At 40.4% G+C, this 144,179-nt stretch overlaps 3 protein-coding genes across 3 annotated transcripts; 2 read left to right on the top strand and 1 right to left on the bottom strand.

The window, feature by feature from the left end:
* Positions 1-14,329: 14,329 nt before the first annotated feature.
* Positions 14,330-72,526, bottom strand: LOC129250113 (uncharacterized). The gene is made up of 3 exons (XM_054889757.1): positions 72,385-72,526; positions 30,795-31,195; positions 14,330-14,695 (listed from the first exon to the last, which is right to left on the bottom strand). The coding sequence occupies exons 1-3, from the start codon at positions 72,524-72,526 to the stop codon at positions 14,330-14,332; spliced, it is 909 nt and encodes a 302-aa protein (XP_054745732.1).
* Positions 72,527-103,353: 30,827 nt separating this feature from the next.
* On the top strand, positions 103,354-104,451 carry LOC129250114 (uncharacterized). Its single transcript, XM_054889758.1, has one exon. It carries the CDS (start codon positions 103,354-103,356, stop codon positions 104,449-104,451), a length of 1,098 nt encoding a protein of 365 aa, XP_054745733.1.
* An 884-nt stretch (positions 104,452-105,335) lies between these two features.
* On the top strand, positions 105,336-110,259 carry LOC129250115 (uncharacterized). The gene is made up of 4 exons (XM_054889759.1): positions 105,336-105,597; positions 105,689-106,621; positions 106,673-108,025; positions 109,892-110,259. Exons 1-4 carry the CDS (start codon positions 105,336-105,338, stop codon positions 110,257-110,259), a joined length of 2,916 nt encoding a protein of 971 aa, XP_054745734.1.
* Positions 110,260-144,179: the final 33,920 nt, after the last annotated feature.

A 144,179-nucleotide genomic window follows, 5' to 3' on the forward strand; every position in this document is an offset into this window, starting at 1 on the left:
ATTTAAATCGATAGTACAGTCCATATAAATTAATGTTTGAAGATTATTTCATGCAAATGTTGACCACGACTGCGCTTCAAATGGTCCATCCGCTTAGTCCAATTTTGGCATACTCATTACAATGTTTCGGCCGGTATCTCACATATAAATGCTTTAATGTTGTCTTCCAATGCGTTAATTGAAGCAGGCTTGTCTGGATAGACATGAGCTTTAACATAGCCCCACAAAAAATAATCTAAAGGCGTTATATCGCACGATTTGGGTGGCCAATTGACAGGTCCCGAACATGAAATAAAATGTTCACCGAACTCGCCTCTCAACAAGTCCATTGTTACGCGTGCTGTGTGGATGTGGCACCGTCTTGTTGAAACCACATGTCATGCAAGTCAAGCTCTTGCATTTTGGGCAAAAAAAAGTTGGATATCATTTCACGGTAGCGCTCATCATTCACAGTTACGTTACGATTCGCAGCATCTTTGAATAAGTACGGTCCAATGATACCTCCAGCCCATAAACCGCACCAAACTGTGAGCTTTTCTGGATACATTGGTAGCTCTTGCAGTTGTTCTGGCTGATCTTCAATCCAAAATCGACAATTCTGCTTATTTACGTACCCATTGATCCAAAAATGAGCTTCGTCGCTGAACACAATTTTTCGATAAAAAAGTGGGTCTTCGCCAACTTTCCGATACAGCTGCTATATTTTCTTCAGTTCGTACTCTACGTAAGCGTGTTGGTAGTTTGATGTCCAATAATGTAAATTTGGTGCTAAATTTAGTAACAATAGCTCGAATAGCCGCTTCAGTGGGTCGATTAAGCTGACCATAAAATGGAAGAAACGCGCGATAAACTTTCTTAACAGAACACGTATTTTTATAATAAAATTCGACGAAAATAACACGATTCATGGTTAAATTATGGACCAAACACAAGATGTTTGACAGTGAAGCAAAACACGAAACGTGCGTCAGCTGTTTAAACCAACTGTTTAAAAAGATAATAGCTAAAAAATCGCCGTAGTACGATCGAAAAGGAACTACTTGCCATTGTATGGGCAACAAAATATTTTAGACCTTATCTTTTTAGAAAAAAATTCATATTGAGACTGAGCATAAACCATTAAGGGGGAACGCCACTGTGAAAATTAGTATAACTACTCAAGAAAATGTAGCAAAAATTTTAAAGCGAAATTCGCTTTATTCCCGATTCTATGTGCACTTAAGTGAGCGCCCGTCGGTTCGGCCCCGTAGCGCTTACGATACGATGCTTTATTTCAAAAGCGTTTTTCTTGAAACGCCTTTTTTTGATACGGTGGCAACGATTTCTCGAAGACTAATGAACCGATTTTAATTTTCTTTTTTTCAAAATGTTTATTATCGCATTGGCTATCGTTATACGAAGCCGATTTTCAAAATTTTGAACATTACTATTTTTTGGGCCTGTTGAAAAGCAAAAAAATGGTGAAAACACACATCGAAATTCAAATCACCTTCATTTTGACAAAAAATCACAAAAAAAAAACGGCTTCGTACAACGATAGTCATTATTGTGTAGATTATTAAAATTTTTGGTTTTTTGATTTCAGATGATTATTCATTGCTGTATCGCTGCCACCAGATGACGTCATCTTATTTTTAACTCGTTACGTTTATTAACATAAATTTGTCAATTTTAAATATTTTTTAATAAAAATTTACATCAACATAGTTTAATACATATATAATAAATTTTTTTTTGTCCGATCCTCGAATAATCATTCCTACTTACATAAAAAATTCCCAAAAATCTACTATATTTAGATCCCTCACAGTGGCGTTCCCCCTTAACTTGGCTGTTCTCCATCAAAGAGCCAAATTCCGAATTGGTTCGTTGGAGGTTGAAACTGCCTTAATTTGACTATACAATCAAATATAAAAAAGGAGTAAAAAATGGCAATCCCGACGCATTATCCCGAATACATCCCCAGGTAAACCATATTGAAAGATCAGTGGGGATTCCCCAAACTAACTGTCCTATAAATTTCTATAAAAATCAGATAATAATTAAGAAAATTAACTCAGGGTCTTTGATACAAAGATTAAAATAGTAAAAGTATTGAAGAACACAAAGACAATTTTTCAGTTCAAGGAACTAGATCAAGCAACAATAATAACATTATTAAAAACACATTTTAATCCTACCCAAATAAACGCTCTTATTATTGAAAACAATTTTTATGAAGCCTTCGAGAAAACATACAATACAATACAAACGGCAATAGTGAAAATTTCAAAATAATAAGATCTCAAAGACAGCTTGAAGATGTTGAAGACGAAGGCAAACTGACCAATATTATAGGACAAAAAACCTTAATAGAAACGCAGGGGTATAAATGCCGTTTTCGAGGAATTGAAAACTAGAATATACAACCCAAACTTAAAAACTAGAATTACCCAGTATAATAATAATTGCGAAGTGTGCAACATAGAGAAATATGTTCGAAACCCACCAAAAATACTTTTCCAAATAACAGAGATACCGAAAAGACCTAGAGAAATTATACTTCTAGACGTAGTTTACACACTTGAAAATAAATTATTCTTGACAATGATAGATAAATTTACCAAATATGCGCTAGCTTTTCATATTATTGGCCGATCATGGACTGAATTTAAAGCCAATGTGCTTCTTATAACTGACCTTTACGGAAAATTAAATAAAATCATAGTTGCCAATGAACTTGGATTCAAAGCAATACCCATGCAACAATTTTTAAAGGGCTAAAATATCGAAATACACTACATATCTAATAGTAACCATACTTCAAATGCAGATATAGAAAGGTTACATAACACCTTAAATGAACACATAAGACTATTAAGGCACAATGATCGAGCTAAGAAAGTAACAGTGAAAGAAAAAATTAATAGGATAATAGGATTCTATAATAATACAATACATAGTTCAACAGGCCTTAAACCTATAGATTTCCTGAACGAAAAAATACATGAAGATAAATGTAATGGCATCCATAATATGCTAATAACAAAGAAGGAAAAATATATACAAAAATTAAATGCAAGGAAATTGACAATAACCATATAGTGAATTCAAAAAGCGGACTAAAATATTACAAAAAACACGTTAAACAAAAGAAAAAAATACGAAGACAGAGATAACCCCGTGACCACTACTAACGCGTAATACCGTTATTTCAGATGACGAACTGGACTCCAATAAAAAAAAAAAATTATATGAAAACATTTAGAGACTATTTTCAGAATAAAATTGCAACGTTAGAAGACGCAATGACATTCTTGGGACAAATATATAAAATAAACAACGATATATCACTTCTAAAAAATCACATAAAAAATATCGGTCAAATTATCTTCTCTACTAAACTAGGAATTATTCCCTCAGATATACTTACACATTTTGAATTAGACTTAATCAGCGATTTTAACAGTTACACAAATACTAAAGTCGGTGTAGGTTTCCACGACGAAAACATTGTAATAATCCTTCAAATTGCGAAATATTCCGATTATGTTCTATCAAATATAATATTTGAACCTCTTCCAATGCAAAAAATAAATCCATTATTCTTAATAAGTATGAAGTCTTAGCGGACATGAAGAACAACATCTTTGATATTAATATCAATGATAACATTGAAAAGAACTTGGGAAAAATTTATGATGAATGCTTACAAAATGTATTCAATTTCAAAGAAGCATATTGCAACACGATACCACTAAACCAAACAATCGTAAAAAAAATTTTACCTGGTATCCTAATATATAAGAATTTCAACGCAGAAGTGTCTCACAATTGTAACAAATTTAAAATAAAACAAATAGTAAACTTTATGATAAAATTTTAGAACTGTATTATTCAAACTTTACATTAAAGTTATTTAAATGTCAACGTAAAAGTGTATGATAAAATTATATTACCTAATACCATAACAAAAATTAAAGAAAACGAAAATGTAACGTTAAGGGGTTACGCCACTCTAGCTACTGTAAAAAAGCAGTTTTTTAAGGATTTTTTTTACATTGAAAGAAAGGTGCCAGGAAAAAACTTTTTAAGTATATTATTAAGCATGTATTTAAGTGTAATTACAAATATTTTTATTGAAAAATATTACAAAATGGCGCCTTTGGAGTGAATCTCTGAACGCGCCCTGCGAAAAAGGCACTTCACGGCAAGCAGTACAACTGACGTAAATGTCCACCTAAACCAAATTAAAAACATTCTTCTCAATCGACGTGAGTATAGCTGTAGAAATACGTACGGGATTTTAGAAATATTGAAATTTGTGTATTTTGCAGATGTTTGAAGTCAAAAGTAGAATTTTTCGTCTAAAATGGAACCGTTAATTGTTTATAAAAATTTTTCTAATTAATTAATAAAAAAATCCGTACGTATTTCAGTGCGGAATAATGTTCTAAAGATCCTTGTACAATTACAAGTGAAAATATTAAAAATTGTTTGTGTTATGCTGCTTGCCGTTTTGAAAAATCACGTTTTGAGATAAACACGCTTTAAATTTGAATAGTCGGTTCAGAGACGTCAGAGGCGCTCGCGCAAAAGTGCGAAATATTAGAGATAAACATTTTTTTCACGCATAGGACTTTTTGTTTTATATTCTAAAGAGTTTAAAGCATCTTTTAAGCAAAAAAAAAAAATTTCGATATTTTGAAAATCCTAGAGTGGCCAAACCCCTTAAATTACATAATATAATACTCGAAACTCTATTTCTGAAGCAAATTAAAAATGAACAACATTTTGAAAATGTACCTACTGTATGGAACAAGTAGAACAAAAAATGTAAATATTATCATTAATCTTATCATAAAACTAATTGTAATAATCATAACATATGGTACATCATCAAAACAAAAAAGAAAATCATAATTTCGTCGGAGCCTCAATCTAACGCTGTGGGAGTTATAACCGCCACTGTATTCGAAATATAAAAAAAAAACTAAAATGTTTGTTCATAAGAATATGAACAAACATACATACATTAGTATTTTTTACACTTCCTTTATTTAAACTTTACTACTTTATAAGCACTTACAATTAATTACTACAAAGACGAATGAACTTTTGAATATTGTCAGGTAAGCATAATTTTTTTGTAAACAAAATTTAGCAATTATTAAAAAGGCCAATGAACTATTAAATATTGTAAAGAAATCATAATTTTGTTGTAAACAAAATTAAGTAATTATTAAAAAGACCAATGAACTATTTTTACAGGAATTATAAATTGAATATTTTAAATATTGTCAAATTGTAAATTGAAATAATTAAATTAAATATTGTCAAGTAGTCAAATATTTATTATAAATAAGAAAGTTTTTAGAAATAAATATCAGTTATCAGTTATCTGTAATAAACTCAACAAAAAGCAAAACCCAAGTGTTTTGTTTAAACAACCAGGTAAAACCTGTTTTTTTGATCCTCTATACCGTTTACGGCAACTACTAATTAGTCTATCACCAAAAGTAAAACTCATCTGGGTGCCTAGCCATGCAGGTATTACAGGTAACGAATATGCCGACAAGGCAGCAAAACGTGCTTTAAAATTGTGTATCCACTAACACATGCCATTCGAACAAAAATCCATCAAAAATATATTCTCTCCCGGCAAGAATGTAATTGGTCCAATTATAAACACCAACCCAAAGATGTGAATCTTCATGGGAACGGGATCATCTTACCAACAAACACATCAACCTGGATGAATAAATATTTTATACGCCTAAGGTTAGGCTACTGCCTTCTAACACATTAATACCTTTTGAAGAATTCTCAACCACCATCATGTATGTACTTTCTGCAACAAATCTGATCTATGTGTACATCATATTTTGCTAAGTTGTACCGCTATCTCTCCTCTACGCACGCAATATTTTGCAAATAAAAACCCAATTTAAATTCTCTTCAATGCAACAGAAACCAACGTAAAACTCATTTTCAACTCTTTAAAACATTTGAGCATGGCGCATCTAATTTAAGATATTATAATATAAATATATAAGTATATGGTAGTATGTAAATAAATATAAGTATATAATATACAATAAGTAATACTAATTATTTCACGTAATGACTTAGCCGATAGCCCTGGTAACTAGTGCTGTAAACATATTACTTTATAATTTTAATTATAATTTAATGAATAAATAATAATAATAGTACATTTGGATTTACGCACTAATGTATAATTTTTGATGCTATGGCAAAATTTTGGTTCGCCTATTTTTAATTTTGGTTGGATTTTCATATATGGAAAATATTTTATTTAAATATTTATGTCACACAATCAAAGATTTGATTTAATATTGACTTATTAACATACATGTACATACATATGTGTATATTTGAATTTATCTATAAAGGTTAATAAAGTATATGCCCTTTATTTATCACTTACTTAAAGAAATTTGCCGTCCCCCAGTCGATATCGCAAATAGTGTACTTACAAAAATACCTTCATAGGCGCAGGAGCAATATTCTAAAATGTTCTTTAATACAACAAAAACTATTTCATTCATAAACTCAAGCGCATATATCTCAAAGAAAGGTTGGATCATTCATAAAACGAGCTCACCACACCTTTCCTCACGCGCCTGAGCTGTCCATACGCCTATTTTTCTTGAGGAAGACAATATAAATATCAGGTGAACCGTCAATTTTTTTTTGGCAAGTGCCGGCATCTTCGTATGTGCATATGCCAGAGAACGTTAATGTATAGAGAAGTCTGAATGACAGGAACGTATGGAATTTTGAGGGGTACTCGTCCCACGAAGACTAATGATCACACACCAAAAGTTAACAGCAATATATATAATGGTGATTAGAAACAAGGACTCTTAACGCTGTAGGCCAAATTAAAATCCTTTATAGAAAACGCTTCATTACCAGGTACACAAGAAGATGGCATACGCAATTTTAAATATGTGAGTTTATATATTTACATATGCGCATATATTATATATGCTGTGTGTATGTATGTGCCTTCGCCACATCAAAAAATATTACCATGAAACTTCTCAAGAGATCGCACACATAGGCACATTCCTAGGCACAGCATTCAGCATAGGCCTGTCGAGCATTTAGAAGACATACTCACATACATACACTTCTCACAAAAATTAAGGGAACAGTAAAAGTTCCTAAATTTCTTAGAGATTATTTAAAAGCTGTATCCCGGTGAAAAATGGTCGCACGGAGTTCCGACAAAATGCAATTTCAAACTTTAAATTTCTAGTTTTAAGATCTTTCAGCAAAAATGTTTGTTACTTAACGGTTATTTTGTAATCGTCAGTTAAATGGCGACACAAAAATTTTCGAAACTTTTTCCTTTTTTTTTTTGATTGCACGAACTTGGCAACATTTTTCTGACTAAAACTAGCCATAAGTCAACTAAGCTGATTATTTAGCTTCAATTTGTATTTGTTTGAATTCCCGCTACGATCATTTATCTTTGAGATATCTGCACTTTACGAAAAAGACCATTTTATCTTTGATCATTTATATCTCAGCAACTAATAACCCCACAATCAATGGGACAATGGTTTTGGAAAGTAGAATAAATTTTCTATAAGATCCTAATTTATTTTTTGAGAAAAATTGTTTTTTACCCTTAACGTTAGTTAACACACAAAAACGCCTTTTTACGGTTTTTCAAAAAATCTATCGCTCACTTACAAATATTTATGTGGGGACTCATGTTTCCAGAGATTTTTACAGTTTAATGTTCCACTAATAACCCAGTAAACTTTTAAATCGATCCATAAAGCCGTTTTTCTGGACCGATTGATCAAAATTTTACAAAAGAATTAAAGGAACAAGTGCATTGTTTTTAAAGATTGGGTAAACATTATTACATAGAATTGAAAAACATTTTTTTCAACTTTTTTCGCATTTTCGCATAAGTATCTTGTTGAATTAAAAAAATTAAATTTGAAATTTGAAATTTGTTTTTTTTTATTTGCAAAAAAATTTTGTTCAGTTAATATACTGAGCACTGGTTGAGGCAATGATTTTCTGTAGTCAACCACCGGCATTAGCGTTATCCAAAGCGTACCACGTGGAGGTTGCACGGTCGGCTTTGATTTACGCTGCTTGTGCTTAATGCACGTGTAATTACGTTTGTGATTTATCAAAAGAATTGAGACCCCGCGGCTCGTCAATTCCGCAGTATTTAAAGACTCCAAACTCATTCTTTGAAGTGGGCGTGTGCGCACGCGTGTGTTTTTTTTTTATCCGAAGGGGGAATCTTTCATAGATACCGTCAGCATAGACGGCATGCACGATTCATACTGAACGCTAAAGGTGCACCTCATTCGAGACCACGCACAGTCAGTATTACTACTAAACTGGACATGCGAAACAGTACATCTACGTACTAAACCCTAACTCCGACCTCTAAAGCTTTAGTTTGCCCTGCGGTACCGCCGTTTAAGCATTGCATCGCAGGGCCAAGCTGGCAAGTATGGTCTTCATATTTGTTTCTTTCTTTGTCTACCCTTCATTTATGTCTTGTCTTCTTTGTTTACTGCGTTCCCATTCCTTTTTCCGCAGTTCCTGTAGCGCCTTTGCGGACCATTCTCTCATCTTGGCCTATAACAACTTCGATTGCAGCATGTGATTTACAATGTTGCCTGGGGTTATTCTTTCCTCTATCATTTCTTTAATGGACATTCTTTCAGATTTGTATCTCGGGCAGGAGAAGAAGACATGTTCCACGTTTTCACTGCCGTTGCCACAGAACAAGCAGTTTGCTGCTCTCGATTGCACCCATGTTCCGTCTAGAAGTGTGTCACGTAGTAATCTGTGTCACCATGTCTTCTCTCAACCCAGGCCTGTACGCTCCTGATAAGTTTGTGCATCCACCTCCCTTTTGTCGCTAGGTCCCATCGATCTTGCCACTCAATTATGCTTCCCCGTCTTTCTTCCTTACGCTCTTCCGCCGTTAGGCTTTTGGCTTTGCCGTAGACTATACCCAGTTCAGAGGCCATTATATCTGGTGGCATGATACCAGATATGACACATACCGCTTCAAACGACACTGTCTTGAAAGCACAGGCAACTCTAAGGGCACTTAGTCTAAAGACCATTTCCTCCTTCTTCGCGTATGTTTTTCGTCTCAGAGCTTTACCCCACATGGGTGCTGCATACATGAGTGTAGACTGGGTTACTTTAGCCAGGAGCGCTCTTCTACTTTGAGTGGGACCACCAATGTTGACCATAATTCTTGACAGTGCCGCCGTCACCATGGCTGCATTTCCGCATGCTTTTTTAATGTGCTCCCTGAAGCTTAGTCGAGAGTCGATCATTACACCCAAATATCTTGATACCGCTTGTGTTGTGACGTTAAATCCATCAATGTTTAGTGTGGTCGTTTCTAACTTTTTTCAACTCGTAATGAGGACTGCTTCTGTTTTTTGCCCTGCTAGCTGGAGTTTAACCGCCGTTAGCCATTGTTTGACTTTTGTTGTTGCCTCGCTGCAGATGCTTTGAATCTGAGGGATTGTTTTGGCGACTATGGTCAACGCAATGTCGTCTGCGTATCCTATTATTTGCACTTTCCTCGGCATTGGTAGTTGCAGTACCCCATCATATAGTACATTCCATAGCATCGGGCCCAGTACAGATCTGTGCGGTACTCCGCCCGTCACTGCATATCTCTTAGGACCTACATCTGTATTGTACAGAAGTACTCTTTCCGATAGATAACTGTTTATAACCCGTACTAAGTATGCTGGCGTTTTTTTCTTCTCCAGAGCCTTTATAATATGGGGCCAGTATGCCGAGTTGAAGGCGTTATTGACATCCAGAGTATTCTTGCACAGTATTCTTTATCACCATGCATCCACCTGTCACCCTCAATAGCCTTACTTGCAATGTTTGTCACCCTCCTGACGGCATCGATGGTTGAACGACTTTTCGGAAACCAAACTGATGTTCGGATAGTTCAGCCGGCACTTTCTCCAGGTGCTGTTCCAGGCGCATGCAGATTAGTTTCTCCAAGATTTTGCCCATAGTATCTATCATGCAGATTGGCCGATAAGAACTTGGGTCACCCGTTGGCTTATTTGGTTTCTGAAGTAGGACTAGTTGTTGTTTCTTCCATACTTTCGGAAACATGCCTTCATGTATACACTTGGTGAAGTGTTCTGCAAAAGGCTTTGAGTTGCGCCTGATAACGATCTTCAGTGCCTTGTTCCGAATGCCGTCAGGTCCTGGTGCCTTAGCATTGCCGAAACTTTCCGTTGCCGAAATCACATCTGCTTCACTGATTGTGACACAACTGCTGCGTGGAACTGAGTCTGGCTTGGTTGCATGTCTTGCTTTGGAAAGGATGTCTTTACAATCTTTTCTAAAAGAATGGGGCAAGTTGGCACCTGTCCTCTACCCCCTTTGACCTTGGCCATAACGAGTTTGTAACCATCACCCCACGGGTTTTCGTCCACATTCTCGCACAGTTCTTTAAAGCTGGCTGCCTTGCTGCTTTTAATGGCTTTCTTTAATTGTTTCCGCTTATTTTTGTAATTCTCTCGAAGCCTGTAGTGTTCTGCCAGCCCATACCTCCTTTGGGAATGGCGCCTGGCTTTTTTGCATTCGCTTCTTAGCGTGCTGATCTCGTCGTTCCACCAGTATACAGGCTTTCTGGGCGCGCTTTGTCTTTTCCTGCCCATAGCGGCATCGCAGGCTCTGCTAACATGTTTTACTAGCAGCTCCGCCTGAAGTTCCACATCGTTTGTGCTAGTCGGGTTCTCTTCTAGCATGGTTTGGAACAGTTCTTCGTCAAATGTCTCCACCCTCCAGCCCTTGTTCTGTTTTTTCTGTACGGCTTCTTTTCCACGCAAAAAGCCCACCTTAATGGAAAGGTGGTCACTGCCTGTGTAAAAATCACTCACTTGCCAGCTTGCTGATCGTACTAGAGCCCTGCTGGCGTAAGTGATGTCGATTATTGATGCACGACCATTCACTTCGAATGTGTTTTTTCCCCCAGTGCTTAGCAGAACCACATCAAGCAGTGAGAATGCCTTAATCAAGGGATCTCCGCTTTTATTGGTGTATCTGCTACCCCATTCCAAGGTCCCCGCATTGAAATCACCCGCAATCACGTTTGGCGCGGTACCACGAGCGTCTTGCACAAGTTCATCCAGTAGGTTTTCGAACTCTGCTTGAGTCAGTTTTGGTGGCGCGAGCAACTGTAAAAATAAATGCCACATATTTTTGCTCGGGTATAGTAATCACTCGGTGTGCGGTTTGTCCTGCAGGGTATTTCCTCCACAGACTCAAATAGCAGCTTTACTTTTCCTGTCCGAGACACACGTTTCGACGTTTAGGTTTTAATGCTCGTCGCTGACTAGCACAACATCCATTGTATTTTCGTATACCCTTTGTTTTAGGAACTCTTGTGCAGCCTCGCAATGGTTTAGATTAATCTTATCAATCCTCATTTTTTGTTTTAATATACGCCGCTTGATGCAAGGGACATTGTCTTCTCTTCCATTTGTTTCACAAGCTCCCCAGAAGGACTTTTTCCTAAATAGGTTAAGCTCGTTAACTTCCGTTCGTATTGCCTCACCTATGTCCTCTTTGGTTGTGATTTCATCTAAATCACGGATCTCCACGAACATCTCGTGGATTAGGGCCTAGATTTGCGCCTGGTCACCTAGCACCTTGCCAACCTTCTTCTGGTATACTTCTGTATTGGCCATCTGCTGTTTTTTCAATTGAAGCAGGATTTCGCCTTTGGCCGTCTTTTCTTATGCGCGTAACGTTTTCGCCGAGTTCTTGAAGGCCATAATCTTTTTTAACCACCCGGAAAATGTCTTTGTACGTCATTGTTCCGGCACGCGCAATGACAATCGCATCCGGCCTCGGGGGTGGTTTATTTGCCACTTTCTTCTTGGCTGGTTTGCGCTTGACACTCCTCCAGCCATTTTCCATATCCCCGTCTGTCCTCTCCTTTGCCTTTCTTGTCTGTACTTGCTGACACTTTGTGCTCTTCCTCGTGTGTGGTTTTGCTTTTCTTGGGTGGCGTTTTTCTGATCGGCTGTTTGTCGTCGCGGGGTCTTTTCGGCGCGCCTTTCGTCATTACGCTTCCAAGAACGTTGGATTCTCTTGGCTTCTTTGATTTTCACTTCTCCTGAGCTATCGAGTGTAGTTTAGTGATTGTTTCGAGTAGTCCCCGTATGTGATTGTTGATCGAGCGTTGCGGTAGTCGCATTGCTTCTGTCAACTTCCCAATCGTCTTACCAAGAAGCGTTAAGGTATCACTACCCGATTGTGCTGCTTTCTCATTGTCTTGTTGCAATGCGTGTGTCAACGGTTTTGTCCTCTCAGGCCTTTTTACACTGAGCGTCATGATAGAACTCCGTCTCAGCTTTGGTGCGCGCTTAAAAGGATCAGCCCCCGTGATTATACGGCCTTTGGGGGTCTTGTACTTCTCAGTTAGGTCCACTAGTAGATCACTCGATCCACTTGCACCTGGTACCTTTCTGTTAGCCTCTTCCTGGCTTTCATTTCCGCTGCCCATAATGGCACCATAAATGTTACTGCTGTTGTTTGTTGTGTTTCTCATTTTGTTTTCCACTTTTTTTTTTGTTTACCAGCGCTTCGTAGGTGAAGGGGCGTTTCGAAATAAGCAGGAACGGCTATACCCTTACGGACGGTGCCCCTACCCCAGTTCCCTCAGGCTTGTTCTTCGCTTTACCGGTCCCGGAAAACACGGACGGACGGGAGCTCACCCGGGGCAACGCATACTACTACCTCTGCGTCCAATACACACTCCCTGACTAGGGCCCGAAGGGGCTGGTCACTGATACACCCCGCAGCTAACACCTCGGCAGAGCAAGCTTACATCACCCCCCTCACTTCAACAACAGAGATGGTTCTTAAAGTGATGAGAGACTCCCTGTGCGCCACGGCATATACCGGTCAGTTAGCAGCCGCACCTAACATGGTGAACAGACACTGACCAGGAAGCCGTCCCTTATGAAATCCGCCACGCCTGGATTTTTGTTTTGCTCCCCATGGCCTTACATGATTAGGGAGACAACTATTTCTCAGAGGCATTGACTTTGGGCCTCTGTCACCGGAAGCCTCATCGGATTGGCTATCATTTAGCCGCATCCTCCGCTTATGGCCGCTCATTGTCGGAGATTGCTTAGTCGTTTAAACTTATTTCGCAACTAACCTGCTACCACAGGCCTTCCGGCTATCCGCAACCTGCCGACCCCACGGTAGCTTTGAGCCCAGCTTAGTCGTTCAACCCCGAGGAGCGAACAAACAACCGAGCGCGTGTGTGTCGAAACCCCGCACCCCACGGGAAAACCGCCAAGTGTTACAGCTTTGGGAAAGGGCGAATTAGTCGCCGGTCCTTCGCCGTAGTCTTTCGAGGGTCCTTAGGTTTTTCATGGCCTCTGCTATAACACCGCGTGCTGCCGTCTATTTTTCCCTGATTTGTAGCATGGATTACACGAATGTATCTGGGTCGTAGTTTCCTCCAAATATGCGCCGAAGCTTCGACCTTACATTCGAAGAATACATGGTGAATGTCTTCTATCGCTTTTGCCCCACAGTAATCGCAAGTGGGATCCGATTCATGTCTGACCGATGGAGGTATGCTTTGAAGCATCCCGGTTAAAAATTGCGTGAGATAAAAATCCCCTTCTCCGTGGTTTCTATCAATCCAGCTTCGCACGTCTGGAATGCAGCGATTCGTCCAGCGACCCTTCGTTGTATTGTCCCATTTTTGCTGCCAAGTTTGGGTACTAGTTTCACGTGCTACGATGCGTTGTGTTTCACTGCCAATACTGCATACTTCGTTTGCCAGTATCTCTATTCGATACATTCCAGCGATAACCAGCGCTGCTTCCTCTGAAACCGTTTTAAAGGCGGAGCAGACTCGAAGCGCAAATAATAGATACGCTGCCTTTATACCGCGGAAGTAGGAAGGATGTTGTGTTGCCATGTGCCAAACAGGAGCATCATATAATAGTGGGTTCTTCACCACGCCTGCCAGAAGTTGGCGTAGCCGTTGTTTTGGACCGCGGGCGTTTAGCATTATTCGCGATAAGGCTGCTACAGTAACTGATGCTTTTTTGGGTTTCATACTCGAGGTAAGTTTTAAAAGATAACCTCCTGTCTATCACTATTCCCAAATATTTAACTTCTGGTACTGTCGTGATGCTGTGATTGCCAATTTGTATAGTTACCACTTCTACTTTTTTCCGGCTCGATATGAGAACGGACTCCGTTTTTTGCTCGCTGAGTTGAAGACCGTTTCGCACCAGCCATGAATTAAGGGACGTTATTGTCCGATTTGCTTTTTCGTTGTAATAACTACTGAGACATCGTCCACAAATCCGATAATGTTGGCACCATTGGGTATATTGAGGCGTAAAACACCATCGTACATGTTGTTCCAGAGCAGTGGTCCAAGGACTGAATCTTGAGGGACCCCGCCTGAAACCTTATAACTCTTTCTGCCTACTGCTGTGTCGTAATCCAGTACGAGGTCTTCGAAGTAGCTTCGTATCATTGCTCGCAGGTAGGGGGATACTCCGATCTCGTCCAGTGAGTCCAGTATTTTGGCCCAGTTTACGGTGTTGAATGCATTTCTTACTATTAAGCTGTACTCTTCGGTACCTTCGAACCATCGGGTACCACTTATTGCCTGTTGTGCAATTGTTTTGGCGGTATTTACAGCGTCAACGGTGGACCTTCCTTTTCTGAAACCAAACTAGTTCTCCGATATTCACCCATCAGAATCGATCTAGTTCTCGAGGCGGTTGTAGATTATTCTCTCCAGTACTTTACCTGCCGAATCGAGCAGGCAAATCGGTCTGAAGCTAGACGATTCCATGGGAGGTTTGCCGGGTTTGGGCAGTAGAACCAGCCTTTTTCGCTTCCATATCGATGGGAACGTTCCCTCCGCGAGGCATGCATTGAATAGACGTACGAAATTCGATGTTGCCTTGGCAATCGCCAGTTTTAGTACTTGGTTATACTCCCCGTCTGGGTCAGGAGACTTATTATTTTCGATCCTATTCATTGCTTGAAGAACCTAGTCGGCTGACATTCTTGGAAACTGATGTGCGATTGGCTTCGAGTTTAAAGAAACTAACTTCCTTTGTTTGGGGAAAAGTGTGTTTACCACTTCATTCAGGAAAATCGGGCATGTTGGTATGGATTCCTAAGCAGACTTCAGCTTCTTGGTCACCACCTTGTAAGCTGTCCCCCAAGGATTGTTTTCAGCATCATCGCAGAGCTCAAGGAAGCTTTTACGCTTGCTTTCCCTGACTGCTGTCTTGAGTTGACGTCGCGCACCTTATACGTTTCTCTGGCTTCTAGGAAGTTAGGTCTACCTCTTGCCCGTTGGAAGCCTCTTCTAGCCTTAATGCATTCTTTCCTAAAAGAATGAATACTCTCGTTTCACCAGTATACAGGAATGTGTTTATTTGCTGTCGTCTTGCGAGACATTGACGCATCGCAGGCTCTATGAATATCACCCATAATTTTGGGTGCCATGTCGTTTGCGCATCCCGTATAATCGCTTGTTGGCAACATCTCTTTAAATATACCAGGATCTAAGGTGCCGGTTTTCCATCTTGGGTGCTTCCAACTTAATTGCTGTTTTTGAAGTTTGCATTCGTTTATGTCAATGTCACATATTATTGCTGAGTGATCACTTTGAATATAACACTCACTAGCCTTCCACTTACACTCTCTATAGATGTTAGCGCTGACGAACTTGATGTCTATTATTGAATCGAAGCCATTTCTGGAGAAGGTATGTTCCCCGCCGCTGTTCCGTAAAACAATATCTATGCATGCAAATGCTTCAAGAAGTGCTCGGCCTTTTGGTGTAGTCCGCTGTGAGCCCACTCCATAGCCCATGCATTGAAATCGCCTGCAATAATATATCGCTGTCTTAACATTGCATCCCTGGCGATTTTCCCTACTATCACCTCAAACTCGTCTAAAGGGGTGCTTGGAGGTATGTAATAGCTATATAGGGTGGTTAAATTTCCAGAGCCAATGTTGAATGTAATCCACACCTAAACGTCAAGTTTTTTTCTGCATTTCATTTGACTTTTTTCAATTTCAGACTAACTCAATTTGAACCATGGAAAGATACACAATCGAGCAGCGCGTTAAATTGGTGGCAGGAAATGGCAACAGTGAATGACCAATTTTCGAAGAAAATCATCTTCAGTGATGAGGCACATTTTCACCTCAGTAGATTCGTCAATAAGCAGAACTGCCGCATTCGGGCGAATGATAATCCAAGAGTGATTGCCGAAAAACCAATGCACCCACAAAGAGTGACTGTTTGGTGCGGTTTATGGGCCGGCGGCATCATTGGGCCGTATTTTTTCCAAATTGAGGCCGGTGAGGCAGTTACTGTGAATAGTGTTCGCTATCGTGAGATGATAACGAACTTTTTATGGCCCGAATTGGAAGATATGGATGTGGACGATATGTGGTTTCAACAGGACAGTGCCACTTGTCACACAGCTAACGAAACAATGGCTCTTTTGCGCGAAATATTTGATGGCCGAATAATCTCACGTCGCGGTGATGTCAATTGGTCGCCAATATCAAGTGATGGGACACCGTTGCACTTCTTAACTTAGGGTTATTTGAATGAAAAGGTGTACGTCGATAAGCCAGCAACAATTCAAGAGCTAAGGGATGAGATAATTCGGTACATTAACGGCATCGAAAATTTGGACCATCGGATGGAGGTGTGCCGCCGAAGCTGCGGCGCCTATTTGGCCGATATTTTGTTCCGTACGTAATTGTGCCATACCAGTATTATCATAATGAGGAGAAATGAAAATAATTTAAAACAAAAAATGTATTTGATTCGAAATCAACACCGGCCCTTGAAACTTAACCACCCTTTATAAATATATCTGAGATCATGCCGGAAACAAAGCTTCTTTCTTTTACTACGCTCTCTAAGGGATGTCGTCCGCAGGACCATATTGCAGCCTTTTTGCAAGCGTCTTGTGTCCAGTTAGCTGACTTTTCTCTATACGGTTCGGTCAATATGGCTACATTAACCTTGAGTTCTGCAATTGTTTGCGACAAGAGATCTTGTGCGACTTCGCAGTGGTTAAGATTGAGTTGTAGCAATCTCATAACTGTTTAATCTTTTGAAGCGAGATCAACATCGTGAATCTCGAGAAGTGACTCTTCTGTTAACGATTTAACCTCCGCCTTTTCTGAGAAAGCCAGACCCACCACTTCTTGTAGTTTCGCCGTGTTCACGTCAGATGGCTTAGCAGGAACAATAGATCGCCATTCGCAGTTTTCAGGAGTTTTTGAACTAGCCCGTTCATCCCTTTAAGAGAATTCTCATTCTTCTTCTTCTGTCTTCAAAATCTCGGCGTAAGAACATTCGCCCGTGCTTCTGACAATGATGGCACTGCCGGTTATTTACCGTTGTCTCCGCGTCCTCCGTTGCTTTTTTCTCTCCATATTTGTCATAGCTGTCTTTTGTGATACATTGGCAATGGATTTAGGAACGTAATTCTCCTTCCTAGATGGTCCTTGTATTGGTAATACCTCACCCGGTGTTCGTACTGTGCAGTTATTTCAAGAGAAGGAGTCGTCTGCGCATACTTCGTATCTTTTGTACGAGGTTAAGCTTTCCCGATCTCTTCTGCTACCTGCTCGTAGGAAATTGCAATCGCGTTCACTAAATCTCTGAGATTTTAGTTTATGTAGCGTTTGCCACTACCAATGATATGCTTCAGATCATTTATAAGGTGACCGAGGCACAGGAAAGCATTTTCATCATTTTCTTTTTCAACTTCAGTTGCCACTGAGGCCGTGATACCTAGGGCGGGCGCAGTATTTAAAGAAGTTGAGCGCACAGGAGAATGTGATAAACGCAGTCGTCGCTCAAACGGATTTAGAATGTCCTCTCCGACGTATTTGAAACCAGTTACCGATGGAGTACTTTCCATTTTGAGGAAGCTGATCCACCCTTTGCTGCGTCCGCAGCGCCACCTTTCGTTTAGCCAAGACACCTAGTGTGGGTGATAGTTTGAACACACCACTCCAAAAGTGGATCGCTGAGTTGCTGAATACTAAACAGCTGTTTCGTGGATCGAGCCAAAACGAACCACTATACTTTCGCACTATTCACGGATAGAAATCTTCACTTAAGTTGACCGTTGAGGGTTATAAAAGCGAGAGCCTTCTGAAACACATCCAAATTTCGCCCTATTGAATTCACATGTGTCTGTGAATTGTGTGTGTATGTGTGTTTTAGTTTTGTTTTTTTTTTGTTGAGGTGGCACAAAGCATTGAAATCCGAAAAGTGTGGGACATGCCTTTCGACTCACCCACCTTCGTGCTTAAACCTATATAGATAGGATTTCAAACACCCATGTCGCGTCCGTATTTGGGTCAGGTAATAGTCTAAATGTCCATGTTTACGGTTAACCCATTTGGCTATAAAGGGAATCAGACGGTACGTCCAGCGTCCGTTCCGTTCCCTGCCATGAACGCAAGCTACGCTCTCTTGCTTCCTTGCGCATTGTCTGCCGTTCAACTTTGTGTTGGTAAACTTTAGCGTACTCATTCGCCAATAAATTTATTGGGGGTGGTCCTGCAATAACCATAATAGCGTCTTCGGATACCGTTCGATATGCGCAGCACACTCTGAGGGCACTCAGTCGATACACTAATTTCATACAACTCACATATGAGCTGCAATTAGTTGCTTCCACCCACGCTGGAGCTGCATAGGTACAGCAAAATCGATGAGACCACGGTATTAAGTAGTCTCCTGCGGTTTTGCCTCGGGCCTATAGCAGCAGAGAATGTTAATGCAATGAGAAGGAGCAAATGTTAAATGAGCTTTTTTCGAGTAATATTTTGTAGATTCATATTAAGGAATTTTCAAATTCAACTTTCCTCACTAGTGGGGGATTGCAGATAATTACCACGCAAGTGGAGGGTTTCTATATTTACTTACCACGCTAGGACAGGAATTCAGATTTTTTCTGCGTTTACCACACTACTAAGGAATTTCATAAGATTTTTCGGCACACTACTAAGGAAATCGACTTATTTCATGCCCACAGCGAAGCGAATAAATTTGCGATTAAGAAGATCGCGTGCAGTTCATTTGTGGTGCAGAAGCTAAAGTCGGCGGAATTATTCGTTTTGTTTTTTGGCACGTATTTAATTCAGGTTCAAGTCCTGAAGTCATATTTTTTTTCTTGCACATTTTTTTTTTTTACAATTCAAACCAGGAAAGTTTGGTAAAATTTTTGAGTTTATTTTAATTAAAATTTCTTTAAAATACTGTTTTTTTTGTATTTCATAAATGGAAATTTCTTTTCGGTATAAAATATATTAGTTCACACTGGATATGACCTGATTTTTATATAAATCAATCAAAACAGAAAATATGTACATATGTCTTTAATCTCTTTTATCAAATCCAAATTATATTGATGAGAAAATATCATTCTAATATCCGTCCAGAAAGCCAAACGCGCATACACACATACATACATATGCATATAATTACGCATACAAACTTTCGACTAACGCAGAATATGTGCATATAAAACTGCGAATTGAATAAATGACTGATTTAGTAAAGTTCATTAGTAATTGTAGTTTAGCGCAATCGTGAAAGACGTGTCGTATAGGCAGTACATCGTCCCATAGTTGACTCAGGTTCAAAAGTCCCCTAGGTATTTTTCTTTGTTCGATATTTTTATTTAATTTTTTGTATTTGGTTTAATTAGAATAGATTTAAAATAGTGTATTCAGCTTTTCTAATACCTGTTATTTATAAATTTATTTTCTATATAAAATTATTCATACTTATTTTGAATTGATTTATATGTAAAACAGCCATAAAGGAAATGCATATGAATGTGCATTCATATATGTATGTATGTATATAATCTCTTCAGTCCAATCTGAACTACTTACATACACATATTGATGAGAAAATATTCTAATATCCATCCAGAAAGCCTATTTTCAATTACATTAAAAAAAAACGAATTAAAAAAAAAAAAAATTAATAAAAAAAGTTTGCGCCGTTAATTGAAATCGAGTCTAACATGTGGCGAGAAAAAATAGGCGGTGCGTTTATTTCTTCGACTGCTTATTTTCTTACCATTTTGTTACTTTTGAAATGATAAGCGGATACATAAAATGTATTACAAATTTTTTTCCGATTACATTAAAAAAAAAAAATTCAAAAACGAAAAAAAAAAATTTGCGCCGAGAATTGATGGCGAGTCACGTGGGGAGGATAAATACGCAGAGCGTTTATTTCTGCGCGTGCGTTGTGAACAAAAGGTTTGTGATGTCTACGTAGATATATAATATATGCGCGCGACGCGAATAAGTTTTAATAAATTCTGAAAGTAATTCATGAAGATTTCCATTACATACATTCATACTCTATATGTACATAAATGATGGTATATGACAATATACATAATATGTATGTATGTACATGTCAATAGGAGGTATTTGCTTTTAGAAAATAAAACGGTTTAAGATAAATCAACACTTATTTTATATTGTATGTCACTTTATAGTTAATGTATTCGACAGCATTTACATACATAAGTATGTATTAGACCGGAGTGAAATACGTAAATTTTTTCAAATCATATCGTAATAGCAGGGAAAAATTGCTACATATCAATACAGATTCAGGAAAAAAAAGAAATTTCAAATCGGTTAATATCTTCCGTTCGCGCATTGCATTTAAAATTTACAAATTTTATAATAAATTGAACAAATATTCGAAAAATTGTAAGAGGTGGAAATGATGTTAGATAAAGTTCATTTTTTGTAGACTATTACAACATCAGGTATAGTTTGAAAAGAAAAACGTCTACCGCTCTATCAAAGCCCCTACAGCCCCTGAAAAGAAGTGGAAAATGTAATTTTTTGTATAAATTTACGTAATTGCGGGTGGTTAGTTTCTCTATTTTAATTTTTGTATAAGTCTTCTTGAGTATAATAATTATATAAGTAGAATAAACTATTCCCCTCTTAGCGCGCCCACTGACCACACTATCTTAAAGAAGTTTTGTACAGCTCTTGGCCCGCCCTTTTTGGACGACTCAGAACTCACCGCGTGAAGGTGACTGTACGACGAGTTCCACCCACTCCCTTCCCAACCAACCAACCAAAGATGAAAAATTATTTATTCGGGAGTGGCAAAGTCTGCTTTAGTGTCAAATTGAGGCATAACTGTACGAGAAGTGAGTGCTGCTCTTATAAACCCATCACGTCTCTCGTTCCCATACACTTTTGAGGACGCTTGAGTTACTAGTTTTACGCAACGCTCCACAGCTTGCGTATGGCATGGAATATTTGTTAAATCTATGGTTAATTTAGGTTTTTCTTTATCAGAAATTAATTGCAAGATATCTTCAGAAGAAAGGCTGTCTAAAATTGGAGGGCAGGTAAGTTTCATTTCAGACCAATTAATTAACTCAAAATATTCATTTGCTCCAAAGTTCAGTTTAGGAACCAAAAAGTTTCTAATATTTTTGCCTTTTGAAGGGATTTCTTTTGCAAAGAAATGTATAATCGTAGGAACCTGTTTGCAATTGTCAACCACCGAGAGTGTGATATTGGTCCCGGATCTCGATTTGCTAGATCTGGGGAGCAAAAACCAGCATCAATAGCAATGGCAATGTCATGTAAGTATTTCTGATCTTTACTTAAGCTTATTGCGTCAAGCGTTCGTGGAAGAGAGCATTCGATCCTCTGAAAAGCAACGATGGACAAAGATTCACATTTAGCCAGCTGTTTGCCAAGAAGCCCACTGAAAGACTGAGGACCTGTTGTTTTACCATCAAGTATTTCAACTAGATGCCTCAGTGGTAATTCATTAAAATGGAGGAGACAGATAGCCCATTGTACTGGTCTTTTTAAACGCGTTTCAATGAATTTTATTGCACCATTCTTCCACCCAGTATTTGTTGACGTACCATCACATCCAATCACTACAACATTAGATTTATTTATACCATTTTCTTCAAAATAATTTACAATGCTGTATGCTGTGTCCTTTCCACTTTTTGAAGTAGGTACTAAATGACAAAGGTACTTTGAGCCTGGTTCTGCTATTACTGAAATGTGCTCTTCTTTTTTTATAGATGGATAACGTTTGTTTCCTTTTTCAACTAAAACTAAAGTGTCATCCATCCTGCCATCAAAATACACACACATCGGATCGTTTAATTGCTCTATTGCATTCCCCGATTCGATGAGTTTTAGTCTACATTTTTCTTTTTCTCTTCTCATTTTGCTTCGATCAACAACAAAAGAAGTATCTTTGTCCGTTATAAGACCAACGTCTTTAAATGCACTAGACACAATAGCTGCTGCTGCTCTATCAGATACTCCAAAACGATCACTTGTTAAGGCCGTTGCTGGAAGTGATAAGCGCATCTGTGTATTTTTTGAACTTGCTGACTGAGAGGAAATAGAGCGTGGGGTCTGAAAATCGGGATCATTCTTATCATTGTCAACTTCAGGAGTTATCTCTGTTTCAGAATCAATACTACTACAAGAAGGTCCAGGTAAATTGGTCTGACTTAAGTGACGAGCTTTTCTCTGCAATTTTAATGTAAGCTTTTGAGTTTCTTTGGTATCTACTGTCCCAATCTTTCCTTGTCCGAGATATCTTTGAGCATATAATATAGAAATTTGATTTCTAATGGCGGTATCTTTTTATCTTTAGGGCATGTGCAGTTGATACTTACCGGCCTGGGACAAATACACTTGTCAAAACTTCTTTGACAAAAGCAATTGAGTGTCATCTCGCACTTGCAGGACGAAATGTCAAATAATGTACTTGAAGATTGTTCAATAAAATCATTGTACTTCTTTTGTTTCTCAGGTGTGTCTTTGTCCCTTGAATAAGATTTACGAAGAGTGTAGTATCGATCATGTAGATGTTTAATCTTTTGTACAACTCTTGTGTGGGAAACTATTGGAATCGAAGCCTTGGAATAAAGGGACTCAGTCTGATGAGCTACAGTATCTGCTACAACTGTGAAGCTTAACTTCTGACCAGAACTGGCAGCAGAAGATTCTACTGACATTTTGTACCTCACTTCTTGCCAACATTGTATAATGTCGGTATTAGTGGGAAGGACCGATGACAGCAGTGGTTTAGGTGCACCAAAAAATGGGCAGTGTATGTCCTTACGAGTAAGAGACATGAATAAAATGTTTCAAGAGATTTAATGTAAAGTAATTGTGTAAACTATGTAATTCAAAAGAACATCGAATATAATTTTTTTTGACCAAACAGCGCTGTTCGACAAGAGTGAAAGCAGAACTGGTAATGACCAGAGAGTACTAGCTCTTCCGTGCACTTCGTTTATCGGTATGCCAGAATCGAAAGCAGAATGAAAAGAAAGACGATGGAATACAAGTAACCAAGTGGAAGACGATCTAAAGCACAGACGTGTTGTAGTAGCCGTAAGCCGCTTTCACGCAAGCCTCATTTGGCATAGGCTTCCTTAGTAGATTTGGTGTAAAATTGGTAAAAGTTAATCGCTCAGAACCACAGAAATGGATAGATTAGTAAATTAAAAATCTACTACTCAATGCTGAAAGTGCTATGTATAAAAAGGGAGCTCGATCTTTAATCATTTACCACTTCTACAAGTTTTCGTAAATCAGCTAGATTTGGGATAAAATTTGTAAATTTTAAATGCAATGCGCGAACGGAAGATATTAACCGATTTGAAATTTCTTTTTTTTCCTAAATTTGTATTGATATGTAGCAACTTTTCCCTGCTATTACGATATGATTTGAAAAAATTTACGTATTTCACTCCGGTCTAATGTACATATGTACACCACACATTCTAAAATGTTTTAGAACACAACAAAAACACATACCTCACATGCGCATGTCGCCCGAAGCTAAAATCTAAGCCTAGCGACTACAAAAACAAAATACATTCGTAGACGCAGTCGCAGAGGCCATGATTCTATCAGCGACGGCGCTGAACAATTTAGAACAAAAACAAAAAATTCATTCATAAGTTCGAGCTCATATTTCAATTTCATTCATAAAACGATCCGCCCATATGCCAATTTTCGCGACCATTCGAAAATAGTCAATATTGGAATATTTCGCGTGGAATTATTTGCCAATCTACACTAATCTACACTAATATTATAAAGAGGAAAACTTTGTTTGTTTGTTTGGTTGTAATAAATAGGCTCAAAAACTACTGGACCGATTTTAAAAATTCTTTCACCATTCGAAAGCCACATTATCCACGAGTAATATAGACTATATTTGATTTTGGAAAAAATAGGGTTCCGTAAGATATTTGTATTTTTCGGACACAAACTGAAAAAAATCAACCAAAGAAGTTACTTATTTTGCGTACGCTGCCTAAACTACAAAAGATAGAACCATAAAATGTTATAATTAATTGTAGATCTTATAAATATCTACAAAAAAGTCCACGACACACTATACCTATTTATGTCGAGTGAGGCACAACAACCACATTTTTATTTAAAAATCTTGAATTTTTTTTTGGACTACATTTAAACGCGTTTATTTTACTCATGCTATTTATCCTTATCAAAATAAATTATTTCATCAATAGGTACAGTTTATGTTAATAATATTTGGTCTTTGAATGATTAAAATTGAACGTTTGGTTTTGAAGTTGTGGTGAAATTAAAATATTACGATTTCTGCTGCACGGCCCGTTGCGAAGTGGGCGTCACCAAGGCCAGGGGTGCGCGTGCGGGAGAGGGGTGTTTAGATCTATGAGTAAGGTACCCGCGCGGCTCAGACGCGAGGTCGGCTCCCTACGCAGCGGTCGTGCGCGAAGTCTAATAATTTTCATGAGATTTTTATTAGATTTTGTTCTTAAAACTACACCTACGCAAAAGTTCTTCTCAGAGCTAAACAACTGTCCTTCTCAGAGCTATACAATAGTTCTTTTCCGGGCTAACCAACAGTTCTTTTCAGGGCTAACCAACAGTTCTTTTCAGGGCTAAACAACAGTTATTTTCAGAGCTAGAATATTACACACTATTAACATTTTCTTAAACATTTGAAAATGCCTAAGAGAGCCAGGTCCCAACTTTCTAAGCATAATTCTCAAGCACGAGCAGCAAAAATACGTCGTAGAGGAGAATCTTCACCTGAACGTTCACAACACCTTGCGGAACAAAATCAGAGAAATTCTCAGGTACGCGTACGAGAGTCGAGTGTCGAACGTTCGCAACGACTTGCGCAACAAAATCAGAGAACTTCTGAGTTACGTGCACGAGAGTCGAGGCTGGAGCGTTCCCAACGTCTTGCCGAACAAAGCTTGAGAACCTCTGAGCTACGCGCTCAAGAGTCGAGGCTGGAGCGTTCCCAACGTCTTCATGAACAAAATATAAGGACCTCTGAGTTACGTGCACGAGAGTCGAGGCTGGAGCGTTCCCAACGTCTTGCCGAACAAAGCTTGAGAACCTCTGAGCTACGCGCTCAAGAGTCGAGGCTGGAGCGTTCCCAACGTCTTCATGAACAAAATATAAGGACCCCTCAGTTGCGCGAAAGAGAGTCGAGTGTCGAGCGTTTGCAGCGACTTAGAGCTCAAGCAGAGAGACAGCAGTTGTCCACAAATAGAGTGCGCAATCGAATTTTAGCTAACAGGAACAGACTGGCTTTCAGATACGATCCGCAGCTTGAATATGCACAACAAGCGTCCGTCCAAATCGGAGTCATGAATAAGATCTGCTCTAACTGCTCTGCCAAGAAATGGGAGGACGAACCTAATGGTATGTGTTGTGCTTCAGGTAAAGTGTGTCTTCCTAACCTTCAGGAGCCGCCACAACCAATAAAAAATCTTTTAACTAATAACCATCCATTATCTGGTCATTTTTAACAAACATACGTAAATACAATAGTATTTTTCAAATGACTTCGTTTGGCGCAAAAGAAATCAGGGAAGGAAATTTTATGCCCACTTTTAAAATTGAAGGACAGGTGTATCATCTCATTGGTAGCCTTTTACCATCATCAGGCCAAAACCAACAGTTCCTGCAAATATATTTTATTTCGGATGCAGACCAGTTATCATTGCGATCAAGCATCGCACCAACCTTAAAAATGGATTTAATTCGCGAATTACAGACCACTGTGAATAATCATAACGTGTATATACGAAGCTTTAAACAAAACTTAGAACTTAACTCATCACATAATTTAAAGCTAATTATTCATTCTGATCGCACTCCACAGACAGCACACAGAGGCAGATACAATGCTCCTACTGTAAACGAGGTAGCCGTTCTCTCAAAGGTCCCAGGGATATAGTCTTACACGGTAGAGACGGACAGCTCAAAAGAGTTTCTGAGCTACATCGGTCCTATGATCCACTACAGTATCCTGTAATGTTTGTGACAGGTGAAGACGGTTATTATTTGACTATTCCTCAGCAGGGTTCAGCGCGTAATAAAACTGTTTCGTGTATGCAATTTTATGCATTTAGATTAATGTTTAGAACTAACTCTTTTAATCCGTTACATTATTACAGAGACTTATTTAGTCAATATTGTGTTGACATGATGGCGAAAATGATATCGGAAAGATTAAATTATATTTCGCGGAATCAACAAAGACTGAGGGCTGATGACTACATCCATCTCAGAGATACCTTAAATCATGACGCAAATGTTGACCCATCAAATATCGGTCAACATGTCATATTGCCATCATCATTTACGGGTTCTCCGCGTTTCATGCACGAAAAAACGCAGGACGCGATGACGTACGTCCGAAATTATGGTAGACCTGACTCATTTGTCACTTTTACATGCAACCCCGAATGGCCTGAAATTAAAGCAGAGCTGCTACCAGGACAACGGTCTTTCGACCGTCATGACATAATTTCACGTGTGTTTCATTTAAAAATGAAGAAATTCATCAAATTATTTGTCAAAGAACATATATTACCTCATTGTCATTTGCTGTTCTGGCTAGAAACTAAAATACAACCAGATGAGATCGACAGTGTCATATCCACGAGTAACATAGACTATATTTTATTTTGGAAAAAAATAGGGTTCCGTAAGATATTTGGATTTTTCGGACACAAACTGAAAAAAATCAACCAAAGAAGTTACTTATTTTGCGTACGCTGCCTAAACTACAAAAGATAGAACCATAAAATGTTATAATTAATTGTAGATCTTATAAATATCTACAAAAAAGTCCACGACACACTATACCTATCTATGTCGAGTGAGACACAACAACCACATTTTTATTTAAAAATCTTGAATTTTTTTTGGACTACATTTAAACGCGTTTATTTTACTCATGCTATTTATCCTTATCAAAATAAATTATTTCATCAATAGGTACAGTTTATGTTAATAATATTTGGTCTTTGAATGATTAAAATTGGACGTTTGGTTTTGAAGTTGTGGTGAAATTAAAATATTACGATTTCTGCTGCACGGCCCGTTGCGAAGTGGGCGTCACCAAGGCCAGGGGTGCGCGTGCGGGAGAGGGGTGTTTAGATCTATGAGTAAAGTACCCGCGCGTCTCAGACGCGAGGTCGGCTCCCTACGCAGCGGTCGTGCGCGAAGTCTAATAATTTTCATGAGATTTTTTTTAGATTTTGTTCTTAAAACTACACCTACGCAAAAGTTCTTCTCAGAGCTAAACAACTGTCCTTCTCAGAGCTATACAATAGTTCTTTTCCGGGCTAGGTTAGGTTAGGTTAGCCTGGTTGGCAATAAGCCACGCATAGACCTTTTGGTCCCTAGCGATACCAGATGGAGACCGACCTCTATGAATCCCTAAAGTAGACATCATGTAGGATGTCAGCGCTTTTGGCGAATCTAAGTAGGTCTGGGAGATCCGCTTTTGAGGCGTCTTCCAGACCCTCAAACAGTGGGGCTCCCAGGCATCTTAGTCGCGTTTTTGATAATGCCGGACAAACGCACAGAAGGTGTTCTAAAGTCTCCTCAACATCCTCTCTGCATTTTCTGCATTTGTCCGTGTTAGCAATCCCTATCTTGTACGCATGTGCAGCCAATAGATTGTGACCTGTTAGCATACCTATGATAGTTCTGCATTCCTTTCGCGAGAGCGTAAGTACGAATTGAGTGAGTTTTTTGTCGTTAGTTCTACACATAACTTTTGCTGTTTTGCATGTGGTCAGGTTAGTCCACCTAGCTTTCACTTGCCTTTTCATGTGGTCGTCCATTTCATTGTATATTGTGTTTAGCGGTCTCGGTATGTCGTTCTCTTGTTCAAATGGTAGTCTCACAGCACTTTTTGCTATCTCATCTACTATTTCGTTCCCTATAATGCCTTTGTGACCAGGTACCCAGTAGATATGCAGCCTACTGTTTTCGGCTAGCCTTTCTATGGCCTCCCTGCTCCTTCGAACATTTTTGGACTTAATACAATATGAGCTTATTGCTCTTATTGCTGCTTGACTATCCACGTATATATTAATTGTTGAGTTCTTTCTTATTCTAGTGTAGGCTAGCTCCGCGGCCTTCCCCACAGCAAAAACTTCCGCTTGGAAAATACTGCTGTGGTCTGGCAGCTTGATAGACTGCCTTATTCCTAGTTTGGAGCAGTAGATACCCGCTCCCACTCCGTCTGGAGTTTTCGAGCCGTCTGTATAGATGTGGAAGGTTCTATGGCCAGGCTTCATGCCTTTGTGCCATACCTCCTCTTCAATTGTAGTGCGGAACCTTCTCTCCCAATTAAAGTACGGGGTCATGTAGTCTGTGCCACCTGAGCTCCACTTTCCTATTGAGCTGTGACCGAAGGTTCTGCAGATGAATACCCCCGCAGCCATTAGCCTCCTCGCGGATTTCGCTGCCAGGTTTTCCGCCATGAGGTCAGTAGGTGGCATGCTGAGTATCATTTCCAGCGCCGCCGTTGGAGTGGTCTTCATCGCTTCTGTTATGCACAGAGCAGCGAGTCGTTGAATCCTTTCCAGCGGCATTAAGTATGTCAGTTTTTTTGTCGCAGTCCACCATACTAAGGCTCCGTACAGCAATATCGGTCTGACTATTGCTGTGTAGCACCAATGCATCAGGGAGGGTGATAGACCCCAAGTAACGCCCAGCATTCTTTTACATGCGTACAACGCATTACTGGCCTTTTTCACCCTCTCCTCAACGTTGTGCTTCCACAGCAATTTGCTGTCCAATATTACTCCGAGGTACCTTGCATAATCTTTGAGAAGTAATTCGTTGTTGCCTAGCTTCGGGAGGTTCCACGCCGGAACTTTGTACTTCCTGGTAAAAAGTACCATGTCCGTTTTTCCCGCGTTTATCCCTAGCCCTGCGTGAGATGCCCATTGGTGTATCGTTTTGAGAGTGTTGTTCACCACATTACTGATGGTGTCCAGGTACTTTCCTGTAACTACTATAGCTATGTCATCGGCATATGCCACTAGTTTAGGTGCCCCTCTGTCAAGTTTCTTAAGAATTTCATTTGCTACTAGTAGCCATAATAGCGGCGATAGTACCCCACCTTGCGGAGTACCTCTGCATGCATATTTGGTGACGGTCGCATCGTTCCACTCCGCTCTTATCTTTCTGCTAGCTAATAGCTGCCTTATCCATAGATAAACCGCGGGTTGCACATTAAGTGACTCTATGCTATTTAAAATAGCATCTTTTGTCACGTTGTTAAAGGCCCCTGATATATCTAGAAATACTCCTAGAGCATACTCCTTATATTCTAACGCCTTTTCTATGTTTAGTACAAGTGAGTGAAGTGCAGTTTCAGTGGATCTGCCTTTAGTGTAAGCGTGCTGCGCTTTGGATAATTCGTCCGGCGCAATTGTGTCTCTAATGTATGTATCTAGAATCTTCTCTAACGTTTTCAGGAGAAATGAAGTCAAACTAATGGGCCTGTATTCTTTTGAGTATAGAGGGTTGCTTTTTCCTGCTTTTGGAATAAACACAACCCTCGCTTCTCTCCACGATACAGGAACGTAGCTGAACCTCAGGCATCCCCTGAATATCGTTCTTAACCATGGTACCACAAGGTGGCTTACCTTTTGGAGCATGGCTGGGAAGATTCCATCCAGTCCTGGCGATTTATATGGGTCGAAACTTTGTATAGCCCATTCTATTTTGTTGGTTGTAATTACGTTCGTCGGGATTTCGTGCACAATATCTCCTCTAGGTTCGAGATGTGTAATGTCCGCACACCCTGGAAAGTGTGTACTGACTAGGTCTTCTAGAGAGTCCTCACAACTGTCAGCCCACTCCCCGTTAATTTTTCGTATTGTTCTTGGCATCGACGGATTCTTAGATAGCAGTTTCCTGAGTCTAGCCACATCGTTAGTGTCTTCCATGCTGCTACAGAAGTCTTTCCAAGATTCTCTCTTGGCTTTACGTATCTCTTTCTTGTATACTTTTAGTAGATCCTTATACTCCTTCCAACAGAACTCATTGTCAGCCACTTTGGCTAACCTATAGAATTCATGTACTCTACGCCTTTGTGCTCCTAATTCCCTGTTCCACCAGGGAGGCTTCACCTTGCGTTTATTACGTGTTGGGGGGCAGGATCTTTTAAAGGCTTTGACGAGAGTAGTTGCAAACAATTCAACCCCTTTCTCAAGTGCGACGTGTGACTTGTATTTCCGGGGTATCATTGGTGTTTTTGATAGTATATCCCTATACAAGTCCCAGTTCGTATTCTTAGGATTTCTAAAGGATGTAATCTTGTTCTTTGAGCGGAATATGACCCGAAAGCTTATGTATCTGTGATCAGAGAATGAGGGCGTACTCAACACTTCCCATTCCTGAACCATAACATGCCTGCTTGTGTAGAGTGTTAAATCGAGTACATTCTTCGAGGTTGGTCCCACATATGTTAGTTCTTCACCTCTATTAGCTATTTCTAGGCTACTTTGAAGAATATAGGTAAATAGTGACTCACCTCGGTCGTTTATATCTGCACTTCCCCAGACCGGGTGATGTGCGTTTGCGTCCGTTCCTACCACCAGAGCGTGCTTCTTACTGGCAGCTGTTTCTACCAGCTTCCGAAGTTCCGTCTGTGGTGCTTCTCCATCATGTGGCATATAGCAGGACCCAAAGAGTAGCGTCTCATCCTTGCAGCCCTCCAGCGCCACCACTGTCAGATCGTCTGAAGAGAGATTGTTATCAATATAAGAACATATACTTTTTTTGACCAATATCACTGTTCTTACCTTATTTTTTACAATCGGGATGCATGTGTTGTAGTTGTTTGACTTTAGACCGGAGACTATGTTGCCCGATGCTATCCATGGTTCCTGGACTAGAGCCACATCGTAGCCGACTCGCTCTATGTTGAGCAGGAGCTCGGCTGAGGCGTTCTTACTTTTGTGGAGGTTTATCTGAAGGACTTTCAGCATCTGGCCTCAGTACCTTCTCGGGGTTGGATACTACCTCCAAGTCACCCTTCTCCACTTCCTGTATATTGAGGGAGGCTTCCAGGATCTCTTCTATACCGAGATCCTTTTCCACCTCCCCCGCAGCGAGCGTGTTGTGGTTGTCATCTGTCGGGTTGCGCTTTTTGAGGCGAAGGTGCACGCTACCAACTCCCCAAGCCATCCTCCCGAATCGCGCGTAAAGCAGGTCCTCTGCCGGCTTGTTGATTTGGATGATGTAGTCCTGGCCACCATCAGCAGTTGCTGGTTTTGCCACACTCAACACTTTCCAATCGTCTGTCGGCACGTCCGTGTTTTGTCGTTGTAGTAGTCGCAGCGCATATTCCGGTTTTACCACTCGCGGAATGAAAACTTTTGCCTTCGGTATTGAGGGAATGCAGCTGCGATCAACAATTTCCAGTGATGCCCCCTCCCACAGGCCGTGAAGCGCTTTTACCGCTTCCTTTAGCCATGTGAGCGTGGGGTCATCCTTGCATTTTATGATTTTGACGCCGCTGAACCACCCTGTTCCGTCGAATGCTGGCATGGGTGCGTCCGGCTCTGCGTCCATTTTTGTAAACAAGGTTTCCAGTAGCTTCATCTCCACTACCTTCCACCGTTCCTGCGACATTCGCCCCAGCTGGTCGCTACGGTCAGTGAGTGCCACTATGAGGTGTCTCTTGGCAATTTCACTGGCCGCTGCCGCTGCTTTTTTCGGGCTAACCAACAGTTCTTTTTAGGGCTAACCAACAGTTCTTTTCAGGGCTAAACAACAGTTATTTTCAGAGCTAGAATATTACACACTATTAACATTTTCTTAAACATTTGAAAATGCCTAAGAGAGCCAGATCTCAACTTTCTAAGCATAATTCTCAAGCACGAGCAGCAAAAATACGTCGTATAGGAGAATCTTCACCTGAACGTTCACAACGCCTTCCGGAACAAAATCAGAGAAACTCTCAGTTGCGCGAAAGAGAGTCGAGTGTCGAGCGTTTGCAGCGACTTAGAGCTCAAGCAGAGAGACAGCAGTTGTCCACAAATAGAGTGCGCAATCGAATTTTAGCTAACAGAAACAGACTGGCTTTCAGATACGATCCGCAGCTTGATTGTGCACAACAAGCGTCCGTCCAAATCGGAGTCATGAACAAGATCTGCTCTAACTGCTCTGCCAAGAAATGGGAGGACGAACCTAATGGTATGTGTTGTGCTTCAGGTAAAGTGTGTCTTCCTAACCTTCAGGAGCCGCCACAACCAATAAAAAATCTTTTAACTAATAACCATCCATTATCTGGTCATTTTTAACAAACATACGTAAATACAATAGTATTTTTCAAATGACTTCGTTTGGCGCAAAAGAAATCAGGGAAGGAAATTTTATGCCCACTTTTAAAATTGAAGGACAGGTGTATCATCTCATTGGTAGCCTTTTACCATCATCAGGCCAAAACCAACAGTTCCTGCAAATATATTTTATTTCGGATGCAGACCAGTTATCATTGCGATCAAGCATCGCACCAACCTTAAAAATGGATTTAATTCGCGAATTACAGACCACTGTGAATAATCATAACGTGTATATACGAAGCTTTAAACAAAACTTAGAACTTAACTCATCACATAATTTAAAGCTAATTATTCATTCTGATCGCACTCCACAGACAGCACACAGAGGCAGATACAATGCTCCTACTGTAAACGGGGTAGCCGTTCTCTCAAAGGTCCCAGGGATATAGTCTTACACGGTAGAGACGGACAGCTCAAAAGAGTTTCTGAGCTACATCGGTCCTATGATCCACTACAGTATCCTGTAATGTTTGTGACAGGTGAAGACGGTTATTATTTGACTATTCCTCAGCAGGGTTCAGCGCGTAATAAAACTGTTTCGTATATGCAATTTTATGCACTTAGATTAATGTTTAGAACTAACTCTTTTAATCCGTTACACGTTGACATGATGGCGAAAATGATATCGGAAAGATTAAATTTTATTTCGCGGAATCAACAAAGACTGAGGGCTGATGACTACATCCATCTCAGAGATACCTTAAATCATGACGCAAATGTTGACCCATCAAATATCGGTCAACATGTCATATTGCCATCATCATTTACGGGTTCTCCGCGTTTCATGCACGAAAAAACGCAGGACGCGATGACGTACGTCCGAAATTATGGTAGACCTGACTCATTTGTCACTTTTACATGCAACCCCGAATGGCCTGAAATTAAAGCAGAGCTGCTACCAGGACAACGGTCTTTCGACCGTCATGACATAATTTCACGTGTGTTTCGTTTAAAAATGAAGAAATTCATCAAATTATTTGTCAAAGAACATATATTACCTCATTGTCATTTGCTGTTCTGGCTAGAAGCTAAAATACAACCAGATGAGATCGACAGTGTCATAGTTGCGGAGCTACCCGATCAACAAATTGATCCGGTACTACACGACATTATAAATAAAAATATGATACATGGACCCTGCGGAGAACATAATTTAGCTGTACCATGCATGAAGAACGGTGTCTGCACAAAAAAATACCCTCGCCGTTTCATTAACGGCACCCAGACCGGAGAGGATGGGTATCCAGTTTATCGTAGGCGCGATACAGAGGATGGTTCCATGTGTAGAAGTCCACGCAAGTGGGGAAAGTTACTGATCGCCATTCACTTGGGAATGGCCAGGACGATTCTTCTGCATATGGTTCAAGCAGCTCACAACGGCCGGGATTAGCCCACGTATCCTCTGGGTAGCTTCCGAACACCCGTTCGGGAGTGAGCTAAAGTGAGAAGGCGAAACATTCCAGGATAGCTGGTTGTGCGTTGGGTTTGGGACCCGCCACTTAAAAATCCCCCCCAATGAAAACTTTAAAAAAGCCTCGGATGAGACCTCCCTATACTGATGACGACCCCTGCAAACGAACTAAGGATTATGATTTGAGGGCATGCACCTGGAATGTCCGGTCCCTTAATGGGGAAGGTGCCTCTGCCCGGCTGGTTGATGTCCTCGTGAGAGTAAAGGCTGACATCACTGCCATCCAAGAGATGCGATGGACGGGGCAAGGAAAGAAAACCATAGGACCTTGCGACGTCTACTACAGCTGCCATGTAAAGGAGCGCAAATTCGGTGTCGGATTTGTTGTGGGAGAGAGACTTCGTCGCCAAGTACTGTCGTTCACTCCGGTGGACGAGCGTCTCGCAACAATCCGCATCAAAGCACGTTTTTTTAACGTATCGCTAATTTGCGCCCACGCCCCGACGGAAGAGAAGGACGATGCCACCAAAGATTCCGTCTATGAGCGCTTGGAACGTTCATATGAGCGCTGCCCCCGCCACGACATAAAAATCGTGCTTGGCGACTTCAACGCCAGGGTGGGCAAGGAGGGAATTTTTGGTCCCACAGTTGGAAAATTCAGCCTGCACAACGAAACATCCGGTAACGGACAGAGGCTGATCGACTTCGCCGGGGCCCGAAACATGCTAGTCTGCAGCACCAGATTCCAGCATAAGAAGATTCACCAAGCCACCTGGCTGTCTCCTGATCGAAAAACACGAAACCAGATCGATCATGTTGTGATAGATGGAAGACACGCTTCTAGTGTATTAGATGTACGTACGATCCGAGGACCCAACATTGACTCGGATCACTACCTTGTTGCAGCCAAACTGCGCACACGCCTCTGTGCAGCAAAAAACGTGCATCTCCCTACGCAAAGAATGTTCGACATCGAAAAGCTGCAATCACAACAGACAGCCAGAAGATTCGCCACTCGACTCTCACTCCTGCTCTCGGAGAGCACTGCCCAACAAACCGGCATCCACGAACAATGGAGCAACATTTCTCGTTCTCTACGTACCGCCGCCGAAGAAGAAATCGGACTCCGGCGAGCCCGAAAAAACAATTGGTACGACGAGGAATGTCATGCTGCCGCAGAAATAAAGGATGCCGCCTATAGAGCCACGCTGCGATCGGGCGCAACGCGAGCCATGTGGGAGCTGAAAAAGGAAGAGAGACGTATTATCCGACAGAAGAAACGAGAGGCTGCAATACGTGAGTGCGAGGAGCTTGAGATGCTGGCCAACAGGAACAACGCCCGAAAATTCTACCAGAAAGTTCGGCGGCTTACAGAAGGTTTCAAGACCGGGGCGCTTTCCTGTAAGAACAAAGACGGCGAACTGGTGACTGACGTACAGAGCAATCTTAAATTATGGAGGGAACACTTCTCGAACCTATTGAACAGTGACAGCTGCGCATGTCACCGAGAAAGTGAAGATCCCGATACCCCAATCGTTGACGACGGAATTGTCGTTCCGCTACCCGATCATGACGAGGTGAGAATAGCGATAATGCGGCTAAAAAACAACAAAGCCGCGGGCGCCGACGGACTACCGGGTGAGCTATTCAAACATGGCGGCGAGGAGCTGGTAAGGTGCATGCATCAGCTTCTATGCAAAATATGGTCGGATGAAAACATGCCTGCCGATTGGAATTTAAGTGTGCTCTGCCCAATCCATAAGAAGGGCGATCCTGCAATTTGTGCCAATTACCGCGGGATTAGTCTTCTAAATATCGCCTATAAGGTTCTAGCGAGCGTATTGTGTGAAAGGCTGAAGCCCACCGTCAACCAACTGATTGGACCTTATCAGTGTGGCTTCAGACCTGGAAAGTCTACCATCGACCAAATATTCTCAATACGCCAAATCTTGGAAAAGACCCATGAAAGGAGAATCGACACACACCACCTTTTCGTCGATTTCAAAGCTGCATTCGACAGTACGGAAAGGAGTTACCTGTATGCCGCGATGTCTGAATTTGGTATCCCCGCAAAACTAATACGGCTATGTAAGATGACGTTACTCAACACCAGTAGCGCCGTCAGAATTGGGAAGGACCTCTCCGAGCCGTTTGATACCAAACGAGGTTTCAGACAGGGTGACTCGCTGTCGTGTGACTTCTTTAATCTGATGTTGGAGAGCATCGTACGAGCCGCAGAACTTAATCGCTCAGGCACAATTTTTTATAAGAGCGTACAATTGTTGGCGTATGCCGATGATATTGACATCATCGGCCTTAACAACCGCGCTGTTAGTTCTGCCTTCTCCAAACTGGATAAAGAGGCAAAGCGAATGGGTTTGGTGGTGAACGAGGACAAAACGAAGTACCTCCTGTCTTCAAACAAACAGTCGGCGCACTCGCGTATCGGCACCCACGTCACTGTAGACAGTTATAATTTCGAGGTTGTAAAAGACTTCGTCTATTTAGGAACCAGCATTAACACCGATAACAATGTCAGCCTTGAAATCCAACGTAGAATCTCTCTTGCCAACAAGTGCTACTTTGGACTAAGTAGGCAACTGAGCAGTAAAGTCCTCTCTCGACGAACAAAACTAACACTCTACAAGACTCTCATCATGCCCGTCCTAACATATGGCGCAGAAGCTTGGACGATGACAACATCCGATGAAGCGACGCTTGGAGTGTTCGAGAGAAAGATTCTGCGTAAGATTTTTGGACCTTTGCACGTTGGCAACGGCGAATATCGCAGACGATGGAACGATGAGCTGTATGAGCTTTACGACGACATAGACATAGCGCAGCGAATAAAGATCCAGCGGCTACGTTGGCTGGGTCATGTCGTCCGAATGGATACAAACGCTCCGGCTTTGAAAGTATTCGATGCGGTACCAGCTGGTGGTAGCAGGTCACATCCAGTATGAACTATTTTATACCGAAAGGAAATTTCCATTTATGAAATACAAAAAAAAACAGTATTTTAAAGAAATTTTAATTAAAATAAACTCAAAAATTTTACCAAACTTTCCTGGTTTGAATTGTAAAAAAAAAATGTGCAAGAAAAAAAAATGACTTCAGGACTTAAACCTGAATTAAATACGTGCCAAAAAACAAAACGAATAATTCCGCCGACTTTAGCTTCTGCACCACAAATGAACTGCCGCGGTTTACCTTTTCGTGCTTATACCCATAATTAGCCAAGCAGTCATAGGCTCTCCAGAAGTCCGTATGTATATTAGAGCCTTCTTTGACGTGCTTTCTAATAAAAGGTATGAGCACATCCGCGGAACGTATGTTGTCTGGACACACTTCTAGTCGGAGATCCTCACAACCGTCCTCAATAATGCCAAGAACCCAGTGGCCTTCCACTCTTCTTCCTAAATTTAAACTTACTGATTAAAAAAGTGCATACTTTTTTACAAATATAACTTATTACCTTTATTGTACTTCCGCTTGCCAAATTTACTTTCGTCAATTTGTACTACTTTTCTTGGACCCCCACTCCTACCCACCGACTCCTGCCTGCCAATCTGGTATAAACTTACCGCCTCACGGCAGTAATTATACCAGTCGCAAATGGTGGCTGTCGAAAGACAGGATCCTTCCAAATAATATTCAAAGCGTACATTTTCGTGCGACCACCGGTGCGCATATGCATACATAAGATAAAAAATGTGTGGAAGCGATATCTTGCGTTGCTCGAACCACGTTCCAGTAGCTCTGGACACTCCTGAATTCCTCTTGCACTGTCCCTTACTGCATCTAAAGGTACCCAAAGAATCGTTCCCTCTAACTTGTAGTTTCATTTGGGTCCTGTGGGTGCGACAGAGCCTGGAACGCAACACAACGCCGTCTTCCTCCGCAAATGCCACACACTTTTCCGTTGTATTCAGTTTTTTGATTATTTTCGAAAAATTCCACATGGACTTTATTTCCAACGCCGTCAGACTATTTGGCAAAGAAGTATTGCCTGGCGTTGGAATCGCTTTGCTCGTTGTGGGAAGTTCATAATCTGTAAATAAATTTATTACTATGAGATATATTTATAAATAAAATTATAAACTTACCGCTTTCAGGTGGATTTATTTTAACTTTTCAGTTGATTTCAAACTTGCACGCTTGAATATATCAGTAACAATATAACTTCTGCTCAAATATGAACGAGACGTTATCAATAAAACGGTCCGCGGATGACATATGGCAAAAATAAATTTTTTGTTTTTTGGTAGGACTGTTATAAGCTTACATGGCAAATTTCAGCGTGATATGTCACATAGTTTGTTTTCCGTGCTACTGTAAACAAGTCAAGCTCGAGTGTGTTCTTCGAATTCTCTTTTATGACTTCAATTGTCTCAAAATGTTTTCCACGGAGCAGCAACTTGAGCTTGGGAAATAGGAAAAAGTCACATGGAGCCATATCAGGCGAATACGGTGTTTGCGGAACGATATTAACATTATTTTTGTTCAAATAATCGCGAACAAGACGTGATGTGTGAGCTGGTGCATTATCGTGATGCAAGAACCTTGACTTGTTGTCCCACAATTCCTTCCTTTAAGACGAATGTTCTCGCGCAAACGCTTTAAAATGGCTTGAATACTTTCAGTTTTTTCATGACTAGCCTGTACCCGAGTCCTCAAGGGTTAATATCGACTTCGTCACATAGTTGAAGGAAGCATTGTCGTTTACTTCCTTTAATTGCCTTTTTCAGGGCCTTCCTTATTTGCTTATGCTGGTTCTCCTGGAAACTGTGCGTGCCCCTAGAACGTTGATAAACTCGCCTTGCTCTGTTGCACTCGCTACGCAATTCCACAACGTCCGCTATCCACCAGTAAACGGGTTCACTGTTATGCCTTGTTTTATACATGGCTGCATCGCAAGCTTTTGTTAGGTGCATCATAGCTTGCATAGCCTTCTCAGTTGCATCGCTAGTAAGTGTTAGATCTGCCAGCATGACTTCGATAACCTCAGCCTCCATTGAGTCGATCCTGTATCTCGCGTCGTATGTATTCTGCAGCTTTGGTTCCCCGTGGTTCTTTATTTCGCAAATTATCGCGATATGGTCACTTAGGGTATAATGCTGACTAACGAACCATTTCGTCGAGCGAACAAGGTTGGGATTCACGAAGGGAAGGTCTATGATCGATCCCGTTCCCGCCTTTTGAAATGTCTGCTGGTTCCCTGTGTTCATAAGAACTATGTCTAACCGGGCGAAAGTTTGCAGAAGGGCTTGAGCTCTTGGACTTGCTCGTGAGCATCCCCAGTTCACAGCCCAGGCAATAGAATCGCCACTTACGACCACAGGTTCCTGGTCTTTATTACCTTGGGCGAGATTCTCTAGGATGCTGGTAGCTTCAGGCAGAGTTAAGCTGGGTGGTAGGTAGCAGCTATAGACGTATGCATCCCCAATTCGCGCTCGTACAAATCCGCGAGCTGCCTTCACGCTCATAAGTCGGGAGCTATTTCTCCAACAGTTCCAGATTGACGACTTGCCAGTAATATCAGAGGCTCCGCCATTGCCTTCTTGGTGTTTATAGGGTTCACTGAGTATAGCAACATCTATTTTGTGTTCCCGTATAGACTGCACAAGTTGGTCTTGAGCGCTTTCACAGTGATTAAGGTTTAATTGCAAGGTCTTCATTTCTGTCGTATTTCTTTCAGAGCTCTCTGGTATTCTGGGCACTTGCTGCTGGTCATTGCATGTCTTGTGTCGCTTACATTTTTCTTCCTGCATATTATGCAGAGTGCTGCTTGTGTGCAGCTTTTGGTCTGATGTTCTTTGTTGCCGCATTTAAAGCAGACGCTAATGTAGTCAGCTGGGCTTTTGCAACTTTAGCAACTTGTAGCATCTTTTTGGTTCTATTTTTTCCCGTATGCGACAAATTACAAGGCCTATTCGGATTTTGTTTGTAGGCTTTTCGAAGACCCAGAATCGCTGAGACAGGTACGTCAAGTTCCTTGAGCTGTTTTGCTATCACCTCGTGTATTTCTTCTTTTGTGGTGATTTCATCAAGGCCTCGAATTTCAAATTCACGCAGCTCCGGTAGAGCCCTGACTTCTAGCGCTTCTCCCAAAGCGGCCTTAAAAACTTCATGTATTCTCAGGGTATTTGGGCCAGATGGTCTTGCCATCACCAATTTGGCAGTTTTTGACTCCTTGTATGTCGTTGTTCAGTTCCTTTAGGTTTGGTTCTGATTTAAGTCGCTTCAGAATTTCAGCATATGATATGCTACCAACGCTTTTTAAAACAATCGCGTCCTTTCATGGTGGCCTTTGCCGACTTCGATTTCCTCTTGTGTCGTTCCTTTCTGCCTTCTCATCTGATTTGGGTGTATTCTGTGTTAGATCCTTCCGGGTTTTCTTGGATTTAACCATCTCCCATTTTTCGGTGGGCCCATGCTCTGTCATTTTTACTGGCGTATTTCTCAAGACTTCGACGCGGTTATTCTTATTTCTTTTAGCAGGACTTTTCCTTGGAGCGGCGCTGCCGATTGCCTTTTATGGCGTAGATTCTATGCGCTTAATAAGAGGTGAAGTTTGGGTACATCCGTCTTTGACAGTAGATGGTGCTCTATGCGCCCCTCTTAACGCCAGGTTCTTCGGAGTTAGGATAGACCTCTCAAGGTTTTTGTGTGGGTCCTTTATATTCGCGACCAAATCCCGCATTGGCTGGTTTATGTTTCTCTTCGGAAGCACCATCATTTCAGCCAGTTCTTTGATCTTGTCGCCGACGGCTAGGTATATTTCTTCGTTTCTAATTTTTTTCAACTCGTAATGAGAACTGTTTCTGTTTTTTGCCCTGCAAGCTGGAGTTTAACCGCCGTTAGCCATTGTTTGATCTTTGTTGTTGCCTCGCTGCAGATACTCTGGATCTGAGGGATTGTTTTGGTGACTATGGTCAACGCAATGTCGTCTGCGTATCCTATTATTTGCAATTCCCTCGTCATTGGGAGTTGCAGTACCCCATCATATAATACATTCCATAGCATCGGGCCCAGTACAGAACACTGCGGTATTCCGCCCGTCACTGCATATCTCTTAGGACCTTCATCTGTATTGTTTTTTTTTTTTTATGGAGGTGGCACAAAGCATTGAAAGCCGAAAAGTGTGAGACTTGCCTTTCGGCTCACCCACTAAAACCCACCCCAGCTCCGTTTTCCTCACGCGGGACAACCGTTAAGTAGTACTTCACGGAAGGGGGAGCGGCCTATTGCCTCTTCATGATGGTCTGCGCTGTTGTTCAGCGCGACGCAGTTTGGAGATTATTATTTTTGCCATATTACATACAGCGGACCAATATTCTTCGGACTCTATCATAATATCGACTAGGTTATCAGCCGTAATTGGCTTCCCCACTCTAGTGCTTAGTTCCTCCCTTTCAAACGCAAATCGCGGACAGACAAACAAAACATGTTCTGCGTCTTCTGCAGTTGGTGCACAATGAGAACAGTACGGGTCGTCTTCGTGCTTAAACCTGTATAAGTAGGATTTGAAGCACCCATGTCCTGTCAGTATTTGGGTCAGATAGTAATCTAACTGTCCATGTTCACGGTTAATCCATTTGGAAATTATGGGAATCAAGCGGTACGTCCAGCGTCCGTTGGGAAACGAGCTCCATTTTTCCTGCCATGAACGCTGGCTACGCTCTCTTGCTATCCTGCGTATTGTCGCCCGTTCTGAAGTAGCTTTTTTTTTGTAGATTTCAGCATACTCTGTGGCCATTAGGTTGATTGGGAGTAGACCTGCTATAACCATAATGGCGTCTTCCGATACACCGATTTCATACACTTCACATACGAGCTGTAGTTTGTGGCTTCCGCCCACGCTGGAGCAGCGTACAGCAAAATCGATGAGACCACAGTATTAAGAAATCTCCTGCTGTTTTGCCTAGGGCCTCTAATATTCATCATTAGTCGTGTTAGTGCAGTTACTGCTTCTGCTGCCCTGCTACTCCCGTACACCAAGTGCTCTTTGAAATTGAGCCTACGGTCAATTATAACGCCCAGGTACTTAATGAATGGCTTCGATTCTATACCATGGTCGCCCACCATTATATTAGCTGACTCCACAATCTTCTTGCTGCTAATTAATACTACTTCAGTTTTATGGTCCGCAAGACTTAGACCACTGTGGTATAACCATCTCTTTACCATGCCGACAGCCTGGTTGCATGTTTCTTCGGCTCGACGGAGTGTTTTGGCCACGACCACAACAGCTATGTCGTCAGCAAACCCAATGATTTGCGACCCTAGAGGCAGACTGAGGCGCAAGACTCCATCGTACATGGCGTTCCAAAGTAAGGGTCCCAGGACTGAACCTTGTGGAACTCCGCCAGTTATTTTGTGCTCTTTTACCCCAGCATCGGTTTTATAGCGCAGGGTTCTGTCGGAAAGGTAACTGGCGACAATCCTACGAATGTACCTTGGAATGTGGAAGTTATCCAGCGCGATCAGAATTTTGCTCCAATTCGCCGTATTGAAGGCGTTCTTGACGTCTAGTGTCGGAATTAGGCAATACTCCTTGCTACCGTTTAGCCATCGAGTACCTTCTATTGCCTTCTGCGCAATGGTCTTGACTGCAGACACAGCATCTGTTCTTGAACGGGCTTTCCGGAATCCAAATTGTCGGGGTGATAGACCGCCTACATCCTCTATAGCAGCCTTCAGACGGACTGCAATCAGTCGTTCCAGGATTTTTCCTGCAGTGTCGAGCATGCACAGGGGGCGGTAGCCTGTAGGATCTTCCGCAGGCTTGGATCCTTTTGGTATTAAAACCAGTTTCTGCAACTTCCACGGGGTTGGAAATGTACCTTCCTTTAGGCATGTATTTTAGAGATCTACAAAAATGTCGGTACGACTTTGAATAGCAACTTTTAAGGCCTCGTTGGGGATTCCATCCGGTCCTGGAGCTTTATTATTTTTAATCCGCTTTATGATCATCAGGAGTTCTTCTGTGTTGGTTAGCTGCAAATTTTGGTCGCCTTCACAGGATCCTACCAATTCGTGGTCTCGTATAGTGTCTTGGACGCGGAACAGAGTTTCTACTATAATACATTACGCAGTGTAGCTGGGTATGTTGTTGGGAGTGGCTTAAAGACTTTGAGTTTTTTCATAACAAGCCTGTAACCGAGGCCCCAAGGGTCATTATCGGCATCATCGCATAGCTGAAGGAACACCGGCGTTTACTGTTTTTGATTGCCTTTTTTAGGGCCTTCTTTTTTGCTTATATTGGAGCTGGTTTTCTTCGAAACTGTTCGTACCCCTAGATCGTTGGTAGATTCGCCTTGCTCTTAAACATTCGCTGCGCAGTTCTGCAATGTCTGCTGTCCACCAGTAGACAGGTTCGCTGTTGCGCTTATTGGGCCCCGTTTTGGACATGGCTGCGTCGCATGCTTCTGTTAGGTGTCTCATGGTTTGTGTTGTTTTCTTAGATGCATCCCCTCCGAGAGTTACATCTGCCAGCATGATTTCAATAATCTCAGCCTCCATTGTTTTAACTTTGTACCGCGTGTCGTAGTTATTTGGGAACCTTTCTTCGCCGTGCTTCCTTATTTCACAGATTATTGCGAGGTGATCGCTCCGGGTGTAGTGCTGGCTGACGAACCATTTCGTGTCGCGAACAAGACTAGAACTCACGAAGATTAGGTCGATTATAGATCTCGTTCTGCCTTTTGATACGTCTGTTGATTTCCTGTGTTCATCAAGGCTTTATCTAGCATGGCGAACTTCCAGCAGGGCTTGCCCTCTAGGGCTTGTCCGTGTGCATCCCCTGTTAACAGCCCAAGCGTTGAAATCACCGGCTACGATGACAGGTCTATGCTCCTTTACATCCTGGGCGAGGTTCTCCAGGATGCGTGTTGCTTCCAGCAGAGTTAAGCTGGGTGGTAGATAGCAGCTGTAAATGTATGTGCCTTCCACGCGCGCACGTACGAATCCGCGGGCTGCGTTCACGCTCATCAGTTGGGATCTATTTGCTCCACAGTTCCAAATCGTTGACTTGCCTGTTGTGTCAGAGGCCCAGCCGTTACCTGTTTTGTGTTTATAGGGCTCACTAAGTATAGCAACATCTATTTTGTGTTCTCGTATAGTCTGCTCGAGTAGGTCCTGGGCGCTTTCACAGTGGTTAAGATTTAGTTGCAAGATCTTCATTTCTGCCGAATTTCTTTAAGAGCTCTCAGATATTGAGGGCACTTACTGCTGGTCATCGCATGCGCCGTATCGCTTTCCTTTTTCTTCTTGCACATTATACAGCTTGCTGTTTGTTTGCAGTTTTGGCCTGGTGATCCTTGTTACCACATTTGAAGCAGGTGTTACTAAGGTCAGCTGAGCTTTTACAGCTTACTGCCCCATGCCCATATTCCATGCATTTAAAGCATCTTTTTGGCTCGATCTTCTCCCGTATGCGGCAAATTACGAGACCTATGCGGATTTTATTAGCTTCCGCCAGCTTGGTAGCGTTTTCCGGTGTTACTTTTAGCGTCGCCGTTTGCTTTCCTACATAAGCTGTTCGCAAACCCAAAATGGCTGAGATAGGCATCTCAAGTTCTTGGAGTTGTCTTGCTACCGCCTCGTGAACTTCTTCTCTTTGGCGTGCAATCTGTGGTACGCTTGATCAGTGGTGATGTTTGAGTACCTTTGTCTCGAATAGCAGAAATTGCTTCATTCGCTCCTCTTGGGGCCTGGTTCCTCGGGGTAAGGACAGATCTACCTAGCTTTTTATGGAGGTCCGTTATGTTAGCGCTCAAATCCCTCATTGGTTGATTGGTATTTCGCTTCGGAGGCTCCATCATATACTTTAGCTCCTTAACTTTATCGCCAATTGCTTGGTAGATTTCTTCAGCCGTCATCGCTTTCAAGAAACCGAAGTGCTGCATACACGGTGACGCCGATCTGGTCCTTCCCGTGTCTGGTGGCGAGTGCGCCAACCTTGAGCTCCTTTGGAAGGGGTTTTTAAGGAGTTCCCCGCAGCCATTATTGCCGTCTGCAATAGCTGTTGGGAGTATTAACTCATGCACTTGTGATGCCGTTTTTGCTGTTACTTCAGCCTCTTCCCTAGTTTGTTGTTTTGGGTTGTTTGTCTTATTCGTATTCATGTTGTATGGGCCCCAACTTCCAGGTCGTTATCCATATTCCGATGCGTAGTCACCATTGACGATTCCATGGTTATCTTTGCATGCAGGGAGGCCATGCTAGGGTTGACAAAGGCTTCTTATGGGAGCTTAAGTTCAGAGCCGAATCAGTGTTAACTAGGTATATTACATCTAGACCTACGCCGACACTTAATGGCGAAGGAATATGGAGCGTTCCTAGAGATTTGCCATCATTTTAACGGGGCGGGGGCAACTACATCATTAGCCTGAATGCCGTTTCTGCTGGATACCACTCCGCATACTAAGGAAACAGAATAGTGCAGTCGTCAGCTCGAGGTATTAATTCCAATCATTTTCAAGTACGCCATAATTAAGACCTTACTGGGCTCAGTTTTAATGTCGTTCTTGTTGTTTTGACAGCCGCACCTAACATGGTGAACAGACGCTGACCAGGAAGCCGTCCATTATGGAGCCGACGCGCCTGGTTTTTTGTATTACTCATCATGCCTACACATGATGAGGGGGACACCTATATCTAAGAGGCGGTGTCTTCTCGCCATTGTCACAAGAACCGCATCCTCCGCTCCTGATCACTCAATTGTCGGGGGTTGCTTATTCGTTTAAACTTATTTCGCAACTGGCCTGCTACTACAGGCTTTCCGGCTATCCGCAACCTGCCGACCCCCACGGTAGCTTAGAGCCCAGCTTAGCAGTCCGATCCCTAAGGAGCGTGGACCTCCGTGCGTGCGTGTGTATGAGTTTTTTTTTTTTTGTATCCGAAGGGGGAATCTTACATAGATACCGTCAATACAGACGGCAAGCACGATTCATACTGTTCACTAAGGGTGCACCTCATTCGGGACCACGCACAGTCAGTATTACTACTAAACTGGACTTGCGAGACAGTACACCTACGTACTAAACCCTAACTCCGACATCTGTAGCTTTAGTTTGCCCTGCGGTACCGCCGTTTAAGCATTGCATCGTAGGGCCAAGCTAGCCATTATGGCTCTTCATTTGTATTTCTCTCTCCGTCTACCCTCCATTACTTCTTTGTCTTCGTTCCTTACTGCGTTCCCATTCCTTTTTCCGCAGTTCCTGTAACGCATTTGCGGACCATTCTTTCATCTTGGCCCACACCAATTTCGACTGCAGCATATGATCTACAATGTTGCCCGGGGTTATTTTTTCTTTTATGATTTCTTCAATGCACATTCCTTCAGATGCGTATCTCGGGCAGAGAAGAAAACATGTTCCACGTTCTCACTACCGTTGCCGCAGAACGAGCAGTCAGCTGCGTCCTCGTGGCCGAGTCTTTGGAGATACTCTCTATAGCATCCATGCCTCGTCAGGAACTGTGTGAGATAGTAATCTGTGTCACCATGTCCTCTCTCAACCCAAGCCTGTACGCTTCTGATAAGTTTATGCGTCCACCTCCCTTTTGTCGCTAGGTCCCAGCGATTTTGTCACTCAATTGTACTTCCCCGTCTTTCTTCTTTACGCTCTTCCGCCGTTAATCGCCTGTTTAGGCTTTTGGCTTTGTCGTACACTCTACCCAGTTCAGAGGCCATTATATCTGGTGGCATGATACCCCATATGACACATACTGCTTCGAACGACACTGTCCTGAAAGCACAGGCAACTCTAAGGGAAATAAGTCTAAAAACTATTTCCGCCTTCTTCGCGTACGTTTTCTGTATCAGGGCTTTACCCCATATGGGTGCTGCATACATGAGTGTAGACTGGGTAACTTTAGCCAGGAGCGCTCTTCTACTCTGAGTGGGACCACCTATGTAGGCCATAATCCTTGACAGTGCCGCCGTCACCATGGCTGCATTTGCGCAAGCTTTTTTAATGTGCTCCCAGAAGCTTAGTCGAGCATCGATCATTACACCCAAATATCGTAGTGTCGCCTGTGTTGTGACGTTGAACCCATCAATGTTTAGTGTGGTCGTTTCTAATTTTTTTTTCTGCTCGTAACGAGAACTGCTTCTGTTTTTTGCCCTGCTATCTGGAGTTTAACCGCCGTTAGCCATTGTTTGACCTTTGTTGTTGCCTCGCTGTAGATACTCTGGATCTGAGGGATTGTTTTGGCGACTATGGTCAACGCAATGTCGTCTGCGTATCCTATTATTTGCACTTCCCTCGGCATTGGTAGTTGCAGTACCCCATCATATAGTACATTCCATAGCATCGGGCCCAGTACAGAACCCTGCGGTATTCCGCCCGTCACTGCGTATCTCTTTGGACCTTCATCTGTATTGTACAGAAAAACTCTTTCCGACAGATAACTGTTTATAACCCGTACTAAGTATGCTGGCGTTTTTTTCTTTTCCAGAGCCTTTATAATATGGGGCCAGTATGCCGAGTTGAAGGCGTTATTGACATCCAGAGTATTCTTGCACAGTATTCTTTATCACCATGCATCCACCTGTCACCCTCAATAGCCTTACTTGCAATGTTTGTCACCCTCCTGACGGCATCGATGGTTGAACGACTTTTCGGAAACCAAACTGATGTTCGGATAGTTCAGCCGGCACTTTCTCCAGGTGCTGTTCCAGGCGCATGCAGATTAGTTTCTCCAAGATTTTGCCCATAGTATCTATCATGCAGAGTGGTCGATAAGAACTTGGGTCACCCGCTGGCTTTTTTGGTTTCTGAAGTAGGACTAGTTGTTGTTTCTTCCATACTTTCGGAAACATACCTTCATTTATACACTTGGTGAAGTGTTCTGCACATGGCTTTGCGTTGCGCCTGACAGCGATCTTCAGCGCCTTGTTCGGAATGCCGTCAGGTCCTAGAGCCTTAGCATTGCCGAAAGTTTCCGTGTCCATAATCACCTCTGCTTCACTGATTGTGACACTATTTCCTGCTGCGTGTAACTGGGTCCGGCTTGTTTGTATGTCTTGCTTTGGAAAGAGTGTCTGTACAATCTTTTCTAAAAGAATGGGGCAAGTTGGCACCTGTCCTCTACATCCTTTGACCTTGGCCATAACGAGTTTGTAGCCATCACCCCACGGGTTTTCGTCCACATTCTGGCACAGTTCTTTAAAGCTGGCTGCCTTGCTGCTTTTAATGGCTTTCTTTAATTGTTTCCGCTTCTTTTTATAGTTCTCTCGAAGCCTGTAGTGTTCTGCCAGCCCATACCTCCTTTGGGAATGGCGCCTGGCTTTTTTACATTCGCTTCTTAGCGTGCTGATCTCGTCGTTCCACCAGTATACAGGCTTTCTGGGCGCGCTTTGTCTTTTCCTGCCCATAGCGGCATCGCAGGCTCTGCTACCATGTTTTACTAGCAGCTCCGCCTGAAGTTCCACATCGTTTGTGCTAGTCGGGTTCTCTTCTAGCATGATTTGGAACAGTTCTTCGTCAAATGTCTCCACCCTCCAGCCCTTGTTCTGTTTTTTCTGTACGGCTTCTTTTCCATGCAAAAAGTCCACCTTAATGGAAAGGTGGTCACTGCCTCTGTAAAAATCACTCACTTGCCAGCTTGCTGATTGTACTAGAGCCCTGCTGGCGTAAGTGATGTCGATTATTGATGCACGACCATTCACTTCGAATGTGTTTTTTCCCCCCAGTGTTTAGCAGAACCACATCAAGCAGTGAGAAAGCCTTAATCAAGGCATCTCCGCTTTTATTGGTGTATCTGCTACCCCATTCCAAGGTCTCCGCATTGAAATCACCCGCAATCACGTTTGGCGCGGTACCACGAGCATCTTGCACAAGTTCATCCAGTAGGTTTTCGAACTCTGGTTGCTTCAGTTTCGGTGGCGCGTAGCAACTGTAGAAATAGATCCCACGTATTTTTGCTCGGGTATAGTAATCTCTGTCGGTGTGCGGTTTGTCCTGCAGGGTATTTCCTCCACAGGCCCAGATAGCAGCTTTACTTTTCCTGTCCGAGACCCACGTTCCGACGTTTAGGTTTAGGGATCAGCCCCCGTTATTATACGGCCTTTGGGGGTCTTGTACTCCTAAGTTAGGTCCACTAGTAGTTCACTCGATCCACTTGCACCTGGTACCTTTCTGTTAGCCTCTTCCAGGCTTTCATTTCCGCTGCCCATAATGGCACCATAAATGTTACTGCTGTTGTTAGTTGTATTTCTCATATATTTTTCCATTCTTTTTTGTTTACCAGCGCATCGTGTGTAGGGGGGCGGGCCGAAATTAACAGGAACGGGTATACCCTTGTGGACGGTGCCCCTACCCCAGTTCCCTGAGGCCTGTTCTTCGCTTTACCGGTCCCGGAAAACACGGATGGACCGGAGCTCACCCGGGGCAATGCATACTACTACCTCTGCGTCCAATACACACTCCCTGACTAGGGCCCGAAGGGGCTGGTCACTGATACACCCCGCAGCTAACACCTCGGCAGAGCAAGCTCACATCACTCCCCTCACTTCAACAACAGAGATGGTTCTTAAAGTGATGAGAGACTCCCTGTGCGCCACGGCATATACCGGTCAGTTAGCAGCCGCACCTAACATGGTGAACAGACGCTGACTAGGAAGCCGTCCACTATGGAAACCGCCGCGCCTGGATTTTGTTTTTTTTTGTCACCGGAAGCCTCATCGGATGGGCTGTCATTTAGCCGCCTCCTCCGCTTCTGGCCGCTCATTGTCGGGGAGTGCTTATTCGTTTAAACTTATTTCGCAACTAACCTGCTACTACAGGCCTTCCGGCTATCCGCAACCTGCCGACCCCCACGGTTGCTTAGAGCCCAGCTTAGTCGTTCAGCCCAGGTGGAATGAACAACGACCGCGTGTGTATGTGTGTGGGTGTGTGTGTGTGTGTGTGTGTACTACTCTGAATCACTGCTCGTAATCTCTCATGCATATTTATGCAGCGTCGAATCGAAGATTGCGGAATACTTTGCCAAATCCGTAAAACTGCACGCTTAAATGCAGCTAAATTTCTTAAGTTGGGGTTTTCTCGACGCAACCGACGCCCCACGATGTCCCAAACATGCTTGATTGGATTGAGATCAGGACTCATCGCAAGATGCTGTAACAACGTTATATTATTCTTCTCAAAAAATCGACGAGTGATATTAGCTGTGTGAGGGCGAGCGTTTTCCTGCTTGAAAATGAACCTGGGATTTTGTTGTCGAGGCAATACAAACGACCGCAAAATTTCATTGATGTACCTAGTAGCGTTGAGAGTTTGACGGGCAATCACTAATGGAGTGCGTGATGATCGCGAGATTTCGGCCTAAACCATGACTGATCCTCCATTAAAGGGTACAACAGGCTGAGTGACGACGCCAAACTCGGTTTCTTCGGTCATTACCATGCAGGCAAAATCGAGACTCATCGGAAAATAAAACGATATTCCATTGCCTTAGAGTCCACCTCGAATGCCGGTGAGCGTATGCCAGACGCGCACGGCGATGTCTGGCAGTCAACATCAGCACACGGACAGGATTTCTGGCTCGAATACCGCTCGCATGGAGACGGTTTAGAACCGTTTGACAAGCAATGCTACGTGGTCATCGACCGCCGCTGGTGTTGTTGTTGTTGTTGATGTCGACGGTTTGGAAAAGCCTGAATAATAAAGTTTGCAGGAACACCCGGCCCTCGAAGACCACGTCGACCTTGTCCTGCTCGTCGTCCGTACCCATTGGCTTCCAAAAAACGCGTATAGGCACCAGACACAACTGACGGGCTAACGCCCAGTCTGTTGCCGATATCCCGATATGAGTATCACTCTTCCACCAAGGTCACTAGACGAGCGACTTCTGTCTCAGTCAAATGCCGGAAAAATTAAAAAAAAAAAATTTTTTTGGGAAAAATTTTGGATAATTTTATCTTAAGAAAAGATTAGTTTTGAAAAAAAAGTAGAAGTAGAAAATTTAATAAATTTGTTGCGCGAATTCCGTAGATCGAGTATTGAATAATGTCTAGGGGTATCAATTCAAAGAAATAAACATAAGTAAAATTGAGGTACGGAGCGGTTAAATAGTCTCAATCAGTGCTCATCAGAACTCGTTTTAGAGATATGGTTCCTTCGGCAAAGTTTCTTATTTTGATCCCTAGAATATGATTTTCACAGACCAATGGGCGATTTTTTTGCCTCCCCACAAATCGACCCGGCCTAGTGCTCAGTATTGTTACTGAACAAAATTTTTTTGCAAATTAAAAAAAAAATTTCTAATTTCAAATTTAATTCTTTTAATTTAATAAGATACTAATGCGAAAATACGAAAAAGTTAAAAAAAAAGATGTTTTTCAATTCTATGTTATAATGTTTAGCCAATCTTTAAAAACAATGCACTTGTTCATTTAATTCTTTTGTAAAATTTTGATCAATCGGTCCGGAAAAACGTCTTGATGGATCGATTTAAAAGTTTACAGGGTTATTAGTGGAATATTAAACTGTAAAAGTCTCTGGAAACAGAGCGATAGATTTTCTGAAAAACCGTAAAAAGGCGTTTTTTTGTGTTAACTTCAAACCAACGTTAGGAAAAAAAAATTGTTCTCAAAAAAATTAAATTAGGATCTTATAGGAAATTTATTCTACTTTCCAAAACCATTGTCCCATTTATTGTTGGTTAATGTTGCCAAAACAAAAAAACAAAAAAAACATATCGAAAATTTTTGTGTCGCCATTTAGCTGACTATTACAAAATAACCGTTAAGTATAATAAAAAAAAAGTTTGCTGAAAGATCTTAAGACTAGAAATTTAAAGCTTCAAATGCATTTTGTCGGAGCTCCGTGCGACCATTTTTCCCCGAGATACAGCTTTTCAAAAATCACTAAGAAATTTAGGAAATTTTACTGTTCCCTTAATGTTTGTGTAAAGTGTGTTTCGTTCTGCTTTTTGCTGCATAATAGTCCCACTCAAGGGCTACGACGCCAGTGCCAACTCAGGTTAGTGTCGCTCGGAACTTTCCCGTAAACGCAACCAAACAAAAATTAGTGAGAAGTACGCGGAGCATTTTGATGCGGTATTTTTATGCACGCATTCGAAAGGGCCGAAATTATCTTACGCCGCGCCTGCAAAAGTGATTAAACACTCGAAAAAGTTTGTTGTGATGTAGAATCAGCGGTATAAGGTGTACAAAAATGTTGATGACTTTTCCGAGCGCAGCTTGAAGGGAGTGATGCCAAAAAGCAGGATAAAGTGATGGTCCAACTTTTTAAGCGGGACCCTTCTTTATGACTACGCCAAGCACGATCAGTTCTTGCTAAAAAGGCAATAGACGTGGGTATCAACACCATCGACTGTCAACTGAAGGAGGCGACCATATCCTACCGTCCCACATCATCAAAACCACTGCTCTCAGAAAAACACATTGAGAAACAACAAAGCAAGAAAATGGCGTACCAGAATGGGTTGGCCCTCCCAGTCCGCAGATGCCAACTCCATTGAAAATGTGTGGGAAACTATGAAAACGAATCTTGCCGGAAAGCCAGTCCATGATTTAAAGCAACTCGTGCGTCAAGTTCGAAAAATCTAGTCCTGTTTGTCGACGAGCTACGCAGAAAAGCTGGTTCAAAGCATGAAGAAGAAGCCAAGATATACTCAACAACGATGGAAACTACACGGTTTATTGAGCAATTGCGACTCGTAGTTTTGCACATACTTTCATGTAAAATTTCAAATGTATATCTTTTATACTGCATGAATAATCGCGTTTCCTTTTTTCGGACACAGATTGTATGTCCTCACAACCATCTCTGAAACGTGTAAACCACTCATGATCTCTGGCACGAGACAGACCATAATATCTCTACAGCTATACTTTCCGTTCTTCTTATTTCTATTTATTACAGTTGCTAATAATCGTCTCACAGGTACAAGGGCTTCAATTATTGGCATCTCGTGATTCCACTTCGTATTATATGCAAAAATAAACATACATATATACTTAGGTATAAACATAAACATATACTGCCTATGAAGTGAAGGACACAGTGGGACCCGAGGCAGAGGAACGTGTTTGTCGCCAAATAATTTGCGAGTAATATTTTTCGGTTTATTTTCGGGATATTTAAAAAAAAAAATAAAAGAAATTGTGGTTTCTTAATCAGCCGTAATATTTTCAATATATTTAAAAAAAAAATTATTTTCGATAATACAAATTTTGTTTGAGCAAAGACTCAACTGTTCGCTGCTTATTTTCGTTCTCGTTTTCGTTGGTTCTGGTCAAGTGTCAGCTAAAGGGTGTTTTTTTTAGAGGTTAGGTTTTCAAGATGAAATAAAACGTATATAATTTAATGTTATGGCCAAGAATTTAGCTTTATTAATAGGACTATGAATAAGTTCGTGCGGTTTTTTTCGAAATTTGAATTTCGGATCATTCCCATGGCTTTTAAACGTTTGGAAATGGTTGATTGATCAACTCCCAAAGTTTTTGCAACCTCTTCTTGCGTTTGAGCCGGATCTTGATCGAGCAATTCCTCCAATTCGGTATCCATGAACTTTGGCGGCGCGGCCAAAATCACCACTTTTAAAGCGTGCAAACCACTTCTGGCACGTTCGCTCAGCTAGAGCATGCTCACCATAAACTTCCACCAAGATACGATGACTTTCGGCTGCTTTTTTCTTCATATTAAAGAATTCCCCGCAAAAACACATTATTTGGCACGAAATTCGACATTTTCAAGTGTGGTAAAAATATTGTTGTTTACGCTTCAAATAAAAAACTTATACTGACGTTTGTGCCTTACGACAGTAGCTCTCCAATGAATGTTTGGAAATGTGGATCGATGGAATAATAATCAAGTTACGCCATCTGTTGTAAAACCGCACGAACTTATCCATAGATATAAAGATAAGGGTTTGCCATTATGTTTTAAAAATGATTTCGGGTAAGTGGCCGCCGCGGCTAGCTCGAATAAATTCCAGCCGAGAGGCCCAATTTTCGACCACTTTTTGCAGCAATTGGGGCCGTATGTCAGCAATAACGCGGCGAATATTCTCTTCCAAGACGTCAATCGTCTCGGGCTTATCTGCGTAGACAAGCGACTTCACATAGCTACACAAGAAATAGTCCAGCGGTGTTATATCGCACGATCTTGGAGGCCACGCCACAGGTCCACGGCGCGAGATAATGCGCTCACCAAAAGTTTCCTTCAATAAATCGATTGTTGCGTTGGCTGTATGGCATGTAGCGCCGTCTTGTTGGAACCAAAGGTCGTCCACATCAACATCGTCCAATTCAGGCACGAAAAAGTCATTAATCATGGCTCTATAGCGCTCTCCATTGACTGTAACATTATGGCCGGCTTCATTTTTAAGGAAATATGGACCAATGATTCCCTCTGCCCATAGAGCACACCAAACAGTGACTGTTTGAGGATGTAACGGCGTCTCAGCAATGGCTTGTGGATTATGTCCACTCCAAATGCGACAATTTTGCTTATTGACATACCCATTCAACCAAAAGTGAGCTTCATCGCTGAACAAAATTTTCTTCGATGCGTCGCGCGAACCGAACCATTATTTTCGTAATAAATTTGCACGATTTGCAAACGTTGTTCAGGTGTAAGTCTATTCATTATGAAATGGCAAACCAAACTGAGCATAAATCAAGTGACAGCTGTCAAAAAGACCATCTACGAAAAAAGTAGTGCCAACTTGAAAACCTAACCTCTAAAAAAACACCCTTTATTATATATTTCAGTCTTTATCGCTTTCGTTTTTGTGCTGACAAACTTCCAGAACCGTTTTTATTTTACAAAAGCCACAGGCTAAAGCAGCGAACTTCAATCTCAAAACAAAGTCGGCTATTTCAAGTATCTCTCCAAGTAGGGAGATGATGGACTTAAAGTCTCGGAAGCGCCAGAGAAATGTTGCAAACAGTATAATTCGCTGCAAAATGCAAATAAAAATGGGTCTCCTTGAGAAGAGCTCCAACAGCGAAAAACTCATGAAGTGTCAGTCGAAAATTGAGGAAATCGAGGAAGAAGACATTGCCCGTGGACAGTTAATATAGAAAACTTAATTGTAGAAACCAAGTCCTTTATAAAGTCCATTCTGGCGAGAAATAAATCGCCAATCGCCGGTACATTTTTCATTGCACCTCACAGCTCGCGACTACCAAAAATGTCGTTACCTAAATTCAAAGGAGAATATTCCGAATTTAAAAACATTATGAGTCTTTTTGAGAGTGTAGTGCACAATGATCCCACAATCCCGGATATTGAAAAATTGAATCATTTAGTATCATGTCTATCCGGTGAAGTCTTAGGCACAGTGAAATCCTTCCTAATGTCAGAAGAAAATTATCCAAAGGCGTTAGCAAGTTTTAGAAAGGTTTATGACTCTAAATGCCTGATATTTTTTAATACAGTGTCGAAACTTTTTCAATTGTCAAAAATCCAAAGGCCTTCTGCGTCATCTTTGCGATCAATGATTGATACCAGCATTTATCAGCTGAAGAAGCTTCCTTATCCCAACAAATTCCAAAAAATGAAGATACGCGGCAGAAAACAACAAATCAACAACTGCAATACTCAATGACCACATTTATAGCAACAAATTCCAAACTACCGATTTGCCTTCACTGTGGAGGTATGGACCATTATTTAATAGCTTGCCCAAAACTCAAAGCGCTTACTGCACTTAAAAGATTCGAATTTGCAAAATATATTTCCCTGTGCATAAATTGCTTGCCCAAGGGGCATACGGTCTCAAAGTGCAAAGCAGGTCGCTGTAGTGTATGCAACTGTGGCATCAATATCCGATCTCATTTGAGACCGAACTGCAACCTTCGACGTCACAGGCCATGCATATTAGTAGCCTGCCTGACCGAGATATGTTAGCTACAGCCGTAGTCAATGTAAAGGCCAGCTCCGGTGTTTACGTGCAAGCGCGAGCTCTACTTGACTCCGGTTATCAAGTCAACTTTATGACCGAAGAGCTTGTGCAGAAAGAAAGAAAAATTCTCTCTAAATATAGTTGGAATTGGCAATTCAAATAAAAAGGTCCAAGGCAAACTAAAAACATATATAAAATTGAGGATCAACAATTTTGAGTTTTCGGCGGACTTTTGGGTAATGCGTTCGATATCAGCCAATCACCCAGATCGGACTGTTAACACAAATGGCTGGAAAATCCCACAAAATATTGAACTAGCAGACCCAAGTTTCTACAAATGTCAGAAAACAGACTTACTTTTAGGAGCTGAAATATTCTTTGATCTGTTATCGGTGGGTCAGATCAGAACCAGCCCAAGCTAGCCAACGCTGCAAAAAACTGTGGTCGGCTGGATAATTCAGGCAAGTATGCCACAAATAACAACTCCAGTGCCCAAGTAAGTAGCACATTATGCCAATTTTAAGAAAGCGTTGCTAGCATTGAGGCTACAATCCGAAAATACTGGGAATTGGAAGAGTAGTAAATTCCACATGACTGAGTCCAGAGCAGGCTAAATGTGGGGAATGTTTTTCGAAAACCACACAGGTTTTACCATGTGGAAGGCTTCAAGTCAGACTGCCTTTCAAAACCGACCGTAAATTACTCGGTTATTCATATGAAACCGCAGATCGGCGGTTTCAGGCGCTGGAGAGAAGGACGCTGAAAGATCCAGTACTTCGTAAAATGTACCTGGACTTCATGCAAGAGTATCTCGAATTGGGGCATATGAGTCCAGCAAATAAGTGACTCCTGAGTGAGCCGCACTATTTTATTCCGCACCAGTGTGTGTTAAGATCGCAGAGCACAACTACCAAATTACGCGTAACTTTTGATGCTTCGAGTCGCAAATCAACACAAGTTGCGTTGAAAAAAACCTTGATGAATCGTTCAATTGGAGCTTTTTTCGACCCTCCTTCGCTTCCGATTGCACAAATAAGCCATGACTGCCGACATAACGAAGATGTATCGCCAAATATTGGGGCACGAAGACGACAGGAACTTCCTACTTATAGTGTGGAGATAGGATCCATCGGAGCATTTGCAAATTATTCGACTAAACACCGTAACGAACGGCACTGCGCCTGCACCATTTCTCGCCACACGGAGTCTGCAAATGCTAAGCGACAAAAATAAAGCCAAATATCCACTCGGTTCCAAAGTCATTCGGATTAACTTTTACGTCGACGACCTATTAACAGGATCTGACAGTATAGAAAATCTCACCCAGATACAACAGGAAGTAAATACAATTTTAGAATCGGCAGGCCTGAAATTAGAAAAGTGGTTTTCCAATCATACAAGCTCATGGGATAGTGAGAGTCTCCAAAAATTATTGCAGCCTAGCGATACTGACTCCACCAAAACGCTGGGAGTCTACTGGCAGCCGAAATATGACATTTTTCGCTTCTTTCTGGAAGATAATTTTAGCTTGCTGCGAGCAACTAAACGAATTATTTTATCAATTTCCGCTTGCCTCTCTGACCCTTGAATTGACCCTTAATTGAAAGGTTCTCCTCTCACAGAAAAGTGCTTCGGCTTTTCGCTTATACTATATACTCAGATGGCTTCGAAAAATACGAGAGCGAAAAGCATAATCTGAAATAATACCCACGGCAAAAGAATTGCAAATAAGTTTCCTTAAAATTGTCGAAATAATTCTACATTTTGAATTTAGCGATGAAATTCATAAATTATCGAAAAGTAACGTACTTCCCTCAAGTTTGCAGAGATTAACTCCATTTCTGCATGAACACTCGAAATCATCATTAACTCCATTTCTGCATGAACACTCGAAACCATCATTATCGTTTAAATTGATTCGGGTAGGTGGCTGATTATTCCATGTACTATTACGCAAAAAATTCGCACCTTGTGAAGGCATACATTTTCGTAATCACCATTCCGGTCCAAAGGCATTGGTAGCACTTCTGCGAGAAAAAATATGAGTGGTAAATGCTCGAGAAGCCTATAGTCGAACTGTAAGAGAATGCATTCACTGTTTTCGATATAAGCCAAAATTACAAGTTTAGATCATGCGCAATCTACACGCCGATCGATTACGCACCCAACGGCCTTTCACAATGTGCGTGGTAAATTATTGCATGCCCATTCACATAATTTTAAAAATCGCGGTAGCCCTCCCGTGAAAATATATAATAATATATGTATATTGCCATTTTCGTGTGTTTCGCTTCAAAGGCAGTTCATCTAGAACTTGTAACTGATTTAACTGCTGATAAATTTATTTTCGCTTTCAAACGGTTCATTGGGCGCCGAGGGATGCCAGCCAAAATGTACTGCGACAACGCGACGAACTTTGTGGGAGCAGAGAGGAAGCTGAGGGTGCTCCGGCAAGTCTTTCTGGCACAGAAACTGGAAATATGCTGCCGTCGGCGGTCTGTGGGAAGCAGAAGTGAAGTCGGCCAAACATCTGCTAGTGCACGCCGTAGGCAACGCGCTGTTAACCCCCGAAGAAACCGCGACGCTTCTCGTCGAAATAGAAGCAGTACTGAACTCCCGACCGCTCGCTCCACTCAGCAACAACCCCAACGCCGGCGGGGCGCCAACGTCGGCGCATCTGCTAATCGGTTGGACCCTTGCGAGCCTTGCCAATGGAGAAGGTACTCGACAGCCTCAGCCTCTGCTTAGAGAGATGGCAGCTTGTTTGGATGGTTCCATGTGTAGAAGTCCACGCAAGTGGGGAAAGTTACTCATCGCCATTCACTTGGGAGTGGCCAGGACGATTCTTCTGCATATGGTTCAAGGAGCTCACAACGTCCGGGATTAGCCCACGTATCCTCTGGGTAGCTTCCGAACACCCGTTCGGGAGTGAGCTAACGTGAGAAGGCGAAACATTCCAGGATAGCTGGTTGTGCGCTGGGTTTGGGACCCGCCACTTAAAAATCCCCCCCAATGAAAACAGCAACAAAGCCTCGGATGAGAACTTCCAACACTGATGAAGACCCCTTCAAACGAATTAAGGCATACGATTTGAGGGCATGCACCTGGAATGTCCGGTCCCTTAATAGAGAAGGTGCCTCTGCCCGGCTGGTTGATGTCCTCGTGAGAGTAAAGGCTGACATCACTGCCATTCAAGAAGTGCGATGGACGGGGCAAGGCAAGAAAAACATAGGACCTTGCGACGTCTACTACAGCTGCCATGTAGAGGAGCGCAAATTCGGTGTCGCATTTATTGTGGGAGAGAGATTTCGTCGCCAAGTACTGTCGTTTACTCCGGTGGACGAGCGTCTCGCAATAATCCGCATTAAAGCGCGATTTTTTAACATCTCGCTGATTTGCGCCCACGTTCTGACGGAAGAGAAGGACGATGCGACCAAAGATTCCGTCTATGAGCGCTTGGAACGTTCCTATGAGCGCTGCCCCCGCCACGACATAAAAATCGTGCTTGGCGACTTCAACGCCAGGGTGGGCAAGGAGGGAATTTCTGGTCCCACAGTTGGAAAATTCAGCATGCACAACGCAACATCCGGTAACGGACAGAGGCTGATCGACTTCGCTGCGGCCCGAAACATGGTAGTCTGCAGCACCGGATTCCAGCATAAAAAGATAAACCAAGCTACCTGGCTGTCTCCTGATCGAAAAACACGAAACCAGATCGATCATGTTGTGATAGATGGAAGACACGCTTCTAGTGTATTAGATGTACGTACGATCCGAGGACCCAACATCGACTCGGGTTACTACCTTGTTGCAGCCAAGCTGCGCACACGCCTCTGTGCAGCAAAAAACGTACATCTACCTACGCAAAGAATGTTCAACATCGAAATGCTGCAATAACAACAGACAGCCAGAAGATTCGGCCCTCGACTCTCACTCCTGCTCTCAGAGACCACTGCCCAACAAACCGGCATCCACGAACAATAGAGCTACATTTCTCGTTCCCTACGTACCGCCGCCGAAGAAGAAATTGGATACCGGCGAGCCCTAAAAAACAATTGGTACGACGAGGAATGTCATGCTGCCGCTGAAAGAAAGGATGCCGCCTATAGAGCCACGTTGCGATCGGGCGCAACGCGAGCCATGTGGGACCGCTACAGAGAGCTAAAAAAGGAAGAGAGACGTATTATCCGAAAGAAGAAACGAGAGGCCGAAATATGTGAGTGCGAAGAGCTTCACATGCTGGCCAACAGGAACAACGCACGAAAATTCTACCAGAAAGTTCGGCGGCTTACAGAAGGTTTTAAGACCGGGGCGTTTTCCTATAAGAACAAAGACGGCGAACTGGTGACTGACGTACAGAGCAATCTGAAATTATGAAGGGAGCACTTCTCGAACCTGTTAAACGGCGACAGCTGCGCATGTCATAGAGAATGTGAAGATCCCGATACTCCAACCGTTGACGACGGAATTGTCGTTCCGCTACCTGACCATGACGAGGTGAGAATAGCAATATCACGGCTAAAGAACAACAAAGCCGCGGGCGCCGAAGGACTGCCGGCTGATCTATTCAAACATAGCGGCGAGGAGCTGGTAAGGTGCATGCATCAGCTTCTATGCAAAATATGGTCGGATGAAGGCATGCCTGCCGATTGGAATATAAGTGTGCTCTGCCCAATCCATAAGAAGGGTGATCCTGCAATCTGTGCCAATTATCACGGGATTAGTCTTCTAAATATCGCCTATAAGGTTCTAGCGAGCGTATTGTGTGAAAGGCTGAAGCCCACCGTCAACCAACTGATTGGACCTTATCAGTGTGGCTTTAGACCTGGAAAGTCTACCATCGACCAAATATTCTCACTACGCCAAATCTTGGAAAAGACCCATGAAAGGAGAATCGACACACACCATCTTTTCGTTGACTTCAAAGCTGCATTCGACAGTACGGAAAGGAGTTACCTGTATGCCGCGATGTCTGAATATGGTATCCCCGCAAAACTAATACGGCTATGTAAGATGACATTGCGCAACACCAGCAGCGCCGTCAGAATTGGGAAGGACCTCTCCGAGCCGTTTGATACCAAACAGGTTTCAGGCAGGATGACTCGCTGTCGTGTGACTTCTTTAACCTGATGTGGGAGAGCATCGTACGAGCCGCAGAACTTAATCGCTCAGGAACAATTTTTTATAAGAGCGTACAATTGCTGGCGTATGCCGATGATATTGACATCATCGGCCTTAACAACCGCGCTGTTAGTTCTGCCTTCTCCAAACTGGATAAAGAGGCAAAGCGAATGGGTCTGGTGGTGAACGGGGACAAAACGAAGTACCTCCTGTCTTCAAACAAACAGTCGGCGCACTCGCGTATCAGCACCCACGTCACTGTAGACAGTTATAATTTTGAGGTTGTAAAAGACTTCGTTTATTTAGGAACCAGCATTAACACCGATAACAATGTCAGCCTTGAAATCCAACGTAGAATCTCTCTTGTCATCAAGTGCTACTTTGGACTAAGTAGGCAACTGAGCAGTCAAATCCTCTCAAGGCGAACAAAACTAACACTCTACAAGACTCTCATCATGCCCTTCCTAACGTATGGCGCAGAAGCTTGGACGATGTCAACATCCGATGAAGCGACGCTTGGAGTGTTCGAGAGAAAGATTCTACGTAAGATTTTTGGACCTTTGCACGTTGGCAACGGCACATATCGCAGACGATGGCACGATGAGCTGTATGAGCTTTACGACGACATAGACATAGCGCAGCGAATAAAGATCCAGCCACTACGATGGCTGGGTCATGTCGTCCGAATGGATACAAACGCTCCGGCTCTGAAAGTATTCGATGCGGTACCACTTGGTGGTAGCAGTGGAAGAGCAAGACCTCCTCTGCGTTGGAAAGATCAGGTGGAGAAGGACTTGGCTTCACTTGGTGTGTCCAATTGGCGCCGATTAGCACGAGAAAGAAACGACTGGCGCGCTTTGTTAAACTCGGCCAAAATCGCGTAAGCGGTTATCGCGCCAATTAAGAAGAAGCTTGTTTGCTCACTCAAGCAACAATTTTGGCGCGTGGTCGAAGAGCTACCTTCTGGAGCTTCAGCAGCGCAATAAATGGATGCACCCGGAGCCCAACTTCCAGCCAGGCCAACTCGTCGTCATCCACGAAGACAACGTGCCACCGCAGCAGTGAGTGCCGGGTCGACTAACCGCAACCATTCCCAGAGCGGATGGCAAAATTCGCGTCGCAGACGTTGCTACTAGGTCGGGCGAAGTACGACGCCCTATCCACAAACTCGCCGTGCTGCCGGTGAAAAACAAAAGTTGAAGGCTGTTGCCATTACTGTTTCTCGCTTTCGCTACCTTCTTTACTTGTTTCTATTTACTTTCGAATATTGACTCTATCTCTCTACAGCTATACTTTCCGTTCTTCGTAATTCTATTTACCTAACTACTTACTCACCTATACTCTCTCGAACTCTCCACTTACTGTTCATTCGTTTCCACTATTTCTTTAATTTTAGTTTTAAGAAGTAATATAAGGGTAGAACGCAATAAATAATGTCCCCCCATATAGAGTTTTATAAAAAGAAAAAGAAAAATTAATATCTTCAAAAATCACTGAAGATTTTTCAGTGTGAGACTTATCTTTCGACTCCCCCACTAAAAACCCACCCCAGCTCCGTTTCCCTCCCGTGGGACGACCGTTAGGTAATACTTCACGGGAGGGGAAGCGGCTAATTGACTCTTCATGAAAATCTGTAGTTACTGATACTGGACGATATGATGCTACACGTTTGAAATGGAGTTTTGAGGAACTTGTTTGAGGACTTCGGCTGTTATTCAATTAAATTGATATACGTAGTTTGTAAACGATTGATTTTTGTATTCTTTAATTTTTTGGCTGAGATCTTTTGCTGCTTTATCAGCTCTTCTCTTGTTTGATGCCATTTACACCGTATTTTTCGCTTCTTTAGCGCTATTTCTTTAATATCTTTTGCATTTTTATTAATATCTTCATGGCTATATTCTCTAATCTCTTCTTCAATATATTTATGGCCTGCGGAAATTTTCATTAAAGAAGGTGTGCTCGACCAAGCAGAGTGCTGTATTTCTCTTGTTAGTTTTAAAACTTCGTTATCTATCTTTGTTGTGGAGTCCATTGGAAACGTATTGTCTTGAGATTCTTCTAACATTTTGGGGAATTGACTAATTAGTTTTGAGAACTGGATCTCTTAAGAAAACTCTTTCGTTGAGAGTTAGATAGATTGGCGTTTCCAATATTGAAGTATGAACTGGAAACTTTTCTGGTGATGAAGAAATAGATAAGGTCCTGATTTTTGAGTGGATAAAGTGGTTAATACGTTGGCAACAATGAAGATGCAGTGCTACAGTTTGTTTGATAAAGCACCTTTAATGGTTGTTAGCCGAGATCTCCAATGGATATGTTTGCATTATAATCGTCGCCTATACTGAATTTTGTTTTATGACGGTCAACAAAATGGACATATTGATATCATTTAATTTCGTGTCTAGGGGGACTATAAACAGCTTTCAATGCTAGATCACCTCTAGTATTAATTGTGATGGTGGTGGCTTGGAATTCATTTGTACTGACTTTTTCGTTGTGCACTGTTGCTTGGGTCAATACTTTGGTAGGTTTCAAAGTTTTTGACTTTGAAACTAGTTTGATTTGGGAAATGCGTCTCAGCAATTAAATGAATGTCGAAATTGAGAATAATTTCCAATTATTGATGGTGATTTTGGAGACCGTTCGCTTTCCATGGCATTATTTTTAAAAAGTTAGGATATGTAACTGACTATTAAATTTTAATTTCAAGATTTTGCAACCTTTGCTCAAGCGATTTGTCAAATTCGTGTTTCTGTTAGTTTTTGCAATATTTTTGAAAGCATATTTTCTTCACGTGTAGTGACACTTTTGTTAATTTTTGCCGCCTGTGTTAATTGGTCTTTACTTATTGGAATATTGTTTTTGTAATAGCTTCATCTTATTTTTTTCTATTCCTTAACTGGCGCTCTCAGCCTCAGTATGATTTTTCCGCGTCTGAATCAACGGATCGGTATCAGAATCAACCTTAACGGTATCAGTCAAGCCATTGAAGCGGAACAATTAATATGGCTTTCGCAAACCAAATCCACAATCTTATAAACTACCTAACAGCCTATCTGCTGAAACAATCTTAGCTAAACGATGGAAAGAAAAAACAATAAACCATTCCCTCATTGCTACACTCGACGTCAAAAAAGTGATCAACACCGCAAAATGGCAGAAAATAATGGAGGCTTTGGAGAATTTTTTCACTTTCGTATACCACTTCAAGACAATAGCAAATTATTTCGAAGACCGGATCCTTCAACGCAGCACTATTGCCTACAATAGAAGATTTAACATTCCCGGAGCAATTTCCCAGGGCTGAGTGCTGGGCCCTCTAATTTGAACACAATGCGCAACGGTTGATTCTTAGTGGTACCAGATGGAGCTTGACCTTTAATTTTCCTTGTAGAAGGCTTCTTGTAATAAGCCTGCGTCTTTTGCGAATCTAAATAAGCTCTTTAAGTTGTAAAGCTCCTAAAAATTTCATTCGGGTTCTAGCTGCTGCAGGGCAAGAACATAGTAAGTGTTGCGAAATTCGTTCATAATTTTGCATTCACGCTTGTTGCGAAATTCATTCATTTAACAATTTTACATTCACGCTTGTTGCGAAATTCATTCACTTAAAAATTTACATTCACGCTTGTTGCGAAAAGTGCGATGGCAACCCATCGCACTCATCTGTTTCTCATTTCCTCATTTCCCACAAATGTCAAATTCATTCTTTTGATTTCTACATTGTTCGAGCTCACAGGCGCCGCAAGCGAACAAAATGTAAGTTTTTATACATTTTATAGATTTATATATTACATATACTATATATATTTATACAAACTTGAACTAATTGTAAAATAAAGATTTCAGCCTACAGCTACAAGGACTTGAATATTGTTTAATTTGCGGGCCGCCTATTGTTGGGACAACATTCTGAAATATTTTGTTTCGGAAACAAATATTTTCCTTTTTGGATTCTGAAGTTCCCTTGGCCATCGAAGTTCGGAAATGGAAGACTCCGAACATATTAGCGTACTTATGGAAGGCAGTGAAATACCACCGGCGGCGACCATTGGTGAGGCTGACAAACCTAGCAACGACACAGCAACTGGAATTGGATCGACATTCACAGCTGGTAGTGCACCGTATTGTCACGCATCAACGCCCACTACTCACCCTTCGACATTTACAGTACCGGGCGTGAACAACGCATCCATGATAACATCAGTTCATGGAACTCAACCGCACTACATGGTATATAGCACCAGTGCACCGCTATTTCAAGCCGCGGCAGTCAATGCATTTACAAGCACGTGGGGGCCCGGCATTGCTAACCTCACTTCGGCTGCTATGCCTTGTAGCGCGCTAACCTATCCAACGTTCGGCAATACATTTCGGCCATTTTGTTCACAGACGAATATGCATAGCCGCGTGGCACCACCACCGAATACTTCTGTTTTCACGCAACCGAACATTATGCCATCGTGTAACCAAACGCGCGACCCCTCTTATAATGTTTTCAGCCAATATAGCACATCCGACGTCAATTTAACACCAACGCAGATTTCCAGCAGGCAAGTGATAACCAAGGATTTACCGACCTTTTCCGGCAGGCCTGAGGACTGGCCCCTATTCATCACGAATTACGAGCAGTCTACCGAGCGATGTGGCTTCACCGATCAAGAAAACCTGATCAGACTACAAAAGTGCTTAAAGGGACCAGCTCTCGAAGCGGTGCGTGGTAGGTTAATGATGCCAGCAACAGTAGGTCTGGCAATTAACACATTGAGAATGCTTTATGGTAGGCCTGACATTATTCATCAAACAATGCAGATGAAATTGAGACAAGAGCCAGCAGTTAGGGCCGATAAATTGGAAACGCTCATAGCATTTTCACTTGCAGTGCAAAACTATCGCGCTACGATCCAGGCGGTAGGCCTGGCCGATTATTTAAACGATCCTGTGTTGCTTAATGACTTGATAGCCAAATTGCCAAGCGATCTAAGGCTCAATTGGGGCGGCTATCGTATGTCGCTCGGTCGCGTCGACATTGCGGTGTTTGACGATTGGCTTTTCGGACTTGCTACATGCGCGAGTCAAGTAACAAGATGTGAGCCACCCACAACCACAGCTGCCTTTGAAAATATTGAAGTAAAGAAAGGCCGCAATTCCCACAAGGCGAGAATTTTAGTTCATGAAGTTATCGGAAAAAATGTAGAGGTAAACGCGAAGGTGACTATATGCCCAAAGTGTGGCGCCAACCATAAGCTGTCAGACTGTGCAGAATTTACTGCGCTCTCGCGAAGTGATCGATGGCTGTTTGTACGAGAGAAAAAACTTTGCTTACGCTGTTTCAATTCTCACTATGTTCGCCGATGCAATCTGAAGAATAGGTGTGGGGTTGACGGCTGCCCGATGGCACACAACGCTCTTCTGCATACGCCTGTTCCCGTTAAGAACAACGTCGGTCATGAGCAAACGGCGCTATACCACGAACGTCATTCAGGCTCACCAAAGGAGAAGCAGAACTCGCTATTCAGATACGTCGCCGTTACTGTTCGTAGCGCATCCAAGTCTGTTGACACCTATGCACTCATCGACGAAGGCGCGTCTTGTACTTTAATTGAGAATGAGCTTGCAGATTACCTTGAATTGGACGGGCCGTCTGAGGCGTTGTGTCTGCGATGGACTAACGAAATTACTCAAAGCGAAAATAACTCCAAGTTTGTAAGTTTTGAGATCGCATCGACACAGTTGAGCTCTCCAAACTACGTGTTAAGAGGTGTACGCACTATTGCTCATTTAGGCCTGCCTGTTCAAACATTGGACCGCGATACCATGGAGAAGCATGCCCATCTCAGAGGTCTACCTATACTACCATATAACGGTGCTAGGGCTCGGATTCTTATTGGAGTCGACAACGCGAAAGTCTGTGTGCCAATTGAAGTTAAGGAGAGTAGCACCTCCAACCTGATTGCTGCTAGATGCCGGCTGGGATGGACCGTTTATGGTCGAGACACACCTGAACACGCAGTGATGCCCCGCGTGCTCCACATCTGCAGCTGTGATCCTACGGGCAGGGACCGAATGGACGAACAGATGAAGGCGTATTTTGCTATCGACGCTATCGGTGTCTATGCGCCAGCTAAACCGCTTCGGTCAAAGGATGATGAACGTGCTTTACAATTGATGGAAAAATTCACCAAGTTTTTGCCAACAGAGAAGAGATGGGAAACAAGATTGCTATGGAAACAAGACGTCGTCGATTTACCCGATTCACTTCCTATGGCGCGCCGTCGACTAATGTGCTTGGAAGCCAAGATGAAGCGGGATCCTGAACTCCACCATTTTATCGTAGACAAAATTGACGATTACAAGAAAAAGGGTTACATACGCAAATTGGAGTCATTTGAAACATCGATAGGTGGCAGATCGTGGTACCTTCCCATATTCACGGTGCTCAACGTTAACAAAAACAAAACTAGATTGGTATGGGACGCTGCAGCCAAAGCTGGAAATACTGCACTTAACAAAATGCTGTTAAAAGGACCTGATCAGCTAAACTCGATGATGGGTATTCTTCTTCGATTCCGCGAAAAGCCTTTTGCAATATGCGGGGATTTACGCGAGATGTTTCACCAAATTAAGGTAGCCAAAGAGGACCAAGTGGCGCAGAAGTTTTTATGGCGCGACGGTGAGTCTAATCGACAGCCAGATGTATATGCCATGTGTGTGTTGACTTTCGGCGCTTCGTGTTCTCCTTCGCTAGCGAACTACGTAAAAAACCAAAATGCACAACGTTTTTCCGAAAACTATCCCGAAGCTGTACAAGCCATTATAAATAACACTTTCGTCGATGATTGGCTTCAGAGTGCAGACAATGAGGAAGAGTTATCGCGTTTGGCTACTGTTGTTCGCTGGATCCATAACGAAGGAGGTTTCGAGATGCGAAACTGGGTATCCAATTCCAAGAAAACTTTGACTGCACTCTCTGCTAACAGCACGCTGCTGTCCAGATGTTTTGAGGAACCTGAAGCTACTATCGAAAAGGTGCTTGGAATGTGGTGGTTACCAGCGTCGGATGAGCTCACCTTTGTGGAAAAGTTTCCTAAAGAAGTTTTTGATGAGCACACATTCCCATCGAAGCGACAAGTTTTGCGTACGATCATGAAAATATTCGATCCCCTTGGACTGCTCGGGTATGTCATCATACAAGCAAAAATCATCCTACAGGACATTTGGCGTTCAGGTGTTAATTGGGACGAGCCTATCAGAGAGGATGATCGCAGTAACTGGTGGAACTGGTTGAAAAGAATTTCTTCGATAAACAACGTCAAAATTCCTCGGTGCTACTTACTTTCCAGCTGTAGCCAGAGTAACCAGTTGCACATTTTCGTGGATGCAAGTATCAACGCTTATGCTGCTGTGGCGTATTTACGTGCTGAAGTTGGTAACGCGGTGAACTGTTCATTGCTGGCTTCGAAGACAAGGGTCACACCATTGAAGCCCATTTCAATACCGAGGTTGGAGTTAATGGCCGCAGTTCTGGGTCTGCGGTTGGCAATTTTTATAGGCAAGCAACTTTCTGTTCAGGTAAGCCGTAGAATTTTTTGGACAGATTCGAAAAACGTGATATGCTGGGTGCGTTCAGATGCAAGAAAGTTCCACCAATTTGTTGCGTTACGTGTCGGCGAAATTCTTGAGGGTTCCAGCGCTAAAGAGTGGAGGTGGTTGCCATCTTCTGAAAACATCGCTGATGAGGGCACAAAATGGTCCGACGTTCGCAATTTTGACGACAATGCACGCTGGTTTCGAGGGCCAAAGTTCTTAGCCCAGCCCGAATCTAGTTGGCCTGTAGGGGAGCTAGTAGGCGCTACATCAGAGCTGCACCACATAAGTACAAGTACACCATTGTCCCCCACCCTGTCAGTAATTTCTCCAGACGTACGAAGGTTTAGCACATGGGAGAGACTGCTTTCCACACAACAAATTGTTTTGCGTTTCCTGCGCCGGATCTTGAAGTTTACGCCACGTTCGCTACTAAGACTTTTCGAATTGCGCGATATTCAAGCAGCAGAGCAAATTCTTATTTCCGTAAGCCAGGAAAATGCGTTTAGCGAAGAAGTCAAAAGCCTACAACACGGTCAAAATATTCAACGGCAGTCTGCTATATATAAATGGTCGCCGTATCTGGACGAGGTTGGGATTCTTCGCGTGAAAGGTCGAATCGACTTCTTAGAAGGAGTAGCAGTCGATGTTAAGCGACCTATAATACTACCGAAAAATCATACAGTAACGCGTTTGATAATTGATTTTTACCATAGAAAATTTCACCACCATCATAATGAGATTATTGTCAATGAGATGCGCCAGCGATACTGCGTCGGTGCTTTGCGATCGATGGTAAAGGAGTGCGCCAAAAGATGCCAAATATGTCGCAATCGTAAAGCTAAGCCGCAACCGCCTCAAATGGGAAGTCTACCTGTAGAACGACTGTCACCATTTACAAGGCCATTCACGTTTACAGGAGTGGACTATTTTGGCCCTATCGACGTAGCTGTTGGCCGGCGGCGTGAAAAACGTTGGGGCGTGTTATTTACGTGCCTGACGAGTCGTGCCGTTCACATCGAGATCGCCGCGTCGTTGTCGACGGAGACATTCCTGCTAATGTTGAAGTTGTTCGTGTGCCGCAGAGGAGTCCCGAAGCGCATTGTGTCAGACAACGGCACAAATTTTCGTGGTGCCAGCCGAGCACTTATCAGCGAGATAGAAAGGGTGTCATCCGATGACCTAGAGAGAAGACATCCCCAAATCGAGTGGTCCTTCATTCCGCCCTCGGCTCCTCACATGGGTGGAGCATGGGAGCGAATGATACAGTCAACAAAATCAATTTTAATGGATATTACGCACGAAGCAATACTACGTGAAGAAGTTCTAAGGGCTACTTTAGCGGACATTGAAAATATTCTTAATTCAAGACCTCTGACATATGTGCCCTTGGAGACTGCAGACGACGACGCACTTACGCCCAATCACTTTTTGTTAGGAAACTCAAGCGGAATTCGCGAATCAGGTTGTGATGACGACAGTGGGCCAGCTCTCCGTCGATGCTTTCGAATTTCAAACCAGCTAGCTAACCAATTCTGGAAGCGTTGGATCCAAGAATATCTTCCGTGCCTTACTAGACGTTCTAAGTGGTTCCACCCGCCGATTCGACCTATCGAAATAAACGACGTCGTGGTCATCGTTGACAACAATGCGAAAAGGAACTCATGGCCGAAAGGGATAGTTATAGATCTCCACCGTGGAAAGGACGGAGAGGCTCGTAGCGCTGTGGTGAAACTAGCAAACGGTCTGTGCACCCGACCCGTAATTAAATTAGCAAAACTCGATGTCACTAGTCACAATTGAATTGGTAAATTTCATACTAGAATTCGTAGGAAATTTACGAGAGGGGGTATGTTGCGAAATTCGTTCATAATTTTGCATTCACGCTTGTTGCGAAATTCATTCATTTAACAATTTTACATTCACGCTTGTTGCGAAATTCATTCACTTAAAAATTTACATTCACGCTTGTTGCGAAAAGTGCGATGGCAACCCATCGCACTCATCTGTTTCTCATTTCCTCATTTCCCACAAATGTCAAATTCATTCTTTTGATTTCTACATTGTTCGAGCTCACAGGCGCCGCAAGCGAACAAAATGTAAGTTTTTATACATTTTATAGATTTATATATTACATATACTATATATATTTATACAAACTTGAACTAATTGTAAAATAAAGATTTCAGCCTACAGCTACAAGGACTTGAATATTGTTTAATTTGCGGGCCGCCTATTGTTGGGACAACAGTAAGTGTTCAAGAATTTTCCTCTCTTCTAGTTCATTGCAAAATCTGCAGCTATCATTGTATCTGGAGGAATCATTTGTAATTTCCATCTTGTATGCGTGTCGCGCTAACAAATTGTGATCTGTCAGTATACCTACGATAGTTCTCTGTACACATGATTTTCGCGGATTCGTCAGTGGCTAGTCCCTCTATGGTTTCCTTGGTCCTAAGAACGCTTTTCGATGAAATTTCATATGAGTTTATTGTCTTTATTGCCGCTTGGCTGTCAACGTATACATTTATGTTGGAATTGCTCGATGTCTTTGCTAGTGCTATTTCTGCAAACTTTCCTACCGCAAAGACTTCTGCTCGAAAAATATTGCAGTGGTCAGGGAGCCTAATTTGCCGCTTGATGTCCAGCTCTGCGCAATAAATCGCTGCATCTACTCCGTTTATCATTTTCGAGCAGGCAGTAAATATATTAAGCGCATTGGGGCTAGGTTTCATTCCTCTTTTTCACCCCTCTTCTTCTATTGTTTTTCGGAATCTCTTCACCCAATTGTATTTTGGAGTCATATAACCTGTATTGGTCCGATACATATTGAGCTGAGTCCGAATATTTTACAGGTAAATTCACCCGTTGCATTAATTCTTGCAGCAGATCTAGCTGCTAGACCTTCTGTCGCAATATACCTCAGTGGTAGCTTGAGTATTCTTTTAAGTGCTGCCGTAGGAGTAGTTTTAATTGCCCATGTAGTGCAGAGTACGCCAAGGCGGTGGCTACTTTCCACAGGTGTTTTGTGTGCCCTTTTTCTCAATGCAGCCCACCACACTAGAGCACCATAGAGTAATATTCTCCAATTCTTCGCCATTTAGCACAGGGGGGTGCCAATTCGGGATTTTGTACGTTCTAGTAAAAAATATCATATCCGTTTTTTCGGAGTTTATCCCCAAGCCTGTCTGGGTTACCTATTGATGTACTGTTGGGAGTGTATTATTCATTATGTCGCTCACGGTATCTAGGTATTTGCCTGTTACTACTATGGCTATGTCAGCTGCATATGCTATTAGTTTGGATGTCGTGCCAGTAACCAAAAAAGTGGCGATAGAACGCTACCGTGTGGCCTACCGTCACATTCTAGTTTAGTGAGTTTAGCTTCGTTCAATTCCGCACGTATCATTCTACAACCTAAACGGTTCTCTATCCACGAATAAACAGCGTGTTCTGTATTTGTTGTATCTAAGCGCCTTAGAATGGCTTCCCTCGACACATTGTTGAATGCATCACTAATAATAATAACCAATAAAAGCTTTCATCCTATTTTCTCTCAACAACATCCTTACTCACCTCTATGGTTTGTGTCGGAGCTCCCCCAGGTAGTGTGATGAGAGTTAGCATCGGAGCCTATAACTAGAGCTAGCTTCCTTTGCTCGGCTTCCTTAACCAGCCTACAAAGCTCATCCGACGGTGCTTCCCTCTCGTGTGACATATAGTAGGACCCAAGATTGGTGTTAAAGTAGGAACATACACTTTTCTTAACAAGTACTACTACTCTTACCCTGTTCGTAGGGTTCGGGAAGTATGTGTTGTAGTTTAGGGAGTCCAGTCCAGATACCACGTTTACCAAACCGATCCATAGTTCCTGGACTAGAGCCACCTCGTAGTTTACCACCTCTAAATTTTGAAGGAGCTCAACTGAGGCTTCCTTCCTTTTGCGAAGGACCTTTGCATCTGGCTTTGGTTCCTTCACGGAATGGGATGCCTGCTCCAGCTCTCCCACCTTCTCGTCTAAGATGTTAAGAGAGGTTTCGAGGATGTCTTCAATGTCGAGATCCTTCTCCAGTTTTGAGTGTGTTTTCGTTTTCGTGCGTTGGGTTGCGTTTTTTGAGACGAAGGAACACGCTTCCAATGCCCCACGCCATTTTCGCCAAATCGTTCGTACAAAATATTCCCTGTAGCATAATTTATATGGACGATGCAGTTCTGACTTCCATCTGCGTGCGCTGATCTAGCCATTTTCAACATCTTCCAGTCGTCGGTAGATATATCTTTGTTCTGGATTTGTAGCAGACGCAGTGCATGCTCCGGGTGTACCGTGCGCGGTATTAACACCTTCGCCTTTGGTAACGATGATACACAGCTGTGATCCACTATTTCAGGTCCGGCACCTTCCCATAGGTCTTGAAGCTTCCCTAACCCACGAGAGAGAGGGGTCGTCCTTGTACTTTGTGATTTTGACGCTGCTGAACAATCCTGCTCCAACGAATGTAGGCATCGGTGCGTTGGGATACGCGTCCATTCTTGCGAAGAGAGCTTCCAACAGCTTTATTTCCACTCTTTACCACTGCTCCTGCGACATTTGCCCCATCGGATTACTAAAATCAATAAGTGCCACACTCAGGTGCTTTTTGGCAGTCTCATTCGCCGCCGCCGGTGCTTTGGACATTGTCGGCTTTTCGTCGCCCTTTTTGCTTTGTTTCACGTTTGGCTTTGCAGCAACGTTTTTGCACTTTATTTTTGTGGTGGGTAGCTACCTTAGTTTTCGGTCGATCGCTGCCTTTTTTCGACCAGTCTCTCCTCAACCTTATTGGCGAGATCCGGGTTTGATGCAGCACACCCAACGCGATTTGCAAAGTGAGCACGACCCTTTTGAACTTTGTTTTTAGCCTATGCCAATCGTTCCGCCTCAGCTTGCGTCAGCGTGCTTCTAGCCTTGCCTTGTAGAATGCTTTCGCTTTCATCCACTCCTTGGTTGGCTTAGCTCTAGACTCTTTCTTACTCACGGAACTGGCACCATCAAGCTTCACTGGAGAGCGAAGTAAAGCTTCTTCCTCGTTAGTATTCACGCGTGCAACACTTTTCAGGTGCGACTCTTCGCGGACTATGGCACCCGTGCGTTGCATAGCGTTTTTCGTATGTTTGGCAGTACCATTACGACCACTGTAACCTGCTCCCGGTACAGTAGAAGTTTGGTCGCTTGAGTCAGTATTTGAATTCATCTTTTTTGTACGAACACCTCACCTGCTCGATAAGGCAATCGCAGTGGTCTAGGTAGTATAAAGAGGAATTCAAATGGCCCACCACGGCACGCCCCATGCCGTCGCAGGGACACAGTTACTGCCTAAGGCGGCCAGGTGTTAGGGAGGTGCCGTTAAGATACAGTCGGTCTGGTAAACCCACTGGCTGCAAACTATCCAATGGGCACGGTGTCGAATAGCATTCCTGGATTAGGGTGTGGGAAAGGAAAGGACATAATGGGATACCAGGAATTAAGGAATAACAAGAGATCGTCGACGGTACCGTGATCTTCGCATGGTGATTGGATGGCCACCAATTTCGCCGAAAAGCGGATGGATGGCTAGCCAATCCCCATATGGATCTTCTCCTGGTGTTGTAGTAGCTAAACCTTTATAATAAAATAATGGAACCTGTAAACAAAACAAAGCGAATAGTCTCCGAATGTGAGCATAATTACGATAAACTGGTATCTATTCGTCCGCAATTTTTACGAAACCAAGAAAATCAATCGCCTCAGAATTAGTTGCCCGCGCCAGGCCTAATAATCAAATAAACATCTATTACGAAAACGCGTACGGACTAAGGAGGAAGTCCGATGAAGTGCGATTGCTGAGTTTATGCTATGAATATAATGTTGCGGTTATAACTGAGACTTGGCTCAACTCGAACTTTTTTAATGCTGAGGTTTTCGATCCGAACCTTTACTTACTTTTCCGTTAAGACAGAGATGCTGTTAAAACTGAATGTAGCAGAGGGGGCGGTGTTATGATTGCAGTTCGCTGTAATCGTTACGCCTCACTTATTCAGTTGCAAGAGACTGATACCAGAGAAAGTGAATGTATAGAGAAGTCTTACGGGCTACGAATAGTATGGATTGTTAAAAATGAAGTGAAACCGCGAAGACTTTTTCATCTCGTTCAACTCGACAGCGGGGAATTTCTTAACAGAGCTGATTACAGTGAATTATGTAAAGGTACTTTGGTGCTGCTCAGTTTTCGGCCTCTTTATGAAATCAAATTGACGAATAGCCGACGGAATTTTGCAAGAAATTTGCTTGTGAATTTCTTTGTTCCCCTGATAAACGTAATTTTGTTCAATTTATTTTTTCAAACAAACTGTACAAATAAAAAATAAAAGTACAAAAAAAGATTTGAATTATATGCGCCAACATTTAAAATCAAAGTAACTTTAAGTTTGTTGATTTAATTTAAAAAGAAGAATTTAAACAAAATACATTATAAACGAGTAAATTTAGTAAATTTAAAACAATACAAATTCGATGAAAATTTTTACGAATTTTTTAAGTCGAAATAAGTTTTAGACTAGAATTCGTGAAGCGTAGAAGTGTTTTGGTATATAGATATATGCATGTTATTGTGTTAATTGTACACTTCCCACAAAAATTAAGGGAACAGTAATTTTTCCTAAATTTCTTAGTTACTTTTGAAAAGCTGTATCTTGGTGAAAAAAGGGTCGCACGGAGTTCCGACAAGAAGCAATTTGAAGCTTTGAATTCCTAGTTTTAAGATATATTATTTGAGCAAATTTTTTTTATTTAACAGTTATTTTGTAATCGTCAGTTAAAGGGCGACACAAATATTCTCGAAATTTTTTCCTTTTTTTTTCATTACACGGGCTTGGCAAAATTTTTCCGACTAAAACTAGCCATACGGTCAACTACCTTGATTATTTGCTTTATTTTGAATTCGCGCTTCGATCATTTCTCTTTGAAATATCCGCATTTTACGAAAAAGACCATTTTATCTTTGGCTATTGATATCTCGGCAACTAATAACCCCACAAGACAATGGTTTTGGAAAGTAAAATAAATTTCCTATAAGATCCTAGTTTAATTATATGAGAAAAAAAATTTGTTTAACCCTTAACATCGGTTTGAAGTGAACACAAAATAACGCGGTTTCTCAGAAAACTTATCGCTCACTTACAAATATTAATGTGGGGACTAATGTTTTCAGGGATTTTTACAGTTTAATATTCCACTAATAACCCTGTAGATTTTTAAATCGATCCATCAAGTCGTTTTTCCGGACCGATTGATCAAAAGTTTACAAAAGAATTAAAGGAACAAGTGCATTGTTTTGAAACATTGGCTAAAAATTATTACATAAAATTGAAAAAACCTTTTTTTCCACTTTTTTCGCATTTTCGCATTAGTATCTTATTAAATTAAAAAAAAAAATATAAAAAATTGTAAATGGTTTTTTTCGTAAAATGTGGATATCTCAGAGAGAAATGATCGTAGCGAGAATTCCAAAAAAGGGGATTGAAGCTAAATAATCAAGTTAGGTGACTGTATGACTAGTTTTGGTCAGAAAAATTTTGCCAAGCCCTTGCAATCAAAAACAAAAATGAAAACATTTCGAAAATTTTTGTGTCGTCCTTTAAGGCTTCTAATTTAAAGCTTAACTTTGCTTTTTGCCCGAACGCCGTGCGACCATTTTTCACCGAGATACAGCTTTTCAAAAATCATTAAGAAATTTAGGAAATTTTACTGTTCCCTTAAATTTTTTCAAAAGTGTATTTGTACAAAAGTTCAATTGCACCTTGAATTCTTATAGTAGTACATATGTATGTACATAAATATATGCTGCAGCAACTATGAACTATCTCACGACGTATCGCCTCCTTCTCTTGTTTGTGGCGTGCGTCTTGATGTTGTTCCACAAATGCAGGGACCTAGTTTCAAGCCGACTCCGATTCAGAAATACACTCGGAGGTTTGCCACTGCCTGCCGAGGGGCGACCGCTATTAGAAAAATGTTTTTCTTAATTTTGTGTTTCACCGAGACTCGAACCTACGTTCCCTCTGTGATTTCCGAATGGTAGTCATGCACCAACTCATTCGGCTACCGCAGGTGCGCAATTAATTTGCATATAAATACATATACGCAGGGTCACGTTCCTTCGGTATTGGTCGACTAACTTGGGCTCTAAGTTACCGTGGGGGCCGGTAGGTTGCGGATAGCCGGAAGGCCTGAATAAGTTTTAAACAAATAAACAATCCCCAAAAATGAGAGGCAGAAACGAGGGGTGCGCTGGAAAAGCTTGCAATTTCGATGACGTTTCTGTGTCGACTAAATTTAGTTAATTTAAAACTATACAAATTTTGGTTCTCGGCCAAACATCTCACGCATCACTGCAACCTTAACAGGCCATTGTAAAGTAGAGGAGCATGCAGCCAGTCTCAACCTCCCCTTCAATCCCATCTGCAGAAGCTGTCAAGCGGAAGGGGCGAAAGAAAGTCGTTTGTCCGTGAATGTCCGGGGATAGCAAGGGCACGACTCCGCTCCTTCGGTAAGGCTTTCTTACAGCAAATTAAGGAGGTCTCAGACATCGAGATAAAGGATTTGCTGTTATACTAGGACCTCACTAAATGGATTTGACTTGGAACCCAAAAAAAAAGACTTCATCACACGAGACTGTGGTAGTAAAATGATGCTGGTCACTAATTAGGAGTGTTTCAGTGGAAATATTCAACCACTTCAACAACAACAACATACAAATTTGATGAAAATTTTTACTAATTTTTCGAGTCGAAATTAATTTTAGACGAGAGTTTATAGATCACACAAGTGTTTTGGTATATTGATAGGTATGTACATATATTACTATATACATATCTATACTAATATTATAAAGAGGAAAACTTTGTTTGTTTGTTTGTTTGTTTGTTTGGTTGTAATGAATAGGCTCAAAAACTACTGGACCGATTTTAAAAATTCTTTCACCATTCGAAAGCTACATCATCCACGAGTAACATGGATTATATTTTATTTTGGAAATAGGGCTCGAGATATAGGTCAAAACGTGGACCCTAGAATGTGTTTGTACAATATGGATATCAAATTGAAGCTGTTGGTGAATGCTCTAGTACAGAGTATTTTTCATGCCGCTCCGTGACTGGGGTCTCGAGATATAGGTCAAAACGTGGACCCGGGTAACCTTTGGTTGTGTATGTACAATATGGGTATCAAATGAAAGCTGTTGATAAGTGCTTTAATACGGGGTAATTTCCATACCTATTGATGACTAGGGTCTCGAAATATATGCCAAAACGTGGACCCGCCGTGTCTTTGCACCGAATTAAACCAAACTTACACACATTGTTAAGGAGGTATTGAAGATGGTTTCCGTATAGTTTGGATACCTATTGGTAGATAGGGTCTCGAGATGAAGGTCAAAACGTGGACCCGGGTAACCTTCGGATGTGTATGTACAATATGGGTATCAAATGGAAGCTGTTGGTGAATGCTTTAGTCAAGAGTATTTCCATCCGCTCCGTGACTAGGGTCTCGAGATAGAGACCAAAACGTGGACCCTAGAATGTGTTTGTACAATATGGGTATCAAATGAAAGCTGTTGATAAGTGCTTTAATACGGGGTAATTTTCATACCTATTGATGACTAGGGTCTCGAAATATATGCCAAAACGTGGACCCGCCGTGTCTTTGAACCGAATTAAACCAAACTTACACACATTGTTAAGTAGGTATTGAAGATGATTTCCGTATAGTTTGAATACCTATTGGTAGATAGGGTCTCGAGATATAGGTCAAAACGTGGACCCGGGTAACCTTCGGACGTGTATGTACAATATGGGTATCAAATGAAAGCTGTTGGTGAATGCTATATTACAGAGTATTTTTCATGCCGCTCCGTGAGTGGGGTCTCGAGATATAGGTCAAAACGTGGACCCGGGTAACCTTTGGTTGTGTATGTACAATATGGGTATCAAATGAAAGCTGTTGATAAGTGCTTTAATACGGGGTAATTTTCATACCTATTGATGACTAGGGTCTCGAAATATATGCCAAAACGTGGACCCGCCGTGTCTTTGCACCGAATTAAACCAAACTTACGCACATTGTTAAGTAAGTATTGAAAATGGGTTTCGTAAAGTTTGGTTGTAATTCGGAGCACTGGCAAGGTGTACAGCGTTCTTTTGAACCAGCCATAATGTCGCTTACTTTTTTAACGCTTGGGGCGGAACTGAACTGTCAAATTGACAGTGTGAGTTACAATGTGTCAATATTTCTTTCTGATTTGGATGCCATAAGGAAAAAACGTAAGTGCAACATGTAAAAATTGTTTGTGAATTTTTTTGGAGTGGATTTTGGAACAGTGAATAATTTCTTACGAAATTTGAGAATTTAATGTGAAATCCGAATGAAATTATGTGTTCGTGGAAAAAAAAATTTTTTTTCGTTTATTTTTTTTGATAAATATAAATGGATAATGGTTAAAAAAGCTCCAATGCTTAATAAAACATATAAATTGAAACGAAAAATTCATGGATGATCAGGAAAAAAGACGATTGTTTATTCATATGCGTTGATTTGAAATTTAAAAACAATCTTCTTTTTTCCTGATTTTCAATTTATATTTTATATTTACTCAAAAACAAATAGAAAAACAAAAAATATTGTTTATGCCAATGCGCTTGAATAAAGAATAAAGAAATAAATAATATGAAATTCATATATTTTCTGTTCTAAACCATATCTATTCTATTTTAGTGTGCCCAGCGAAGGGGGCCGGGTTTGCTAGTACTATTATATTACGTTAGTTATGATTGTGCAAAAGTGCAATTGTATCTTGTAACGTTGTATTTCTTTTATTTTTTAAAACTTATAACGTTGTGTTTCTTTTTCGTAAAATATATCTCTCGTATTTTTAATTGTAATAAAAACGCCGGAAAACTAAAACAAATGCGTTTAGTAAGCTGCGCGAACAAGAGCAACACCTGTTTTGCAGTGGCCAGCCAACGCTGTCCACACTTCAAATACAGATATGCTAGCAACAACCACCATGTAGCGGCTAGCCAACGCTGTCCACACTAAAAAGGTAGTTATTGTCCATGATTCAATTATTAAAGGTTTGCTCACTTGTGACATTAGAGTTTTGACACTCCCTTGCAAAAGGTTGCATTTAAGAAGGGTGAGAAAGGGGGAAAAATTAAATGATAATGGTAGCAGAAACGTACTTTTTTATTTAAATGGAAATAAGCTGCAAACGGTTTAAAACATAATTTAAAATTAATATTTGAACGTAAATAAGTTATTTTAAAATTCATTGTTCATGCACAAAGTAAATTTAATTTCATATACCATACATATGTACATATGCAGTGTATAAGCAAATATATGGCGCAAATAGGAGTTTTAGCAGAATTTGTCTAATGAGAACTAAAACACAAAATAGTTAAAATAAGTCCAATAATTCAATTCAATTTTGAATTGAATTTTGTTGTTGTGATTACGAGAGCATTAACATTACCCATACATGTTGGGACATAACTCGGCGTTGGTCCGGTAACGAAGTACCGACTGCGGTGCGATAGGCAAATAGGGTCATAATAAATTATTTCATAGAAGAAGCAGATTCATCATAAATTTAATTCACTAAAAACACACTTTAACATACTTACGCCATACTAGACTACGTTTTACCTACGTAAATTTATAGTTTTGATACCCAAGTAAAAATTTTTCGTACCTACTTGAAAACAGACTGTACTGTATTTAAAGGATTTTTTAAAAATGCCTTTTATTACGCAACGATTTGTTTAAATGTTTAATTCGTTGGTACATTCTAGTTTAAAAGAAAAGCTTCTTGACGTCGACACTGGCATTTAGGTGTTCCGAACACGCGAACAATTTTTCCAAATAGCTGTCGCAGTGCCGAACAGTTCTCCCGTTAAAATTCTGGAATACAAGCTCCAATTGTTTTGTTGTGTTTAAAAAACTGGTGCAAGGCTTGGTTAAGCCTCCTCCGGACACTTCATCAACCCAAGTGAAGGTAGGCTCATTGGAAATGTGCTCTGTCAGTCCCAGCTTTCTTATGATGAAGCCTGCAACATATTCAACAGATGCTTCCTTCGCTCTTCGCATTATATTAAGGGAAAAGTTCAAGACTCCATCGTCTACCTTTACCTTCAGGAGCCATCTTCGAATGGTCGATTCTCCTGGAAATGGATACCCATTCTTGCACAAGTGCACGTATGCTCTTGGCCCGGCTGCATGCAGAGCAATAGCGGAAGAAATATCGTTCCAAGTCCAGTGAACGTTTTTGTCGCCATCTCTTAATTTACGCACCTATCCTTCCGTAAAAATGGATTGCACACTAATTTCGAGCTTCTGCTTTTAAGCTCGCTGAATGCTTTTAAGTTTCTCTACTTCTGCTTCAAGAAATGATACTCGACAATCTTCATATGATCTAGAGTACAAACTTCATTTATTAAAAAAAGCATGCTGTGAAATTAAATTATATTAATATTTACTCGGTTTGGGTTGAAACATCCACGAATTTGGAAGAATTATTATTTAATTCATTCCAACTGCAAATACTTTCTACAGCAATGGGTAAAGCATCTTCAGATAATTTCAACCGTTTCCGATTCGCCCCAGATACAAAATCCTCTGCAGTAAAATGTAGCGAGCAAAGTTTTGAACCAGGCTGCAATTCGACACCGCAGGACTCGGACCATTTTTTTCTTTTTATTGCGTCTTGCGGAACATGGAACATACTGATATTTTCTTTTGCCCATGTATTATGGCACAATTTGCAACTGGCTTTTGGCATATTTGATTTACTAAATAAGTAACAAAACTTAATCAGCTTCTTTACTTTTCTAACTACCAAGTACTCATGTATAATCATTGCACTCAAATTACACAACAACCGGAGCAAAGTTTGTGTTCACCATAAAACATTGAAACTAAAGTAAACTCCATACGTAAACTTAAATAATCCAGCGCAGACAAATAATATGCCCCGGTTGTTTTATTTTTTGACATGTACAATAAAATTTAAAAGAACATCGGTTATTGTTTTCTGTTTGCTTTATTGATTAACTTGTAACTTAAATTATCATCAATTTACTAAAGCTAATTTTATCATTCTTTAAATATTAAATATTATATATAAAATAAAACTATATAACTTTTACGCTAAAGAAAACAGACAACATACTATATTCCCGACAAAAAAAGTAACGCAAAATTTATATACATATGTACATACCAATTAGGATATGGGCTTTAAGAACGAGTGGCTCTGTAGATGGGCAGTTGGAAACCTGTAAACGAAAAGGTTCACTCTTTATATAATTTCAAAGTCTATTGGCCATTAGTTTGAACTTACGTGTTTGTTTGTATGTCGCACTTGCAAAACGGTTGTGCTGCACTCTGACAGGAAAACGGTTACAAACAGATTCACTTAACACTGCTAAGCACGGAATAAGTGGCTCTGTAGACGGGCAGTTGGAAATCCGTAAACGAAAAGGTTCACTCTTTATATTGGAGGTTGAATTAGTTTTAAAGGTGACACACAGATGGCGCTATTTATCACTTTATCGCGTTGGCAATACTGAATATATATTCATGACAAAGCCTCATCCCTAGGCTTTGTTTATCAGTATCTGTCATTTCGCTGAAGTACAAGCAACGCAGTGTTTTCGTGCTCCGAGTATGACAACTTTCGTGCCGTCGAAACGCAATTTGCGGAAAGCTTTGCTTTTCTGCTTCAATTTGAAAAAAAATACAGCCCAAGCCCGTGAATTGCTGCAGGAGGCCTACCCAGACCATACTCCGTCGATTTCAACATGTGAGTACTGGTTTCGACGATTCAAAAGTGGTGATTTTCACACCGAAGACAAGGAGCGTCTTGGCCAGCCCAAAAAGTTCGAGGACGCGGAATTGGGGGAATTGGTAAACGAGGACTCGTGCCAAACCAAAGAAGAGCTTGCTGAATCATTGGGCGTTGATAAATCAACCGTTTGCAAGCGTCTAAAAGCGATGGGAATGATCCAAAAGCAAGGACATTGGGTCCCGTACGAGTTGAAGCTGCGCGACGTCGAACGGCGATTTTTTACGTGCGAATTGCTGATCGAGCGACAAAATCGGAAGGGTTTTTTGCATCGGGTGGTGACTGGCGACGAAAAATGGATCCACTACGATAACCCAAAACGCAAAAAATTATGGGGTTTGCCCGGCCACGCATCAACGTCGACGGCCAAGCAGAATATTCACGGCAAGAAAATCATGCTCTGCATTTGGTGGGATCAGGTCGGCGTCGTATATTTTGAGCTGCTCCAACCGGGCGAAACAATCACGGAGGATCGCTACCGACTGCAATTGATGCGTTTAAGCCGGGCATTGAAAGAAAAACGGCTGGAAACGGTAAAAAGGCACGACAAGGTTATTTTGCAACATGACAACGCTCGGCCGCATGTTGCTCAACCTGTCAAAAAATAGCTTGGAACGCTTGGCTGGGAAGTGTTACCCCACCCGCCGTATAGTCCAGACATAGCTCCCTCCGATTATCATTTGTTCCGGCATATGAGTCTCGATTTGGCGGACCAGCGGTTCTCCTCGTACGAGGCTACCAAAATATGGGTTGAGTCATGGATAGCCAAGCAGCGGCCAGAATTTTGGATAAACGGCATCCGGAAATTGCCCGAAAGATGGGCGAAAGTTGTAGCTAGCGATGGCCAATACTTCGAATAAAATATTTTGTACCGTTTTTTCACAATAAAGCCCCAAATCTTCGAAAAAAACCTTTAAAACTAATTCAACCTCCATAATTTCAAAGTCTATTGGCCATTAGTTTGAACTTACGTGTTTGTGTTTGTATGACGCAGGAAAACGATTAAAAACAGCTTCAGTCGCAAGCAGGCACAGTAAAAGGCTCAAATTAGCACGGAAATAACCTAATGAATGTAAAATTATAATTTATTTATTGAATAATATGTATTTACTAAAAACTTACTCAAATTCACGAATTCAGAAATTCAAATGTCAGCGAATTCGTAGAAATCAAATAGCAATGATGCCAACGGTTATGTTTGTTCTATATTACAAATTTTACTTTTGCTCCACTTTTACTTACAATCTCTTGAGTTAGCAACACAGTTTCTTGCTAAGGGAGCCGATTTGTCAAGAGAGAACGAGAAAGCTGTTTACTGAGCAAACCTTTAATTATTGAATCATGGTTATTGTCAAGCACTTAAACTCTGCTCACCGCCGATTACACGGTGCAACACTGAAAATACACCTGATAAATTACACACTGTAGGTTGTTTATATGGTCGAATATTGCATAAAAATATTTTTGTTATATTTTTTGTTCCCTCCAATTTTTATTTATTTATAAAAAACCGTTAAGGACATTATCAGACCTTTCAAATGATGTACAACAAGTAATTATTCAAACTAGTTAGTTGTGATTTTTATTTGATTAAACTTGGAGAAAGTGCTTTTTAATCATTTTTTTTATTTTAACAATTTTTTATTGCATAATTTTACAACAAAATTAAAGATGTTTGTTAATATTCTTTGAGTGCATTTATTAACGAAGAAATTAATGTATTACTTTCAATAATCGGATAAAAATTGCGTAAACTGCGCTAGTTTTCCGTAAATAGAAAAAAATGCCTTGAATATCTATCCATTTGTGGAACCATAGTTTTTGTCTTTAATGATTATTTACTGCATTCTTTATGTATTGACAATAAATGTTTGACAATGACAATTTATCATAAATTACAAATGAAAGGTTTCTACATAATTTTGCGACATAATTTTCGCGCCATTTCTGAGGCGCAGAGACCCTCCTCCTCCCACGCAATAATTTTACCTCTCTCTAATTCGGTAAGTTTTGAACCGCGTGGCATATTGATATTTATTTACTTAAAAAACGATTTAAATTAAAAGTTGTACTCAGCGAACACATAAATGCACTTTAAAGCTTCAATTCCTAATGCGTTCTATAGTTAGGAAACGGCAAAAGTAGTAACGAATTGCTCTGACTCGTGCTCAAAGTAACGGTACAAACAAACACAAAAACACCACGATGAAAAGTTGTTGTTTATTGATACTAAGAAGAATAACGGTATTATCCCATATATTCATTTATTTTTACAGAGTACCTACATATTTTTGGAGTAAAGATTAAATATTCATGTTATGTGTCCTATAGTTATGAAACGCACCTTAGTCTGAAACAACTATTAGACCAGTCTTTGGTTGGCAGTGCCTTCTTATCTCCTTCTTCCAAAATCCCGTTTTTCTCAAGTGTGTTTTTTTGTTAAAATTGTTTATAAGTTAGTTAAAGATGTGTGACAAACGCAATAATTTCTGCTACGTTTGCGGTTTATTTGTTGATAAACAACATCGCCGTGAATTAAAAACAAATACTATCGTGGTTGAAGCATACAATCTTCACTTTGAGCGCAAATTCGCAAAATCATGAAGGATGGAAATTTCACTGAGAAACTGAATCCGGTGGAAAGAAGAGCATGGATGAGTTTCATTTTTCTTTGTGAAAACTTTTTGGGAAAAAAAAGAAGTGACAACTACGTTGCCGTCGTGGATGAATTTTTACGGGCCTACGGAGACATGCGATGTAGAATGTCCATCAAAATTCACTTTTTGCATTCACATTTAGATTTCTTTCCGGAGAACCTTGGAAAATTTAGCGATGAACAAGGGGAAAGGTTTCATCAAGAAATTGCGTCAATTGAAAAACGTTTCCTCGGAAAAAACAAAATACATATGTTGGCGGATTACTGTTGGTCGCTCAAACGCGAGACGAGCGATTCTTCTTTAAAACGACCAATACATTGTACACACTGCAATACACATGATGGCCCATATTTTCTATTAACGAAAAACTAGCGGAGTTTACGCAATTTTTGTCCGATTATTGAAAGTAATACATTAATTTCTTCGTTAATAAATCCACTCAAAGAATATTAACAAACATTTTTAATTTTGTTGTAAAATTATGAAATAAAAAATTGTTAAATTTAAAAAAATGATGAAAAAAAGTACTTTCTCCAGGTTTAATCAAATAAAAATCACAACTAACTAGTTTGAATAATTATTTGTTGTACATCATTTGAAAGGTCTGACAATATCATTTTCAAGACATATAAAATATTGAAAATCGGTGAAAAAATGACTGAGATATCCGTAGATTACCGCGCAAAGTCTAAAAAAACGGTTTTTTATAAATAAATAAAAATTGGAGGGTACAAATATATAACAAAAATATTTTTATGCATTATTCGACCATATAAACAACCTACAGTGTGTAATTTGTCAGGTGTATTTCGTTTTTTTTTTTTTTGTAGCACAGTGTTACCAAATGGAATGTGTTCTTTCCAAAAGCGCGCAGGCTTTTTATAGCAAAATCAATCCTTTTAGAAAATTCAAATTTAGAGTTTGAAAAAAGACATCTAGTAGTCATTACAATTTTAGGGCATTGGAAAATTCAAATTTACAGTTTGAAAAAGACATTACAATTTTAGGGAATTGCCATATAAGAAAACTTTAAATTAAATCTTAACAATTTGAAGGTATTGCCATATAGAAATAAATACATTAATAAATTATAAAATATAAGTATGCTACAATCTTCAATTCTTATAGTGTTGCATATGTGCATATGCACTGAAGCAACCATGTCCTACCTCGCAAGCATCGTCTTATCATAATCGCAAAGGCAATTCTGGTAGCTCGCACTGCTCACGTTGCAAAATATCCAAAAGTCTGAAAATCATACCAGTATTAGCAAATTTCAGAAATTTTCATAATACGTAAATAGATAAACAGCGGCAACACTGCGGTAAACGATTTCGCGCCGACAAACACGACGCGAAGTCGCGTCTCCGTTCTAGCATCGGCTGGAACCGATTAGCGTGTTCGAGAATTTTTTGGCTTTATATATTATATACGCAATGCACGTCGACATTGCGCTCACTTTAATACTGAACGGCATTATCAACGTTCTGCGTGCAGCGGTTGGGTTAGAGTTCAAAACATTATGGCAAGCAGTAGTAAGAAGGCGAAGACATACCATTTCCATTCGGAATGGGAAGAACAATACTTCTTCACAGAAGTTAAAGGCAAAAGTGTTTGTTTGTTATGTAATACATCTGTGTCAGTTCCTAAAAAAGGAAATATTGAGAGGCATCATAAAACTGTACATTCGAATTTTGAGAAGGCATTCCCGTTAAATTCTGCCACCAGAAAAGAAAAACTGAAACATTTAAAAATCCACTTAATTGGACAACAGTCAATATTTTTGAAAACAATCGACAAAAACAAGGCTGCAACTGAAGCATCTTATCGTGTTTCGCAGATAATTGCACAAAAGAAAAAACCTTATGAAGACGGGGAAATCATAAAACAAGCATTTTTGGAAGCTGCAGATTCTTTATTCGCCAACTTTAGAAATAAAGACGAAATAGTGTCTGCTATAAAATCTATGCTGATGAAAGTTTTCCACAATTTCTTAGTTACCACTGTATTATACATCAGCAAGCATTATGTGGAAATTTTCTAAACTTGAACAACGTTATGAAACTGGTGGTGAAAATTGTGAACAAGATTAGAGCTCAAGCGTTACAAAGAAGATTATTTAAAACCATGGCTGATGAAATTGACTGTCAATATGGAGAGCTACTTCTTCACTCTGAAGTGCGATGGTTAAGCAGAGGACGAGTGCTCAAACGTTTCAATGATGTCCTGCCTGCTATACTCCAATTTTTCAAAGAACGCGATGAAACAATTCCTGAACTTGAAAATTCGACTTCGCTCAGAGATCTTGGTTTTCTTGTGGACATTACAGAGAAATTAAATGAGCTTAACTTGCAGCTTCAAGGCAGGGATGAAGAATTAGCGGAAATAATTTCTGATATAAATGCATTTATTACAAAACTTGACTTTTGGGAACAAAACCTAAAAAACCGCGATACTAAGCATTTTCCTATTCTTTCCGAAAAGATATCCAAAAATCTATTAGAGCCCTATGACAGTAAATATCATATGGAAATAGTTTCTAACTTGAAGGAAAACTTCAAAAATCGTTTTAAGGATTTCAGCAAAATTGCTTTAGTGACGCAATTTGTGGTTTCACCCTTCATGGACATTGATATACAACAGTTTGCAACTTGTGTTATGAACAACTTTGGCGAAGACATTCCTGTGACAGAAATGGAACTGATTGCTTTTCAAAGTGACTTGACTTTAAAATCTTTAGGTTCAAATAAAAAATGTATATGGACTTTAGTAAGTAAAGATAAGTATTCAGTTTTATGTCGTGTTGCGTTGAAAGTGAAAGCGTTATTCAGTTCAACTTATTTGTGTGAATCTTCTTTTTCCAATATGAAATTTGTTAAAAATAAATACCGCAATCGGCTTACAGATATACATTTGGATAACTGTATTCGAATGACTGTATAAAATTATACTGCAAATATTAAAAAAATTATCGATGAGTCAGAATGTCAACCTTCTCATTAAATATGCTCTTTTTATCTGCCCATATTTTATTTATATAATAATGTACTATTACTGTTTTGTTGTTTTTTTAAGTCGCTTGTGATTTGCCATTATGACTGCAAAAAATTTTGTTACGATTGATAGGTGTGAACATGGATGTAGTTATGCATAAGTATAAGCACTATAAGTCATAAGTTTATTATATATAGAACGTATATTAGTAAAATAAATACATGTATTGTATGTCGAATATAACTGTGTATTATTTAATTTATGTTGGCTTGTGCAAGTAGCTCGCTCTTGAAAGTAGCTCAACACATTGAAAAGGTTGGCGACCACTGCCCTAGCCTATGTACGTAATGTATATTTGTACTTTGAATTTCCAGCAAAACAATGCTTATTAATATATGTACATATACATATGTACATATGTACACCCACTTTATTCCTCTAAATGCGTTTCATAGATAATATTGTGAGATGCGAAACGATTTCATTTTTAGAGAGAGCGCGCCCTGGAGCTCGTTTCAAAATTTGGCAGCATTTACACATTATGGCGGGCTGCCAGAAGAAACGCGCCAAAAATAATTGACGAAAACAGTTCGTTTTTGTTTAATGGAGAAATGACGTGATTGAAATGTTTAAAATTATTTGTCTTAAGATTAATTCAATTGAAACGTAGTAATTTGAATTCAAGTGAGTTTGTAGAATTTTCCAAAGCTCTTTATAACTTTTTCGGCTTCTACTTTTAATTCGTCTTGTGTATACATAATACATATGTACATGTCATTTTATTGAATACTGTGTGTTGGTTTATGTCTGTAACTAATTATGCATTTAATGAACCACTTGTACGATCTGCGCGATTGTGTAACAATTAAGTAAATAAATAAATAAAGAAAATAAATTCACGTATTTAAATTTGCATATGCCATCTTCCTGTGTGCCTGGTAATGAATCAATTGTATCGTAGAGGATTTTGATTTTGTTGATTAACTCAGACATACATACATACCTATGTGAACTGTTCAGCGCTCATCATAACAACAGCAAAACGCTGTGCCTATGAGTGCGCGCTGGATGCCTTGAACATTTTTTGCGAATCGTAATATTTTTTCTGTGGCAAGTGCACGCGGCCGCTTATGTGTAAATTCACAAATTTAAATTTGCATATGCCATTATCCTGTGTGTCTGGTAATAAAGCGTTTTCTATAGAGGATTTTGATTTGGTTGAAGGGAATTCAACAAAGCTGTACAGAGCACCCTGACAGACATAATATTATATATGTATATAATTTTGGATGGTTTGGAAAAAATTCAAATATATAGTTACTTTAAAAAGCTACCTAAAATTCTTTACTTCTAATCACCCACACATACTTTTCGACTGCTGCTAAATTTCCATAATTCAGTCCTTTATTCTAAATTTTTGGTGAAAAATGTGTCTGTAGTAATTAGTCTTCGCGAGACGAGTACCCCTCAAAACTCCATCCGCTCCTGTCCGTTCTCTGGTTAATGTATAGAGAAGCATCAATGGCAGGAACGTATGGAATTTTGAGGGGTACTGGTCGTTTTTTTTAAATTTATTTTGCGCTTTGGAGTTTGAAAAATTGCGCCAGAGTAATAAATATCAATCGCAAGAAGTTAACGCGATTTCAGTTTTGTGAAATTTCCAAAGCGACTCGCGGCTTTTTACGTTTATATTGGACAAATTTCCAAATTAAAGCGTTTCGTAATTAAAAAAAAACGGAAAATTCGAGTTTCGAGTTGTGAAAGTGCTGTGAGTGATTTAGCTGTTTTTTAAAAGCGCTTGTGTTTTGAAAAAAACAAAATTTTAATATAATTTTGTGAAGAAAAATGAGCAACGATAGGTTGTGTCGCGTACGCGGTTGCTCACAAGAGGAAAATCGACTATTTTCGTTCCCGAAGGATCCAGTTGAAGTGGCAAAGTGGAGGGACAATTTGAGTATCCCGACGGCGGTGCATCGTCTACCCCACAACTCATATGTGTGCGCAAAGCATTTTGAGCTACATATATGTTGTGAGGGGAAAATGTTTAAAAAAGGGTGACATCCCCACCCATTAGGAAAGTTTTTGCGCAATAATAAGTAGGTATGTGTGTTTTTATATTTCGCTAAAGCGAAACTATAGGAACATCAAACACACATACCTACATATGTATTGCATACATTTCATACAATATTAGGGGGTATAGGTTTGATTGAGGGTGAGACTTGCTAACTTGTGGCATAAGAGTTTTGAGGGAGAAAGTGGAGCAAGTTCATTTGATATTTTTTGATAATATTACGGCTTTTTGAAATTTCATGTATTGAATAATATTCCCAATTCCATTTTGTTTTTTCTAACGCATATCGCATGTTATACGACCGATAGTTGTGCTTTGATGGTATATAAAAGTAAGCCGTATAAAAAATTGGGTACTTCTACTGAGTACAAAACATAATTCAGAAAATATATCGCGAAATTTTTTTTTTTCAATTATATGTTTATGAATTATTACACATATATTTATAAATTATTATATGTTTATAAGTTATTATGTTATAAAATATTTTTTTTTAATAGGGCATGACGATAACCCTACGTACAGCTGCACAATGCCAAAGAAGCAACGAAGCTGTTGCGTGGTAGGATGCTTTGTGGAAAAGGGTTATACGTTGGACGCCTTTCCTCGAGGCGGGGAGGGTCGTTTTGCTTTGCCCAATAAGTCATCTCTTTCCGTAGGCGCCCCATTAAATATGTTGTTCCGGGGTTACTATGTCCGATACCGAACGCATAAGTATTCTTTTATTCGATGAAATCATCATCAAATCGGACTTGAGCTATAATAAAGCTAAATTTGTTATCAATGGGTTCGTAGACCATGAGGAAGGTCAACGCGAAAATAAAATTGGCAATAAATGCTCATTTTTTATGGCTAAGTGATTGTGTCCCAAATAGAAATACGTGTTTTCGTATTATATCTCTAGTAGTGGTATATATAGGGAGACATTATTGTCCATTTTGGGAAAAAATATGACACAACTAAAAAAAAATGGAGTTAAATTTGAAAGGTATAGTTTGCGATCAAGCGCCCTCCAACAATGGAACACTTTAGGAATTTTCGAGAAATGCCCTTTTTTCCTGCACGAGGACACAAAGATTTTTTGCATGTATAATTATTTCATTTATAGACCAGTTAAGTTTTCATAATAAAAGAGCTACGTACGTAATAGGAGTGCTCCAGAAAAACACCAAAAAGACAGCTTTAGAGAACGTCAAAAATCGTAAACTGGGTGAAAGTCGACGGGACCTCGACCCTTCTGCGGACTCGTTGCTGATAGTTCGAATTTTACATTTTTGGTAAAGTTATTCGCGATTTATTTTATTAGAAAAAACCAAATTACAAAAGGGTTTTGACTGGGAAGTTTAATAAGAAAATCACTCAAATTGATCATATCGGTAAACAAACAGCATCAGCTGTTCTGCTCTGTCAAACTAGTGAGCAAAAGTAGAGTTGTCACATTCTTCAACACGAAGATTAACAAGCTACTGGCCGCTAGATGGCGCAACAAACGCCACCTCCAGGGGGAGGCAAACATGCTGAAACCCAAAAATTATTACTTAAATTACAACAACTAGAAAAATTGTGCTTTTCTCTGCAAGAAGAAAATAAAGTTCTTAAAAGCGCATTGAATAGTATAAAAACTACAACTGAAAGGTCAACTACACCAATATTAACAGAAGTAGAATATCATACTGATGAAGAACAGCTCGAAAGAGGAACCAAATGGGTACACAATCTGTCCATCATCCCCAGAAATCGATCCACCTACTTAAAAGGAGCGGGTAAAATTGCCAGAGCTACGACCACCGCCAATAATATTAACAAATCCAAAAATAAATCACCAACAACTTCAAAAAAAACTGAAAGATAACATAAATAATGGTTTTACAACTAAGCTGATTGGCAAAGATGTATATAAAATCAATGTCCAAAATGGAAACGATTACAGGAAAATTACAAAAATATTTACTGAACTAATGTTCCCATGGCACTCATACGAAAACAAGCAAACAAGGCAAATGGAATCTTGTTGCAAGCCTCCAAAATGTGTTAAGTGCGGTGGTAGTCTACTCTTGAATGCAAGAAAAGAGATAAAGAACCACCAAAATGCTGCAACTGCGGGCAAAACCACCCAGCAAGCTACAGAGGATGTCATGTTACCAAGGAGTTGCAAAAGCTCCGTAACAAAAGCGAAGTTAAACACAAAGAAGAAACTGGCAAAAAACGCCCAACAGCAATACATCAAGCATTAGTTATGTCAAAACATTCTGTAGAACTAAGAACGACTAAGAAACCAACACTAATACCGGGTAAACAACCATATGCAGACGTAGCAGCCCAAAAGGAAAATACGATAGATAAAGATATATTATATTGACCCAAATTTTATTTGAAATTGAAAAGCAGTTAACCTTCAGCCAGGATCTACTAAATCGCGCTGAAAAAATTGAGCAAATTATAAATGTCTAAAACCACAATAAGAAAAAATGTACAGATATTGGCATGGAACGCAAATGGAATCTTAAAGCACAAATATGAACTTGAGCTTGTACTTAATCAAAACAGAATTGATATTTGTTTAGTATCAATTCGACCACCCAAATGTACTCTACATTCAACGGATTCAATATGTATTGGTCAAATCATCCTCTAAACAACGCAAGAGGAGGTAGCGCAATTATTATTAAGAATTCAATTGAACATTTCGAAGAAAAAAAAAACAACTCCACTGTGGTTCAAGCCACAACAGTTGGAATCAAGTTTTGGAATTACCAACTATCGGTAACAGCAGGATATAGCCCGTCGAGACTTAACATAAAGTCTACAGAATATACACAACTTTTAAAGAAACATAAAGGAAGATTCGTTATAGGCGGCTATTTCAATGCAAAGCACATTAACTGTGGATCTCGCCTAACGACAACTAAAGGTCGCGAACTGTGGAAAGGAGCACAACAATTTGGTTGTGAAATATTCTCAACTGGCAATACAACATACTGGCCAACAGACATTAATAAGACTCCAGATTTGATTGATTTTTTCGTAACCAAACAACTACCATACAACATCATAACTCTTGAGGATGGTTTAGATCTTAATTCAGATCATTCACCTATATTCATGATTTTTGATGGTGAAACAAAAATCAATGAAAGTAACCTGCCCCTTTCAAATAAATATACAGATTGGCAATACTTCAAGACTAAACTAGACACATATGTAAACACGACGAATGAAATCGATAATGTTAACAAAATTGAGAAAGAAACAATAAAGCTGTCAGCACAAATACAAAAAGCTGCTTGATTAAGTACACCTGTAAGAGTCCAAAAAATTAACCGCCAAAGATATCCTTCGAATAAAATTGAACTCGTAAAGGAAAAAAGAAAAATCAGAAAAAAGTGGCAGCCGATTAGGTCTCCATCACTTAAAACACAATTAAACAACCTAACCAAAACAGTGAAATATGCCATACAAGAAAATAAAAACATAAATATAAAGCTACAAAACCTAAGTGCAGATAAAACCTCTGATTACTCTCGGACTATGGCACATATGAAAATACCAATTCAACATAATCCCCCAATTAAACAGCCAAATAGCAACCAAAATTTTTAAGCCATTTGAAACGATAAATAACACTTTGCTTCCCTATACTGTGCAAGAATCTGTTGAAATTACAAGTTTTACCACAGATGAGGTAACAAATGAAATCTCCAAACTAAAACAAAAGAAAAGTCCAGGATTTGACTTAATCACAGCCGAAGTGCTAAAGAACTTATCTCACAGAGCGCTTATCAAACTCACTTTAATAATGAATGCCTGCATTGAATTTAAATACATACCAATGCATTGGAAAACTTCTGAAATTAAAATAATCCCAAAGCCAGGGAAAAATCCCAACGAAGTCACATCTTACCGCCCAATAGCATTACTCGCAGTCATCGGAAAGCTATTTGAAAAACTATCTTCCAAACGATTAAAGAATATAATTCCTAATAAACAATTAATACCATCTCACCAATTTGGATTTCGAGAAAAACATTCAACGCTAGATCAGATACGTCGTATAGTGGCCATAGAAAACAATCAAATGTGTTCAGCAATATTCCTTGATGTCGCACAGGCGTTTGATAAAGTCTGGCACGAAGGTCTAATCCGTAAGCTCAGAGCGATACTCCCATATCAATATACTGAGCTATTGGAATCATATCTCACATACAGATATTTTAGAGTGAAACAAAGACAAACATACTCAAACTAAAAAAAATTGAAGCTGGTGTACCACAAGGCAGCATTCTTGGGCCAGTACTGTATTTGCTCTATACTGCAGATCTACCTGTTTCAAATACAAGTAAGATAGCCACTTTTGCTGATGGCACGTGTATCTTAGGCCATTAAAATAACGCAAATGAATCAACTAAAATCAACTGAAAACTGAAGAATCAAACTAAATGAAAGCAAGTCTGTTCACGTAGACTTTACAAACAAGAAAATAGCCTATAACCCAGTGAAAATATCATCTGTTCTCTGTTCCATATAGTAATACAGCAAAATACTTGGGTATGAGTTTGGATGCAAAATGAAAGCAACTGAAATCAACTTAAAAATTAAAAAAATGAAATGGTTAATTGGCAGAAAGACTGCACTGTCAATACAGAACAAATTATTAATATACAACCAAGTAGTTAGGCCGGAATGGACATACGGCATTCAATTATGGGGATGTACCACTAAATCAAACATTGAAGCTGTACAACGCCTGCAGAATAAGATTCTCAGAGACATGGTCAACGCACCTTGGTATGTGCGAAATCACGACCTGCACACCTGACCTGCACACCTGACCTGCACCCTGATCTGTCGGTGAAAAAAGTCGCTGATATACCTGTAATCCCAATTCTTGCAAATAAGTATGAAACCAGGCTGAAAAGAGCACACAAACCCCGAGGCCACAGAGCTTACCAAAACAGTCTGCACAAGAAGACTTCGAAGAACTAAGCCACGAGATTTAGTCGCCAACAGTGTATAGTTATTTGTAAAATATTTATAATTCTTTTTAAATTTCAATGTTAAGGATAGATTAATGTTACTTGTTAGCTTAAGCTAGGCGTAATACCATGAAATGTATACAAATTTTATAACGTTTCAGTAAAAAAAAAAATTATAATTATTGTCACTTGATAAAGTCGGTCCGAAATACCTTAATAAAATATGACATTTTAACGTCAGGTGGAAGCTAGTTAAGAAAAGATTTCACAAATAATAAATAAAAAGATAAGATAAAGATAAACGTATGTATTTTAAGAATAACAAAGGTAAACATGGGTATTTTAAGAATAACAAGTGATAAACATGTTTTTCCTAAACAGCAAACAAAGAAACCAATATAGTTACAAGTCGTGTACCTAAAATAGTAAGATGAGGTATAAGTATAAATACGTATGTCAAATATGTTGGCAGTCATGCTGAAAACAGTGAACACCTAACGCAATCCCGACTCAGCTGTTCCGATCAAACTAATGAGAACCCCATGTAAATGAAAAGTCCCTTCCTTCCGTATCGTAGTACCGTAGATTTTATTTCACAATTGTTAAAAAAATCCCGTAATACCGACTCAGCTGATTGCTCTCTCACCACACAGTGTTGCCAAGCAGTACGTTTCGAAATTATTTACAAAGTAAACCTAGAAAAATGATAATTTTTGTTAAAATAGCTTAAAAATACTGTTGAATAATGTTAATCATAGATAAATGAACTATTTGCTTTGTTGGTTTTTGGCTTTGGTTTATTAAACAATGAAAAATTTTAGCTGATAACGCGGATGTGTGAAAAAGTGTGTAAGCAAAAATATCAATGGCAACATTGGGTAGATACAACCAAACACATACACACACAAACCGATGTATTGTGTAAATATGTAATAAAAAGAACGCAGTTGTTCTCGGGGGTGAGTTTTTGCGCACAGTAAGAGACTGCGTGCGGTGTTCACTGTTTTCAGCATCAGTCCAGTATTAACATAGTGTTAAGAGCTACCCTAAAATTAATTTTTTATATTTTTTCAAAGTGAAGCAAGTCCTTAACTATCTTCCAAGTCTTAAACTAGCGATCCTGCCAGGAGTATAATATACATGGAGCATCAATGGAGGAGCAAAAAATAGTCATCCTTTTCGCAGCAAGGACATATGTACATACATTATCCTTCATGAAAAAGCACAAAATCTTATGTAAAAAAATAAAGGCTGTAAGGAAAAGAAGTGAAAATACAGTGAACAAATAAATCAAAAATTTAGTGATAGAAAAACTATTCGTGTTTCTTCCATTAAAAAAAACTTTATCATGTTGGTCGGCAAGGAGACCAAGCAGGGGTGAGTCTTAAGTGGTGGTCTGAGCCTCATATCATAGGGACCCACCCAACACGAACTAAGAGGGAAGCTCCATATAGGGATTGGCTAGTCATCCAACCTGCTTTACAGCGTGTTTAGTGGAAATCCAATCACCATGCGAAGATTACCGTACCGACGAAGATCCCTCTGTTCTTCCCAAACCCCCGTTGTCCCATTATTTCCTCTCCTTGCCCACCCCCTAATCCAGGGTGTTACGCAACACCGTGCCCATTGGATGGTTTGTAGCCAAGGGGTTCACCAGACCGGCTGTATTTAAACGGCGCCTTCCTAATACCGGGCCGCGTTAGGAAGTAACTGTGGCCTTGCCACGGCATGGGGCGCTGCCGTGGTGGATCGTATGAATTCCCCTGTATATAAATAGACAACTGCGCACCCCTCGTCGGGAAGGTAGTCGTACCAAAAATTGAATTCAAATACAGACTCAAGCGACAAAACTTCCACTGTAACGGGAGCAAGTTACAGTGGTCGCAATGCTACTGCCAAACACACGCATAACGCTCTTCATCGCGGAGGTGCCGTTGTTCACGAAGACTAGGTCCACGAAAGCGTCAAGAGCACAAATACAGCTGAGGAAGAAGCTCTTCTGAGTTCTCCGGCAGGATCCAATAGTGCTACTTCGGATAGCAAGAACAGGCCAAGGATCAAGCTCGATAAGGAGAAACTGAAGGCCAAAGCTCGGTTTAAGGCCGCGGTCAAAGTCTGCGACCGATTTGGCAGCAAGCTCAACTTGACGAAGCAAGAGGAGGAACGATTGGCTTGGACCAGGGAGGAGATAGAAAATGGCCGAGCCTTCTATGCAGCAAACCAAGAACAAAATTGAAGAAGAGCTAGCCATCACGAAGCAGCGTTCTGTGGATAGCGAGGCCTCAGTGCCATCGAAAAAGCCGAAGCATAGGCAGGAGATGGCTAAACCGAAAAACGGATACGAGGAAAGTCCTACGACGTCGAAAGCAGCTGCCGCGGCCAGTGAAATTGCTAAGGAACATCTGATAGTGGCGCTCACTGACCGTAGTGACCAGCTGGGCCGAATGTCGAACGGTGGAAGGTAGTGGAAATAAAGCTAGTGGAAACACTATTTACGAAAATGGATGTAGAGCCGAACGCATCCATGACAGCATTTAACGGAAAAGAGTGATTCAGCGGCGTCAAAATTGTAAAATGTAAGGATGACCCCACGCTCACATGGCTAAAGGAAACAATAAAAGCGCTTCAAGGCCTGTGGGAGGCGGCATCACTTGAAATTGTTAATCGCAGCTGCATTCCCTCAATACCGAAGGCAAAGGTTCTCATTCCGCGAGTGGTAAAACCGGAAAATGCACTGCGGCTGCGACAAACGCAAAACACGGACGTGCCGACAGACGACTGAAAAGTGTGGAGAGTGGCAAAACCAGCAACTGCTAATGGTGGCCAGGACTAAATTATCCAAATCAGCAAGCCGGCAGAGGACCTGCTTTACGCGCGATTCGGGGGGATGGCTTGGGGAGTTGGTAGCGTGCACCTTCGCTTCAAAAAGCGCAACCCGGCAGATGACAACCACATCACGCTCGCTGCGGGGGAGGTGGAAAAGGATCTCGGTATAGAAGAGATCCTGGAAGCCTCCCTCAATATACAGGAAGTGGAGAAGGGTGACTTGAAGGTAGTATCCAACCCCGAGAAGATACTGAGGCCAGATGCTGAAAGTCCTTCAGATAAAGCTCCACAAAAGTAAGAACGCCTCAGCCGAGCTCCTGCTCAACATAGAGGGAGTCGGCTACGATGTGGCTCTAGTCCAGGAACCATGGATAGCATCGGGCAACATAGTCTCCGGTCTAAAGTCACACAACTACAACACAAACATCCCGATTCTAAAAAATAAGGTAAGAACAGGGATAATGGTCAAAAAAAGTATATGTTCTTATATTGATCATAATCTCTCTTCAGACGATCTGACAGTGGTGGCGCTGGAGGGCTGCAAGGATGAGACGTTACTCTTTGGGTCCTTCTATATGCCACATGATGAAGAAGTAAAACGGATAGAACTTCGAAAGCTGGTAGAAACAGCTGCCAGAAAGAAGCACGCTCTGGTGGTAGAAACTAACGGTAACGCACATCACACGGTCTGGGAAGTGCAGACATAAACGACCGAGGTGAGTCACTATTTAACTATATTCTTCAGAGTAGCCTAGAAATAGCTAATAGAGGTGAAAAACCAACATATGTGGGACCAACCTCATAAAATGTACTTGATTTAACACTCTACACAAGCAGGCACGTTATGGCACAGGAATGGGAGGTGTTGAGTAGGCCTCATTCTCTGATCACAGATACATAAGCTTTCCGGTTATATTCCGCTCAAAAAAACAATCTTATATCCTTAAGAAATTTTAAGAATACGCACTGGGACTTGTATAGGGATATACTATCAAAACACCAATGATACCCCGGAAATACAAGTCACACATCGCACTTGAGAAAGGGGTTGAATTGTTTGCAACTACTCTTGGCAAAGCCTTTAAAAGAACCTGTCCTCCAACACGTAATAGACGCAAGGTGAAACCTCCTTGGTGGAACAGGGAATTAGGAGTACAAAGGCGTAGAGTACATGAATTCTATAGGTTAGCCAAAGTTGCTGACAATGAGTTTTATTGGAAAGAGTATAAGGATCTACTAAAAGTATACAAGAAGAAGATACGTAAAGCTAAGAGAGAATCTTGGAAGAACTTCTGTAGCAGTATAGAAGACACTAACGATGTGGCTAGACTTAGGAAACTGTTATCTAAGAATCCGTCTATGCCAAGAACAACACGAAAAATTAACGGCGAGTGGGCTGACAGTTGTGAGGACTCTCTAGAAGACCTAGTCAGCACACATTTTCCAGGGTGTGCGGACACTGCATATCTCGATCCCAGAGGAGATATTGTGCACGAAATCCCAACGAACGTAATTACAACCAACAAAATAGAATGGGCTATACAAAGTTTCGACCCATATAAATCGCCAGGACTGGATGGAATCTTCCCAGCCATGCTCCAAAAGGTAAGTCATCTTGTGGTACCATGGTTAAGAACGATATTCAGGGGATGCCTGAGGTTCAACTACGTTCCCGTACTGTGGAGAGAAGCGAGAGTTGTGTTTATTCCAAAAGCGAGAAAAAGCAACTCTCTATACTCAAAGGAATACAGGCCCATAAGTCTGACCTCATTACTCCTGAAAACGTTAGAGAAGATTCTAGACACATACATTAGAGGTACAATTGCGCCGGACGAATTATCCAAGGCGCAGCATGCTTACACTAAAGGCAGATCTACTGAAACTGCACTTCACTCACTTGTGCTAAACATAGAAAAGGCGTTAGAATATAAGGAATATGCTCTAGGAGTATTTCTAGATACATCAGGGGCCTATAACAAGCGGTTTATCTATGGATAAGGCAGCTATTAGCTAGCAGAAAGATAAGAGCGGAGGGGAACGATGCGAGCGTCACCAAATACGCATGCAGAGGTACTCCGCAAAGTGTGGTACTATCGCCGCTATTATGGTTACTTGTAGCAAATGAACTGCTTAAGAAACTTGACGGAGGGGCACCAAAACGAGTGGCATATGCCGATGACATAGCTATAGTAGTTACGGGAAAGTACCTGGACACCATCAGTAATGTGATGAACAACACTCTTAAATTGATACACCAATGGGCATCTCACGCAGGGCTATTGATAAACGCGGGAAAAACGGACATGGTACTTTTTACCAGGAAGTACAAAGTTCCGGCGTGGAACCTTCCGAAGCTAGGCAACAACGAACTACTTCTCAAAGATTATGCGAGGTACCTCGGAGTAATACTGGACAGTAAATTGATGTGGAAGCACAATGTTGAGGAAAGGATGAAAAAGGCCAGTAATGCGTTGTACGCATGTAAAAGAATGCTGAGCGTTACTTGGGGTCTATCACCCTCTCTGATGCATTGGTGCAACACAGCAGTAGTTAGACCGATATTGCTGCATGGAGCCTTAATATGGTGGACTGCAACAAGAAAACAGACATATGTGCTTAATGCCACTGGAAAGGATTCAACGACTCGGTGCTCTGTGCATAACAAAAGCATGAAAAGCACTCCAACGGCGGCGCTGGAAATGCTACTCAGCATGCCACCTATTAATCTTATGGCGGAAAATCTGGCGGCGAAATCCGCGAGGAGATTAGTGTCTGCGGGAGTATTCACCTGTAGAAACTCCGGACACAGCTCCGTAGGAAAGTGGAGTTCAGGTTGCACGGACTACACGGACTCCGTACTTTAATAGGGAGAGAAGGTTTCGTACTACAATTGGAAAGGAGGGATTGCACAAAGGCATGAAGCCTGGCCACATAACTCTTCACACCTATACAGATGGCTCTGAAGCTCTAGACGGAGTGGGAGCGGGTATTTACTGCTCAAAACTAGGGATAAGGCAGCCTATCAAGCTGCCAGACCACAGCAGTATTTTCCAAGCGGAAGTTTTTGCTGTGGGGAAAGCCGCGGAGATAGCCTACACTAGAACAAGAAAGAACTCAACAAATAATATACAGTTATGTGAAAAATAATAAGGACAGTTGTATTCACCGTTTTTTGTGTTTACGAATTCATGTAAAATGAAAGAATTTGTGCTGAAAGAGAGTTGTATAGCAAAGCTTGTAAACGACATTGAGAAATCCTGTTACAATTTGTGTGTCTTTTTCTTTCGTTTAGATAGCAAATTATAAAAATAATAAGGACAGTTTTTCGTTTTAGAAAAAATGCAATACTAAAAATTAGAGAGACTTGTTTTTTTAAGTAAGTGCGTAAAACAAATTCACAGCTTCAAATTAATTGCTAAATAAATTGCAATTTTGTAACTTTTTAGGAAAATATGGGTAGAAATACGCACTGCGACCACGCTACTAGAAATAATATTAAAAATTTAAGTAAAAGCGGAAATTCGTTCAGAAAAATTGCACAAATGCTCGGTATTTCAAAAACGATGGTCGAAAATGCTATTAAATGGATTCCCAAGGATGAAACCCGTGGTAGAAAACCAAAAATTACACTTACTATGAAGAGAAGTATTATTCGATGCGTAAAAAAAGATCCATTTATCACATCTCAACGAATAAAAACTGATTTAAACATTAACGTTGACACATCAACGATTCGAAAAACACTCATCGGTGAGGAATTGAGAGCCCATAGTGCGAGAAAAGTGCCATTGTTATTCAAAAAGAACATAAAACAAAGATTACAATTTGCCAAAAATCATATCAATTGGCCTTAAGAAAAATGGCGTAACATTCTGTGGTCCGATGAAACAAAAGTAAACTTGTTTTCTTCTGATAGAGGTGTCCACAATGTAAGAAGGCCTATCCATCAAGAATTCAATCCAAAATATACTTTAAAGACGGTCAAACACGGTGGTGGTAGCATCATGGTATGGGGGTCATTCTCTTATTATGGTGTGGGTCCTCTATATCGCATTCATAACATAATGAAATCGGCTGATTACATTGAAATTTTGAAAAATACAATGCTGCCGTATGCCAAAGAAAATATGCCACTCATATGGGTCTTCCAGCAGGATAATGACCCAAAACATACGGCAAAGTCCACAAAGAAGTGGTTCCAGGACAACAAAATCAATGTTTTAGAATGGCCAGCACAATCCCCTGATTTGAACCCCATAGAAAATTTGTGGAACGAAGTTAAGAGGGCAATCAGGGTTGAGTGTCCATCAAGTTGCGACCAGCTTTGGAATCTTATTCAGGATGCGTGGAACGCAATACCGGTACATGTTTGTCAAAATTTGGTCGACTCAATGCCTAGAAGATGTGCTGCTGTTCTGGATAACAAAGGATCCGCAACAAAGTACTAATATGGCACTAAGGCTTTATGCAACAATATTCAGTTAAAATATCTATTTAGTTTTACTTAAGTTATTTATAGCTTTAAGATTTCATGAAGGGTCCTTATTTTTTTTCACACATTGTTCGGAGCCGCGGATGGTCTGCCCTAATGCACCTGCAAATGAACATTAGCAGACAAGCACATATGTACGTACATACAGATTTGTTCGGAGTCGCGGATGACCTACCCTAATGCACCTGCAAATAAACATCAGCATACACGCACATATGTACGTACATACAGATGTGTGCACATACATATTTTTCTTATGTATCACTATGTTGTGCCGGTACATAGAAATTTATGTAATTATCATGTTTTTTATTTCTGTTATTCCTTGGAATCCGTTCTTCGTTGTTATGCATAAATATGTCACACAGCAAGTAAGTTAGGCAGTCTTGTACAAACAGTGGAGAATAAATAGTCGAACAAAAAAGGCAAAGCAATCGTTTTTCTTTTAAAATAACGCTACTAAAAAGGCTTAGCTAGCTCTAACATTGGTGACCCCGACGTGTTAATATAACGCGATTTTCCGGTATTTTTCAATTCGTTATTAAAAACGTACAGTTGTGCCTGCCGCGCACTGATATAATTTCGACTCCCGTTTGCCAACGTCTAAACCTTTGTCATGCAAGGGGAAGATATAGATCGAGCAGCCTTTCTAAGACTGAAAACCAAGGCTATTTTCAACAGATTGGAGCGCTTAATCAAAGAGTTGGACTCAGACAAGCTGCACAGTATGGACGAGTACAGTATTTCGGCAACGCTAGAATCTCTGGTCGAATTGAAATCCAACTTTTCTGCCGCGCATACAAGCTTAGAGGAATTAGATTTTGACTCCATAGCCAGCGATTTGCCAAGCCACTTCGATGCTGCTCTAATCAACCTTAGGGCTAGCTTGCAACGCGAGATAGGTAAACGTAGTACCTCTCAACATTGCTCCACGTTCAGGATGAACTCCAGTGAAGCCCAATCAATCGTCGTCAACGCCAATAGTTCACGTCTACCTTTACTAACGCTGCCTAAATTTTGTGGGGCCTACACTGAGTGGACAAATTTCTATTCGATGTTCACGTCAATTATCGACAAGGACAGCGACCTCACAAACATCGACAAACTACAACATTTGTGTTCCTGTTTGAGTGGCGCTGCCCTCGACACCGTGCGCTCACTGGAAATAAGCAATGATAATTATAAATCTGCTTTAGAACTTTTGCAGAAGCGTTTCGATAACAAACGTCTTATATTTCAGGCACACGTCAGGGAGATATTTGGGCTGAGCAAGGTGGATTCAAACGTAGGCATGCTCCGAAAGCTGACAGACAAGGTCACTTCACACATTCGTGCATTACAGTCGCTCGCATCTAACGAGAAAATTGCAGACTGCATCATCGTACAAATGATTCTCCAGAAACTTGACAAAACGACGCAGGCCAAATGGGAGGAAACCTCTTCGATCAGCGAGCTGCCATCCTGGGATCAATTGACTGCATTCTTGGAAAGGCGCTGCCGAATGCTTGAGAATGTTGAGCATGCTGTTCAAGCACAGACCGGTCAGGCGTTAAGGCATAGCAAAAACGACAGTATTAGTCAAAGAAAAACGTTTGTCGCCTCCAAAGGCTCAACACGTGTTTGTGTATTTTGTGTATCACCCGAGCATGCAATTTATAGTTGTCAACTTTTCGCAAATTTAGATCCGAACTCGCGCCTAGGGGAAGTTAAGTAGCGTGCACTTTGTCTTAACTGCCTCAAGGCTGGCCATCAAATGCGGGACTGCAAATCCGGATCGTGCCGCACCTGCCAGTCGAAACACCACACGCTCCTGCATTTTAACCGCTCAACTGCTTCGTTAACCGATAGTCAAGCCGATGCTTCATCGGTGGCCACAATTCGATCCAGTGCTATGACTGCATCGATATCTGCTTCGCTTAATGCCCCCGTGTCTCCTTCTGATGCTGTGCTCCTAGCTACTGCCGTCATTCTTGTAAAAAATCGCGCTGGAATCTTCGTGTCCTGTCGCGCTCTTTTAGATTCTGGTTCCCAGTTGCACTTCGTCACAACTCGCTTCGCAAATCAACTTCAGCTATTCAAAACAAAAGCTTCTGCTACAGTCTCTGGAATTGGAGATGCCAACTTCCCAACGGAAGGTTACTCACTCGATCTCGTACTTAAGTCGCGGATTTCAGATTTTTCAACAAGCATCACTGCCCTTGTTGTGAAAACCATCACCGACAATCAGCCTGGCTGCTCCGTGACCACCAACGAGTGGAATGTTCCGTCGAATATACCACTAGCCGATCCTGGGTTCAACTTACTACAGCGTATTGATCTGCTCATCGGAGCAGGACTGTTCTTCGATCTACTTTGTGTGGGTCAGATACGCTTAGGATCTGGTTTACCACTACTTCAGAAAACTCGTCTCGGATGGGTGCTATCTGGAGGTGGGCAACAAACTCCAAACCTGTCATCATTCGTCGTGAGGCAGAAATCCTCCAGTGGTCTCATTCCCAGCACTCGACTGGATTATTTAGTACGTCGGTTTTGGGAGATCGAGCACATTTTCGATTGCCATCAGGTGAATACTCTGTTCGTCTGCCCATAAAACGCAGCATGGATGCCCTAGGAGACTCCTATTTACAAACTCGTCAACGCTTTCAAGGTCTGGAACGAAAATTCGCCCGTAACCCTGATCTAAAGGCAGAATACAGTAAGTTTATTAAGGAATATCTGGACCTCAACCACATGTCGCTGGTTTCCAACGAGGTTGTACAACAATGCAAGTACTTCCTGCCACATCATTGCGTTATCAAGGATGACAGTAGTACAACAAAATTGAAGGTGGTTTTTGATGGATCTGCAACCACTACCCCAGGTTTTTCGTTAAATGACCTGCTCATGGCAGGCCCAACTATTCAACCGAAGCTTTTTACTATTTCTCATTAGATTTCGTACTTTTCCTATAGCACTTACTGCAGACATCTGTAAGATGTATAGGTGTGTTCGCGTCACTCCACCGGACAACAAGCTCCAATGTGTTTTGTGGCGAGAATCTCCACAAGAAGACTTTCGCATCTATAAGCTCGACACGGTGACGTATGGAACTAAGCCTGCAGCGTTTCTAGCCATCCGAGCCATGCACCAACTCGCAGCAGACGAATCCGCGACTTATCCCATTGGAGCAGAAGCGGTACTTCGGGACTTCTATGTAGATGACCTGATAACTGGGGGCGATTCAATGGCAGAAGTACTCAACATTAAACTGCAAACAACTAGCCTTCTTACCCGAGGAAGCTTCAAGTTACGCAAATGGTGCTCTAATAGTCCTGATATCCTTCGTGATATTCCTGACGTAGACAAGGAAAAGTTTCTTAAGTTTGACGATGGCAGTGACATCACCAAAGCACTGGGGCTTGTCTGGGACCCGCACAAGGACAAATTGCTATTTTTATTTGTACCACAAAGAGAATTCGGAAAAAACTCCAAACGCTCTGATTTGTCTACACTAGCTCGATGTTACGATCCCCTTGGACTAATGGGGCCCACGCTGACCAAGGCGAAGATTCTGCTGCAACGAATGTGGAGAGATAAGCTCGAGTGGGATGAGAGTCTGCCACAATCGTTAGACACTGCTTGGTCTGCTTTTTGCACTGGATTTGCAGACATGCAGTATCTATCATTTCCTCGTTACGTTTTTCAGTCTGAAGCTATTAGAGAAATCCATGCATTTTGCGATGCAAGCCTTGAAGCTTATGGGACTTGTGTTTACACGCGATCAACCAAGGACAAAAACATACAAGTTCACCTATTATGTTCAAAGGCCCGTGTCTCTCCACTAAAGACCGTCACCATACCCAAGCTGGAACTCTGTGCAGCAACATTGCTCGCACAGCTAATGGGTGAGTTTACAAAAATGAAACTTTTTAATTGTTCATTTCATTGTTGGTCAGATTCCTCCACTGTCCTTTCGTGGCTGCGAGAAGAACCGTCAAGGTTTAACGTTTTTGTTGCCAATCGGGTTTCCACCATACATCAACTGACAGAGGGCATGCAATGGCACTATGTTCCTACAGCAATGAACCCGGCTGACATTTTATCGAAAGGAGCTACACCCCGGGAACTTCTAGGATCGAAACTTTGGATGCACGGCCCACCCTTTTTGCTAGAAGCGGAGGACAACTGGCCACGCATGTGCTCACCACAACCAAAACTTCCCGAAATTCGACAAAGGGTTTTGCTTTCTGCAAATAATCATATAGACATTTCCCTTTCATTCAAATACATTAACTCATTCGGAACAATGCAGCGAATTTTTGGGTATGTCAGCAAATTTATTAACATCAAAAAATCGCCAAGGTCATCGCAACTTAAGGCTGAAGACATTCATCAGGGAACTCAACTTCTTATTCGCATAGTACAAAGAGCGCAATTGTGGCCGGAGTACACTGTATTGCAAGCCAATAAATGCGTCCCTAGTTCGAGCAGCATTGCTTCGTTATCGCCATTCCTTGGTGACTTCGGAATTATTAGAGTCGGTGGACGATTAAAAAATTCGATGCTTAGCTTTTCATCGCGCCATCCATGCATTCTACCGAAGGATCATCCACTGACATACGCAATAATCACCTATTTTCATCGTAAGCATCACCATGCAGGTCCTCAAGCCTTACTCGCCTTTATTCGTATGCAGTTTTGGCCAATAGGTGGCAGGAAAACAACAGCTCGCGTTCTACAAAAATGCATTATCTGCCTCAAATCAAGACCGAGACTCGTCGAGCACATAATGGCTGATCTGCCCAAGGAACGCATTCAGGCTTCGCGGCCCTTCATAGTCACCGGTGTGGATTACTGCGGCCCGTTTTATTACAAGCCCGAAGTGCGCAACAAATCGCCACAAAAATGTTATGTTAGCGTGTTCATATGCTTCGCTACAAAGGCTGTTTGGATGGAGTTGGTAAGAGACCTTTCAACGGGTGCATTTATTGACGCATTAAAAAGATTCATCGCCACGCGTGGAATACCAAAATGTATCTGGTCTGACAATGCAACGAATTTTGTAGGCGCTAAGAACGAGCTTAAGGAACTACGAGACTTAGTTCTCAGTGAAAAACACCGCGGCAAACTTCACAACTTTTGCCTCAGTAATGGGTTCGATTGGCGCTTCATTCCCCCTCGCTCCCCGCACTTTGGCGGTTTGTGGGAAGCAGCCGTAAAGACAGCCAAGCAACACTTCTATCGTTCCGCTAGCTCATCAATTCTTGGGTTTGATGAATTGCGTACATTGGTATGTGAAATCTGTGCTGGTATTAATTCGCGTCCTCTAACCCCTCTTTCAGAAAATCCAGAGGATTTGGATGTCCTAACACCAGGGCATTTTTTGATTGGTGGTCCTCTGAGAGCTCTTCCTGAACCGGATCTCACGGCGCTAAATTACTCGCGACTTGATCGATGGCAACGTGTAACATATATACAACAAGTATTTTGGAGGCGGTGGACTCAAGAGTATCTAACTCTTCTCCAGCAACGCCCAAAATGGCTTACGCCTCAAGCCAATATTCAAGTCAATGATGTCGTGTGCATAAAGGAAGAAAATTCACCGCCCTTGAAGTGGCCTCTAGCACGAGTAATTGAAGTTATCCCTGGAGCAGATGGTGTCGTACGAGTGGCACTTTTGCGAACATCTAGTGGCATAAAGCGTCGAGCCGTAAACAAACTGTGTGTTCTCCCGGTAAAGTATTCTGTTGAAAGCCGTGACCTTTCAACGGGGGGGGAGGCTGTTCGGAGCCGCGGATGATCTGCCCTAATGCACCTGCAAATGAACATTAGCAGACAAGCACATATGTACGTACATACAGATTTGTTCGGAGTCGCGGATGACCTACCCTAATGCACCTGCAAATAAACATCAGCATACACGCACATATGTACGTACATACAGATGTGTGCACATACATATTTTTCTTATGTATCACTATGTTGTGCCGGTACATAGAAATTTATGTAATTATCATGTTTTTTATTTCTGTTATTCCTTGGAATCCGTTCTTCGTTGTTATGCATAAATATGTCACACAGCAAGTAAGTTAGGCAGTCTTGTACAAACAGTGGAGAATAAATAGTCGAACAAAAAAGGCAAAAGAATCGTTTTTCTTTTAAAATAACGCTACTAAAAAGGCTTAGCTAGCTCTAACACACATTAAACTATATAAAGTCATATAAAATCACAAAAAAAAAAACAAAATATATTATAGAAATAGTAAAAATTTTGTTATTAATCTTTTTTCTACCGTTTAAGAAAAAATAAATCGTTTAAGCAAGAAAGAATCTTCGATTTTTTATTCGGTTGTAAATATAATGTAAGTTTGGGTAGGCACTGTCCCTATTATTTTTCACATAACTGTATACGTGGATAGTCAAGCAGCAATAAGAGCAATAAGCTCATATTGTATTAAGTCCAAAAATGTTCGACGGAGCAGGGAGGCCATAGAAAGGCTAGCCGGAAACAGTAGGCTGCATAGCTACTGGGTACCTGGTCACAAAGGCATTCTGGGGAACGAAATAGTAGATGAGATAGCAAAAAGTGCTGTTAGACTATCTTTTGAGCAAGAGAATGACATACCAAAACCGCTAAACGCAATATACAACGAAATGGACGACCACATGGAAAGGCAAGTGGAAGCTAGGTGGACTAACCTGACCCCATGCAAAACAACAAAAGTCATGTGTAGAACTAACGACAGAAAACTGACTCCATTCGTACTTACACTCTCGCGAAAGGACTGCAGAACTATCATAGGTATGTTGACAGGCCATAATCTATTGGCTGCGCATGCGTACAAGATATGGATTGCTAACACGGACAAATGGAGAACATGCAGAGAGGATGTTGGGGAAACTTTAGAACACCTTCTGTGCGTTTGTCCGGCATTATCAAAAACGCAACTAAGATGCCTAGGAGCCCCACTGTTTGAGTGTCTGGACGACGTCTCAAAGGCGGAGCTCCCAGCCCTACTTAGATTCGCCAAAAGCGCTGACATCTTACATGATGTCTACTTTAGGTATTCATAGAGGTCGGTCTCCATCTGGTATCGCTAGGGACCAAAAGGTGTATGCGTGGCTTATTGCCAACCAGGCTAGCCTAACCTATATTGATCATAATCTTTCTTCAGACGATCTGACAGTAGTGGCGCTGGAGTGCTGCAAGGATGAGACGTTACTCTTTGGGTCCTGCTATATGCTACATGATGAAGAAGTAAAACGGATAGAACTTCGAAAGCTGGTAGAAACAGCTGCCAGAAAGAAGCACGCTCTGGTGGTAGAAACTAACGGTAACGCACATCACACGGTCTGGGGTAGCGCAGACACAAAGGACCGAGGTGAGTCACTATTTAACTATATTCTTCAGAGTAGCCTAGAAGAAGCTAATGGAGGTGAAGAACCAACATACGTTGGACCAACCTCAAAGAATGAACTTGATTTAACACTCTACACAAGCAAGCATGTTACGGTACGTCATTCTGTGATCACAGATACATAAGCTTTCCGGTTATATTCCGCTCAAAAAACAATCTTATATCCTTAAGAAATTTTAAGAATACGCACTGGGACTTGTATAGGGATATACTATCAAAAACACCAATGATACCCCGGAAATACAAGTCACACGTCGCACTTGAGAAGGGGCTTCAATTGTTTGCAACTACTCTCGTTAAAGCCTACAAAATACCCTGACCCACAACACGTAATAGACGCAAGGGGAAGCCTCTTTGGTGGAACAAGAATTCTACATGGGTACATGAATTCTATAGGTTAGCCAAGGTCGCTGACAATGAGTTCTGTTGGAAGGAGTATAAGGATCTACTAAAAGTATATAAGAAAGAAATACGTAGATCCAAGAGAGAATCTTGGAAAGACTTCTGTAGCACTATGAAGACATTAATGAGGTTGCTAGACTTAGGAAACTGCTATCTGAGAATCCGTCTATGCCAAGAACAACACGAAAAATTAACGGCGAGTGGGCTGACAGTTGTGAGGACTCTCTAGGAGACCTAGTCAGCACACATTTTCCAGGGTGTGCGGACACTGCAGATCTCGAACCTAGAAGAGATATTGTGCACGACATCCCGACGAACGTAATTACGACCAACAAGATAGAATGGGCTATACAAAGTTTCGACCCATATAAATCGCCAGAACTGGATGGAATCTTCCCAGCCATGCTCCAAAAGGTAAGTTATCTTGTGGTACCATGGTTAAGAACGATTCAACTACGTTCCTGTATTGTGGAGAGAAGCGAGAGTTGTGTTTATTCCAAAAGCGAGAAAAAGCAACCCTCTATACTCGAAGGAATACAGGCCCATTAGTCTGACCTCATTTCCCCTGAAAACGTTAGAGAAGATTCTAGACACATACATTAGAGGTACAATTGCGCCGGACGAATTATCCAAGGCGCAGCATGCTTACACTAAAGGCAGATCTACTGAAACTGCACTTCACTCACTTGTACTAAACATAGAAAAGGCGTTAGAGTATAAGAAGTATGCTCTAGAAGTATTTCTAGATATATCAGAGGCCTTTAACAACGTGACAAAAGATGCTATTTTAAACAGCATAGAGCCACTTAATGTGCAACCCGCGGTTTATCTATGGATAAGGCAGCTATTAGCTACCAGAAAGATAAGAGCGGAGCGGAACGATGCGAGCATTACCAAATATGCATGCAAAGGTACTCCGCTAGGTGTGGTACTATCGCCGCCACCATGGTTACTTGTAGCAAATGATCTGATCAAGAAACTTGACGGAGGGGCACCAAAACGAGTGGCATATGCCGATGACATAGCTTTAGTAGTTACGGGAAAGTAGATGGACACCATCAGTAATATAATTAACAACACACTTAAAACGGTACACCAAGCGACATCTCGCGCAGGCTAGGTATAAACGCGGAAAAAACGGACACGGTACTTTTCCCCAGGAAGTACAAGGTCCCGGCGTGGAACGTTCCGAAGCTAGGCAACAACGAACTACTTCTCAAAGATTATGCGAGGTACCTCGGAGTAATACTGGACAGTAAATTGATGTGGAAGCACAATGTTGAGGAAAGGATGAAAAAGGCCAGTAATGCGTTGTACGCACGTAAAAGAATGCTGAGTGTTACTTGGGGTCTATCACCCTCTCTGATGCATTGGTGCTACATGGCAGTAGTTAAACCGATATTGCTGCATGGGGCCCTAGTATGGATTCAGCGACTTGCTTCTCAATGCCTAACAGGAGCGATGAAAACCACTCCAACGGCGGCGCTGGAAATGATACTCAGCATGCCACCTATTGATCTTATGGCAGAAAATCTGGCAGCGAAATCCGCGCAGAGATTAGTGGCTGCAGGAGTATTCACCTGTAGAACCTTCGGACACAGCTCAGTAGGAATGTGGAGTTCAGGTTGCACAGACTACATAACTTCGTACTTTAATTGGGAGAGAAGGTTTCGTACAACAATTGAAGAGGAGGGATGTCGCGACAAATAATTAACACATCTTCTGTAGGTACTGTAGGGTTATATTTACAAACACAAGCAAAGTTATATCGGACTGCAACAAAAGTTGGAATTCTCCCCCTGAGGGTCTGCGCACGGGCTGATATCAATAATATAATTCGTTCAGCTAAATCAAATGAATATCTGCATATGAAAATTGTGCCCAAGCAAACACGCATATCCATGTGTACATAAATACTTGCATACAAACATCCATAGACATCTGTACATATATTTGAACTTACGTACATATGAAGCTGCGAACACTTGCTACTGCAAAAATATTACGATATGCTATTCCTGTCGAGAATTTAGAGGACATATTTACATCCATATATTGATGCATATATACATATATACGGAGTCGCGGCCACTCGACTTGACAAAAATTCAAGATTTACATACCAAATATTGGCAAATGATTCAACGCGAAAAGTTCCAATATTGACTATTTTCGAATTGACGAGAAAATTGGCATATGGGCGGCTCGTTTTATGTATGAAAGTACTTTGCTCATAAAAATATGAGCTCGAGCTTATCAATGAATTTATATTTGTTAGTGTTATAGAATGCTAGCGAACGCGACAGTTTTCGTTCTGTCAAATATATTTTGAATGTGGCAGTTTATATTTCGACCTTAAGACGTTTTTACTCTGCTGACTCTCACACACCGCCCTATAACCATGGTGACGGTTCTGTTCAGGAGAATTGAAGAAAAGGGTCAGCTCGGGTGACCTAAGTATCTTCACTTCCACGCTCCAAACTTTGGCCTTTTGGGCCCACTAAAAACCCCGACTGGGATGTCTGCCAGATGACTTCAAACTAAGAGCGGAACTAAAGTTCAAACCTCATTGAAAAATAATCTAAAGGGATAGTGGGAACCTAAAGGTGACAAATATTTATAAAGTGGGTGCTTCAATGACAAAACATAGAGATAATTACTTATTTATTACTAGCTTTAACCCGCGGCCCCGCTCGCGTACGAGTAGTTTTGAGGGATTTAGGATATGTATATAAAAGAATTACAAACAATAATTTCATAGAAAATAATTTTTTATTAATAACCATAATATTACAATACCCGGCATTCGTTGCTATGCCTCGTTGAATAAAATCAAAACAACCAATCAGAAAAATATCAGGCAAAATTATTATTATTAATTTTCTATCTCAAACCGTTTTTGAACTTTGCATTTGGGTCATAGTTGAACAGCTTATGCGGATTATGAAGTCTAGAGTGTGCTATAAAAGGTGGGAAATAGGAGAAACTAATATTTAACCCGCGGCCCCGCTCGCGTAGGAGTAGTTTTGAGGAATTTAGGATATGTATATAAAAGAATTACAAACAATACTTTCTTAGCAAATAATTTTTGATTAATAACCATAATATTACAATACCCGTTGCTATGCCCCGTTGAATAAATTCAAAACAACCAATCAGAAATATATCATATTTATTAATTTTCTATCTCAAACCGTTTTGGAACTTTGCATTTGGGTCATAGTTGAACAGCTTATGCGGATTATGAAGTCTAGAGTGTGCTATGAATAGTGGTAAATAGGAAAAACTAAGATTTTTTAGATTAAATTTAAGCAAATATTCGAATATTAGTGACGAATGAGAGTGGTGGCGCGGCCGGGAGGTTGTGGAAAGGGACTTCCATCATAAAAACATGCCTATAACCTTCATTGGACTTTTCAGCGCCGTTGCGACTAAAAAATTATGGCCGCTACGGCGGCGCCTATGAATGTACAGTGCCAGCTCGCTAATCCGAAGGTGTGTAATCCGAATTATCCAGTAATCCGAATTGAATTTATGACGCATTACGTGCTCTATAGTCCGCATTCGTTGCAAGCTCGCTAAACCGAATTTTTGTTTTTTTATTTTTGAGTCTGTTTTTTTACAAAACCATGAACGGAATTTTAAATCTAACGGGACATTATTGAAATACAGAGCCTTCTATGTATAATATGTAAGTGTGTATTTATCTTGTTGCGAATAGTTTAGTTGTGGTATTAGTCGCGAAAACACCAATTTAAATAACATGGCAAAAAAATGAGCACATAAAACACTGTCATTAGCTGATAAGCTTAAAATAATAGAAGAAGTAAATCGTAGACAATCAAGAAAAGTTTTAGCAAAGAAATTTGGTTAATAGCTTCAACAATTTGCGACATAAAAAGAAATGCTGAAAATATTAAAAGGTAAAAAACCTGTGTAAAAAATGTATGCTTGGTTTGAAGAGAAGCGGTAACGGCATCAAACCATTTCAGCAGAAATTTTACGACAAAATGTATCCGAATCAATCATTTCACGATAGTGACGGATGGTTGCAAAATTTTAAGAAGCGATTTTCTGTGCGAACTTTGAAAATATGCGGCGAATCCTTATCTGCTAGACCTGATCTTGTACCTGATTTTCAAAATAAGCTCTATGACATTATCGAGACTGAAAATCTGATTGACGACCAAATTTACAATGCTGATGAGTCTGGACTCTTTTGGAAAATGTTTCCAGAAAAAACTTTAGTGCATTGTAAAGAAAAGTCTGCTCCTGGTATCAAAATGAGCAAAGAGAGAATCACCTCCTTGTGCTGTGCTAACAAATCTGGAACTCACAAGCTTAACATTGCTGTGGTTGGGAAATCAAAAAATCCACTTTCGTTTAAAAAACAACATATTGTTGAATATTACGCATCGAAAAATGCATGGATGACAACATATATTTTTACTGAATGGTTTTTTAAATCGTTTATACCACAGGTAAAAGACTATCAAATTGAAAATAATTTGCCCAAAAAAGCTTTATTGTTACTGGAAAATGCGAAGCGTCATGGAGAGCCGCTGGTATCTGAATGTGGGCAATATAAGACTATGTTTTTACCCCCAATTTGTACTAGTATTATTCAACCCATGGATCAGAACGCGATACAACTAACTAAGCTGTTTTACAAAAAAGATCTCTTGTGTGAACTGGTAAGCTCTGTAGCGGATGATTCAGACATTTTTTTGAAACAATTCGGTTTAAAGGACGCTTGTAAATTGCTTAAACGTTCTTGGGACAGGGTGCCCAATTCTTCTATAAAGTCTTGTTGGAAGCATATTCATTCTCAGAGGTGGGCTTCAGATGATAACATCCCTCTATCATTGTTACAACAAGGGTTGCCAGAGAAACAGAAGAATTTCGCACAATAACCAACTTATTTCACCGCAACAATGACGTGCATATTTCTGAAGATGAAGTTCTTAGCTGGATTATGAACTTTGACAATACTTCGTGTAGTAGTTCAGAGTCAGACACAAAAAATCGTGAAGCTCTGCAGGCCTTAAATATTTCAATAGATTGGGCAAAGGAACGAGGTCTGCAATCAGATTACATATTAATGCTAAAAGAATTGCGGAACAAGGTTTTAGAAGCATGTGCACTGAAAGACAAGCAAATCTACATCACTAATTATCTACGTTAAAAAAAACGTAATATGTATGTAAATACATACATACATATGTACATATGTATTTATAAAAATCTTTAATTTTTTCATTGTTGATTAATAAAAATAAAATAAATTTGTTTTGAAATCCTGGCTTTTGTTTTATTTTCGAATATAGTGAATTATAAGCATAATAACAGTACATCCAGTAATCCGAATATCTCGTTAATCCGAATCAGGGTCTGCAATCATTAATTCGGACTAGCGAGCTGGCACTGCATTTGGTTCTTGTAGTCGCTAGGCTTATAATTTTAGCTTTGGAAAAATACACATGCAGAGGCATAAAGCGAGTGCTTTGTGTGTGCTGTTGTATCTACATACATATGTATGTTTAGTAAGCATAGTTTCGCTGAGAGTCGAGAATGTATATGTACGGACATATAATAGGGCATCAAGTGTGCATGCTTACATACATACATATACGTATACGCACAAGTGATGAGAATTACCTTCGCATTTGTTAGACAGATATTCGGTCAAAACAATATGCCAATACGTGAGGTAGGTCATGGTTGCTTCAGTACATTGGACTTTTGCTTAAGTGTTCCTTACATATGTACACATGGTAGAAAAAGTCTGCGTTCACCCACTGTTATAAAGTATTTAAATAATTTAACGTGTTCATCTTAAAACTCTCAGTTATTTCTTTTCACTTATTTCAAAGAAATTTATTCGTAGAGGGTATGAACAAAATTTTTTGGAGTTTGAGCTGCGTCGTGTTCAGATAACGGGATTGTAGTACAGTTACTTAGATAGGCTGAGCAGAAAAAGTGTGCGTTCATTTCGAATAGTGACGATTATTTGCATGGCAATTACGTTAAATTTAATTTTAAATCATTCATGTAGTTGACACGGTTAAGAACAAATCTAAAGAGGGAAAAATTGATATTAGAAATACATTTTTTGTTACTATGGACCAAAGGCGAAAAGAAATAGATATTGGTGAAAGGAAAATCATTGTAAGTTTGTGGAAAAATAGTAAGAGCTATCGGGAAATCGCGAAAATTGTTGGGAGGCAATACTCCTCGGTCCAAAGAGTGATAAATAACTTCAAGCGAACGAATTGTTTGGAGTCTAAGCCACTTTCTGGGCGTCCAAAAAAACTGACGGAAAGAGAAGAACGCAACATAACTATTCTTGTGAAGTCTAATCTACGAGTAACAGCAAGCCAAATTTCAAAAGACATAGAAGTAAAATACCAAAAGGAAGTACATCCAGATACAGTAAGAAAAATTCTAAAAAGAATCGGATTTCACGGCAGAGTGGCCCGAAAAAAACCCTTCATATCGCGAGTAAATCGACTTAAGCGGATGGCTTTCGCCAAGGAATACGTAAACAAGCCACCTGAGTTTTGGAATAGTGTGATTTTTTCAGATGAAAGCAAGTTTTGCATTTTCGGGATAAAAGGTCGTAAAATTATTTGGAGGAAAAACGGAACGGCACTTGGAAAGCAAAATCTGGTACCTACGGTAAAGCATGGGGGAGGAGGTGCCATGATATGGGGGTGTATGGCTAGTTCGGGCGTTGGAAATATACAGTTTATTGAGTCGATAATGAACAGACATGATTATCTCGATATTTTAAAAACGAATTTGAGAGAAAGTGCAATCAAACTGGGATTCGGCGAATGATTTGTTTTCCAACAGGACAACGACCCGGAACACACAGCAGAGATTGTTAGGTTGTGGTTGTTGTATAATGTTCCAAAACTACTTCGCACACCCCCACAATCACCTGACCTTAACCCCATTGAGCTCTTATGGGACGTTCTAGAAAAAAAATACGAGAGCGCACAATAACTAGCAAGGAAATGCTTAAGAACGCGCTTAAAGAGGAATGGGAAGCCATAAGTCCAGAAATAACAGCCAAACTAGTTGGAACAATGAAAAGACGCCTTCTAGAAGTCGTAAAAAGGCGTGGATATCCAACTAGCTATTAATTTTAAAACATTTCTATGATCTTAAGCCTTTTATTTTATTATTATTGAAGTGAACGCAAACTTTTTCCGTTTAGTTTGAATGGCCTTTTTAATTTTATGTGATCTCATTTTAAATTTGATTTTGTTATTAGTAGCGAAATATGTGTGATAGTTACGTTTAAGTGAACTAAATAAAACTCGTTAAAAAAAATTTCTGAAGTATTTATTGTTTTGAACTTTTTCTAATGCAAAGAATATTTGCATAGGTGAACGCAGACTTTTTCTACTATGTGTATATACATATGTACATACATATGTTATAAGAAACCGTTTAAACAGATTTTGTTACTGATCCAAATATACTTACGGTAACATACGAATACGTTTTTTTATCCTATAAAATAAGTAAATATATGGGTTTGGGCTTTTTATTTATCTTTTGTTTTTTTTTTAAATACAATGAAAGGTATATCAAACGCTTCGCCTTTTCGTCCACACCGGAAACTCTCACTCCGTCGGAAAAAAGGGTTGCCATGGCGATTAATTGTCGCCAGGGTTTCCATAAAACCCACTTCCCACATCTCGGCCATCCTGCTACGCGTTCGCCTCGAACACGTCTTCACCGTCACCAGTGTAGACTGGCCATCGTTTCATATATTCGGGACAAGTTGTCGTATGCCTTGGACCCTCATTATTTCCAACTTTTGCAACGTCATAGGAGTTATTCAGTTTTATGTTGGTGATTTCATACTGCCCCAAATACTTTGATCGTAACTTAAGACCACTGCCAAACTGGGTTATCTTTATGGCGACAAGATGACCCAATAGGAATTTTGTAGCTGGCTTCCATCGTAGATTGTACGTCTTTCTGTTCTCTTGCTGCATATTCAAAATGTCTTCTTTCGCTTGCTGCCTCATGTCGTCCCGTTCAACTTGAAAAGCGGCGATCGTCTCTTTGTCGATTAGCTGTTTGATTTTTATGTCTGAATTTAAACACATCTTCGTGCCTATCATTTACTCAAAGGGCGTCATTTTAATGCTTCTGGAATATGTCGAATCGATAACTTGCTGCACTTTCTCCACGTGTCGATACCACTTCGTCGGGTCGTCGATGATCAACTTCGCTAAAACTGCACTTCTTGCTGCATTCATCCGCTCTATCTGGCCATTAGAGCGTGGCAACCCAATAGTGATTTTGTAATGCTTGATGTTTTTGGCTTCGCGGTATGTTTTGAAATCATCGGCAGTGAATGCCGACCCACGATCAGAAATTATTTGAACTGGATTTCCGAATGTCTGCATGCAGAGCCGTCTTATCACCTCTTGCGCTGCCGTCGTTTTGGTAGGATATAGCCAACAAAATTTGGTGAACGCGTCTATAACTGCAAGAATATGCTTGTACTGCTTGCTGGTTGATTTCCCCTATCACTTTTCATTCGTCGTCATTTATCTGAGTTTGTCGTAATTTGGTAAAAAGGTCGTCTGTATCAATAGATAAAACTGCATAGCTACTCAATGCGTCGACATGTCGCATTTGAGTTCCCGCCCGATGTTCCACCTCATAATCGTATTCTTGTAGAAATAATATCCATCGCGCTACTCGTGTACTTAAGTCTTTCTTTTCTAAGGTCTTGGCGAAAGCATTACAATAAGTTACCAACTTGAAATGCACGGCTAAGATTTCCAACTCATAACTGCAATACTGCTTTGCGGCATCCGTCGTTTTTTTGCTCATATAATATATCGAATGCAAGCGTGGATCCTCTAGCGACCTTTGGTTCAAACTGCACCGTATCCATCTGCAGAAGCGTCTGTGTGTACTTCGGTTTCCAAGTTTTGGTTGAATATAGCTAGGACTGGTTTGTCGGCCAAAACGCTTTTAAATTAGTTAAATGCTATAATAATCTTCATTTCATTTTTCATTTCAAATGGGACGTTCCGTTTAGAGAGATTGGTTAACGGCTTCGCAATCAAAGAGAAATTGCGAACAAATTTGCGAAAATATCCCGCCAGGCCTAAAAAAACTTTCCTACTGCTTCAAGTTGTGTGGTAGTTTATATTTCGTCAACGCCTCGACTTTTGCTAGAGATTTTCTATGATGCGGCATAAAAACTCGACTTTCCTCTTTAAAAATTAGCATTTCTCATTTCTCATTAGCATTTACCTCAAGTCCGTGCTCCTTACTTAGCTGCATCACTTCTCTCAAATTATTTAATGCCTCGTCTTCATTTTGCGCAGGAATGATGATATCATCCATATAAGCCATTGCTATGCCACGTTGTGGCAATTCTAGAAAAATAGCGTTAAGGAGTCTTTGAAAGACTCCGGGGGAATTTGACAGACCGAACGGAACTTTCTTGAATTGGTATTGTCCATTATGCGTAACGAACGCCGTGTACTTACGGCTGTTTTCAGCAACAGGCACGTGGAAAAACCAGTTTTTAAAGTCAATGGTGCTAAATAAATATTTTGGCATTTTGCAAACTGTCTAACTGATCCTCTATGAGCGGCAAAGGGAATTTGTCTTTAACAATTACTTGATTAATCTGTCGAAAAGTACGACCGGACTGCTGAGTTCGGAATTGGAAATTTCGATTATGTCATCACACAAGCACTGGTCCACTTGATCGCCTACAATGCTTCTTTCAGTTAATGGTAGTCGCCACGGGCGCGAAATTATAGGAAAATATAGGAAATTCATCTTTTAAAATAATGTTCATTTCGACATTAGTGAACTTGCATTTACTCGGTTTATAATTTTCAACAATTTCGCGCACTTTCTGTTTTGCAAAATCACTCGTTTCGTCACCAATATCAATTTCATTTTCTTCAGCGATCAGATTAATACGCCTCATGACATAAGCTTCTTCTTGCAATCATTTTTGTATATTTTTTTAATATGGAGACCGTCGTGACAAATCCTTATTTCAGCGCGTGAACAAAAGTCTTCACCGATTACCACTTCCACATCCAAGCATTTGGCTGGTACGACTGCAAATTTTAAATTGTACACTTCAGCACCGATTTCAATTTCTTGCTGTATGGTGCCTAATCGTTTCACCAGAGAATGTTAATGCAATGAGAAGGTGCAAATGTTACTATGAGCTTTTTTAGTACAATTGAGATTTGAAAGATTTGAAGTAAGGGAATTTAGCACACCGAGTTTATAGACACCTCACTGACTTTTGCCCAAACAAAAATTAGAAATACCACACATATTTCACCTCAACACACAACACATTTCTCACCTCGACATTAAACCAATTAAATTTTTACTATTTTCGTATTTTTGAAATAATAAGCGAATACGTAAAATTTATTACATAATTTTTTTTCCAATTACATTTAAAAAAAAAAAACGAATTTAAAAAAAAAATAATAAAAAAAGTTTGCGCCGGGAATTGAAATCGAGTCTAACATGTGGCGAGGAAAAATAGGCGGTGCGTTTATTTCTTCGACTGCTAATTCTTTTACCATTTTGTTACTTTTGAAATGATAAGCGGATACATAAAATTTATTATATATTATTACAAATTTTTTTACGATTACGTTAAAAAAAAAGATTCAAAAACGAAAAAAAAAAATTTGCGCCGAGAATTGATGGCGAGTCACGTGGGGAGGATAAATACGCAGAGCGTTTATTTCTGCGCCTGCGTTGTAAACAAAAGGTTTGTGATGTCTACGTAGATATGTATGCGCGCGACGCGAATAAGTTTTAATAAATTCTGAAAGTAATTCATGAAGTTTTTCATTACATACATTCATAAATGAACGTGTACTCTATATGTACATAAATGATGGTATATGACAATATACATAATATGTATGTACATGTCAATAGGAGGTATTTGCATTCAGAAAAAAAGAACGGTTTAAGATAAATCAACACTTATTTTATATTGTATGTCAATTTATAGTTTATTCGACAGCATTTACATGCATATGTATGTATGTACATTTGTATATGAAAAACAATAATGCACAAGCGCAAGAACATCATCTTCCTTTCATACATATGTACATATGCATGTATGCCCAATAACCTTGACTTATGTACATATGTACACATGTCACAGCACATCACATTCTTACAAGAAATCAAATACACATACGCACTAGTGAACGAGTTTCTTCCTAACAAGTGCAAAAACAATTCTGCTCTATGTATGTATATATGTATACCCACTTTATGTCCTAGCATATATACATACATAGATACCTACTTGCCTTCTAAGCTTCCTACAAAATAATTGTATTCATATGTATGTTACTACATCCATGCACGTTCATACATTCATGCATATATGCGCGAGCACAGCGTTCCCTTTTTGCTTCCGTGTACTTTTGTCTTTCACCAGTCGATATTCCTAATACATATTATACTTACAAAAACACAATACTTTGATAGACGCAAAAGCAACAGCAAGCGCAACGCGATGGCCGCTTTGCCACCACATATTCTAAAATGTTCTAGAACACAACAAAAACACACACCTCACATGCGCATGTCGCCCGAAGCTAAAATCTAAGCCTAGCGACTACAAAGACAAAATACATTCATAGACGCAGTCGCAGCGACCATGATTCTATCGGTGACGGCGCTGAACAATTTAGAACAAAAACAAAAAGTTCATTCATAAGATAGAGCTCATATTTCAATTTCATTCATAAAACGAGCCGCCCATATGCCAATTTTCGCGACCATTCGAAAATAGTCAATATTGGAATATTTCGCGTGGAATTATTTGCCAATATTTGAGAAATCTTGAATTTTTGTCATGTCGAGTGGCCGCGGCTCCGTATATATGTATGCACGCTTCTATGTATGTAAATATGTGTTCCAACTGCTCGACAGCCGCAGCTGCTGTGAGTCAAGTGCTCGCAAAAGCTACAGTAATAGGCACAAAAAAACGACAAGTAGTATACATATGAGAAAGTTCTGGCCCGGACATTTCGATACTAGGGAAAATTTCTAAACCATTATTTTTAGTTCTCGCGTGGTATATGTATAAATATAAAGTTAACATATTCCTTTACGTATGTGGTTCTCCGATTGATAAAAAGTGCACAAAAGCATATGCATATTAGCAGCAAAGAAATAAACTTACTGTAAAATAAGAGTGCGGTTTTTTTGTAGGCTACTGTGCAGACATTCAGCCTTCCCATGAAGCACAAAGTGGCAAACATTTAACATTGAAGAAATCACTGAAGCTTCTGGGAGTTGTGTTGATGTGCAGTATGGTTCATAACAACAGAGACCGATGTCTCAAAATTTTTAACCACAATTTTTCAATCAATATGTACTTTTTATTTCAAAGCTTTAACACTTAACACTGACATTAATATAAGTATTCATATACCAAATAATAAGTTACACTTCATACAAAAGGTCTAAAAAGGTATCTAAGTATATTATGGGGCAGTTTTGTTTACGCTTCATCATTCATAATTTTCGGCACAATGCTGTGCCGAATCGTGTCCGAACAACCGCATATGTATTGTAGATATACCGTATTTTCCTGAAAGGTAAGGTGTAGGCGGCCACAGCGAATGGTTGTTGTTCTTTACATGCCATGTGTCAAGTTTGCGCAGAAGCTTGTGTTCTGCGTTTGTTAGAATGGTGGTAGTTTGTACATATATTTATACATATATGTGAGTATGCGCGTTAAGCTTTCTGGATGGATATTAGAATATTTTCTCATCAATATGTGTATGTAAGTAGTTCAGATTTGACTGAAGAGATTAAATAAGGCGTTTTTCAATAGGTGCGCTTCAACTTTTTTTGCGATAGGGAGGGCGAACGACGCAATATTTTTTATTTTTCGCTTGTCATTTGTAAACTTCATTAGTATACATTTCATCATGCAACGCTACACACTTGAGTAACAACGATTGCAAATCCTGCAAATTTTTTATGAAAATAATCGTTCTGTTGCTGCTACTTTAAGAGCATTACGGCCATTTTACGGTCTTCAGTGACATGATAAACGATTATTTTTGGCCGGAATTGAATGGTATGGACTTAGACGACATGTGGTTTCAACAGGACGGGGCCACAAGCCACACAGCACACGCTACAATTGATTTGTTGAAGAGTAAGTTCGATGAGGGCATTATTCCCAGCAATGGACCGGTCGAATTGCCGCCGGCTTCGTGTGATCTGACGCCTCTAGACTATTTTCTTTGCTGGAATTTCGGCCGATTTATGCAAAAGAGTGGTCGAAAATTGGGTTCAACGATTGGACTTCGTAAAACGGGCACGCATGGTCATGCAAAAGAAATCGAATTTCATACTTAAATGTATATGTTCAAACTCGATAATAAAAAAAAAATTAGTTAAAAAAGTCAAACTGTTTGTGTTTTATTCAAAAAAAAAGTTGAAGCGCTCTTACTGAAAAACCCTATACATACATACATACATACATATATGAATGCATATTCATATGCATTTCCTTTATGGCTGTTTCACATATAAATCAATTCAAAAGAAGTATGAATAATTTTATATAGAAAATACATTTATAAAAAACAGGTATTAGAAAAGCTGAATACACTATTTTAAATCAATTCTAATTAAACGAAATATAAAAAATGAAATAAAAATATCGAACAAAGAAAAATACCTAAGGGACTTTTGAACCTGAGTCAAATATGGGACGATGTACTGCATATACGACACGTCTTTCACGATTGCGCTAAACTATAATTACTAATGAACTTTTCTAAATCACTCATTTGTTCGATTCGCAGTTTTATATGCACATATTCTTAGTTGAAAGTTTTTATGTGTAATTATATGCATATGTATGTGTGTATGTGCGTTTGGCTTTCTGGACGGATATTAGAATATTTTCTCATCAATATAATTTGGATTATGTACATATTTTCTGTTTTGATTAATTTACATAAAAATCAGGTCACATCCAGTATGAACTATTTTATACCGAAAAGAAATTTCCATTTATGAAATACAAAAAAAAAACAGTATTTTAAAGAAATTTTAATTAAAATAAACTCAAAAATTTTACCAAACTTTCCTGGTTTGAATTGTAAAAAAAATGTGTAAGAAAAAAAATATGACTTCAGGACTTGAACCTGAATTAAATACGTGCCAAAACACAAAACGAATAATTCCGCGGACTTTAGCTTCTGCACCACAAATGAACTGCCGCGCGGCCTTCTTAATCGCAAATTTATTCTCTTCGCTGTGGGCATGAAATAAGTCGATTTCCTTAGTAGTGTGGCGAAAAATCTTATGAAATTCCTTAGTAGTTTGGTAAACGCAGAAAAAATCTGAATTCCTGTCCTAGCGTGGTAAGTAAATATAGAAACCTTCCACTCGCGTCACTCGCGTGGTAAATATCTGGAATACCCCACTAGTGAGGGAAGTTTAATTTGAAAATTCCTTAATATGAATCTACAAATTAGTACTCGAAAAAAGCTCATTTAACATTTGCTCCTTCTCATTGCATTAACATTCTCTGGTTTCACGTTATTTATTATTTGTGGTACACCAAAACCGATCAACGAAAAGTCACATTTAGAAAGTTGCGGCTTATTCAAATAAGCATAAACATTGTCCGTAATTAAATTGAATTTACTGCCTGTATCGAACAGAGCCAAAAATTCAGAATGACCAATTTTCACTATTTTATTCATCAGGCTGCTTTTCATATTAACCATGTGTGCATTGCGCTGGAAATCTTGGTTTTTGTTTTGAACACAGTATTTGGCAATATAGCCGAATTCGTTACAACCAAAACACTTTCTACCCTTACTTCGGCTTTCACATTCAGAACTCTTATGGTCTTTTTCACCACAATTGTAGCAGTTGCTAATCATTTTGTCACATTTATATTCTGTTGTCTTTTTCTCGCGTCCCTTCGTACTGTCTGGCAAGGCCCACGATCTGCACAATTTTCGCGTATTTTTTCATAACACTTGAGTTTTTCTTTGAATTCACGCACATCTCTTGCCTAGTACAAAATTTATTTATTTATATTAAGATCATGGATTCCATCAATGACATATTGTATGAAAGAATTTTCATCGAAATTACCACGCGCGGCCAAATCTTTCATATGCAGGAAATATTCTTGCATTTTTTCGTCTTTTCGTATTTTCTTTTCCCTCAATTGCTTATGTATTTGTAGACTATTCACCACAGTTTTGAATTCGCTCAACAGTGTTGCCTTTAGCTTGCGCCATGAAGTGATTCCTCTTTCACACTGAATAAAAACCTTAGCGAAGCCTTTTAGGGATTTTTTAACAAGCACAAAGTTTTGGAATTCGTCCCGGCGCATGAGGGAGGCAATTTCCTCAAATTCACTGACACATGTTTCCACTGATAAACTCTCACAACCGTCGAAAGATCTTATTGAGTCTTCAATTTCACGACAATTTATTGCAAATCGCGGCATTTGCATTTCCGATTGTAAGTCATTTTGCAAATTGGTTACACTCCCATCGCTGCTTCAATTCCTGGGGTAGCGTAACAGTCGCGTCCATTCGTTGTGGCGGCCATTTCTGCTAGCGGGGTAGCATAACAGGCGCGTCTTGAAAAATATAACTCATCGTTTCTCCTTTTTTCGCGTCGTCTTGATTGTGCGTCGTCGTTGGTTTGCGAAGTCCTCAAAATGCGACGCATGCTTGCAGCTTTGCCATCTTCATTGTGCGCGTCAGCTTCTCCTTCATCGCTGGCGCCGTCATCGCCGTCGTCTGCGTCGTCTGCGTCGTCATCGTCGTTGACGCCTAACAAGCGTCCTTTTGTAAAATTGCGAATTATATGCAAGTGTAGATGTTAAATCACTTGGCGATAAATTTTGGGCCACATATTCAGATTTTTGCTGATATTCGTCACTATACTCATCATGATCAAAACTGCGAAATTCGCGCAATCGCTTGAAATTGAAATTTGAAAAGGTCGAGCCAAGGAGCACCAGGAGATTTGGTGGCTCCTAAAACACTCAGGCTAAAAAGCCCATTGCATTTAAAGCTCTGGAAAGGGGGTAGATAGTCAAGGAGGGAGGGAGAAAAGTATCATAGAAAGAAATAGGAAAGAATAGAGACAGAGATAGAGATAGTTAGTCCTGTGAGAATTTTCCAGATTCTTTGGCAAATCTGTAAATATCCTCTAGTTTTAGAGAACGAATATTACCCATTCTCATGACATCGGAACCCAATACTCGTAGTCGCGCTCTAGCGAAGGCAGGACACTCACAGAGAAAGTGCTCAGTCCTATCCGCCTCCTCCAAGCATGACAGGCATACCGGGTCCTCGATGATTCCAATGGTGGTCATATGCTGACCCCATGGGTTGTGTCCTGTAATGATGCCGACCATCAACCGAATGTCTTTCCTTCTAAGTTTTAGTAGAAAGTTTGACAGTTTTCTGTTCGGACTTGTCACAAAACACTTTGCAGTTCTGCAGCGTTCTAGACCGGACCATCGCTCTTTATGTAGTTTGCCTACATAATCGTTGATCCAGTTTTTGATTCCTGCGGGACTGATTCCGATTATTGCCTCTGGCCCCTGTGGGGGCACCGCTGATCCACGGTTGGCCAATTCGTCGGCAATTTCGTTTCCTTGAACACCGGAGTGTCCCGGAACCCATATAAGTACAAGACTGTTTTGTCTTGCGACAGAATTAAGCTTCTTCTTACATTCTTGAACAATCTTTGAGGTTTGCTTCGCGTTCTCCAGGGCCTTCAATGCAGCCTGGCTGTCACTGAAGACTCCAATCTGTTTCCCGCTCCATCTCCTCTCGATTATCCATTCGGCTACTTTTAGGATGGCAAAAACTTCTGTTTGGAAAACAGTTGTCATTCTCCCCATAGCATAGTGATACTTATTACTATCGTTTAAGTACCATCCGGCTCCAGACCCTATTTCAGTCTTGAACCCATCGGTAAAGAAAATATCCGTCAAACCTCCCTGCATGCCTCCTGGATTGCTCCATTGCTCACGCAATGGAAATCTGACATCAAATTTCCTTCCGAATGAAACTGTGGGTATCAGGTCATCTTTAGGTGCCAAAAACAGTGGATACTGCTCCGACAGCAACTTAAAGATTTCTCTGTGTCCCGAAGTTCCATCTTCGTGCCAGAAACCATATTTATGGAGTCTACACATTGCTTTTATTGCTTCCTGCTGTATCTTAAGATCCAGGGGGAGCAAATCAAGCATAGCATTTAGGGCATCTCCAGAGGTAGTACTCATGGCACCCGTGATGCATAAACATACACTTCTTTGCAGCCTGTATAGTTCCCGGATTGTGGACTTAACCATGCTCCGTCGCCACCAGACCACAGAAGCGTAAGTGATGATTGGTCTGATAAGTGCCGTGTATATCCATAGGACCACAGCAGGTTTCAGACCCCAAGTTTTGCCAAAGGCTCTACGACATTGCTGAAAAATCTTCAATGCACGATTCACCTTCAGTGAAACGTGTGTCTCCCAAGTCAGCTTCTTATCCAAGATTACTCCTAGATATTTAACTTCGTTGGAAAGACCAAGTGTCAAACCTTTCAGTGTTGGAAGACTGAGTCCATCCAATTTCCGTTTTCTCGTAAACAAGACTATAGTTGTTTTGTTCGGATTAACGGAAAGACCTTGTCTCATGCACCAATCATCGATTTTGTCAAGAATCCTCTGCACTTTCGTGCAAAGCCTCCTTAAGGATTTATCCGATGTTAGCGCACAGACGTCGTCCGCATATGCTTGGACGTGAAAGCCGAGTTCCTGCATCTCCACTAATAGGGAGTCTACGACGAAGCACCACAGCAGCGGAGAAAGAACACCCCCTTGGGGACATCCTTGCTTGGCCCTGACTGTGATTTGCTCGTCATCGCTCCCACCAGCGGTTAACAGCCTCTCAGAGAGCATGGAGTATATCCATTTTATAATGGCTTGATTAACTCCGTGTCGTTCGGCAGAAGAACATATCGAGCCGAAAGTGGCATTATCAAAAGCCCCCTCAATGTCCACGAACACGCCCATTGTGTATTCGTCAGCTTCCAGCCCAGCTTCAATCTTGCTAACAAGATCGTGTAAGGCTGATTCACATGATTTTCCACTCTGGTAAGCGTGTTGATTTCTACTAAGTGGACTTCTCGGCAATACCTCCACTCGAATATGTTTCTCCACCACTCGTTCCAGACTTTTCAACATGAACGATGTCAAACTGATTGGTCTAAAACTTTTTGCTAGCGAATAGTCGTGTCAAGATCCGTATTCTGAACACGGATGCGTTTGAGGAGTTCTGCTGAATTACAGGAAGGACCCGGAATCCAGACACTCGCTCGTACCAGCCTTTCTTTGCTACTCTCAACAAGAATAAACTTGCTGTTTTCGCAGGCTGGAATCTTTGCTATCGCTTTTCCGAGCCATTCTCGGGAAAAAGCATTGGAACAGTGCACCTTTACGATGCCGTCCACCACGCTTTTCCCCTCGAATGTCGGCGCGTCTTTCGACTCATCGATAGCTTTCCAAAGATAGCTGTCAAGATAGTCTTGTTGCCCTTTGGACAGTAGACCATCTTGTTTGTCGGTATGTATTTCCACCGTCATTGCCTTTGCTGCCATTCTCGCGAATGATTCGCCAGACGTTGACGGAAGAGTGTCATTCGACATTTGAGGTCCCTTAGCCTCTGCCTTGTCAGGCAAAGGTTTGCCTGCCTTGGATTGGGTCGAGGATGCAGGCATTTCCGAATTCCGTTTTTCAACTTTCCTCTTCTTTGCCTTCCTCCTCTTCCCGGTCGTTGGCACGGACCCCGTGTCGTTTCCGGAAGAGCGCAGCGCTACAGAGGAATCCTCTGTTCTGCCACGCTTTCCCGTTTCCGTTACAGGTGTCGAAGTTGACGGAGCCTGAGTCCTTGCCTTAGCTAGTGCTTCGGCTTACCTCGCCTTCTGTCTTCTTCGTTTGATCTGCCTTGCGGTTAGACCAACACCTGCGTTCGACTCTCCAATAACTTCAGTCTTTTTACCGGTATTTACCTGATTCACACCAGGTTTAACCGTTGTCAAAGACTTACTCGGTACCAGAGATCCGTCTGAGTCTACTGAGAGATTGTCCGCCATCTCCACATCCTCCACAACTTGTTCAGTTGCTTCAGATCGTTTCGATGGCGGTGTATCGCTCACACTCACTCGGCTCTCCATTGGCATAGCCAATGTGCCATGTTTCACCACTAGTAGTGCGCTTCCTCCGGAACCCTGGGTGTCAGTTCCGGTCATAGGGGAATGTGGGGTTCGGGCCTGCACATCCGATGCCCGAGCCGTCGATTGCTCGACGGGAGGATTTCCCAAAAGTGGGTTACCCCGTGCAGAAATATCTTTATTTAGCCTCCACATGTAAGAAAAGAAATGCATTTTATCCCTCCTGCCAGGTTGTCGGTACGGTACTCTCCACATAGTACTTGGGTGGCCACCAATTCCGCCGTTCCGCGGATGAGTGGATACCCAATTCCTATATGAAGCTGCCCTCTTAGTTCTTGGTAAGTTAATCTCCATAGAATGGGGTTAACTCGCCACTTAAGCCTCATCCCCGCGGCAAGGAGACCGACATGACGAGGGCAATCGCTTACGATTTCCTCTGTCGCCCTCGCATTCAAAAACAAATTTATGCAACGCGGTAATGTTTTCTTTGCGACCGCTTTTTAAATGAGCACGCACGACACCGAACGACTGTAAGTCTGCCATTTTTATTGAATTCACAATCTTTTCCGTTTTTCGTCGTTTAGCTCTGTTTATTTCCCGAACAAGCCCCCAAAAATATATGGGTTTGGGTTTTTTATTTATCTTTTGTTTTTTAAAAAATACAATGAAAGGTATATCAAACGCTTCGTCTTTTCGTCCACGCCGGAAACTCTCACCCCGTCGGAAAAGAGGGTTGCCATGGAGATTGATTGACGCCAGGGTTTCCATAAAATCCACTTCCCACAAATATATATAAGAGGATATCTTAGGTTTGTTAGAATTTTTCTTTAATTTATTTTAAATATCAAAACTTGTATACAAACCATGCTTATATACCTCCTGCAATAGGATGTGGATGTAAAATTACAGAACAGAAATAAAGACGTATTCAAATATGTACCTTGCCATCTCTTAGATATGCTAAGGAGAAAATGATAGCTGTAATTAGCTCTTTGCAAACCGACTAGAGAAGTCTAATTAGAAAGGTGGAAGAACTACAGTTTGAGGTAAAAGTCCTTCGTCACAAACTTTGCGATCTTGATGTCGCTGCTACTATTCCAGCTTTGACTAATGATATAAAAGTCCTTCGCAATAATTTACATGTACTACACGACAATAATTCTGCAACAACAAAAAACAAGGATCGAATACTTGTTTCTAACTCAACACCATCATCTCTCTCTTCTGCTCCATCTACCTCTTATGCTGCCGCTACTGCAGCCGCTGCCGACTCTCCAGTCAATATCGTACGAAATGCTAAGGTTTGCAATAAGCTCTATCTCGCTGCTCCGCCTAGTGCCAAAATATCTAATACAGTAGAAACACAAAAACATACTGCACTGCTTACGTCGCACACTGGGGATTTTTGTACAGAGATGCGGAAAAAAGTATACATCCCAAAAAATATTTACATTTTTACTACTTACGAAGTTGTATATATTTGTGTATGAAAAGAACATGTCTAAAAACTATTTTTTAAAAAAATTTAAAAAAAATTTTTTTTTTTTAATTCATAAATTTTTTTTTTTGTTTTTTTTTTTATTAATATAAGTCAGCAAATATTTACGCACAGGATACATGTAAGTTCATAATTCTGAATTACCCTCAAAATGTCAAAACAAAATTAAAAGTGTTTCGTTATCATTATGCACACACTAGAAAGCGTTTAGCTATTATCATTGCCAAAAAATAATCAGTGGCGCCTGGTGGCACCTGCAATTGATTAAAACTGAAAGAGACGTTATTAAGCAACACGTTGATACTACAATAGTTTCTGACCGTAGGTAAATGTAGCTCAACTTGCAGATCCAAGAATATGAAGGAATATGATTTTTTTTTTTTTTCGTAAAATTAATTATAAATAGATAATCAAATGCTTTACAGCCTTTGTTCTTCCAGCTAAAATATATAAAAATATCGTACCCTAAATGAAAAATAAAAAATTGGAAGTCGGCTGAAGCAAAAAGAAAAAAAAACAACTTGGCCTTTGAAGTTTTTTCTTAGTCAGTTCAATACTATAAAAAAATTATACTTTTGACATATCTATAAAAAAAAACTGTAAGTCGGAGTTTAGTAATTCTTTTTGATTTTATTGTTGGTTCTATTCTGGAATTTAGAAATACCATTAAACATTGCGTAGGTGGTATGTTGCAAATTTGACTTTTTTCCGCAAAATCCCCAGTGTGCGTCGTTGCTATCACAAAGCAATCAAGCAGTGCTGTCGGATAACCCTTATCTTGCTGATTCGCAGCAGCAGTCGGTTAATGATGAAATATTTACAACTGTTGGTGCTAAGAACAAAAATCCAAAACGCAAACCGAAAAACACTGTTGTTGGCTGCAATGCAAACCGTGAACTGGATGTAATTGTAGCTAGTACATTTGTCATATTTCAACCCCACAGTGACCGCTGAAAGCATAATCGAATATGTACACAACCACGCAGCCATCGATAAGAGCGACCTTTCTTGTTATCTATACTAATATTATAAAGAGGAAAACTTTGTTTGTTTGTTTGTTACGAATAGGCTCAAAAACTACTGGACCGATTTTAAAAATTCTTTCACCATTCGAAAGCTACATCATCCACGAGTAACATGGATCATATTTTATTTTGGAAATAGGGCTCGAGATATAGGTCAAAACGTGGACGCGGGTAACCTTCGGATGTGTATGTACAATATGGGTATCAAATGGAAGCTGTTGGTGAATGCTTTAGTCCAGAGTATCTTTCATGCCGCTCCGTGACTAGGGTCTCGAGATAGAGACCAAAACGTGGACCCTAGAATGTGTTTGTACAATATGGATATCAAATTGAAGCTGTTGGTGAATGCTTTAGTACAGAGTATTTTTCATGCCGCTCCGTGACTGGGGTCTCGAGATATAGGTCAAAACGTGGACCCGGGTAACCTTTGGTTGTGTATGTACAATATGGGTATCAAATGAAAGCTGTTGATAAGTGCTTTAATACGGGGTAATTTTCATACCTATTGATGACTAGGGTCTGGAAATATATGCCAAAACGTGGACCCGCCGTGTCTTTGAACCGAATTAAACCAAACTTACACACATTGTTAAGGAGGTATTGAAGATGGTTTCCGTATAGTATGGATACCTATTGGTAGATAGGGTCTCGCGATATAGGTCAAAACGTGGACCCGGGTAACCTTCGGATGTGTATGTACAATATGGGTATCAAATGGAAGCTGTTGGTGAATGCTTTAGTTCAGAGTATTTCCATCCGCTCCGTGACTAGGGTCTCGAGATAGAGACCAAAACGTGGACCCTAGAATGTGTTTGTACAATATGGATATCAAATGAAAGCTGTTGATAAGTGCTTTAATGCGGGATAATTTTCATACCTATTGATGACTAGGGTCTCGAAATATATGCCAAAACGTGGACCCGCTTACACACATTGTTAAGTAGGTATTGAAGATGGTTTCCGTATAGTATGGATACCTATTGGTAGATAGGGTCTCGAGATATAGGTCAAAACGTGGACCCGGGTAACCTTCGGATGTGTATGTACAATATGGGTATCAAATGAAAGCTGTTGATAAGTGCTTTAATACGGGGTAATTTTCATACCTATTGATGACTAGGGTCTGGAAATATATGCCAAAACGTGGACCCGCCGTGTCTTTGCACCGAATTAAACCAAACTTACACACATTGTTAAGGAGGTATTGAAGATGGTTTCCGTATAGTATGGATACCTATTGGTAGATAGGGTCTCGAGATATAGGTCAAAACGTGGACCCGGGTAACCTTCGGATGTGTATGTACAATATGGGTATCAAATGGAAGCTGTTGGTGAATGCTTTAGTTCAGAGTATTTCCATCCGCTCCGTGACTAGGGTCTCGAGATAGAGACCAAAACGTGGACCCTAGAATGTGTTTGTACAATATGGATATCAAATGAAAGCTGTTGATAAGTGCTTTAATACGGGGTAATTTTCATACCTATTGATGACTAGGGTCTCGAAATATATGCCAAAACGTGGACCCGCCGTGTCTTTGCACCGAATTAAACCAAACTTACGCACATTGTTAAGTAAGTATTGAAAATGGGTTTCGTAAAGTTTGGTTGTAATTCGGAGCACTGGCAACGGGTACAGCGTTCTTTTGAGCCAGCCATAATGTCGCTTACTTTTTTAACGCTTGGGGCGGAACTGAACTGTCAAATTGACAGTGTGAGTTACAATGTGTCAATATTTCTTTCTGATTTGGATGCCATAAGGAAAAAGCGTAAGTGCAACATGTAAAAATTGTTTGTGAATTTTTTTGGAGTGGATTTTGGAACAGTGAATAATTTCTTACGAAATTTGAGAATTTAATGTGAAATCCGAATGAAATTATGTGTTCGTGGAAAAAACAATTTTTTTCGTTTTTTTTTTTTTTTGAAAAATATAAATGGATAATGGTTAAAAAAGCTCCAATGCTTAATAAAACATATAAATTGAAACGAAAAATTCATGGATGATCAGGAAAAAGACGGTTGTTTCTTAGTTATTCATTTGCGTTGATTTGAAATTTAAAAACAATCTTCTTTTTTCCTGATTTTCAATTTGTATTTTATATTTACTCAAAAACAAATAGAAAAACAAAAAATATTGTTTATGCCAAAGCGATTGAATAAAGAATAAAGAAATAAATAATATGAAAACCATATATTTTCTGTTCTAAACCATATCTATTCTATTTTAGTGTGCCCAGCGAAGGGGGCGGGGTTTGCTAGTATGTTAGTAAAGAAAGACGCCGAACTTAAAGGACTAAAGAGAGTATCGCTCGAAGCTTCTCTTTGCCAAGACAATATAAAAGTACGTCCGTTTAAAAATTTTCAAAGAGAAGAGACGAAACCGCCGCACACCTAGCGTGTACCGACGTTAATAAGTTATCAAATACGGCAGATTTTCTACTGTATTGTCAGAATGCTGGCGGCATAAGAACTAAAATGCTACCATTGTTGTTTTTCTCCTCTTCATCTGTCTATGATATCATAGTTTTAACAGAGACTTGGCTTTCTGAATGCCATTATGCTGCAGAAATATTTGACTGTCAACTGTATAATGTATTTCGTAAAGACAGATGCTCCCGCACTACTGGTCTCTCTAAAGGTGTTGGCGTACTTGTTGCTGTAAGCTCGAGACTACCCAGTACAGAAATCACTTTGTCACTAAGTATAAGTTCCGATAACGGATATCTTGATGTTGATCAAATAATAATTAAAATTAATTTAGGAAAATCGAATGAATTATACATTGGTGTAAGTTATATACCGCCTTCAAGCCCAATTGAATTATATAAAAAGCATGTAATTAATTGTTGTACAATACTGGATAGTCTAACTGGCGGTCAAAACATAATTATTTTGGGTGACTTCAACTTACCCAATGTTAATTGGTGTTTCGACGATGCTGCTAAGAAATTAGTACCATATGGAGTATCAGCGAGAGTGAATGTGAGGTGCTTGACACTTTTGCCGAATATAACCTCTGCCAGATTAACAGAGTACACAATGATATGAATCGCTTACTCGATTTAGTATTCATAAGCAATGATCAAAAGTCCGATGTCGAGTCCCTCTCTTCACCCCCTCTTCCAAACTCCATACATCACAAAGCGTTATGTGTACGTTTTAAACATAAAGGCTATATCAAATCAGTTATTGATAATTGCATAAATTATAACTTCTATAAAGCCAATTTCAAGCAGATATCGCGGTTATTGGATTTGGTAGATTGGGAAACTGTCTTAAACAAACCCGTACTATCACAGATGTATGATGATTTCGTAGGAAGACTAGAAAAGGCAATTCATATGTTTGTCCAAACCGGCCTGGTTCAATTCTAGGCTCATTAATCTTAACAATAAAAAAACCAAAGCATACAAACTATACCGCTTGATGTTCTGAACAAGATTTTATATCAGAACTACATTTTTAAAGTAGAGAGTGGTATCAAAGAAAATTGTAAATCTTTTCGGCAGCTCATTAACGGTAAAAAGAAAACCACTGGAATTCCAGAAAAAATGCATTATTTGGTGGAAACGTTGTCGGACATTCAAAAAATTAATAACCTGTTTGCAGATTTTTTTCGATCTGTTTATGTTTGTCAATCCGACACCGGATTAGAAGATACCTCTTTTAACAGCTCACGAACAAATAAAGGTTTCCAGCTCTCATCTAATGATGTACTCAGGAGAGTATCGGCCTTGGAAAATGACCCAACTCCTGCAGAAGATGGCTTCCCTCTTATTTTACTAAAAAACTGTGCTACATCGCTAGCAAAACCATTAACAATTATCTTCAATAAATCACAAGCTTCTGGTGAGTTTTCACATAATTGGAATAATCGTTTTTCATACCGATACATAAGTCTGGAAGCAAGTCGGAAGTCCAAAATTATCGCCCTATCTGCAAAATCTCTTGCATACCTAAACTCTTTGAAGAGCTAGTTTATGATTTGATTTTCTTCCAAATTGCAAATTTCATATCGCCTAATCAGCACGCCTTTGTTAAGAGTAGATCTACTGTTACGAATTTAGGGTTATTTAAAAATTATGTCTTAAACCAATTTGAAACAGGCCAACAATGCGATGTCACATTCACCGATTTTTCGAAAGCGTTTGATCGAGTCAAGCTTAGTATCCTACTTATAAAGCTGGGTTCATTTGGTCTTCATCCTAGCTAACTCAAGTGGCTTGCATCTTATCTAACAGATAGAACTCAATTCGTTCGTATAAATAACATAAAATCTGACGCCATCAAAGTTACCTCAGGCGTACCTCAAGGTAGCCATCTTGGGCCACTATTGTTCTTAATGTTTGTTAATGACATTCCCGACGTTTTAGAGACATCACGTTGTCTGATGTATGCAGATGACCTGAAAATTTACCGTCGGGTAGAGAACGTAACTGACCGCATAAGACTTCAAGAAGACTTAACAAGATTGGAAGCTTAGTGTGGTGATAACTCCTTACCCTAAGGAATTCAAGGGAGTTCCAGGATATTTCTACACTGAAGAATTTGTATTTTTCTCTTGTGAGATCAAACCTCGAATATTGCAGCATCATTTGTGATACATTCTATATGGGTTCATCTTTAAGAATTGAGAAGGTTCAAAAACGTTTCACTCGATTTGCTATTCGTTCACTTCGCTGACCTTGCAGTTTGCATGCATATAAAAGTAGATGTCTTTTGTTAGCATTGCAAACTTTAGAAATGCGGAGAAAAACTTCATCGGTAATGTTTATAAGGGACATAGTTACGAATCATATCAAATGTCACTTCTTGCTGAAGCTAATACTCTTTAATTGTCCCACTCGTAACCTAAGACTCAGCAATATGTTCCATTTACCTTATCACAAGACCAATTTTAGTCGAAATGAACCGCTTGCACGTTGTATAAGACAGTCTAACCAATTATGCAACCATTTGGATATATTCTCTAACTCACGAGACACTTTCTAGTCAAAACTTAATCTGGAGATACACTTTTTTTGTGACTAATATATCTCACAGTATAGTTTACCATACCTATCTTATATTTAAGCTTCAGTATTAGTAATCTATTTAAGTTATACTTTAATTGATGAAGTGAATAAATAAATTAATTAATAAAAAATGTCGGTCGAATTTATTTCAAACAAATGTATAATAGCTCCTGCTGACGCTCAAACATGCATCTCCTGCAGCTTATATGTGTGCGTGTCGGGTGACACACGAACTTGCTTCGTGTCATATATAGTTGTAGTCGGCTTTTTCATGATGAAAAGCAAAAATTTTAGACATTAGCGTCATGCACCTGACACTCACACATATAAACTGCAGGACATGCATGCTTGAGCGTCACCAGGAGCTATAACAATGCCTATTTTCTTTTTGTACGAAAGTAACAAGATAGGTTTTTACGTTTATATATATAAATATTAATATAATAATCAAAGAATAAACACACAAACATAGAAATTAAACACATTCAAATGGCTGAAAAATGCCGTCGGCATTTACACAATTTTATTTTCTATCAACATACATTCGCAATACACTTCTAATATTTATATACACAAATATTAGAATAATATACCAAAACACTGGTAATAGTTTTATGTTTACTAAAACGCAAGAAATATAAACAAAGGAATAAACGATAAACATAGAAATTAAACACATTCAAATGTCTGAAAAATGACGTCGGCATTTACACAATTTTTATGTTCTATCAACATTGCACATACATACATTCGCAATACACTTCTAACATTTATATACACAAATATTACAATAATATAATTACCAAAACACTGGGGTTTTCCAATAAGAGGTGTTATTTTGATATTCAAATCAAAATTCTATTTTTCAATATAAATAATCGAATGTTTATTTGATTATAAAGAGGAAGGTATGCCATTAACAGCGGAAAATAATATCAGGTAAATGACCACCACGACCGCGCTACAGGACAACATCCTTTTTATGAAATTTTCCATAACCAAATTGCAAAGTATCTGCCCTATGTCCTCGATAGCCTCACGAATGCCATCTTTCAGGTCTTGAATCGACCCTATGCTGTTCGCGTAGACCTTCTCTTTCACGTGGCCCCAAAGAAAAAAGTCACAAGGTGTTAAATCACAAGATCTCGGTGGCCAATTGTGATCACCTCTTCGATAGATAACACCGCCGGAAACTTTTCCCGTAAAAGATCAATGGTTTCGTTGCTTGTGTGGCACGTAGCGCCGTCTTGTTGAAAATAAACGTTGTCCAGATGAATACCATCCAATTCCGGCCATAAAAAATTGTGAATCATCTCTCGATAGCGCAATCCATTCACCTGTTATTGGAAAACCCTTTATTAAGATAGGAAATTAACCACTTAAGAAGTTGAGAGTGAAAGTCAAAATCCTTAAAAAAATCTGTATAGATTGTATCCATTTGAAAACCTCTTTGAAATGTATCCAAAGAGTCCTCCATAAAGATAGCTAAATTCGTTAAGGTGTATCTGCCCGGAATAAACCCATTTTGAGTGGGACAATAACAAATGTTTAAGAGTAGAGTATATTTTGTCTTTGACTATATCTATACTAATATTATAAAGAGGAAAACTTTGTTTGTTTGTTTGTTACGAATAGGCTCAAAAACTACTGGACCGATTTTAAAAATTCTTTCACCATTCGAAAGCTACATCATCCACGAGTAACATGGATCATATTTTATTTTGGAAATAGGGCTCGAGATATAGGTCAAAACGTGGACGCGGGTAACCTTCGGATGTGTATGTACAATATGGGTATCAAATGGAAGCTGTTGGTGAATGCTTTAGTCCAGAGTATCTTTCATGCCGCTCCGTGACTAGGGTCTCGAGATAGAGACCAAAACGTGGACCCTAGAATGTGTTTGTACAATATGGATATCAAATTGAAGCTGTTGGTGAATGCTTTAGTACAGAGTATTTTTCATGCCGCTCCGTGACTGGGGTCTCGAGATATAGGTCAAAACGTGGACCCGGGTAACCTTTGGTTGTGTATGTACAATATGGGTATCAAATGAAAGCTGTTGATAAGTGCTTTAATACGGGGTAATTTTCATACCTATTGATGACTAGGGTCTGGAAATATATGCCAAAACGTGGACCCGCCGTGTCTTTGAACCGAATTAAACCAAACTTACACACATTGTTAAGGAGGTATTGAAGATGGTTTCCGTATAGTATGGATACCTATTGGTAGATAGGGTCTCGCGATATAGGTCAAAACGTGGACCCGGGTAACCTTCGGATGTGTATGTACAATATGGGTATCAAATGGAAGCTGTTGGTGAATGCTTTAGTTCAGAGTATTTCCATCCGCTCCGTGACTAGGGTCTCGAGATAGAGACCAAAACGTGGACCCTAGAATGTGTTTGTACAATATGGATATCAAATGAAAGCTGTTGATAAGTGCTTTAATACGGGATAATTTTCATACCTATTGATGACTAGGGTCTCGAAATATATGCCAAAACGTGGACCCGCCGTGACTTTGCACCGAATTAAACCAAACTTACACACATTGTTAAGTAGGTATTGAAGATGGTTTCCGTATAGTATGGATACCTATTGGTAGATAGGGTCTCGAGATATAGGTCAAAACGTGGACCCGGGTAACCTTCGGATGTGTATGTACAATATGGGTATCAAATGAAAGCTGTTGATAAGTGCTTTAATACGGGGTAATTTTCATACCTATTGATGACTAGGGTCTGGAAATATATGCCAAAACGTGGACCCGCCGTGTCTTTGCACCGAATTAAACCAAACTTACACACATTGTTAAGGAGGTATTGAAGATGGTTTCCGTATAGTATGGATACCTATTGGTAGATAGGGTCTCGAGATATAGGTCAAAACGTGGACCCGGGTAACCTTCGGATGTGTATGTACAATATGGGTATCAAATGGAAGCTGTTGGTGAATGCTTTAGTTCAGAGTATTTCCATCCGCTCCGTGACTAGGGTCTCGAGATAGAGACCAAAACGTGGACCCTAGAATGTGTTTGTACAATATGGATATCAAATGAAAGCTGTTGATAAGTGCTTTAATACGGGGTAATTTTCATACCTATTGATGACTAGGGTCTCGAAATATATGCCAAAACGTGGACCCGCCGTGACTTTGCACCGAATTAAACCAAACTTACGCACATTGTTAAGTAAGTATTGAAAATGGGTTTCGTAAAGTTTGGTTGTAATTCGGAGCACTGGCAACGGGTACAGCGTTCTTTTGAGCCAGCCATAATGTCGCTTACTTTTTTAACGCTTGGGGCGGAACTGAACTGTCAAATTGACAGTGTGAGTTACAATGTGTCAATATTTCTTTCTGATTTGGATGTCATAAGGAAAAAGCGTAAGTGCAACATGTAAAAATTGTTTGTGAATTTTTTTGGAGTGGATTTTGGAACAGTGAATAATTTCTTACGAAATTTGAGAATTTAATGTGAAATCCGAATGAAATTATGTGTTCGTGGAAAAAACAATTTTTTTCGTTTTTTTTTTTTTTGAAAAATATAAATGGATAATGGTTAAAAAAGCTCCAATGCTTAATAAAACATATAAATTGAAACGAAAAATTCATGGATGATCAGGAAAAAGACGGTTGTTTCTTAGTTATTCATTTGCGTTGATTTGAAATTTAAAAACAATCTTCTTTTTTCCTGATTTTCAATTTGTATTTTATATTTACTCAAAAACAAATAGAAAAACAAAAAATATTGTTTATGCCAAAGCGATTGAATAAAGAATAAAGAAATAAATAATATGAAAACCATATATTTTCTGTTCTAAACCATATCTATTCTATTTTAGTGTGCCCAGCGAAGGGGGCGGGGTTTGCTAGTAATCAAATAATTTCGAAACTGGAGATATCTTAGAAATCGGCCTATAATTTTCAATATTATTTTCATTGCCGCTTTAAAGGATAGGCGTAATGAAAGTTAATTTCCAGTCTTCAATGAAAACTCCGGTAGAAAGTGACATGTTGAAAATGTGCTTTAAAGGTGTAATCAAAACAGGACAACTTTGAATTAGAATAACCGATAGACCATCAACACCGTTACTAGTTGATGGCTTAAGCTGATTTATGCCAACAATGGCATCCTCGTCAGTACAATTTAATTTCCTAAAGTTGATGAAAGTATCTAAATTAGACGTTTGAGTTCTTAAGATAACCACTACCGTTTCGAAGGCTTAGTATTTAACATTGGGATGTGACTCACGCAAGTGTCAAATATTACAGATTAAAAAATATTGTAACAGCCAGCCACATCCAAATTTTCGAATTGCTGGGACCCATCCAGCGCAAACAAATTATTAAATTCAACAAAATTAGAACGAGAGTAATTAAAAGCAACTGTTGGACTATTACTTTAAAATTCAAAATATTTAAAAAAATCAGTTTCCAATGCCAGGGGACTATGATGGCGATAGTTAAGGAATGATTTCATTCACAAATAATAAATAAAAATAGTTAAGTAAATTTTAAGTATAATCATGCAGGGTTGAACAAATCCAAACATATTTTAAGAATACCAAAAGATATATATATGTATGTATTTTAAGAATAACAAAAGATAAACATATTTTAAGAAAAACAAAAAATAAGCATATGTATTTTAAGAATAACAAAAGATAAACATACATATGTATTTTAAGAATAACAAAAGACAAACATATGTATTTTAAGAATAACAAGAGAAAAACATGTTTTTCCTAAACAGCAAACAAAGAAACTAATATATATACAAACAGTGAGATGAGGGATGCCAATAAATACGACTGTCAAATATGTCGGCAGTCAGTCCAGTGTTAAGAACTACTCTAAAATTAGATTCAAAAAATAAATTTTTATATTTTTCCAAAGTCAAGCAAGCCCTTAACTATCTTTCAAGTCTTTACCTCGATTCGAAGGCGAAATGTAACTGGCTGTAAGCGAATGCGTAAAGTTAATATTAGAACTAACATATGTATATTAAGTCTAAAATTCGATTAACATTAATAAATTTCATTATACTTTGTATGCGAAAGTTTTTAATATTGTTCCAACAGCTTACTACATCTCAAACTCAGCACACATAAACCTTATTCTTTCTAAATCGTTGGCAATGTTAGCCTTTATTCGTCGAAATAGTTCTTCGTTTTCTGATCCCTATACTCTCAAACTGTTGCACTCGTCCTGAGTTCGGTCCAGGTTAGAATACGAGGTATTAGTTTGGAGACCGTTTCATGCAGTCTATATTAATAGATTAGAGTCTGTTCAGAGAGTTTTTGTGCGCTTTGCTTTGGGGTCGATGAAATTCGTTGATCCCATTTCGTCTTATCGGTCTCGTTGCTTATTAATACATACAGGGTGGCTGATGAATTTTGCTACATTAAGAAACTCAAATAACTTTTTTTTTAGTGTATGGAATTCATTTGTTTTTTTTTCAAGTTGAAGGTCATTAAATTTTATTAAATGTAGCTTAACTAGTTTTAAAAATAATTGAATTTAAATGCTCCCAAGCTCGTTGACACAAGTGCGGCATCTTAGTAAAAAGTTGTTCATTGCTGCTTTGAGAGTTGCGACAGGAATAGCCGCAATTGTTGCCCGAATGGATTGTTTTAGTTCATCCAAATTTGTTGGCTTTGTTTTATAAACTTCTTGTTTACATAAACCCCACAAGAAAAAGTCAGGTGCAGTAAGGTCAGGCGATCTGGGGGCCCAACGAAATTCGGAGTTTCTTGAAATCAGTTTATTGGGAAATTTTCGTCGCAACTCTGTCATAATAGTCTGGGCTATGTGAGACGTTGCCTCATCTTGTTGAAACCACACAGAGTTGAAAGGTATTCTCTTTCGGCGTAGTTCTGGATAGAAAAATTCTTTCAGCATTTTCAAATAACGGTCTCCAGTAACCGTAACGGTGTGACCATTTTCTTCAAAAAAATAAGGCCCGACAATACAGCGTGAAGAAACCGCACACCACACTGTCACGCGAAGAGGATGCAATTCCGTCTCGTGGAGTATCAATTTTGTTTGTTCACATTGCCGTTTAAATCGAAATGGGCCTCATCAGACATGAAAAGGCAGTTTAACATGTTTTGGTCTTCTTCCACCATTTGCAGGATCTTCTGGCAAAATTCCAAGCGAATCGGCAAGTCTGCTGCATTTAGTTTGTTAACCATTTGAATTTTGTAGGGAAATAAGTCTAAATCTTTGTGCATTATTGTTTGCAAAGACTGTCGGCTGACACCAAGTTGAGCAGATAAGCTTCTTTTTGAAACCCTTGGATTGCTTTGTATAGCTGCAGCTACAGCAGCGATCGTTTCCTCCGTTCGAACTGGTGGGTTTCGATGATAAGGCCTTCTTGCGACTGTTCCTTGCTCAGCAAAATTATTCACCAGTCTCATTATGGTCCATCTGCTCGGGGGATCGCCGCCAAACATCCGCCTGTACTCTCTCTGTACCAAAACTACGGACTCCAGTGCGTGATAGCGGCGGACTATCCAAATTCTTGTTTGCGTGTCCCAGTTATCCATTTTAATAAATTTTAAAGATCAATCTGCAAATTAAAACAAAAATGGAACAGATAACTTCAAAAGAAAAAAAGTTATTCAATTTTTTTTTGGTAGCGGCTTTCATCAGCCACCCTGTATAATGTTCTTAGAGTCTAGTCATGTTCTGTTGTCGATGTGTTTTGTCTTTGATATACAATGTGCGGGATCAATAGATTGTCCGTATCTGCTCAATAAAATTAATTTTAATATTCTCTCAAGCATTTTGCTGTAATGAATTGTTTTTTGTGGGTATTGCTTA

This window comes from Anastrepha obliqua, chromosome 6 (genome assembly GCF_027943255.1).
Source record: "Anastrepha obliqua isolate idAnaObli1 chromosome 6, idAnaObli1_1.0, whole genome shotgun sequence".
Classification (NCBI taxonomy): Eukaryota; Metazoa; Arthropoda; class Insecta; order Diptera; family Tephritidae; genus Anastrepha; species Anastrepha obliqua.

Coding starts and splice junctions, on each gene's coding strand:
- LOC129250113 (XM_054889757.1), bottom strand. CDS start 72,526: ATGTCACACGAGAGGGAAGCACCGTCGGATGAGCTTTGTAGGCTGGTT. Junction 31,196..72,384: donor CTCCGACACAAACCATAGAG/GTGAGTAAGGAT, acceptor ATCTCTCTTCAG/ACGATCTGACAGTGGTGGCG. Junction 14,696..30,794: donor ACAGATACATAAGCTTTCGG/GTCATATTCCGC, acceptor ATTGCACAACAG/GCAATAAGTGGTACCCGATG.
- LOC129250114 (XM_054889758.1), top strand. CDS start 103,354: ATGCAAGGGGAAGATATAGATCGAGCAGCCTTTCTAAGACTGAAAACC.
- LOC129250115 (XM_054889759.1), top strand. CDS start 105,336: ATGGATGCCCTAGGAGACTCCTATTTACAAACTCGTCAACGCTTTCAA. Junction 105,598..105,688: donor ATCTGCAACCACTACCCCAG/GTTTTTCGTTAA, acceptor CTTTTCCTATAG/CACTTACTGCAGACATCTGT. Junction 106,622..106,672: donor ATTGCTCGCACAGCTAATGG/GTGAGTTTACAA, acceptor ATTGTTGGTCAG/ATTCCTCCACTGTCCTTTCG.